General features: G+C 28.4%; 8 protein-coding genes across 23 annotated transcripts; 4 read left to right on the top strand and 4 right to left on the bottom strand.

Moving 5' to 3' along the window:
- The first annotated feature begins 67,414 nt into the window (after positions 1–67,414).
- LOC122533248 (D-altritol 5-dehydrogenase-like) lies at positions 67,415–85,176 on the top strand. The gene is made up of 5 exons (XM_043662758.1): positions 67,415–67,606; positions 78,483–78,740; positions 80,094–80,331; positions 84,635–84,813; positions 84,922–85,176. The coding sequence occupies exons 1-5, from the start codon at positions 67,469–67,471 to the stop codon at positions 85,123–85,125; spliced, it is 1,017 nt and encodes a 338-aa protein (XP_043518693.1). The 5' UTR covers positions 67,415–67,468; the 3' UTR covers positions 85,126–85,176.
- Positions 85,177–85,399: 223 nt separating this feature from the next.
- Positions 85,400–89,421, bottom strand: LOC122533247 (lachesin). Its single transcript, XM_043662757.1, has 6 exons — positions 89,265–89,421; positions 88,723–88,964; positions 88,406–88,662; positions 87,933–88,336; positions 87,492–87,612; positions 85,400–87,378 (listed from the first exon to the last, which is right to left on the bottom strand). Exons 1-6 carry the CDS (start codon positions 89,320–89,322, stop codon positions 87,357–87,359), a joined length of 1,104 nt encoding a protein of 367 aa, XP_043518692.1. The 5' UTR covers positions 89,323–89,421; the 3' UTR covers positions 85,400–87,356.
- A 1,436-nt stretch (positions 89,422–90,857) lies between these two features.
- LOC122533259 (anoctamin-4) lies at positions 90,858–108,799 on the top strand. The gene is made up of 14 exons (XM_043662806.1): positions 90,858–92,677; positions 93,346–93,694; positions 94,469–94,613; positions 100,337–100,619; positions 100,721–100,866; positions 101,088–101,333; positions 101,394–101,593; positions 101,666–101,803; positions 101,891–102,108; positions 102,207–102,515; positions 102,583–102,892; positions 102,982–103,187; positions 106,927–107,217; positions 107,509–108,799. The coding sequence occupies exons 1-14, from the start codon at positions 92,639–92,641 to the stop codon at positions 107,821–107,823; spliced, it is 3,195 nt and encodes a 1,064-aa protein (XP_043518741.1). The 5' UTR covers positions 90,858–92,638; the 3' UTR covers positions 107,824–108,799.
- Positions 108,800–108,874: 75 nt separating this feature from the next.
- Positions 108,875–120,744, bottom strand: LOC122533257 (protein son of sevenless). 10 transcript variants are annotated; one of them, XM_043662800.1, is made up of 23 exons: positions 120,293–120,742; positions 119,330–119,579; positions 119,085–119,212; positions 117,909–118,172; positions 117,739–117,822; positions 117,509–117,589; positions 116,613–116,762; positions 116,329–116,537; positions 115,992–116,175; positions 115,671–115,917; positions 115,362–115,586; positions 114,877–115,240; positions 114,011–114,203; positions 113,685–113,921; positions 113,450–113,605; positions 113,210–113,392; positions 113,019–113,136; positions 112,657–112,946; positions 112,357–112,582; positions 111,884–112,206; positions 111,520–111,778; positions 111,346–111,426; positions 108,875–109,109 (listed from the first exon to the last, which is right to left on the bottom strand). In XM_043662800.1, exons 3-23 carry the CDS (start codon positions 119,190–119,192, stop codon positions 109,063–109,065), a joined length of 4,029 nt encoding a protein of 1,342 aa, XP_043518735.1. In that variant the 5' UTR covers positions 119,193–119,212; positions 119,330–119,579; positions 120,293–120,742; the 3' UTR covers positions 108,875–109,062. The 10 variants fall into 10 exon arrangements, 8 of the variants coding, with proteins under 8 accessions (XP_043518735.1, XP_043518739.1, XP_043518733.1 ...); XR_006307665.1 differs by having other exon boundaries at positions 108,875–109,327; positions 111,230–111,426; positions 119,085–119,579; positions 120,293–120,740; XR_006307664.1 differs by having other exon boundaries at positions 108,875–109,327; positions 111,244–111,426; positions 119,085–119,579; positions 120,293–120,740.
- A 506-nt stretch (positions 120,745–121,250) lies between these two features.
- Positions 121,251–124,302, bottom strand: LOC122533262 (ER membrane protein complex subunit 8/9 homolog). The gene is made up of 5 exons (XM_043662815.1): positions 124,057–124,302; positions 123,724–123,800; positions 123,595–123,664; positions 122,955–123,049; positions 121,251–122,866 (listed from the first exon to the last, which is right to left on the bottom strand). The coding sequence occupies exons 1-5, from the start codon at positions 124,264–124,266 to the stop codon at positions 122,668–122,670; spliced, it is 651 nt and encodes a 216-aa protein (XP_043518750.1). The 5' UTR covers positions 124,267–124,302; the 3' UTR covers positions 121,251–122,667.
- A 243-nt stretch (positions 124,303–124,545) lies between these two features.
- Positions 124,546–129,599, top strand: LOC122533263. 2 transcript variants are annotated; one of them, XM_043662817.1, is made up of 5 exons: positions 124,546–124,793; positions 124,874–125,006; positions 125,074–125,197; positions 125,275–125,392; positions 129,465–129,599. In XM_043662817.1, the coding sequence occupies exons 1-5, from the start codon at positions 124,661–124,663 to the stop codon at positions 129,524–129,526; spliced, it is 570 nt and encodes a 189-aa protein (XP_043518752.1). In that variant the 5' UTR covers positions 124,546–124,660; the 3' UTR covers positions 129,527–129,599. The 2 variants fall into 2 exon arrangements, with proteins under 2 accessions (XP_043518752.1, XP_043518753.1); XM_043662818.1 differs by lacking the exon at positions 129,465–129,599 and adding an exon at positions 125,620–125,821.
- LOC122533260 (spindle pole component SPC72-like) lies at positions 125,696–130,395 on the bottom strand. Of its 3 annotated transcripts, XM_043662809.1 has the most exons (13): positions 130,076–130,395; positions 129,780–129,963; positions 128,923–129,512; positions 128,195–128,707; positions 127,882–128,102; positions 127,642–127,804; positions 127,163–127,454; positions 126,736–126,968; positions 126,502–126,645; positions 126,249–126,413; positions 126,035–126,192; positions 125,852–125,981; positions 125,710–125,789 (listed from the first exon to the last, which is right to left on the bottom strand). In XM_043662809.1, the coding sequence occupies exons 2-13, from the start codon at positions 129,961–129,963 to the stop codon at positions 125,712–125,714; spliced, it is 2,871 nt and encodes a 956-aa protein (XP_043518744.1). In that variant the 5' UTR covers positions 130,076–130,395; the 3' UTR covers positions 125,710–125,711. The 3 variants fall into 3 exon arrangements, with proteins under 3 accessions (XP_043518743.1, XP_043518745.1, XP_043518744.1); XM_043662808.1 differs by having other exon boundaries at positions 125,696–125,981; XM_043662810.1 differs by lacking the exons at positions 129,780–129,963; positions 130,076–130,395 and adding an exon at positions 129,743–129,759 and having other exon boundaries at positions 125,696–125,981.
- A 2,012-nt stretch (positions 130,396–132,407) lies between these two features.
- LOC122533261 (ubiquitin-like-conjugating enzyme ATG3) lies at positions 132,408–136,305 on the top strand. Of its 4 annotated transcripts, none has more exons than XM_043662812.1 (6): positions 132,408–132,658; positions 133,316–133,504; positions 133,840–134,115; positions 134,273–134,422; positions 134,519–134,646; positions 135,982–136,305. In XM_043662812.1, exons 1-6 carry the CDS (start codon positions 132,587–132,589, stop codon positions 136,106–136,108), a joined length of 942 nt encoding a protein of 313 aa, XP_043518747.1. In that variant the 5' UTR covers positions 132,408–132,586; the 3' UTR covers positions 136,109–136,305. The 4 variants fall into 4 exon arrangements, with proteins under 4 accessions (XP_043518747.1, XP_043518749.1, XP_043518748.1 ...); XM_043662813.1 differs by lacking the exon at positions 135,982–136,305 and adding an exon at positions 135,413–135,517 and having other exon boundaries at positions 132,409–132,658; XM_043662811.1 differs by lacking the exon at positions 135,982–136,305 and adding an exon at positions 134,714–135,001 and having other exon boundaries at positions 132,410–132,658.
- Positions 136,306–144,179: the final 7,874 nt, after the last annotated feature.

Genomic DNA, 144,179 nt, shown 5'->3' with positions numbered 1-144,179 from the left:
TTATTAAATTTAATATAATTATATTATATTATTAAATGCTATATGGAAACCGTGTTTTCAGAATGCCGTGTTATAAGAGGATTGACATATTATATTACTTTATCATATTTTATTTTAAAAAAAAGTCGATATAAAAAGTGAGTTCGTGTAGCGATGGAGGAAAAAACTAACAGAGTAAAATAGGTATGAAGGTTCTTCCCCTGTGGGTTACAAAAAGAAATGCGAATTACAATTGACACGTGAGCCACCAGTTCAACAGGCCTGCCCTAAAATATTAGCCCCTCTGTATCATTTAACGTATCAAAATTTCAAATTGATATTTATAATAATTTCGGAGAAAGCAGTTTGTGTGCACTTCACGTGAGACACATTGTACATTATACTATGCTATAAATAATTATTATTAATTAGTGTGTTTAGACAAAGCCCCAGAAGTGATTCTGCCGATCCGAACGTTGATCTCTTTGAGTATTTAGTCCGTGCTAGAATATTATTGTACTTATAGATAATCTTATAATCCTTATAATCTTGTGAAACCTTTGAGTGCTTAGTCCATACTAGAGTATTCTACAAATAATCTTCTAATGTATAATTGGTTGTAGTTATTAGAGATTCAAACAGAATAACAATATGTTAAAATATACTGAATAAATCAGAGATCATTCAATTGCAGCCATTTTTATATAAACTTCGAAACTTGTAAATTTCGTTGTCTGTCATTTAATGAGTGAATCGTTATACGGTTCGGCAATGAGGCAAAATAATACGAATTTATTTGAAAAACTCGCTTTCTATTCATGAAACGTTTGAAAGTTCAGGGACGGATTACTCGAAATGTCGAAACCTCGAAGATCAAGAAAGTTTTCAGTTTCGAGAATTTCGTGATTTCAAAGTCTCGAATTCGCACGACGGGATCAATGAATAGAGAACCATTTGCAGCGTGAATAAAGAATGTTTGAATCATGTGTATTCGATGCCAGATACTTTGCGAACGGTGATCGGTTTTTTCTTTTTAAGAACATAAGCAGATACGTGATCGATCGTAATTCTGAAATGATAATGTAAAATATCCAAGTCTAAAAGAAGTGTCAAACAAAATATCTTATTACATCATCATCAACATCTACATCTGGCACTTTTATTATAAAATAAAATCAGCATCTCAACTCGAGAGACGCACTACTTTGAATTTCGAAAGCTTATAAAGTTTCGGATTCGAGTTCCAAGAATTTAAAAATTAGCTTCGAACCCTTGTTATTTTATGAATCGGTAACTTTAACTAGCCTCCGAAATCGTGCGATACTCCTTGAGTTACGTTAAATCTCGGGTCTGCGCCAATAAACCGATAACAATTAATAAACTGAAGAGCAACATTACTGGTATTTTTAGTAAAATCGGACCACATGCGAGAATGTTATGAAAAATTTGATCCTTCAAATACACGCTACTAAACGAAGCCGTGGAGAATATTTGAACGATATCATTTTTAATAGTGTAGAGATATAATATAAATAATAAATAATGATAACAAGACTACAAATAATTAAACAAGACAAATGACACAAATTAACGACTCGAGTAAACTCTTTTAACAACACAATCGACTCTTTCGACAGTTCTCTCTCAACGCTTTCTTACAACTCCCATCGACTTCGTTTTACAACTCGCTCAATTCTCCTCTTTCCAAAAAGAAAAGCGCTCCATACCTACGTTGTACTTCTTGCATTACATTCATATTTTCTGGTATTTCTAACGATCAGCAAACAGGCCATCTGTTATAATTAAACATAACTAAAAATATAACTACAGATTATAATCGATACTACGATCGCATTATACAGGATGTTCCACAACTTCTAGATAACGATTGAGAAGTAATTTTACTAGCCCTGATAAATAGTTTTCGGTCAAACACAAATATTTGAATGTATTTAAAAAGCATTGAAATTTCTTAGGTACAAAATATTGTATTTGTTTCAAAAATATTGTATATGTTTCAAAAATAAAATTAGAAACTTCAATTGAATTTTCTTACATAAAAAATTTCAACATTTTTAGAAATTTTCAAACATTTGCGTTTGGTTGAAAACTATTTGTCAAGGGTAGTGCATGTGAAAATGTATCAACAAAAAAAGGATAAAATTTTTTCCTTCAAAGCTTTCTTTTCGAGACAAATCAATTTTAAATATTTCTTATATAATTATCAAATTAATTGAATTTTACCTCTGAACAGAACTGAATTAGCAGAAGATTATTCCATCTGAGAGAATAAATGAAAAATATAGAATACAATCTTTTCGAAAAAATTCAATTTGAAAATTTATCAAGTACAAGTGTTTTTTTTTTTTTTTTTTTTTTTTCAAAATCAAAGCATTAAACAGAAACATTTTATTCTACATTTTTATACTTATTTTTTCGTGTAAAATATCCTCGGGTCGATTATTCACTTTTCTAGTACAAAATTAGCCAAATTCAAGTGATTTTCAAACTCGACCTTCTCAAAAACGTCAAAGAGAAATTTCGTTCTTTCTTTTCAAGTCATTTTATTTGTAGAAACTCCCAATTGTCCACTCGAGAGACACACTATATATACTTTAAATTGAAATAAAATTTTTCACTGTACATTATACACAATTAATTTTATTTCTGTTTAACGATTAATGGAAGACTCTATACATCAAAAGGTACATGGTTAAAGATAAATGCATATTTTAATTTCTTATACTCTCCATTCAATATTAAATTTTAAATTTTTGAATAATTTTAAGCACCCAGAAGGTCAAAAGTCACAACGTTTGGATTCATCCGTAATCAAAATTAATAAGCGAATGACAAATTTATCTACAAAAAAAAAAAAGAACAATTAGTCAAGAGTTAATTCTTCTAATTTTTTCTCTTTAACTAAAAAATTGGAAAATTGCAAAGTTTCCGAAAAAGTAAATTATATGGTTAAATTGTTTAAATCCAAAGTTCGCCGTTCGAAAAATTTGTAAAAAATACTTGTATTGAATTTAAAACAATTGCAACGTATAAAGAGAGGAAAATCTTGAAATCTGATAGATCTTGACCTATGGTGATCAATCTCTTAAATTTGTATTTCTTGACTTTTCACTGAATCGTCACGCTATGCCAGGGGTTGTATGAGCTGAAATTTTCAGGACTGACCTAGTCTGAGAGTGATGACGTCGTCGACTAGTCCATTCACTTCGTGTTTCTTTCAAAAACAACGTCGTCGTTGCTTGTTCCTCGCGAAAACTCGATAACGAACGTCACTATAAATCGCCTGTATGGTAGCTCGTGATAAAAAGAATAAAGGGAATTTCATCTCGCGTATTAGTTAACTCGTTCATACAGGGAATTATAATGTTATAACGTAGGACGATTTGGTAGCATAAAAAATTCGACTATTTTTTTCCTATCAAATCGTTATTGTTTTAATTATAATTGCAACTATTACAATTTTTAAAAAGATCAATAATTTTCCGAAAATTATAAGTCTCGATGTTTGATTATTGATTTGGATTAACTGGCTAATAACTAGACTATGGATATTTATACGAATTCATATCTTTATGAAATTCATATCTATATTGAAGAAGTAAAAGTAATAATTTCTTTTAGGAATTTTTTTATCGATTTGAATGACCTTGAAATACGTTGTCCAGGTTATCATTCTGAACTTTATTGTACACATATTAGTTTTTCGAGATATACGAGGAAAACATTCAGCGAAATTTCTTTCAGTATATTATAAAGAAGTTGTAATTGGAATTATCAATTTCAAGCTATTTTAACATAGTTGAGAAGTAAGAGTTTTCAACGTGATGGTTTTTATAATTACTTCTTTTACGAGAATTCAAAATTTTGTTCTTTTTAATTATTTTACTTTTTGATTATTTTATTAGTACAAAGAATTGGTTCATTTCCTGATTCGGCGGTACAACTATTATAGAAAGAAGGTGATTCTACATTAAAAAATAAGATTAAAAGAAAGTGTACAATTTTTTCATTTAAAGCTTCGTTTTTGAAAAAATTGAATTGCATCAAGTAATCAAGTAATGGATTTAAAAAATACATTATTCCATTTAAAAGAATTGTGACCTTGAAATCTTCGAAACAGTTCCATTTACAAAAAATCAATTATTGCCTCAACATTGGTCCACCCTGAACCTCCACTGAATAGCTCTTATTACGTGGAATATTCTGTATGTAATATATGTAATTATTTATTTTAGAGATTCCTTGTTAATTATACTGTCAATTCCAATACTATAGAGATTCTTTGCCAATTTAACAACTTTGAAATATGTTGCCAAAATCATTGTGAATAATTTTTTTACACGCGTTATTGTCTTTCGGCCTTTAATTTTCAAGGTACATATTCATCAAAATATTTATAAATATACATAATTTATACTTCACCGATTTCAATGATTTTTAGATTTTTTAGGTTAACAAGATATTCGAGATTATACATTTAATTATTTCGAATTTTAATTTCTTGTTGGTTTCAACAGTTGTTGAAAAGTATGTTGTTGAGGAGTTTTCTCCTGGGAGTGCCCCAGATAATTTATTCATTAAGTCATTTATTTTTTGTAAATTATTTGAAATTCACAATAAAGTATAATTTTCTTATTCCAAAGTGACATCAATATTCCTCTAAAAAAAAGTGAAGTCAGATTTTTTAAATTCTTATTAATCGAGTGTAGAATATGCAAAAACATTTTTAATATTACATTTTTATTTTAATACCACGCCAGTTATTTTGAAAATTTCTCGCTTCAATTATAAATTTAAATCAATAGGTTTGGGCTAGGTTTAATTTAAAACAACGTATGTTTTATATTATTCAGAATTATTTATTATGTCATTATGTATTAAGTTATACCATTTGTCATTTGTCAAAATTTACATTTAAAAAAGGGAGCTTCGATGACCTTGATATTCATATTACATACTATATTCTTAAGGATACTATTCTACTAAAAGTTATTAATAAATAATATTTATAAAAAAAATATAGAAATTATTTTGAACATCGAAAGGTATAAACAACTAATACGTAAGTGGAAATAATACATGGATGAAAAGAAATCATTTAAAGTAGTAAATCATTAATGGACAAATACATAAGAAATACACAAGTGTAGGAAATGAAAATTTTAATCAGCACTTAGGCAATTTAATGGATTTAAGATTTATATTATATACAATGTATATTAAGATTTTGATGAACGCACTAAGACTGTTTTTGAAATAACGAATTCTGTGTATCCATTAAATCGTTTAATATGCGATAGTATAAATATAATATATATTTTATACATATATTAAATCTAAATATATTATTTTAAATAAGCATTGTGCGAGATAATTTGTGAAATGATACCACCATATCTCTTCAAATCCTTTTTATATTTTACGTATGAACACCAGTAAAATTCATGTGAAGTGTATATTGAAAATTTATAAAATGGTGAAATTATTCAACTGAATGATGACGCGCTAGACTATTAATACAAATACGATGTACAATATATAAACATTACATTTTTAAACTTGTTGTTTTGTTTCTATTTTTTTTTATTTTTTTGTTATTTTTACTTGGCATGTCGCTAAATGTGTTATTATTAAATCCATTTTGTAATAAAGCTAATTACATGTCGTAATATTTCATTATTATTATGTTGCGGCGCAGTGTTTCAAGCGGTATGATCGCGATTCGTGCGTTTATATTTGAAGCAGATAGCGTGTGTAAAGTATTGTGAAGAGGAGAATAATACGATTCCGATAGATGATCGAGGAATGAACTATATAATATAGATGAGTGATAGTACTATGACGTAGTACTGGCTATAACTCACAGTGTGGTAGCAATTACTCACAGTAGTGATAACTATTGCCCGAAATGTGTAACAACACACTGACGTGATACGCACTTAGTGGTTGTATTTTCGTGCGCGGTGTATACGCACTGACGCACTGTTGAGTATAGTAACGCACAGAATTGAATTTGATGTTACACTCTATGAATTTGATGTATCACTGTCTTCCCCGCTGACAGCGAGCCTGTTTTATAAAAAAAGTGATGGCGAGTGCGGGCCAATCACTTTCAACTTGCGAACCGTTTGATTGCTCTGACATAGTGCCTCTGAAAACGGTGAAATAGTTAAACATCGATACAGTGATCGATGCCAACCGTTCCTAGAGGACACCAAACATAACAGGAACGCAAGTCAGAGGCCGGGAAAAACAATAATAAATTATCGCGTCACAATAGCCGCGATAAAGTGTGGTAGACGTCAAGCCTTTTTGTCAGAATAAAAACAGGGTGAGACGTTGTCTAAAAATAAAATAATAAATTATTTTTTGTGGACAAGAAGCTTAACGTCTTTCGTACGCATAATTTTAATATATCTAATATATAGAATTATGGGAAATCGTCCCAACATATTAAATGAAGAATTTATTCCCCCTGTTTTATTAAACTGCTTACTAAAATACTTAATTTTACTAAAATGGTTAGATTTGAATTAGGTCTCGGTTAGTATTTTTAATAAATTTATTCGTTGCTATTTGAATTCAATGGATGAAAAATTCAAATATTTTTAATAATTAATAGCTCTTTAATAACTCTAACCGCTGAGCGTTACTCAGGAGATTATTTTCGACGTAAAGGTCAAGGAGTTGTCTCAAACGCAAGTTTTGCTATATGTAGTAAATAAATACCATACTTTACCATATTTTTGTAAACACTAATACTAATAGAGCAATAAGTGACGCAGCCAAGATGAAAAACAAAATGCAACTGTAAATACAAAACAAACTTGCAAAACATCTCATCTAAGGCTGTTTATCAACAATTTGTAATATAAATAAATTCCAAACGTTACAGATACGATACAGAGTGATAAAACTGTTTCTGCAAATATCTCGAGACTACTAGGGAGAGTGTTAATAATGATCTTAACAGTATATATTAAGGTCATCAAAATCGATTTGAAGAATCACTAAGATAAATAATCATCGATATGGAATTTAAATAGAGATTTGATTTATCAACCAAAAGTTGTAATGAGTGTACTCTAATTATTTTACTCGTATTTGACATGGGCATAAATTATGGCAATCAAATTAATTGCACATCAAAATGAATTCTATATGATGGAAACAGTATCTTTTATAATGCAGATATTACTTATAGAAATTTATTGTTCTAACCGATCATACTGTCATTTAATACATGAGATGTAAAGAGACTACAATGAAATGTGTGGAACGTGAAGAAAATAAACAATAATATAATACACAATGAAATAAATTTGTTAAAACGACTTATAACTACAAAAGGGGAACCTTTGGAAGAAAGCATAGTGAAGGTAATCGGATGCCGGTACATGACTACAGTACATGAGTATAATCCCTGGAACTCATGGAACAATAATCTCGGACGAAAGAACACAAACAGAGCAAAACTCATCATTTTGCAAGTGTCGAGCTTTTTGCTTTCCTTTTAATTCTCTATTTTTTATACTTGAATATTATTGTTCTATTTTTAAATAAGTTATAAATTATGAGCTTATGTGCTTCGAAATAACATGTACAAACGGACAGAAAAAAATATAGAATAAAATATTTTGATTTGGAGCTTCGTTTTCGAGAAAATCGACTTTGAAGATCAAGTATGTATATTTGAATTTGGCAAATTCTAGAGGTCGTAGGAAAGAATGATTAACAGGAAGTTATCCTACGTGCAAAAGTAAGTAAAAAATGTAGAATAAAATTTGTTCATTTGAAGCTTCATTTTCAAAAATATAGATTTTGCATATATTTCGTTGAAAATTACCTTGGTACTTGATAAATTTCCAAACTCGATTCTTTCGAAAACAAAAATTTTATTCTACGTAATTTACTTATTTCCGCATGTAAAATAATCACGTTTAAAATTAATTTAATTTAAATCTACTTGATAAATCTTGAAACTCGATTTTCTCGAAAACGAAATTTCAAGTCAGAAAATTTTATTCCATATCTTTTCCTTATTTTCTTGCAAGGCGTCATCCCCTGTCCGCTTGTACATATTATTCAAATGTTGTTTATAGACTATATATAAACAAGCTTTATACATATATATATATATAAATTTAATATTATAATGATTAATGGTTAAAAAGAACAATATGATAGTTTCACGATTCAGACGAAAGAATAGTGATAAGAAATTTCTTTTATTAACTCAATCATTTTTCATATTGTTTTCAAATATACTAGACTAAATAGTGACATTTTTATGTTTGTAGTGACATTGTGTTTGTAGTATGTTTTGTATTGTAGTGACATTATGTTTTCAATTTCATGATGAAATTAATTTTCTTTTATTACGCATATTATACATACAATATGATTAAAAGTATACTATAAATGTACAATAATATTATAAAAATATAATATATTTAATAGATAATGAATAATATTATAAAAATATATTATTATATATGTGTGTATAATGTGTCATTGTATGTGTATAATGTGTGTAATAAAATTAGTTTGATAAAAGAATATTAATTGCACGTCAAACTGAATTCTATATGTGTACACATGATGGAAACAGTACCTTTTATGATAGATACATTATTTATAGAAGTTTGTTAAATACCTCTTCTAATCGGTTATACCGTTATTAAATGAATAATACCATTATTAAATATGTAAATAAAATAACAGTAGTAAAATATACTAAGGTAAGAAGAAAAAAAATAACAATAAAATAAATTCGTTGAAACTATTTATAACTAAGAGATGAATGCAAATAATTCTAACTTTACTTCCACACATGTATGTACCTTGCTGATTTCAACAAAAATTTCGAATTAATAAATTTCTGTTTAAACAGAAAAAATCAGCAGTTTTTTAAAAATCTTTTTTAAACAAACTTTATGAAACTCGCCTTTCGATCGTCGATATCGTTGCCGGAAAAGATGTTGTGTACAAAATTTAAAAAAAACTCACGAACGAATCAGCGAAAATTCTGGCATTCTCGTTTCCATTATTCCAGGAAAAAGTGATTCTCGCAGTTTTTATTCCTTCGAATAAGTAGCTTTGTTTATACAGCGACACGTGGAACGGAAACGCGGATACTACAGTGACCTATTTCGAGACCGAGTAACGTCGATGGATTCATTCATGCTGGGGCTTCTTTTATAAGCGTCGAGCTTTCAAACGCTTCGCATGACAGTGAATCTCGTGAAAGGGCCTCGTACACGGACCAGAAAATCAAATCTTCGGCATGCATAAATCGTGTCCTTCTTTGTCCTGGTATCCTTTGCCCAAGTTTTCGATAATATCGAAAGAAGTCCGGATAAAATAATAGGGGTAAATAGTGAACGTAGAACGGTGAACGATATTAATCGCATCCAGATTGTTCTCTTGTATATTGATGATTTTGTTTATAAGGAGAACTACATTTATCATGAACAATGAGTAAATTAATGTAAATTGTACTTTTCAAATTAATTAAAATACGGATAAGCAAATATAAATATTTCAAATAAAATGTAATTTGGCTAACGTTAAATAAATCACATGATGAAATATTAAATTGAATTTAAACCTGTATACTCGTGTCTTAATTAATTTGAAAAATGTTGTTTGCACGTGTATAAATTGCAATATGATGATAAAATACCTAAAAGAATATCTATACGTATACCTATATGTCTATATGTATGTAAGTAGATACATATGGATTATAGCGTGATAATAAAATAAAATTATACAAAGTACAGTGATGCTCTGCATAAAAAGTCGAAAATATTATTAATATTTCAAAAATATTACTAATAGACTGCGGATTTTTATATAAATTCATACTTTCAAAAATATAATTAAAAAAATAGAACTTCGATAAAAAAATTGTTGCTAAATGTTATAGGAAGCTATGTTATATTTTCGACTGGTACTTGCAAATTTCCGAAATGCATAAAAATCCGCTGTCTAATTACTAAATTAGTGCATCGAAATTCTAACATTTTGATTACAAATAGTAAAAACAATTTAAACTTTACAGAAGTACATATATAACGTAATAAGTGCACTTTTCAATAAATCAACGATTCTTTCTATAAATCTTAAAGAGTTATAGAGTATAATACATATAGTACATAAAATATTGAGAAATTACTCCGCTTACTAATTATTATTACTAATAATTATTATTTATTTAAGTACTAGTACTAATATTCGAATATAATATTTTCTAAAAAATTTAATAAGTTCAAATTGTTGATCATAAATTTTTAACTAACAAATATAATAGAACCTCGATTATCGGAACATTTATTATCCGAACATTCTATCATCGAAATATTCTAATATTCGAACAATACATTTCGTACTTTTTGCATATATAGCCCATGTACAGTATTTACTTCCTTCTACGAAAATCATTGAAAATGTTTATTAAAACAAGATCTCTTTACAATATTTTAATATTATTAATTAATATATAATTACATAAATATATAATCAATATACATATAATCAATATAACAGATAGTGCTTTCAGTTAAAACAAAATGTGAAATTTTTAGAAGTTGAAGAATAGCGAGTGTGTAACAAGCAAGTACTGCCTTGAAAATAGGCAATTAAATATAAAAAATAAAGAACAATCAAATATTGAAAAATAATCTATACAACGACGATAATGACAAAGATGTGTCTTCTCATTCTGAAGCATTCGCAATTATCGAAAAAGAGAATTAAATAATATCAAGCACAAAAAGTATGCAACTTCAAGCAATTAGTTGACATACAATTGAAAAATTCATGTGAATTAGTAGTAGTTAAAAATTCTTAATACTTAATATTAATATCTAAATCTTTATTTTATGATCCTTAACATCTGAACATCTGATCTTAATTCTTGATATTTTATGTCTAAAATATATAGAATTCAGTACAAAAAAGCTGTTGTATTATCTCTCAATTAGTTGCAACCATGGATCAAAACTGACACGTTCTTTTCGTTTTTAAAAAAATTCTGTTCGAACTGGTACGTTTCGTTATAAAAAAAAAAAATATAATAATTCGTTATTATATTTTTTATTACATATTATATAATTCGTTATAAAAAGATATAATTCTGTTTTTATAGAATTGTAGAAGAAAGAATTACACGTTAGGAATATTTTTGAATAATATTCTCATGGAACATATATTTTAGAATCTGTATAATAAAAGTTCTATGGAAACAAGTTTGGAACACTTAATTAAAAATACATTTTTTATATTCAAGTATCATTCATTCAACAGTATTCAGTGTTGATCTTTGCTACAAATATTGAAAACTTTTTTAACATTGATAAACAAATTACCTATTCCTCCGGCAAGAAAATGTTTATTTTTATATTTTGTAAATTCCTTTTATTTATCTGTTTTCATTAATACTTGTAATGTAAGAACATTTTTCGAAAAAGTTCTACGATACAAATTTCAAACCTACATATGTGAAGGTTCCTTTTTCGATCCCTGGTTCTAATAATCGAGGTACTTACTATAATCAAATTGGAAAGGAATACCGCCAATGGATATTCCAGCCACAGATAATTTGAACGAGAATGACTAAGTTCCTAGGTAAGTCAAGTTAATCAGCAATTCTCTTCTTCTTGGTTGGCAAAATAATTGCCGTTTTAGTTAATTCGATTTCGCGGGAAAGCTTTGTCAGACGGCTTCTGTGACAAGCGACCCGCTTTGACAAAGGACCGCTACAATACAAGGGATACGGAAATTCTATGGCGACCTAGTTCGTAAATAATGACGTCGACAAGACCATTTAACCAGCCAGTTCAGCCGGGAACATCGTGCCGCCATCGTCGTCGCTTGCATCGTCACCGCTTGCATCGCTACCGACGACGCGGCGACGCCGCGGAACTGGGTCATTCTCGTATAATGCATCCCTTTAAGTATCCTTGGATACCATAAAAATAGAGTGTCGCTTCTAAACGCAATGGCTTCTAAACGCAAAAGACCGTGCGCCCCTCCTTCGATTCGCGTGTCCACGCGTTCTTCAACTTCGCTACCTTTCGGGTTTATTTCCTTATTTTACTCGGTTCGTCTACACTGACTCACGAAAATGTTTACAAAAACTTTTTGATATGAATAACACTGAACGTTCCAGTATTAAACATTAATACGACGAAGGAGAGTATGATTGAAACATGAAAAAATTTATCGAAAATAAAGACTGAAACATCTTCGCTTCAGCTGTCGTTTTCGAGAAAATCAAACTAAATCTAGATTGATTAGAAATAAATAATGACCAGAAAGTTATTCTACGTGCCTTGAAGAAAATAATTCATCATTTTTTATTTATTTTCGCAGATAGACCGACGTTTTATCAATTTCATTACTCCAGTCCAATCTAGAAGTAATCTATACTTGACAAACTTTCAAGCCTGATTTTCTTGAAGACCACAGGTCTTAAGTGAAAAGATTTTATTCTTTATTTTCGATATATTTTTTTTCATATATATAGAATCATCCCCTCTGCTGCGGCATCTCTTATTTATTACGATCCCTACGTTTATTACGATCTTTAATTAGTATTAAAGTTAATACTAAAGTAAAGATAATACTAAATAATAATACTAATACTAATAATACTAATAATACTAAAAGTAAAGTAAAGATCTTTAATTAGTATTATTATCTTCAATTATCATTTTGTGTAATAGGTTCGTTTGCACCATCAACAATGAAATTATTATATGCATTATATAGATTATTCTTTATAAATAAATTAAATAACTTTGAAAGCCTTGTGTTTCTTCTTCAAAAAATTACATGTATGTAATATGTGTAGATATTTCTATATCTTTGAATTGTATAATTATTACTTGTAAAGAACTTTTTCTTCAAAAGAAATCTTGCTTTTGTCGAAATAATTAACGTTCCAATCTTAATTGTACAATAAATATTTCAATGAACTTAAATCGTTTGTCAACTATAAGTTCAATATTTCCTGTAATAAAAGTGATTTTTTTAATTTTAAATATTGTATAATTGTAAATATTGTATTATATTTTAAATATTGTATTATATTTTAAATATTGTATATTATATTTTCAATTTCGTGTTATACCTGAAATATTTATAACGTTTGTTATTTTTTTTTCTATATATAAGCTAATTACATATAAGCATTTATCCATATATTTGTGTAGTAAAGGTGAATGGATTAGGATTTGTATATATGTATATTTACATATTATGTTCAGGTATTCCCTAACCATTTCTGACGACTAAGGAGTATCGACTGTTATATCTAATAGAATAAATCTGGGAGTGATGCCCACTTTTTTAAAAAGAATTATTACATCTTCAATATATAATTGATCTCTCTCTCTCTCTCTCTCTCTATATATATATATATATATATATATATATATATATATATATATATAGATAGATAGATAGATAGATAGATAGATAGATAGATAGATAGATAGATAGATAGATAGATAGATAAATATTTATGAAAGTATATAAACATATATAAATTTAATAATAACATGTTAATAAACATATTAAATATATTTCTCGGTTTGTTTATGAGATATTCTAATCTATTCATGACTTGTCAATGAATTTGTGATAGAATGGGCTACATGTCCATCTGAAGAAAAATACATAATTTCATTTAAAAAAGCAAAGATCACTTTGAAATCTCGGAAACATTAGACCTAGACAAGACCATCGAAAGATATCAAATTTTACTTGAAATATTCTTTTCTATAATATATAGTTTAAAATTACGTGAGACATTTCAAATGGGAAATTGTATATAATGTAATAATAATACTGTATATAAACTGTGTATAAACTATTTGACAAGTTTGTATAAATGGAGTTCTACTGTATTCATCTTACTAGCTAAATTTCGCTTTCTGTAATCTCTATCTTTTCTCAAAGATCAAGTTAGTGCCCGAAAGGACTCATTTTTCTTCGTAGAAAATGCAAAAGCAAGAACAACGAATATTCAGACAGTGTTACGAAACATAATTTACAGAATTGCTTCGAACATTGGCAACATTGTACGCGATTGTCTGTCAACTCAGAACAAAACTTTAAGGCAACGGTAATTGATAATTTGTTTAATAAAAGGAATTACAAACGTAGTCTCGTCTTTCTTTTGTCGAACTGCATATGTATATGAGATATCTAAACTATGATTACTCGTGTTGATATTTGATCTTAATGAATGAAACAAATCTTTGCCTGTATTCTTAATTGCGTAAAAAAGTAAAAATGCAAAATATAAACATCCGCAGGCTATTTCATTATTACGAAACAGCCTTTTCTCTTCTTTGTTTATATTATATTTATGAGAAAACTGATTCTTCTTCCGTTTTCTCTCTTCTTTCTTTATAAATTATTATTTCACCTTTATATATTCCACAAATTTGTTATAGGTTAGTAAATTTTCCATAAATCTTTGGAAATTTATGTGATAATAATCGTTTTCATATGGTAATGAACTATAGCTAAAGAAACATCAGATATTCATTTAATCTACTAAATATTACAACACCTGCCTACTATCTATGTATATGCATAACACATTCTGTACTCTACGTCTCCGAATAATGCTGTCTAATAATATTGTAATAATAAATCCAATGATAAAAATTTTATGTATATATATATATAAATCTATAATAATAATTAATAGATTTTAAAGCAAAGATCTAAACTGATTAACAATTTAATGATTTTTTTGTATTCTTTGAATAAGTTCGTATAGTAAGAAATAGTAAGATTAAGATATAACCTTATGAATATTAAGATATAACCGTTTGAAAATAATAACAATTCTAACGTAAAAAACTTCACATTTTGACCTGTTATCACGCTCATACGATAACTGTGCGGCAACCTTAGTTATTTTCCCAAGAATTGATGGACATTTAGGCGTTACGAAAGCAAACTTCCGACGATGTGTTACAATATCCACAGATTTCAATAATTATAGTTATTCACATTAATATTCGGCTATTAAAAATGGAAACTGTTACAGTTTCGTAGAACAAAATCGTACAGCGTTCATTCAAAGGGGTTCGTTTTAAAACTGCAAGCATCTACATTTCAGACTGCATCGTTCATTTTATTTCGAAATATTTTTACATCATGTAAGAAATGGGAATGTTAAGATTTTCTTCTCGAAAATGTTATAAATTATCATAGTATGTAAAAGCACTGAAAAATTTTTTTCACAACTGAATCTATAATGACCTTTGAAGCCTCCTAGGTACAATGACCTTTTAAAACTTGATGTACGATTTTTTTTCACTATTTTATTGAACTTTAATTGTTGGACTTACAATTAGAAAATTAAAGAAATCATATATTGATATTTTCGTTATATTCGCTTCCAAAGTTCAAAATCATACATTTTAGGGATACATTGCAAAGAGAAGGCTTCAATCTTCAATTCATTTTAAATTCAATTGTAAAACAAATTTTTCAATATTTTTACATACTGTGACAATTTATGACATTTCCGGGAGGAAAAGTGTCTTCACTTTGTCATTTATAATGTAAAATATATAATGTAAAAATGTTTCAGAATGAATTTCAAAATGAACGATATAGTTTAAAAATAGAGGCTTTAAGCTTTAAAACAAGCCCAAGTTCATTATCGTACAATTTTTTTTTTTTTTTTTACAAAATTTTAACAGTTTCAATATTTAGTGGTCGAGTACTAATATGAATAACTATTGAATGAAAAGAAAATGAATCGACAATTTCTAGAATCGTATCTGCTTATTTTTAAAACGGTATTACATCATGCATTCATCACAATAAAATCTGTTCTGTAATATATAATAGTATAATCGTTTTTCTCTGTGAACATTTTTCATGATTACGTCACTGAAAATTCTAAAATAAACGAAATATTTACTTTTTAATATCAATTCTTTGGGAAATCTTTCGGAATTAATAACATTTAAAATTATTTCAAAGTTGAGAGAAAGTGCTTTCTATATTTTTCAATCCATTAACGCAACATTTCATTTAAATGATTTTCAGTCAATTTGTATGATTGAATTTCTATTTCCTTTTTTTTTTTTTTTTTTAATTATGACAATAAAAAGTAATTTCAAAGACAGGTTCGATACCTTTTTCGTTATTATTTCTTCCATCTGAATGAAATTTAAAGAAATTGAGGTATTTATAATATTGTGATAAATTGTTGTTTGGTACTCAATGTATTAATAACTACATAATTGATGGGAATTATAAAACAAGAAAAAATATTTGGTTTTATTTCGCGAAAACTTTTAAAAATTAATTACATGTTATATGTTATAATACGTTATAATACGTTTTACCATCAAGTGCAAATCAGACTATACATACAATGAGTATATATAGTGTCCCAGCTGCAGAAGGCCACCTAAATTTTTTTTATGTTATGAAAAATCTTTATAGCATAATTTAAATAATTTAAATTAGGGGGAATGAAGCAAAATGTTTCCTTGTTGGCTGATTTTTCTCTAACTTTTTTAAGGTTATAGTTAGTTTTTATGTAGAAAACGTGTATTATTTTATATTGCATCTCTCTCTTATAGCAAATTGAAAAAACCTGAGTCTTGACCTTCAGGTACTTGACGTTCAAACCTTGAATGCAATAAAATTATCAGACAATGTTAGGACAAATGAAATTAAATATTTCAGTTATATCGCTCACTATCATCTTCTTGAACAAAACCTTTACAATTAATTAAACCTTTACAAAACCTTTATAATTAATTAATTAAATTTCTCGAATTGGGAACAATACTTATTTGTGTTAAATTAATAATTATTCAAATATTTGGTAGAAATAATTATTAACAAATATAAAATATGCAGTGAGTGTATATTTGAATATCGTATGCAGTGAATGTATATTTGAATATCGTATATCTTAAAATCGATGTTTAAATTGTTATAAGTTTATGAAAAAAAATCGTACAACTATCAATCTCATTTTAAAGCGTTAAACTTTTGTTTCTTCACTACACTATTCATATTTTTCCGAGATGTTTTTACATGACATAACGAACAAAAATGTGAAGATACTTCCTTACTCGAAAATGCTATAAATTGTCATAATATGTACAAAAGTTGAAAATTTTTTTTATAACTGAATCTGCTATAGATTTGAAGATTTTGAAGTATAATTTTTTTTTGGCTGATTTATTAAACACAAACGAGGTACAAGTCCAATCGTGTAATTATACATCATTAAATATATTGCTCAACTTTTTAAATTAAATTTTTTTTATGTAATGTATTAAACATATTAAAGATATTATTAAATTGTTCGATGAAACTCGTATTTTATTTGCGTTTAATAAAACAACTGAAAAATTCGTACATCACATTCTGGGAATCATTGTAAAAAGAAGCCTCAATTTTTGAATTCATAGCATCTCAATGCTTTCACATGTTGTGGCAATTTGCAGCATTTTTGAGAAAAACAGTATCTTCACATTCCTATTCGCTACATTTCAGAAAAATATGAACGGTGCACTATGAAAAATGAAGGCTTCAAAATGAGTTTTAACTGTTGTACGATTTATTTTTACAAATTTATAACTAGACTGTAGATTTTTATGTGAATTTTAATTCATATCTTTATAAATAAAACTTAGAAAAGAGAAACTGAATAAAAAATTCTTTTTCTTTATTATACAGAGTATTGCACTTCGGATATTATATTATATATTCCTTTGCATAGTACATGTGGTCTGTGCATTTTTGCATCTTCAAATTTCTTATAAATGCATAACAATCCACAATTCAGTTGTAACAATTTAAACATTAACTTTCAAATATAGAGGGTGTTTCATAACATGTGGGATCCACTTCGGAAGCTGATTGTACGCCTAAAAGCAATGAAAAAAAGTCATATAAATACATGTCATATCTATCTTCGTTTATGAGATATATTTTACAAACAGAGCAAACTCGATATTAGACTTCGTATGCGGTTTATGCATGATGGAACTCCGCCGCATTTTAGCCGAGTGGCTAGGCAATTTTTAAATCAACAGTTTGTAAATAAATGGATTGGTCGTGGAGGTTGCATGGCCTGCTCCTTCTCCGGATTTGAATCCAGATTAGATTTTCATTTGTGGGGACATTTAAAATCTATTGTATACGCTGCATCGATTGAAAATGCTGAAATACTACGATATAGAATAGAGCAAGGCTTCCGACAAATTCGAGAAACACCAGGTATGATAGAGAGATCGATGACAAGATACGTGCAAGCTTGAGCAAGTTTTGAGCATCTTTTGTAAAGGTAATTAAAACAGAAAGTTCATTATATCTCATAAATGAAGACAGATAGGACATGTATTTATATGACTTTTTTTCATTGTTTGCAGGTGTACAATCAGCTCCCGAAGTGGATCCCACATGTTAAGAAACATCCTGTATAATTTGAAATGGCAGTTACTGTATCTAAACTTAACTCTTTGCCTTATAATTTTTTCATGATTTACCTTATGATTTTCTTTTCGAATTTCTTAGGTAAGTATTAATTATTATGTGATATCATATTCAAGTTATCGAAACATCGTATGCGATTTGTACTTTCCTTCAAATTAAAAAATTTACATGTAAAATTCGAATTGCGTGGCACTGTATTTCTCTTTCTTCTTTTTCAAGCCGAAACCATAATTCGTTCCACGAGCGTAACTCGATATTTTAAGACAACAGATTAATGAGCCATCTAGAAAATGAAGAATTTGAAAATTGGACAGAAATCTCGTATGTTTCTTGGCGAGCGAAAGAGCAATCACGAACGTAGGTTTAGTTTCTATTCTCGTAACCTTCAGACCCCTTTTCCGCAGGAAAGGAAAGAGGTTGCGCATTTCCAGTTTACTCGAGAAGATTCTCAAAGGACGAACCGGTGTTTCACTCCTACGAGTCGTACACTTCTTTGAATAAAGCTCGCGGATGTATGGGCCACTTGAATTCTTCACAAGTTGTTATCTCGACCAGGTGACACTCTCGACTGGTTAAAAGTATTAGGCATCCTTGACTTGTTAGAACTTTTGATACAAAAAGAAAATCTGGTTATTTATGGCGTTGTTACCCTAACTGAAAAGTTCATTGTAGAATCGTTCGAGAAAGAAAGGTCGCCAATAAATTTAATTATATTATTAAACTACTTTAATAATTATACACTGCTCACAAAAATTAGGGAATATTTCAAAATGAATATGAAGCTATAAAAAAAAAGACGCATTTGATTTTGCGTTTCTGTTTTTTTGCTTTACTTTTGCTTTGCTTTTTTGCTTTTCTGATATTCTTGTTTAATAAAAAAAAAATCAAATGCTTCTTGCAATTTCCTCTGCAATATCCAATGCAAATATCCTCTAATTTTTGTGAGCAGTATATTATTAAATTATTGAACGATATTGAATATAATATTTAAGATTTAATAGTTTCCTTATTATTTATTTTACAATTAAGAAAATTGGAAATACAAGATCATTTAATATAGACACTTTTCGGATGATGTTTAATTTTTTTGAAAAAAAAATATTTTACGAAAGTAGAAAAGCTAGATAAAGAACTGCGTGTTGATCTTGTAGCGCGTGGTGGTATTGCAGGGTGATTCTCTAGCTTTGTGTTTCGGTTTTATTAAACGTAGATTCAATGTCTCTTTCTTCAACTGCCTATTTTCTTTTTTCGCGGCTTTCATCAAGCTTCGGTTTTTCTCCTAGACATTCCCAATTGGCTAAATCGTTTTTAGATCTTAGCCAATTAGATTGTCTCGAAATTGCATCGCCTACTCTTCACGCTCGTGACTTTTTCAAGAGCGCAGAGACGACGTTCCCTTGATTGGTGACGCAGCGGGGTTTCTTTCTGGACCAACTCATATTCCCGAGTTGATATTTCGCAGGGCTCTCGGCGTGTAGCCCTTGGATTTACGCTCGCAATTGCTGTTGTAGCCTTTCACTAAACTGAAAAAAGTGTGGATACACTTATTGTTCTACGCACTGAAAGAATAGAGCTTGGCTTTCTCAAATTAATAGCTTCGTCAACGCGTGTGTTGTAAACGTTCTCTTAACTAACTTTCTAGTTTTAGAAAAATAATTTTTTCGAACATGTGGCTAATCGCTACAATCTTTTCAAATTAATCTTCTTCTTCTTCTATTTTTCTTTAATGTCGCGAGGTCATTAGCGACGACGGTGCCATTAGATATGTGTGTAAAGTTTGTGTTTTTGAGATATTTTAATACTCTTTGTATGTCATTTTGAGAAGTCAGGTTCATGTTTGTGTTGATTCCGTATTTCTGTCTTTAGGTTTCTGAGGTGTTGTTGGATGACCAACCCGGACAATATTGAATGTATGCAAATACTGAAAATAAGCTAGCAACAGTCCACATAAAAGTGGACTGTGAATAGTTAGTCATAAGGGCAAGATCCAATAGTTGGTCATCTATGCTCCTTCCCCTTCCACTTGACGATGATAATCAAATATATATAAGGACATGCTTTAGAGACATTCGAACTCTTAAAACATTCTAAATCATTATAGAGACATCCTATATCGTTAAGAGCAATTAGACATTCATCATATTCTAAGATTCTAAATCATTGTATACCATCCTATTTCATACGCGACCACGACTGTAAGGGAATAAATTCTTCTAAATTGTAAGCGTGTTGAATACATTACACGGAATCCAACAGTGTGGCATTCGTGCAGTACGTGGGTTATTGTTAATGGATGGTTTTCGCAATGAGTGCAGCTAGGTGGTGTAGGTTTTTTGATTTTGTGTTCATATATCGGCTTGACGTGGCCGGTTCTTAGGCGTGTGATAATCATTCCTTCTTTCCTGTTGTTAAAGTTTGGTGTTTGCTGGTAAAAGTCTTGGATACTTTTATGTAGTTGGTGCTTTTAGTTGTTTTCCATGTATTGTTTCATTCATTTTTTGCTACTTTTTTGCAATGGATTGTTTGGTCGTCGCAGGGGATTGGAAAATGGTTGCGATTATTAGTAAGTGAGGGAACTATAGCATCTTTCGCTGCTGCGTCGGCTTTTTCATTTTCTTCTATTCCTTGATGAGCTGAAATCCAGCTGACTGTTGCGTTTGTGTTAGGTTAGTTGTGGTTTAGTTCTTGGATGGTGGATATTAGTTAAATTCCTTGATCATATGATTTCTTTAGGGATTTTGTAACGCTCATGGAGTCGATGACGATCTGGGCTTCGTTATTTCAGTGTGCATATTTAATGGCTTCCAGGATAAGTTTCAACTGTGAAGATGGATGATGAAGAAGGGAGATTTTGTGTTTCTTTGGCTTTTTCTGTGATAATGGCGTATCCAGCTCCAGTGTCCGTTTTTGGCCCATCAGTGTAAATCTTGCTGTGTTGGGAGTAGTTGTTATTTAGTTCTAGGAATCGAGTCCTATGGTCAGTTGGACTGAGAATTTTTTGGAGGAGTTCGGCAAGACTGGCGTTTGTTGAGAATACTTTTATTGTCCATGGAGGGATTTGTGGTGGTTTACGTTCAATGGTGAAGTAGATTTTGAAAGTGATGGATTGAAGGATTTTGGTAATTTTGATACGGAAAAAGGAGTGAATTTCGGGTTTATTGATGTAGAAAGCTTGATGTAGAAATTAATCTAAACTATATATTTTTAACTATAAATTGGAAAAAAATAACATAAAACGGTAAATTAATAATTTATAACATTATTTGTCAGCCTACCTGTTTATATTTGATTCTAAATTTTTATTTCATATCCCGAAAAATCTTTAAAAAGTTACTGATTTTTCAAAAGTCGAAATTTTTTTATATTTTTTGGAACCCTAGAATAATAAAAAAAATTAGACAATGTGATAATTCTGTTCATGAGTAAATTTATTTCCCTCCAAAACAAAACAGGAGGTTGAAAAACTACGTATATGTATATATAAAGATCAAACCAACTCAGTATGAGGTGTATCTCTCTTCTGAAGTAGGTTATTTTATAATTAGAAATTTACTTTATACATATAATATGTTAACATATAACTTACATATATAAATATATTAAATATAAATTAATATATTAGGTAATTATTTACTTAAAATAATTTTTTACTTTATTAAAAATTTGTTGGATGACCAACCCGGACAGTATTGAATGTATACAAATAAGCAAGACAATAAGCTAGCAACAATCCACATAAAAGTGGACTGTGAATAGTTAGTCATAAGGGTAAAATCCAATAGTTGGTCATCTATGCTCCTTCCCCTTCCACTTGACGATGATAACCAAACATATATAAGGACATGCTTTAGAGACATTCGAACTCTTAAAACATTCTAAATCATTATAGAGACATCCTGTATCGTTAAGAGCATTAGACATTCGTCATATTCTAAGCATTCTAAATCATTGTATATCATCCTATTTCATACACGACCACGACTGTAAGGGAATAAACTCTTCTAAATTGTAAGCGTGTTGACTCCATTACACGGAATCCAACAAATTTCTCACCGAATTTGACCTTAAAATGTGTTGTTAATGTCATCTCTTTGAATAACTGTTCTCTACATATTACCACCGGTCGGTTTTAATTTCCCAAATATTCGTACAAATAGTTTCTCGCCTTGTATCGTATTGTATCGCATTGTATCGTTTGGTAGAGCTGTGCGAGAAAATATTGGGTCCGATCGGGAATTTTTTTCGAATTCTCGAAAATACAGGTATGCACAATTCCAAAAATTTCGGGAACCAACACTCGAATTGGATTTTGAATTGTTCGAATCGCCTCAGGATTCTCAAGAAATCTAAACTGTGTTTCGAAATAAGTTCCGTTGAATACGATCGCGAATTCGAGACTTCGTGTGAGGACTAGAAACAGAATATACCTCAGACACAGTTTTTTGTAAAACATTTTGACACTTTCAATTTACGGTCATATTCATACCAAAATACAGTTCGGATTCTTGAAATCTCAAAAATTTCGAATCGACTCAATCTAAATACCGGGTACTTGAGCTCTTTGGATTCTTGGACATCTATACTTTTGAGAAATCGATCCGACTCGAAATATTCTCGCATACTTCTAATGTTTGGGATTTGTTTATGTTATAACAATTGAACATTTATAAACAATTATAGATGAGGTATTTTACGAATCAACAATATTCACAGCAATAATTTGGTTTCCATCTTCGTTTGGTCAGATCCATTAACATTAGTATTCATTGAAAATAGTTCCGTGTTATAAAATAAAATGAAATTATGTAAATTCTTGTACATATAAAACAGTTATGATAAGCTAATTCAGAATAGTGTTAATATGAAGAGTAGTTACATTTTTTTTAGACAAACCTAATTCAAACTTAAAATCAAAGCAAAAAGTTTCGAAAATACTGGGCTGCCGCTTTATAGCGTTTTTGGATTCCGTGTACCGGAGTCAACACGCTTACAATTTAGAAGAGTTTAGTCCCCTACAGTCGTGGTCGTGTATGAAATAGGATGATATACAATGATTTAGAATGTCTTAGAATATGATGAATGTCTAATACTCTTAACGAGATATAATTAGAGATATAGAATGTCTCTATAATGATTTAGAATGTTTTATGAGAGAGAATATCTCTAAAGCATGTCCTTATATGTATTTGGTTATCATCGTCAAGTGGAAGGAGAAGGAGCATAGATGACCAACTATTGGATCTTGCCCTTATGACTAACTTTTATGTGGACTGTTGCTAGCTTATTGTCAGTATTTGCATAGATTCAATATTGTCCGGATTGGTCATCCAACAGCTTGACGACCAGTTTAATGCAGTCATCATTATAAATGGAACAATTCCTAAAATTCTAATTAATGTCAAGATACATTTTATCATTTCAGAATCATAATAAACATCTAATAATTATTTCAATATTACTTGGTTAACATAAATTATTTAAATATTAACTTGGTTTGTGTAAATATTTCATCATTGAAAACAAATGAGTCATAAATAAATACAATGTATTACTGATCCGATGATACAAGCGGATACGATACGATATAATATATGTTCATAAATATATTCATAAATCTGGCAATCTGATAATATTTCTAAATGAGTTGCATTTGTGAATATATGCTATATTTGGTGAATATATACCATTACCATCCTGTAGGAGCATACCATTACCACTCTTAACAGTCTTTCACAAAAAGAGTTATAGTTTCCACAAGATAAGAAAACTGAAAATAAAATTATGCTGGAAGCTATATGAGCCGTGAAATTTAGTACCTGCCTCAATAATTCAACAGGTTGACCTAAATCGATTATTAAATGTCCTAATCTAGATCTGAATCAGAAAAACTTCATGTAATCATTTCATAATCACTTTTTTTGTGACCAAAATATTCGCCTCTCTCTCGCATCGAACAGGTCTTTGATACTGAACGTATCATGAACATGTACAAAAATATTTCGATTTCAATTTTTTAGTGGAATTCAAATTTTATGTGTGTGGATAATTTACACTTGCGAGAATACCTCAGCAATAGTTGCAAAATACTGTAGTCTCTAGATACTATAATAGACAACGAACTTTATGTTAGCAATAAATATCAATAAAAAAATGAATGAAATATTTACGTTCAGATGAAAATGTACGTATGGTGACAGATGTCATTGGTAATGATTTCAATTTTCTTATAATCGATAGATAATTAATTTATCTGAATTTATTCTAAAGACGAACTTATTTGAATTTCTGCATAATAATTTAGGAAATTTTACTTTTAGATAAATGAAATGTATTTTCCAATTAGCTCGTGATTTAATCTAAAGACTAATTGTAAGTACTGGATAATAGCAAACCTATTTCCTATATCAGAAAATCACATCCTTCACCTTTGTATTTCTGCAAGTGACCTCTATCATAACTACATAAGTGGGGGGGACACTACTTACATATGTGTATATAAGAATGTCACTTCTCTCTGTTTAGTTCCAAATTTCCATCGTTATTAAATATTTCCACAAGTTCGGAATTCTGTTCCCAATTACAATTTGATTATTGTCGATTACCAATGGCAAATTCACATAAAACCGAAAAATGAAACAATTACAGTAGAACCTCCAATTTCAGTGTACGACCATCCTACTGTATATTATTTATATATAATTTGTATTTATATATTTATTATTATTGTGAGAGGATTCGTAGGGAACGTGGAGTCTAAAGTTTCAACTAACGTAATCGCTGTTTTCAAAAATGTAGTTCCAAATGTATTCCTTAAAGGTCGGTCGCTAACTGCTCGCCGGATTCTGACGTTGAGCTATATATTTTTTGATTTTATTGTTAGGGCGATACAGTTTTTGTCTCTCGCTGACGGTTGGTGACCTGACAAACACGTTAGGTTCTAATTCGATGTGTGCTTACATTATATTACAGAATTATTATTATTATTATTATTATTATGGAATTATTTTCATATTAACTCCGCTTTAGTTACTGGGACAATGAGTCGACGCTTCGTTCAGCGCTTGGCGTTTTGTTTATAGTTAGGTTAGTTATTACCGACTAATAAAAAATCAGACAGTTACGTATAATATATTTTTAATACTAATATATTTTTATTAAACCTATAAATTTGCGGGTATTCGGACCACCGCCATTGTAATCCATAAGCTTCCTACCCATTGTTCCAATAACTAAAGTAATGCTATCATATTTTATTGAAAAAAGTTCGTACAAAGATCAAAGATATTTTTAATTTTTGTCACAAAAATCAGGTCGCCAGGCTATTATACAATATTTGGAAGCAAAAAATGTCAATTCACTTCTTTTGTTATAATATTTGGAAAATAAAGAAAAATCGACCCCTCTAGTCATCAGTGTGTTAATTTAAAAAATTTAATTAGGTCGTAATAGACCTATAGTCAAACTCGCGAGATAAAACACGGTAAGAATACTATGGAGCGCATAATAGTGGGTGACAGATCGGCATAGTTGATGTCATATAACTACGGCAGAGATGCTGCTCAGGTCTGATCTTGTTATAATTTTGAAATAATTCACAAAACAAATGATTCTTAATAAATAAATGATTTTGGGGGAATTCGAGAAAAAAGTGTCTGATAATATATTTCAAGATCGTTGAAATCAACGAAAAGATTAAAATTCTAAATAATTAAGAATTAACTAATTTTAAATATTTAATAATAAATTATTCATTAATTAATAATTGATTAATAATCTCCAATATAATCCAAATACAAATCTGTCACAAATTCAAAGATCAATGGAGTTTGTCCCGAAAAAAATGTATTAAAATATATTATATATTACTTTCTAAAAATTAAGGCTAGAGAATTTCCCTATACACGTATGGTAATATGTATAGAGAAAAGTTGTTCAGAATGATTGATCTTGACAATATATCAAAATCGATAAAGATTCTCTAAAATGAATAATTACCATATATTACATATATATATAAATAATTACCATATGTTACATACCATATATTATATATCATTTAACTTGATCATGCTAAATATTTTTATTGTTTTTGGAAATATAAAAAAAACTTTGTTAACGAAAGTTACTCAGTATAAAAAGTGCCGAAAGTTAAAATATTAAATCAAAAATTTTTCAAAATACATTAATGTTTTTTTTATAGAGAATGTCGAGCTGCATCGAGTAATGAATCAGAAAATATACAATTCTATTGAAGAAAGTTTAGATGATCATGCAATTTCCCAAACCGTTCTACCTACAAAAAATCAATTACCCTCACATTGACTCTTCTTGCACTGAATAATTTTCATTAACAAAATAACTCTTCATATCTCCAGAAATGACAAAGATATTCAAGATGTTAAGGTGATGAGATCTTCTATATTATATATATTATATTAATATATTATTATAAATATTAGTTTAAATTATATAATACACACACACACACATACACAATACGTACATTTAATACACTTAATATGATACTTACAATATTTACAGTTATATTATATAATATAATCAATCCTTTTATGTCATACATTATGATAAAGGTAATATAATGAATCTTTGTGGGAGCTTCGGTGTATGTTTTTAGGATAAGATTAGGATTGAGATAGAGATGGATCACCTATCTAAGAGATGCTCCGCACGCTGCCCGCTTACCTGAAGATTGTACTCCATCCGTAGGTAAGAGTGGCTGGTGATGTTCGTTGGAACTGGTATATATACATACATATGTATATACTAAGGACGGACGGTCATGTCGCTACACCTTTTATGTCATACATTATCAAAATCCAAATATCAATAAATTCTTGTTATATTATATTTAGATATTAATAAACACAAATTAATTCATTTTAATTCTTCATAGCAACAAATTAATCAAAAAGTAGATTGAAACTAACAAAAGATTTGGAATCAAAAAAAAAAATAATTACAAATGCGTTGATCTATTACGTTGAAAATTCATCTTTCTCAATTATACTCAATTATCAAAAATAGCTTGAAACGGAACGACAATTCCAATTATAACTTCTTTGTATACTGAAAAAAAAAAAAACGAAAAAAATCTGTTTTTGAAATTCCACATACAATTTATGTGTGGGAGGACACGTAGCCACGTGGGTGGCGAACAAAAGAAAAGAAGAAAATTTTTCTAAGTCTTCGTCAAAAGAAGAGTCGAAAATCTCGTGACATCCGGAAACACGACCGACACCTCCTATTCTCGGAAGATTAATTCGCAGCCAAAACGCCTACTTCTTCCTGCCTTTTCTGTTTCCTCTTTTTTTACACTCTTCGTCTGGTCAACATCTGTTCCTTCTGATTCTATTCACCATTATACACGTTGCGTTGGTCGTTACGTTAACCCATATAAAACTGTTGATCTCTACCGATTATAACAACACACAATCGAGAAAATATAAAAGTTACATAAGTCGTTATTTTTAAACATTTGCGTGATACGAATATTTCTAAAATTATAGTACTTCTTTAAAAGTTATAAATCATCTAGATTTTACATGACACGGTTATTTTTCTGTTATTTTCTTTACATTTTCCTTAATTAAAACAGGACATAAGATGGAATGTTTATGTGATTTATTGAATTCATTGGAATTATTTCCTTTTCTCCGTTTAAAAATATTATAAAATAATTGTATTTTAAAATATCGTTGTCTTTGATTATTAATGTTTTCTTTCTACTAGCAATGGCCAAAACAAAATGGGAAATTTATTAGATTGATTAGAATAGATTCTGTTAGTTTTTTTTCTTTTGCTTTTTAAGGAAGCCGAATAATTTTACCAGTATCATTGATAAGCTATTTTCAATGAAAAATCATGCACTATGGAGGTCAATTATTTTTTATTTATTTCAAAAAATAGATTCTATATTCATATAATTAGAATAGAGTAATAATTTTTTATTTTTCACATATTTTTTATCGTTTTTTATTCGTGTAGATAGTAGCCGCTCGGCTTAAACTCGGGGAAATGCTGTAACCTCCGAAATATACATACATATATACACACTATAAATATAATATACTTTTATTATCTTTATTATCTTTTATACAAAATAAGAAAATTGTATAGACTCTTGATGATAAAATTAAATATTACAAGTAGATATAAATAAATTAATAAATATACTTATGTATCAAGAAAAATTGAGAGTGCTGCAGTACCTATGCAAGAGGCGCCACTGCGTATAGGCCGAAGGAAGTGTTCAAAATGACGATCTTCCTTCCATAAATATAAGTCTATTCTAAATTCGCCATTATATTTTATTAATTTCATTTCTGATGACATTTCGTGTCATTTGCATTATGTTAATTCTTCACATGTTTTTGGATTATTATTGCTTTCATATATACATACGCACATATATACACAAGGTGTTCCATTTTAATCTCCTAAAGTAAGATACAAAATGTATGTTTTGTTTTAGACAAAAGTTGTATAATATCAAGGACAGATTATGTTGTCATTTGTTTAATCTTGCTATAACTTTAAAAAAGCCTGCAAAGGTCAATGTTGAATCATTAAATTGAGACTCTTTTAGTGTAAATTTCTATAGCTGATATCGAGACGTTTTCAAAACACTATCTACGTGTATTATTTGCATAAATTTTTGTCAATATATAAACTCTTAAATTTAACTTGTCGACAGCATTGGTATCATCCGTTCCGCGGTCGGTCTCCGTATATCACAATGACTCTGAAAAGAGCCGATTATGTGCATTACGTGTGTGTAACATTGATAAATGTGGTAAGCTAATAAATGTACAAATTCTCAGTTGTTTATTTCGATCTGAATCTTATCTGGATATCGCTATGCGTAAAAACGCCTTCAGAAAAACATTTCTATTTGCTTAGCTTAGCTATTTGTGCGACTAATATGTAGATCGAAATAAACTAATACATAGTAGATCGAAAGTATAGAAAAAATATGATAGATAGAGAGATAATAGAGAAAAGATGTACATACATATCGCATTCTCTCTCTAATTCACTTCAGTAAATGCTAAGTCCACACTGGGTAGAACCGTTCGCAAGCAGTTTACGAGCTGCTGGCTAACAGAAACTATATTGCATCCACACCGCTGTTGGCGAGCAGCTCGCGAATAGCTCGTGAATAGCACTGTGGACGAGACATTAATACTGAGATGGTACATCAAATTTAAGAGTTATTTTAGGAACAATTTGTGTAAAAAACATTGTGTAGGTAATCTTGATGTTATTTGTAATAATATACGTTTTGTTAGCTATAATATATAGTAAATGCCTTATATAAAAATTATTAAAAAATAAACTATGGAAATAACAGAAATTAATATACTCTTGCATTTAACAAAATTAAGTATTGCATCTTCTTCATACTTAAAGAACTCACTTATATAATTACTTACACTCTAAAATTTAAAATATTAGCTCTTCCGCTCCATTTAATGCGTTAAAATTTCAAGTCGATGACTATAATGGTTTTGGAGGAAATAGCTTTATATAAGGAACTTTATATCTATATACAGAATGTTCATGAATTTACTAGCTAGTGTTTTTCTTGTGAATATAAGAAAAAAAATGAAAGAAAAAAATAGTGTTGTTTTTTGTAAGCAACATAATGGTATGAAATTTTGTCGTATTTGTACTATTTTTTTTCTTTTAGAAATGAAGATAAATTTTTTTAAATAAAACATTATATATTTTCTATAGTATATATAAAAGAGTAATGATACAGTAGTAAAAAATTAATATCTACGATGAAAACATAAAATTATATCTACGATAACAATTAATATCTACGTAGAAAAGATAAAATTATATTTATCTTTTCATCGTAGATTAAAGATAATAGATTAAATTTCTACTAAATTGCGTATAAGCTATTCTCAGGTATGAATATTCCATATTAACGTGATCTTGTACACATTTTATTAAAAAAAATTGACATAGAAGAGATCTTTTCAAGAGAAAAAACTAGAATATTTTTATTAGATTAAATATAAGGAAAAATTGTAAGCACTTCTGAAATGTTACAAACATTTAATGCTATATCTAATCTAAAGGATATAATCTAAAGATCAATTTCAGTAACAGAATTGATTATTTTATTATTATTATTTTATTATTATGTTCTTTTCTTGCAATCTTCAAATGTTTCGTCCTTTTTTCAATAATAGGGTGTATCAATTGGTGTTCTAAAAATGAAATCTTTGATTTTATTATATAACTTCATTATATCAACTTCATTATAAATATTTAAACTGAACTATGTACTTAATATGTATATATGAAGACGCCATTTTGAAAGTTAAATCATATAATTAAGCAATTGAAGTTAAATTTGACCATGAATACATACAATTGATTAATTATATTGATGGAATTCTAATTACTGATAAGTATTATATACGTAATTACATAGTCATTAAATGATAATATAATTTAAATTCAATGATGTACAAAATGTAAAATTCATCACGCATTTGTTATGTAAAAATGTAACCTTCTTTTCTTTGTTTCATAATCAAAGCTTGATTTTAAAGAATAATTAATCTCAGACTGATGGAATGGGACTAACTAATTTATTATATGAATAGGTATAGGTATAGGCAGTGTGAATAGTTATAACAGTTATCTACCTAATACATTATAATTACTACCTAATATATTATAAATGAACTTATTCGATCTTTTTATATCAACCGTACGATAATAAACTGACGCAAGATTACGAGTTTACTGCAATGTTTAGTCTATAGACATCGAATGTAAAACACATAATTATTATAACTAAAACAGGAACAATTATTATTTCGACTAAAATACCTATTTTCATCACGAATAATAAACATTTTGTTGCCAATAGCCATTATTAATAATGAAAATTCATTTTGATTATTTTGTCTATAAGAATTATCTCTCTTCAGCGAGAATTCTATTTCCTGTTAGTTATCGATGAAAGAAATTTATTACATCTCGATTGCTCATTAATAAACTACGGATGTCTACGTAATTCATATTTTTGAAAGTAACCTTGATAAAAAATTTCTTTCTACGTACTAAAAGGTGTTATATTAAACATTGTATTTTGAATATTTTATATATTTTTTCATATTACGTACATTCTGTGTAACTTTGTTCTTATAAACACACAATTTACTCGTAAGCGTTATAGATGAGATAAATTTATATATTTCGATTCTTTTTCTTCAACTTCCGTAAAATTTAGATATAGCAAAAAATTATGGCTTTATGGCTTTTAAAATTGACATGCTCGTTTTGTGAGATACAAAACAATATTATGAATCATTAACCATAGAGTTTCCTTAGCTAGCAGATGTTCATGCAAATGCATATTCTCATAAGAAGATAAAACAGAAATTTATGATTAAAATTATAAAACTTAAATTATTTTTGTTACTAAGGAATTCTAATATAATTTTTATTTTGTATATTACATGTGTTTCTTATAAATTTGTATGAATACATAGATTTTGTACATGTATACATTCACATAAACATATAGATGTTGTATGTACTGTTAATCGAGCGAAAATAAATCAATCAATACGAAAATAAATACGAAATAAATCAATCTAGTAGACAAAATACAACGCCGATCACACTTCTTTTGTCATTTTATTTGTTTAGAATTAAATTAATAAAAATTAGTAGACAAGTTTTTTTCAATCAGAAAAATTATTGTCATCAATATTTCTCACATCATTTTTAACAGACAAATTATCGTTTTCTTATGATATTGTAACATACATTTCATTTTAAGTTCATAAATTTCAAACAAATTACAAAGAAATAGTAATTTTAATGTACTATATAAAATTAGTAAAGCTATAAGAAATATCGATTATGATATTTATAAATATGTATATATAAATACTTACAATGACTTCCATTAATATTTAGACACCAAATTGAAATTGTTATAATTTTGTAAAAAGAAATCATGCAATAATACACTTTTAAAGCTCATTTTCAAACTTGAATATTTTCAAAATATTAATGCGAATGATTCAAAATATTAATCCGAATATTAATGGTGTCATTGTATATATGTTCCTATAATGTCATGTGTAGCGTGCCGATCTGAATCCACGTATTAGACTAGTATTGATTAAATCGGTGGCTTGTTGCTTTCAACGTGAATAAAAGTCAGCTGGTTAAATAAAAAGCTAAATAAAAGTTTGATTATTGTTAAGTTGATAGGATTTTAATTCACTCGTCAGAAGTGAGATTTGATTGGATGATTTGATAAGCTGACGAATATGAATTATATTAGTAAGGAATGTAAAGTCAAGTAAGTAAGACTGAATGAGTAAGAGAGTTGGCGTACGTAGGAGTGCTGTGAGAAGACTGAGCGCGCTGAGATGCTGGATGTAGACGCTCGCTTGAACTCTTGAAAACTACTGACTGCTTTGCTGGATTGTTAAAAACTACTGCTGAACTTTTTTTTTTCTCTTTAACCTGTATTTTCTTCGTGCAGTGCCTGAGATAGTGTTACCCTATTACCTACATTTAGCATGAGAGGTTTTATTTATTATTTTTTTTTACTTAATCATTTTCGTTGTTTAGTTTAATTTGTATTTAGAGTAGTAGGAAAATTTTCAAAAAACCTGCTTTTCTTGTTGAGCTTCTCTTGTGTGCAGTGCGTTATTCTGCAAGTGTAAGTTATGCGTGTTTAGGTAGTTTGGTTTCTATTTTGAGTAGCATGCTGTTAATGCCATAGTTTCCGATGTTTTTAATTATCGAGTTTTGGTGTTTGGTGTTGCAAGCTATTTCCATTGCTCCTGATATATTCCTGGATGGCTTGTACATTGGCAGCGTGTAGTTCTCTGATTGACGTGTTTTGTGTTTTATTCAGGATAATGCGGGGAAAATTGTTCTGTACTTTTTATACCTTGTGAATGTGAGTTTTAGCTGCTGTCGTCCAGATTTCGTACCTGTACGTAACGATTACACGTGACACATATTTTGTATAGGTTGAGTTTGATGGCGAGTTTTAGTGTGTTTCTGGAGAGTAGAGGGTAGAGCTTCTTTAGGGCGGGATCTTTAGGCTAGGTTCGTTTTTTCTTTCTTTTTTTTTTTTTTTTGCTATGGCCGGAGCCCAGGTTATTTTTGAGTCTAGGATGACTCCGAGATATTGGACTATAAGGGTCCATGGGATATAATGTTCTGCTACTTTTATGTAGTTCGTGGGTGTAATTCTATTTTTGGCAAATGTGATAGCTTGAGTCTTCGTGGGGTTGATAGTAAGCTTCCAGTTATGGAAGTACAGCTGAAGTTTATCTAGATGGTTTCTGTATGTGTTTGGTAGTTTTTTTGTGGTTCCAGGAAAATGCGAATAGCATTGTCATCTGCGTATATTGCCGTGTGCGTGTTTTTCGATTTTGGTATGTCGTCGATGTATATGGTAAAAGAAGGGGACCGAGTATGGAGCCTTACGGGACTCATGCGGGTACGCTTTTGACCTTTTGTGGATGACGTACTATTATTTATCTGGTGCAATTTGATGAACAAGGCGCTGCGCCATACTGAGTCGAAACCTTCTCTATATCTAATAGAATAATCTAGGTTATTCTGTTTTTGTTATTTTCCATTATAATATGTTCTGTCACTCGCTGTAATTGTTGAATGGAGGAATGGTTTTGTCTAAAGCCAAACTGCTGTGGAATTATGATATTTGAGCTTTTTACATGCGTGAGGAGGTGGAGGTGTATGATTTTTTCTAGATTATTCAGCGAGCTTATTGGCCTGTAACTTGTGACAGAGGTAATTGATTTGTCAGGCTTGGGTACTGGTATTTACTATTTTTCAACCCATGGGGTAATATGCAAGTTTCAGACAAGCTTTATAAATGTAATAGATTTGTATAATGATCTTGATTGGCAGATTTTTGAGCTTGGGTGTTCGGGAACTTTATTGCTGGGAAGTTTTTTGATAATGTTTATGATCATTTAAGGAGTGTATTTTAGATTTTTATTGTGCGTGAAGAAGGTGTTTGTTATGAGGGCTGCTGAGGGCTGTTCAATTTCTTCTTGTATGAGAAAACAAGCACTGTGTGCGTTGTGATGAATGTGTTAAGAGGTTTGGATCAGGATTTTTGCTTTTTTCTGGTCTGAAAAGCAAGCTGTGTTGTTAGTTGTATCTGATAGGACTGGTATGCGGGATTTTGTCCCACTAGTTAGCTTATACATCTGCCAAAAAGTATGGTCGGAATTTATCTTGCCATTTTTGGTTTTTAAGTTCTACTATTCTGTTTTGTATGGCGGTTAGTATGTTTCTCTTTAACTTGTGTAGAGAGTTTCCTGTTTTTTAGTAATTTCGTCTTTGTCTGTTTCTCTCTTTGATAAAATTGTAAAATAGTAGGTCGGTGGTTGAGACAAAGATTTTTTTTCTGTATCTATTGTTGCTGTGGTGGGAAGGTTAGAGTTTATTTTTTTCTTATTGCAGAATTTTACATACGTGTTCCAGTCTGTTTATTGTGTTGTTTACCTGTCGATTTGAAATTTTATGCATTTGGAGCGTAAGTTCAACTGGGAGATGATTTGAGGAGAGGTCATCTATGGTGTGGCAATTGTGAAGATAGGGGACGTTGATAAAGAAGATGTCTTTAGTGAGACACACTTGGGCTGTTTGTACTGTTGGGCTATGGATGATTTGGTAGTTGTGTAATTCAGAGTAATTTTTCATTGTGGATCTGTTTGAGTTTCTTTTTTTTATTGTTATGTTATATACGGTGCTTCGCGTTGAAGTCACCACCTATAATGTAGTGTCCATTTTCATGTAGCTGGATGATGGCGTCTAGTTCTAGGAAAATTTTCGTTTTCTGGGGCGTATAAGATGCTGCTTCTATGATTAAAGTAGGGGAATTTTAATTTTGATTATTTTGATTTCGATATTGGTGATGGTTTGTTGAGAGACATCCTCCACGGGGATGTTTTTGTGAACTACAATTAATACACCGCCTCTTGGTTTGTTTGTGGACTTGATTGTGGACCGTCCTTCCTGTGTATGCTGTAATTTGGTATTTTGATAACGTCTTTGGGGGTAAGCCAGATTTTTGTGACGATGGCAATGTGAGCGTTATGGTCTGAGAGAAATCTATGTAGCTGTTTTGTTTTAAAATGCTGGTGGCATTCCAAAGAATGATGTTTTCTTATGGCTGGACCTTTTCCAGTTTCTTAACTATTTGTACGGTTGCTTTGACTCTCTTTAAGTTGTTGGATATTTATTGTACATTTAATGTAGTATCTTTCTGTATTATTTTCTGTATTCTTTATTCTTAGGACGAGGTTTAAGTCGGATGAGCTGATGTTTCCTAATTTTTCAGTAAGCTCTGTGGTTGTGTGTTCTTTAGTTTATGGGGATTGAGAAGATGCTTGGGCTGCTCTTGCATATGTGAGTGTCTGATGAGAGAATTTGTCTGTGTCTGAGGAGTATAGACAGCGAAGGTTTTTCTGGTGGTCATTAATGGAAATTGGTGTGAAAGTATTTGTGCGAGTAGTTAGTATTTTTGTGTTTGGATTTTTGCTTCTTTATAGGCGTTTTTCTTGTTGAAATAGGCAATCAGAAATTGGATATTTTGAATAGTTTGCCAGATGGTTACCCTTGCAGTGTTGCGCAAGTCGGGGATATATCTAACGTTTTAGTGCAGGTTCTTGTGTCGTGTTGTCCTGCGCATTTTACGCAAACTAGTTTTTTATTGCAGTTTACTGATGTGTGACCGTGTGCCGCCTGACAGCGGAAATACTGAGTCGTGGGTTTTCGAGTCTCGTATTTCTCCCAGTAAACTTTAATGTTTTCAACGTATCTGACGTGGTTTAGTTGAATTATTGTTGTTCCTGGGGCAAAAGTGATTTTGTAGATTAGGTATCTGGTATGTGTTGTTGATTATAGGCCTTGGTTTTTTAGATTTTCATGTATTTTTTCTTCATGAAGTTGAATTAGCCCTTTTAGGACTACTGTAAGGAGTTTTTCTGAATTCACCGTGAAAGTATGGTATTCAATATTGTCCTTCTGACATATGTTCTTAAATTCCATGAAATCTGTTTGTTTGGTGAACATAACTTTGAGTCTGCCGGAGGTGAGTTTAGCTTGGAAGTTATTATTGTATTTCTCTTTCAGGGCATCTAAAAGCTTTATGTGGTTGATATCTCCGTATATGTAGATTGGAGGGAGGGGGGTTTGAGATTGGTTTGGTTGGGTTTTGTGTGGCGTGGGAGTCTGTGTGAGTGTCTTTGTTGTTTGTTTCAATGTCATGGAATTCTTTGTCTTTATCACTATTAAAACATTACGTGAAGATGATGTATTTGTTATATGTTGGGATTTTTGGATTTCTTTCAATCTTCATACCTACATGTGTGTTTTCGTTATTTTCTGATATAATGTAGTAGAGAGTGAGAAGGACATTCTCCTAATTATGTTGCTTGGAATGCTCCCTTCAGTGGCCTTCTTTTGTCGTTGTCCATGGGATTTTCTTGGTTGTCAGGCGGGCCAGGATATTTATTGGTCTCCTGCTTCCTTTAGGTGCACAGTCTTGTTTAAATTCGTTTTTTATCACTTTCCACACTTTTTCACTTGTCACTTTGGGCTCTCAGTCATTAATGTGATGCTCTAGGTGGAGAGAAGTGTTCGGGTATCTGATGTGATATTGTCAATGAGTTGGAATGGAGTATACCATCCAGTCCGCTCTATCATGCTCTCACTACCGAGACAATCTTAAAACTCCGGCTGAACTACTCGACTCGCTATCCAATAACTTTTACTTATTCCTACTGCTGAACTGCTTTATGGGTGGTCTTATATAGATGTAGATACTATTGTGTTTTCCCCGGTCACGGAATTAGGGAGGTAAACTAATTAAGTCAAGATGTGTCGTTGAGCGAGATCGATTCCATAAAGTAGTATTTACACTTACCTTATACGCCTAGGATGCGTCCCTCGCAATATGTTTTACATTTATTTATAGCGAGGACAGTTGCGACAAAGAAACTTACTGAGCCTTGGAATTTGGAGTCAGATACAACAATGAAATAGAAAGTAACGGAGGACATGAGAGTACGTTCACGGGAAATCCCTGCCGTGAAGAGAATGATAAAATTATAATCCTTGGCTTGATCAATTTGTTTTTCGCATCACAGTTTGGCCCTCACTGTGTTCGGTGAGACCGAACATCATGTGACATAAAGAAATCGTTTTCAACGTATAAATTAATTTTAATAGACAAGAGACATGGTTTTGCAATAATTATACATACATAATAACAGAATAATGCATATACAAAGTAATACGTAGTTTAAACTGGAAGAAATAAACATTTGTTGCACGCATTTGGTATTTATTTTGCATATGCATTGGCATACATTTTGTATATACATAAATATCTTGCATATTTCAATAACTATATTATGCATATGTAAATATATACTATTTAATTATGAGCTATTAAAATAAATTCATCATTGATAACTATTATAGATTACAAGCGAGTGAAATCGAATTCTTTTCATTGATAGTAACTATGTGATTATCGAAAACAATTTTCAATCTTTTATCGTTATTCACAATCAAAATGTTTAAAAATTGAAATTTTTTAAATATGTGTTTTCTTGAAAATTTTTCTTTACATTTTTTGATTAATATCGTTTAATTTAAGTAACAAACTGGTTTTTCTTACTAATTATTTTCATAAAATTTTTTTGTTTCTGAGTACAGCATCAATAATGTAATTCTTACCTCAATGATTTACTGTCTAACTATGTGATCAAAAAAAATAATTCTCAGGAAATATATACTAGTATCATTTTATTGGAAAGAGCTGAAAAGAAATTTCACGGGACGGTAAAACGATAAAAAAGGATAATATTCCCACTGTATTACACAAGTTTGAATTTTCGACCAGTAGACATTCCAATATTTAAAATTGTATTGAATTTATTCGAAACAATAAACCAGATTCCTAAGCTCCCAACAGTACCTTGTTGGTAAAAAATGTTACCACTCATAGAAACTCGAAATAAAATCATAAAAATAGAGAACATTAATAAAAGGATACAGTGGCGAATGATAGAAAATAGTATAATCCCATTCATCAGAATGAAACAAAATTTTGAAAGTATGGAAGGAGGAGTAATGAGAAGAGGAGAGAATCTTAAATATAAAATTTTAGCTGCGAATCTCTATTAGATTCTAAAATATTAATATAAAACTTTTGGTACAATACATTGAATTTTGTCTATAGAGACAAATAAACCGTCTTCGTTATATTAGTCAGCGTCGTACAACTGTCGTCACAATAGTCATCGCCATCACTGTCGAATCACGACGTAATAACGTAATACTGTGTCCTCAGTATTTATAGGGTGTTATACTTAAAATCCAATATCGACGGATTTTATCAATAATATTTTACGTATAACTGATGACCAGCCACCTACAAAAAAAAAAAAAAAAAATTCGATATTCAAAAATACATAACTAAAAGAAATAATTCAATCTAATTCCAATATTAATCAACCTAATTAAATTTTAATAACATCTATAAAAAAATTCAATGTACTTAGATTCATTCAATGTACTTTGTATAGGTACTTAGATTCTTCGATACGTATTAGTCATTTCTGTATGGGCAGAATTCAATATATTGTACCCAATGTATTTTTTATTCACAGCTAAAATTTTATATTCAAAGTTCTTTTTCTCTTTCTCTTTCTTCTAAATTTCATTTCATTCTGATGGACAGCCGATTATACCATACAGTCGTTCAAGCGATAGATCATACCTAATGTATAATAATAATTAATTGTTGAGGCCTCAGTCCAGTCGTAAATTATGAAAAACTGAATTATGAGCCATGAAAATGCATCATCACTAAAAAGATTGCTGGATTCCACGGAAGATACAAATTTGTTTCGTCTATTACCAATCTATTGGAATTTAGACAAAAGGAAAAAGATGTGAGTACAATCTAATCAAGTGTTTGTTAGAGTTCCGTTTGGGTAACAATGTGATTCACGAAGAACAGATATATAGTCCGACAAAACTATTACACTATTATATTATGGCCCTTTTTAAATATATTAATTAATTCAGTATTAAATAATTTTTTTTAACAAAAGCTTTTTCATATCTTTCATACTAAAAACAACACAAATGGTCAAGAAACGTGATTTATCGTGTGAAAAAAGATTGTAGAAAAGCATTTTTTTATAAATTGAAAATAAAAAATTAAATCAAACATCCACTCAAAATATATTCATAAAATATGTTCAAAATATATTTACATCCTCGTATAATAGCAACTAGTCTACGTATGGTGGATAAATTGGTTAATTTAGTGTGGGGTTCTAGTGTAAGATCTGGAGAAAAAGAAAAAGGAGAATCAACTCATCGCGAGAGTAAAACTCGTATGACGCACAAAGGAATTTGAATTAGGATATTGTATATAATACTAATAATATTGCTAACGAACGCACAATTATAGGCTGAATTCATTGTATTGGCAATTTTTTTTTTTTTTTTTGCAAATATTCGAAATATAATTTCGAAAACTGAACCTGACTGCTGGTTGTATATACAGGAAAAAGTTGTTTTGATTTCTTGGAACTTGATTGGAACATTGATTTCTACAACATATTCAAAAATCATCGAAATAAGGGAGGAATCAGCTTTTTTACAAATTCTGTTAAACATAGTTATCGATATTCAAACATTCGCTAAAGAAATATGAACAAATTTCCTACGTGCTCTTAGAAAGAAATTCGAACATACAAAAATGCACAAAATAATACAAATATAAACATCCGAGATAACAAGTACAAATAAATCAGGGTATGTAATAATAGATTAGAAAACACTTAATTGACTTCGATGATTTTTAGACATGTTATTTGGGTCTGACTCTGAACAATTTTTTTCTTATATGTACATATCACTGCTCGGCCTTAGTTTCTGATTTGTGAAAAATTGTCGATACCATGCATATGTATTCTGCCTATATACGCGTCCGTGGCAGCGCATGCGTCAGTATTGGTTGTAGACTAAACGCCTACAGTAATTATATGTTTTACGTTTCAATCTGTAAATTCAGACAGATGACAAAAGAGCTCAATAAAAAAGAAAACACTTTCTTTAAAAATAAAAAATAAATATCGATATTGGTTCAGGTTAGATAAAGCAATAAACATTGTCAGTGAAACGTGATTTCTATGGGATTATTTTCCTTTGATATTTTCGAATAATTAAGCTTCTTTTAAGCTACTGCTACTTGAACTCTTTCCATGTTTATAAACTGAAACATGAGATGTATAAAGCTTTAAAATAGCTGGCAACTAATATTAACGCATACACTATCACATTTGAGCCGTTTATTTTGAAAGTGGCATAAGCCACTTTACAGTAATGAAAAATGGCATTTCCATTAATGTCTATGGGAAATTATTTATATTGAGAGAAATATAAACATCCGAGATAACAAGTACAAATAAATCTTTTCAAAAGTTAGCACGTTAAAACGCAAATCTTTAGATATCTCGATCTAAAAACAAAGTAACTTATGGACAGAATTTACTATACATATGGCATACTGACAGTTTTTCGCGAATATTTCAGAAATTAAAGCCGAGCGGCGATTATGTGTATAAGAAAATATTGTTCGGGATCACATTTTGAGCAATATATTCGAAAATCATCCGTGAGGTGGTTCCTTCATGCAGGATATCTCGAATTAAAAATGTCAAAACTTCAAAAGCATATAGGGGACTGATAAACTAAAAAAAAATCTTTCAGAGATTGTTCATTTTTGCTCCATATTGGAAAAAATCGGGAGGAATTAAACAAAAATTTTTTGTTTTTCTGTTTATTTATTTATACTTATTCATGTTATCATCTGTTTTATTATCCATCTACTATCATCTATATTATGTATTTAATGAAGATACTATTCGAAATACTAGCTTCTTGCAAATATGTAAGCATTACGTCGAACATTGACCAGCTTAATAGCGTTATTCTGGTGATATTTGGTGCAGCCACGATTTGTTCTCTCAGTTGCTCTCATGAATTAATCAATATAAACGTTTGACGTAAGTGAAAATATAAATTTATTTCTTCATTTCTTTTCTCACCATTTTCTCAAAAATGGAACAAAAACAAGCAAATTGGATTAAATTTAACATTTAAATCCAGGACAGCCTCTATATTTAATTAGTTATCTATATAAAAATTATCTATATAAAGCATCTAAAGAACATTACAAGCGAAATAAATTTTCATCTAGGTTTCTCGTTTTTAGTTATTAAAAAAGGTAGTAAAGTTAAAAAAATCGCAAGATTAATTAATTAATAAATTAAACTAATAGATTAATTAAACCAATAAAAAATTATTTAAAGAATATAAAAAATATAAAATACTCCAGGTCCTTTGTTTTTAGTTATCGAAAAAAGTATAAAAATTAAAAAATTGCAGGATAAACTAGTTAGAGAATGAGAAAGAAATTTAGAGAATATAAAAGATAAAATTATATTTAAAAAGTATAAAAATTATAGAATGAATATAGAATAAAATATTATTTGTACATAAAATTGAACCTACAAGCTTTAAGAATTTAGTGACTGAAACTGTTATCATAATTAGATAATATCAGGCGATATCTAGAAAATCGAGAAAACTACCATAAGAGATATTCTGATTCAAAAAGGATGCAACGTAGTTCTCGTGCGATGTAAGGTTTTTTTCTAGCGCCGAGCAATGCGTATTCAGAGAATTCATTCATAACCGGCTCGGGATGAACGGGCGTCCTTCGATTCACGAGAAATTTCGGGTCAACGGGACGGAGTTGGGATAGTCGGCTGCACTGGGAACCGGAAAAGAGGTCGGCAATGACGTCATCGCGTTCAATGCCGTTCATTCAACCTCTGGGAATAAACTAGGCCACCCGGCCAACTCATCCCCCTCCCTCTCGATCGGCATTTTGTGGAAATAATACTCTATCCGTGGAAACGCATGCACATGGAGCTCTTTACCAAACGTCCGATTGTTGATCGTTGGCGAGAATTGCTTCATCAAAGGAAAAAAGTCTTCATCTATATTGGATTTAAAGAGATATTCTGATTTAGAGTGCCATATTTTCAGGATTTTCTTCCAGGAAAAAATCAAAATCAAAACGCAATTACATTTGTTTGAAATATATATTTTTTGAAAGTAATGCCAGGTTTATGTTGGTTCGGTCCCTGAATTACAATTTGATTAGTAATCGATCGATGTTTCCATTATTCCAGTCTTGTTTGAACCGTTGGGGACTATAGTACATATACTGTACTACGTTTTAGCAAACACTGGATCGAGTCGTCTAGTTTCTAGATGATTATATTAATAATATTGGAATATAGATTGAAAAGGTAGACGTTAGATTCATTGGATTAGTAGTTGCTGAAACGGCAGCACTGGGGTAAGAACATTGTTTACATTATTCCAGTTACATTGTTACATTATTCCATTAACCCTTTCGCGACGGCGGAACTAGCCATCAGTATGCCACTAACGAACGTCGTGCCATTAGTGCACACCTCCTAGTATGTCCGTGTAAAATCTTAGAGGATTTCGTTAGGAACGGCAGCGAATTTAAGGATGTATTGGATAAAGGAAATTCGCGTATCGTTACTGTCGCTAGCCAATGAGACGCGTTTAGTGGATGTCGGATATAACCGGCGCTAGTCGCGAAAGGGTTAATCCAGTGCTGGATTGGATCACTCTTAGACTGGAATCCACTTTAATCCAATGTAAACCCAGATTAAGAATAGTCAAAATTACACGAGTTTTATTTGGTTTAATGAAATTTTAGAATAAATATCTCAGTGGCTGACCCGATTTCGTTTATTCTCCTAGTCTGAAGCAAAAACTGATGTGGTTAAAAAGTATTGATGCCAAACAACTGATGCCGTGCCAAGGAAAAAAATATACTTTTTAAGTTGTGCTTTTCAAGCATCTATAATTAAGTTAATTTCTGCAGAGTCAAGAAAATTCTTTTGCATACATTTTTTTAACCACATGTAGCTTTAAGTAGGCGCAGAAAGAAAAAAATCAATTTTTTCAAACTTCTAAATTAAAATATCTTAATTGGTTAAACATCGAGAAAGATAATATAGATATCTTGTACTGGGTAAAGATGATTTTTTGAGATTTAGATTTTTTTTGAATTTGCACATTGTTGTAATTTATTATTAAACCGTGCATTTATGGGAAATTTTAAGCTACAAAAATACATAGATTGTACATATGTAATAATAAAATTGTATCAAAATCCAAACTAAAAATAATTATTAATTAATTTATTATAATTAAACCACGGATTTCTATGCACTTTAGAAAATTTTAAAATACAGATTAATATGAAGTTGCACATAGTGCACATGAGATGATAAAAAAATATAAAATATCTAAAATAAAATATATAAAATATCTATAATGTTTAACACATAAAACAATTTTCTGTCGAGCTTCTATGTTTTCTATTATATTCTTTATGAATTTACATAAAAATCCGTAGTCCAATTATAATATTTAATGAGTGAAACAAATCTTCATATAAATTTAATCTTTTTGAATTGTGTTCAGAAAGATACAAATTGACATAAAAATCTAATAGCAACCCATTTATTACACAGGATGAATTACATAAAGTGTTACAAGCTATTATCACTGAAGTTACAACAGTTATCGACTTAATTTTTTTTGTTGATTTAAAAATTAAACGGTACAAAGTGTTAATTATATGGTGTATGAAAAATTTTTTTAAACAACTTTAAATGACAGAATCAGAATGAATCTTTTTTAATGAAATGCCATATTAATTTTTTTTTTAAATAGCCTTTTATAAAACTGAATTTTATCAAATATTTACTTCAACTATCTTTTGATATTCTTTATACTTGATATAACAAAGAAAATTTCTAAAGAGCATATAAAGTATATATTCACCATTTTTTCGATATTAAATTACATGTACTCTGATATTAAATTACTGACATGTACAAGTCAGTTGATTTAAGTATGTATGCTACTTAAATATTTAACTAAGTATTTACAGTATTTATAATATTTCTGTATTTTATATATATATATATATATATATATATATATATATATATATATATTATAACTAACTATATTTTTTATGTGTTTTTTGAATTGTATACATTAAACAAATATCTTCGTCACTCATAATTACGGAATTAAATATAACTATTTTTCTAATAAGTTTCTCTTTGCATATTTAAAAAATACATCAAACATGTAATAATATATATAAAATAGTTCAATATAAAAAATACTAACCATTCTTAATACTTCTTAGTTAACAAATATCCTATTTGGGTAACAGAAATTACCAGACATTAGATATTAGATAATAGAGGCTTAGATATGGGAGAGATTTTGTTGTGTTATTTATATTAATTAGATCCAAGCAGAAACGAATTTACCTCGATGCTAATGCTAATGACGCTATAAACATCGGGATCCGAAACATCATGAGGCCCTCAAGAATGCTTATCAGAAAAATAATTGTTGGAATTACACAAGATACACTTGTTAGTACGCAGAAACCGGGATAAAAATTAGCTTATAATTAGCTAAAACTATGTTTGTTGAATCGATGTATTTATCGATTGCAATCAATATCCATTGCAAAACAAGAAAAACATTCTCCAAAGTGTCAATAACAAAATAAATATAGAAAAAGTATATAAACTATAGTCGAAAAACAATTGAACTTTTTAATCTTTCTGTCAACTGAAAATGATTCGTATATATGAAAGTCAATACTCATTTATATTCTTACAATTAGTGACAACATATTTTATTACAACTATATATGGAATTTTAACATAAATAATATTTTGTTGAATATTTGCACGTAGAGCACAAGAAAAAGTAAAGTATATTCTGTAGGAAGCTTCGGCTTTTAAAAAAAAATCTTACGACCTAAAATTTTCAGTGATACTATTACTATTACTATACCAATAGATAGTCCAATAAATCGTTTTTTTGGAGTCAGTCTTGCATCACAATTAATTTCAATAAAAGATTATAAATATTTTAAACTGTTATAACTTTGTAAAAAAATCATATAATAATTTACTTGGTTTCATTTGGATGATAAAAATTCAGGAAACTCTAACATTTCGTCGTCTAACTCTAATGTTTAAAGTTCAATAAAGTAACAAAAAAAAAAAAATATTATATAACAAGTTTTAAGAAATAGTTGTAAATTTCGATCTTCAAGACTGTATCAGATTTAATCACAAAAAATATTTTCAATCAGTTGTTTGAATTTTTACAATTTTTTTAAAAGAAAAGAATACTTTTTCATTTATCATTTGTTAAAATATCTTTCAAAAGAAAAAAAAAAAAAATTCAAAGCAGCCGAGTTCAATCGAAGTAACAGCTTTACGGTTTAAAATATAAGATCAAGTAGATTATGTCATGTCATATGATTTTTCTTTATAAAGATATAATAATTTAAAGTATCGATAATGCTTCATTAAAATTAATTCTAGTGCAAAACTAATTCCGCGATTTATATCTACCAGAAAATACAGTTATAAAATTTACAGTAACATAGTTATAAAATTTTTTTTAGAAAATCAAAACATCATAAAAAAAACACCACATATTTTGCTTTCCATGTGCAAATATTCAATAAAATATTTATCTTAAAATTCCATATCGCATCCTTGCGAAGAAAGTGACATAACTTGAAAAAGTATGTTGGTCTCAGAGGAAAAACTGTTTAAATAAAAACAGAATTAAATATTATTTTGTCAAATAAAAAAACAACGCAATTCGGTCAAAGACGGTCTCTGTAATATTTTTATAGTGAATTATGTTTTCTGTGTTTCGTCAAGGATGCGATATCATTGTATACTTAGAATATTTTGATACATATTAAAGACTACTTGTTCTTAGCATTAACGGAACATGAGCACGATCCGAATAGAAAGATCTCGTAAAAAGTACCGAAGTTAAATATAGATTTCAGTTCTTTAGAGATGGATAATTTTTCATTATCCGTTCTAACCATATGTGTATGAGAAACGTGAATATCTTGCAACCTTAATAAATTTCCATCTATTTATTATATTCGCTTTACAAACTTCCTTGTTGTGTCCACCGACTGAAACACATTCTGTATAATGAAGTATTTAACGAATCACCGCATTTAATTATGCTCTTTTCTTCAGTTCAAGAGTTCGTCAACTTCTCATCGACGAACGAAATCGTCTGGAAACTTATTTCTATTTGAATTTGTTTTCTCTAAAATGCCAGCTCACGTTTATTAATCTCGCCTGACAAGTAAAGCAGCTTATCGTTTATTTCGACATTCGATTTCAACACTCACGATTATTTCTCTATTTTAAATGGAAATAAACTTCATTGCTCTATCGCAGATTTTAAAATATCAGTACGATAAGATGAAGCCAACTCTTGTGATTATTTCTCTGTTTTAAATAGAAACAAAATTTATTATTCTACCGTGATATTAAAATATCAGTATGATAAGAAAGCGGCATATGATAACAAAGCGGCATATGATGAATTAATAATCATAGCAATGTAACATTTTGAGAACTCAAATCAGTTTAATTGAAATTTCAATTTATTTTAACTCTTAAGGGTGTCATTTTTTTGATCCCATAATTAATTAAACATTCCATTAGTTGAAAGAAATGTAAATAGTCTTACAATAACGGATGCATAGCATTTATAAATAAATATTCATAGTAATAAATATTTACGTATTAGTATTCATAGATAAAATTATGAAAAATAATTTTATGAACAAAAAATGTACAAATATTGACCTACCTGCATCACTATAGTTTTCAGAATTAGGTTTGTAAGAGAAAACTAAAATGAAAATATAGATTCATATAAAAAATATAAATTAAATTTTTTTTATTATCTAATTTTTATATTAAATTAAAAAAATATAAATTAAATTTTTTTTATTATCTGATTTTTATATCACAACCAAATTTTATGTCACTTAAACCCAAAGATATATCAGTCGAACAAAGAAGGAAAATATTTAGCTTGTAAAGTGTTATCTATCCTTAATAATCCTAGTTTTAAATACAGTACCTGAAAAAAGTATTGACACAAGTAGTTTTCTGCAATATGTTTGTGAAAACAAGTAATAATTTATAATAATATACATAATGTAAAATCTGCTAATATTTTACTACATACAGAAGTAACGTGCACAATGGCAATTTCCAATAATAAGTTATACAGTAATAATATAATAGATACAAAAATTCAAGAAAAAATTATTCATATACATACTAATGCTAATTATTCATATACCTGTAATGCCAGTGTTTAATCTACATTTAGTGGCGGAATATTATTAAAAAAAGCTGCAAAATATTTTTTTGTAATTATCGTATGCTCGTCAACATTAGAAACGCTCAACTTAAAACAATTAAAAATATTTTACATCCAAGTACATACATGGCAGAGTTGCAAAGAGTACATACATGTTATCAAAATCCAATTAAACTGACAAGAGTCACTTATGTTAAACTTTTTTCCTTGCAGCCCTATCGTATTTGAACAAGATATAAAATATTTCTAAGGCTTTAGACGCAAGACGTTTCTTCCTGATGTTGACGTGATATCGCACGATAATAAAAAGAATATTTAGCTTTTCCAATAACATACTGCCATTAAATGTAGATTACACATTGGAGTTACAGATTTATTCAACAGTTTCTTAACCCTTGAATTTTTATATTACGAATATAAATAATTCATTATTGGAAATTACTATTATGCACATTATTATTTATGGAAACAGCCTAAATTAATATATTATTAAGATATTGCAAAAAAAGTTAATACTTTTTTGACTCACTGTACATTTTATTTAACAATAATGGTTTTGAAACTAATTTTCTTCGAAATTCGCAAGATTTTCGAAGTTTAAAATTCTCGATGCTTGAAGTGTTAACTTAATTTTGTAATAGAAATTTGTTATTTTAAGAATTAATGTCAGATATATTAAAATATAAGTTGTTAGTTGCAAAACAGTCGAATAGCACTCTACCTCTATGATAACAATGGTTTTTTTTGTTGTCCTTGGCTTTTCTTTTCTTACTTGGCTTTCTATAAATTTGTATTGACAATGGTTAAACAAAACACAGTAATTATTTGAACAGAAAAGATCTTACCGATTTCAATGATCTGGAATATTATCGGAGGCTAATTAGATTTTAATCATCTCGGGGCACGAGCCACGGATGACTCGTGAGCCATAAGTTGAACAGGCCTGTTCTAAATTATTCATTATAAAAAAAAATATTTGAAGCAAAACTTACTTTGTTTCGAAGAGGACATTTTTGTTTCGAGGGTGGTCACATAAATCTTGTCTAGATGGACGTACTTCTGAAATTTTAAGATGATCTTTTTTTTCAAATGAAAGTATGTATTTTTTTTCATATATATATATATATTAAAACATAAACTATATATATATATATATATACTAAAACATAAACTATAGTATGTATACACTAAAACTATAAACTATAAAATAGCTATATATAATATAACTATAATGTAACTATAAAATAATTATATAACTATAAAAATTAAATTAGTAGGTGAAATAAATTTTCTCTTAAATTCTATGTATCCAATTATATTCATGAAAACTTAGGAATAGTCGACTTATGTTTTACACTTATGACTTCTAAATGTCTGGACTTTTAAAATAGAAAGAATCTTTTTATTTTCTTGTTGTTCTCAGAAGCCGAAAAGTTCTCAGAAACCAATAGAGAAATACATGAAAAAGTATAACAGCGGTTAAAGAGATGCTATCGGAATTAATCTCTTTTAATGGTCTCATCTTCAAGATTTAAAGCTTCGACAACAGGATTGCATTTTATTGCGATGTCTTTTGTCCACGATCAATTGCTTTTCAAACCACGATTTACAATAAATACTGTAAATCAAATGAAATCTTACTTTCAATGCTACAAGAAAAAAAATTTGTTAATAAATCGATTCTTGATACAAATTACGATACAAATCTCCTTTCTTAAATACATTAACAACAATTTCTTTAATAATTGAAATGATTCGATTATTGTGACACTAGAACTACAAAATTAAAATACAAAATACAAAGCTTGAACCGAGGAAATTAAAATGTATGAAATAGGAAAAAGTAATACAATAAAAAAACTCGAGCTTTTATTTTTTACATTTATGTCTATAAAATTAGTATAATGTATATACTAAATTTTCTAAATTATAATAAAATACAATATAATAATAATAATAATAAGCATGTATTATATGTATTATAATGTATTTATAATTTATAATTAAATATAATTATAAATCGGTGATTTTGATCACTTTGGTGCTTACGTAATTAATTTTATATCCCAACTAGTGGGTATCGTGAAGATGTTACGTGAAAATGTTACGTAATACCATATCGTATACATAAGTAGTCTTATATATGAAATTTTATTAGAGGAAGTAATAAATAATAAATAAATTTGATAAGCATAATCGATGTGTAAATTCGATGAGTGTAATCGATGTGCAAATTCGATGAATGTCATAGATGTGTAAATTCGATGAGTGTAATCAAGATTGATCAGTGTACGAATGAGATTTAATATGTAATTTGAAGCAAACAGATACGATATCCGATTAACGTTAATGGTGATAAAGTTGCAATGTATAAATGACAGTATAATATATAATTCATCTGCATTAAAAATACAAACAATTTAATACAAAAATTAAAAGACCGCTCAATCATTATTCAAACAAATAAAGTTTTACTAAATTAAATATAAGTGACAGCCTTCATTCAATTTATAAAGCTTTATAAAAATGTTCAACTTTCACATTAAATTTAATATTGTATATAATATAATAATATAATAATAATATTATGCGAAAAAGTTACATTTTTTTATTTTGAAATTCTATAAATCAGTAGTAAATCAATATCTATAGTCATATCTAAATTTCAAAATTGTTTTTATATTTGATTTTGACACTAAATATCTGTTATGTCCTTTCGATATAAATTTGCGAAATTCGATTTATTCGATCGAAGATATTAAAATATTGCTTGTTTTAATAATTACATGGATCGTTTATTTTGAAAGTGTTGTAAGTTCATTTTTTGAGGAAATTAAGAAAATGAAAAATTCACATATAATTTTAATGTGAACTTTTTATTTTTAAATAATTTATAATTAAAATCTTAAAATATTTGTTTTTTAATGAAATGAAATTTCGTTGCTAAATGAAATTACATAATCGCAAACGCTTCAATATCTCAAATGAAAGAAAATGGACTTGCATCAGTTTTATAAATAAATAAATGATCCATATATTTGGCTTTCACAAAGCTTGAGCAAATAAACAATTTTATCAGTAGAATGCAGATTTTTATGTTTTTATAAATAAAGATTTATTTCATCTATTAAAAATAAAGTAGATTAATCAAAAATTAATTTAAAAAGTAGATTTTTCTACATACACTTTGTGCACTGCGCGTATATTTTTGCATTTTCGAATTTTCCATGAATGTTTGAAAATCTGTAATTTACTTATCAGCCATTCTTAAAAGACTTTTACCTTTAGATTAAAAATGCTGTTGATTTTTTAAATGAATTTGTTCAATCTGCTATATGAACTACGTAAATCCTTTTTTTTTTCATATTTCTTCCAATATTGTTATTTATCATCGTTTATCGTTTGTTGGATTCTTATAATTATTCTTATGTATATTTATGTGTAAATACATACAGTGTATCAGAGGATCGTTTTCCATAATCATCAATAAAAATATATTTATCGTATTTTTCTCCTGCGATTTTCATTATAAAATATACGACTTTAATAAATAATAATGAAAAAAAAGAAAATAATACATACTAGTTACACCTCTGCATCTTAAATTCATTCAAGGTATAGATGTCAGGTAGGTCTTTTGAGGCTTCATTTTAACAAAGTCAACTGTTTGATGAAATTTACACCATGAATTGCCGAAGTACCAGCTGAATTATCCATTCTACTCCATTCAAATGTTGTCTCTGATACATCATCAAAGTGCACGAATCTTTAGTGTACAAAATTGAACACAAGGATTTCTCTCTTGGAACAGATGCCAAAACATTGTTGATCCTTGCATGCATCGACTCCTAGATTTTATGAAACCTGCATCAGAATCAGTTTGCACTGCCGATTCTTTAGTTCTTCGTGTAACGCCAATATTGAAACATGTTTCCAAATGTCGAATAATTTTCCAGCTCCAGTATTAATAAGTCAATAATATGATGGTATGTTAATTATAAAAAATAAGGAATTAAATGCTAAAAGAAAAAATGGACAAAAAGATGGTTAATCCAGAGAAACAAATTTTCCAATTCCGCGTTATTAAAAGAGACGCTGAATGAATCTAATGATTATAGAAATTATCTACCTATGGATGATTTTTTATCATCTGATGAATAAAATTTGCCCAAGAAAAGCGAAATACAGTCATGAGAGATGCAGTTAGTGCAAAGGAGAGACTATTTGCAACACTGAGACTATCTGCAAGGGTTTTAGCAACAGGAAAGCGTTATGAAGACTTAAAATTTATTATTACAATTTCACTTTAATTATTAAATAAAATGATTCCTGAAGTGTGTACTGCTATTTACGAAGAAGCAAAAGAAGAATATTCAAAGTAAAATTAAACTTTTATTTTAAACATTCTTTTGCAAACAAAATATTACATAACATTATAAACGTATAAAAACATATAAATATATAAACAAATAATGAAAATAAATTATATAGATGTATTTGAAGTTAATAGATATTACGGTACTGGATTAAATGAATTATACTGAGATAGTGGATTATATGAGATGTAATACGCAGGAATATTTTAATGACTATTGTTTAATACTATCATTGACTTTTCATTTAATTTTCTAAGTTTTCCATAAGAAACTGCATTCATAATTATTTTTTCCGCAATAATCAACTGATATTCATTTAAACACCTCAAATCAAATGCGATTTTTTTCCCCATAATGTTAAATCGATCATCTGATCTTTCCACTTCTTTCAATTGTATTATAATTTTGAAATGTTTCGGTGGCCAAATTTAAAAAATCATTTTCATACTTTTTCTTTTTCTTTTTTCTACATTACTATTTGTTGTACTTGAGCTGCTTTGTAAAGATGATTGCATAAATTTTGTGTCCGTAATAATATCTTGTATTTCCTTTAAAAAAAAAAACATTTAATACATATTATATAAAGTAAGGAAAAATATCCATTTAATTTTTTCTTATTTTCGGTATTGAATTTTTCTTTTAGTTTCTCAAAAATAAAGAAGAATAAAAAGAAAAATAGTTGCTGCAGAATTTAAACAACGATGGAATTTTGAAGCTGTGAAGCAATAGATAGTAAACATATTAATATTATCAAATTTGATGGTGGATTTTACTATTACAATTTTGAAGGAAAATTTAGTGTATTATTTGCCATTGCCAGTGCTAATTGTAAATTTATATTTGTTCATACCGGCATTAACGGATATATGTATCTCGGATGGAGGAGTTTCTTTTCATAAAAAACAAAATTTTATAAAAGTTAATGGATGGTTCTTTAAATTGCCACCACCAGAAATACCAAATGGTATTTGATATTTTCTTTGAAAGCGATGAGGCATTTCTGCTTCTTGAGAAAGAGATCTTACACATGAACAAGAATATTTAATTATCGTCTAAATGGTGCACGAAAAACTATGGAGAACGCATTTGGTATTACAGCTTCTTGATTTCGAAACAGATATGGCTATTAATATTCAAAATATTATAAATATATAACCACATCAACACTCATCGTCGGTGCCGCATACACACCTCTGAGTACCAAAATAAACCAAATCTCGATAACATTATTCCCCCTCACGCTACTTCCTTGTCGAAGGAGGAGATTTTAACGCCAAACATCGCATTTGGGACAATTTAAGGGGGTATTCTAGCGTGAAGTGCTTGTTTTTTTTTCAACTTTGTTAGGAAATATTTTGCAAAGAAACTATTATACCTTTTACAGTCAAATTGACAAGGTTTATTTGTACGTATTTCAACGACGTTTTAAAATTTTTTGGGACCAAAAAAAATTAAAATTAGTGGCACTGCATATTCTCAAACATAGTCGCTTTTAAAAAAGGTCGTCTCACAGTGTTCATGATTCCGACCATTCTGCTTCTCGGAAATAAAAAAACGTGAATGTCCCTTAATTAGTATGACTAGCTATGGCTATAACAGGTACCAAAACAAAAGAAAAAAGTCGGTAATTAAAAGAGTGGCGATACCTTGAGGTTCGATTATCGATTTTTGCATGTTTTTGTTAAACTTCGGAAGCCTAAAAAAATATAAAAAATAAAATTTTTTAGTTGATTCTGGTAGAGACTATAGTCACACATGTACTAAATGCGTACTTAAAATTTTGAGTCAATTGGTCAAGTAGATTTTGAGATATCATGGACACCGTTCTGAAAAACATAGTTTCCAGAAAAATGCCTTTAAAGTTTAGTATTGCGGTAACAATGACACTGGTTGTCACGTCTTTCAAACAACCATAATTTCGTTAATTTTAGGAGTTTACATGTAAGGTTACAGAGATTTATTTTTGAAACTGTGTCCTTTAAGAATATGTAAAAAAAAAATCGATTTTTTCAAAAGTTCACACTAGAATATCCCCTTAAATAGAAACGGATCGGTAATCAAAAATCACTCTGAACTTAGAGATTACCAAATTATACACAGTCCAACTTATACACACAGAAAACTTAACTGCACATCAATCAATATTGATATTTTCCTCTCTAATGTTCCCTACCTCTATAACTGCCAAACCATTGACAACCCACTCTCTAACCATCTCCCAACAGAATTATCGCTTCAAATGCACAAGACAGAAGAAAGAAATAAAAACAACAGAACACACCGACTAGACGGCATACGCTAAATTTTGCAATAGAATCAACATAAACGCACATCTAACTAACGAATTGGGCATAGACACAGAAATTAAAATCCTCACTTACGATATGCAGAAGGCATACCGTAACACGACACAAATAGTTTCAGCCCATAACATAATCATTGATTTCTCCTCTCTGACATCGTAAAAAACAGGAACGGAATGAGAAGAAAATACCAAAAAACTGGAAATAGGATTCCGATTTATAAACTACAAAGAAACATCCTCACAAACACCATACAAAAAAGAACAAACGAGGCAAAAAACAATACATGGCAACAAATATTAGCAAACATAAAAAATACTGACCACAAACACACCAAATCACAGCAGATTCCAAAATCAAAACCCGTACTATAGGACACAACGCACAACATAATTCTTTATTCGGACAAGAAAAAATCAGAAGGTGTAGCTCGAAATTTTGAACAGATACGCACGAACGTTTACAATAAATACCTAATATCCTACAGAACAAGACATCAAACACAAAGCGACATTCATTAAAGCAATCCCTCTAACCTAAGAAAACTTCTGCACTCCTAGAACAATCAAAAACATAATAAAGACCTTCCCAACACGCCAGTCTCGTTTCGACAACCGCGATCGGACGTACCAACGGGGATTTTTACCGAAGACGAGTACCGCCACTATAGAGTGAGAAATGCCAAATAACTACGGTAAACTGCGTTGATGACCCCAACACAGCAGTGTGTACCCACAACTCGGATATACGTGCACAGTGTGTTCGTGAGTGTGTGTACCATCATGACGTTGAACAAAACCCATAACCGAACCAAAAGATATAGCAGAAGAATTTGCAAAGACCTTCCAAAAAAATTCCAATCATTCACGATCCAACACTCGCCACGAATACCCCACACACTACAATAATACCTAACAATAACATACAAATAGATCAACATACCACCACGGAACCCGCCATAAACACACCAATATCCTTAAAAGAACTCACGTCCACGCTATAATTAACAAAAAACTCATCCCCTGGACCAGACAACATCCCCAATGCACTTACAAACAACTTTCCGACGCTGGAATTAAATATAAAAATATACAACTGCATATGGACCCAACAAGCAATCCCGGACGCGTGGAGAAAAGCGATCGCAATACCGATTCCTAAACCAAACAAAGACAAACACATACCGGGAAATTACAGACCAATAGCCCTAACCAACTGCCTATGCAAAATTCTAGAGAAAATCGTCAACAAACGATTAAGATGGCATCTAGAATCCAATAATATGCTCACACTCAACCAGTATGATTTTAGACAATACCGATCAACCACATCTTAATAAACATAGAAACAAGCATACGCGAAGCGTTCCTAAACAACGAACACTTTATTAAAGTATGTTTAGACATCGAAAAAGCATGCGATACGTTACAAAGAAACAAAATCATAAACACCCTGATCTCGCTAGGAATAAAAGAAAACATGCTCGCCTTTATAAAAAACTTCCTAAAAAACAGATACCTCCTGGTTAAAATCAACGGACACCTCTCCAATCCAACCATAATACAGAAGAACGGAGTACCACAAGGGTCGGCAATTAGCGTCATTCTATTTTTAATAAGCATCAACGACATAATCAAAAGTATAAAAACCTCTGGTCCAAGCAAAACCTGTTCGCAGACGACCTTATCCTCATATGTAGTGGAAAAAACATGAACACGACAATCAAGCTACTACAAACAAGCGTGAACGAACTAGTAATATGGTCAAAAAATTCAGGACTCAGAGTTTCCCTCCACAAAACAAAATTTATAGTTTTTTTCCAAAAAATGAAAATTGCACCAAAATATACCGAAGTTATATATAGAAAAAGTCGAGATAAACAGAGACAACAACATAAAACTACTCAGACTTACTTTCAACCAAAAACTGGCATGACTCCCCCGCTTAAAATCTCTCAAATAAGCATGTTCCCAAAGAAACAACATCATAAAAGCCCTAGCCCACCACAGTTGGGGAGCAGATCAAGAAATTCTAATAAAGACCTACCAAGCACTAATAAGAAGCAAATTGGATCAATAGTATACAATTCAGCCAAACCTAACATAATCAAAATAATCGAACCAGAACACGGCACTCAGATTAGCCACAGGAAGCTACCGCAATAGCCGGTATACTATTTGAAGCCAAAGAAATGCCCCTCGAACAGAGAAGAAAACTACTTAGCTTAAGATATGCAATAAAATTAGCATCAACACCAAATAACCCAGCATACAACAATACATTTGCTGACAGATTAACAAACCAACACAATAGAAATTCAAAAACTCCCGGCACCATTCTGCACCAGACTAAAAGAGTATCCCAATACACGAGAAATTACTTCAACACCAATTATCGAACGCAACCACGGTAAAATAGCCCCATGGTCATTAAAAACACCAAAAACAAATACTGATCTGACTAACTACAAAAAAAAAAAAAAAAAATGAAGAAAGCAACATAGAACACAAACAGGATTTTTAGAAATTAAACAACACCTATAAGAATTACCACAAGATCTACACAGACGCTTCCAAAACCAAACATGAAATCGGATTCGCAATCGTCACAGAAAACATCACTAAAAAAACAACGGCTCTCCAGCCGCACATTCATCTTAACCGTTGAAACATACGCTATACCAGAAGCACTACGGTACATCCAAGAAAACAAATATCAATCAGCGGTAATCTACACAGATTCCTTGACCTCGATAAACGCGGTAACAAACACCAATACTACTAAAAAGCACGAAGTTATACAAATTATTCAGGAAACATACACCGAACTTACCAACGACCATAAACTAATAATAATTATCTGGATCCCTTCACAGCAAGGAATAAAAGGAAATGAGAAAGCCGACTTCTTAGCCAAAGAAGCAACAACAGACCGAACAAACGAATCCAACATCCCAATCCCACACCAAGACTTACTAGCTTCAACGACCAAAGCTGAAAGAGAAGAATGGAACAGAATTTGGACTACGACAAACAGAACCAAAATACACGACAAAGCACACCATTTCTACTAAAAAATATCAAACAACAATATAAGAAAAGCAGAAAAGAAAGGATAGCTATGACTAGATTTCGAATCGGACATTCCAAGATCACACACGACCTAACCAAAACAGAACCACCTTTCTGCAACACCTGCAACCAACAAATTACCACCCAACACCTGAATGCAGAAAATACCGAACCTAAGAAGTAAATACGGATTAAACCCAAACATCGCTCTAACCTGCCAGAAACAACAGAAAAACGTGATTAATTACCTCAATTACTCGACCAAATATAAAGAGAAAATTCCAACACGTCGCTAAAGATCTCGTAGTCGATGCGACTCTAAGCCCTTTTATAAAAAAAAAATTTCCTAACAATAAAGCTCCTGGACCCGACAAGATAACCGCCATGAAACTAAAAAATCTACCAACCAAACCTATAGTACAGCTATATTACATTTACAAAGCCTGTTTGAAATTCGCCTATTTCCTAACTGTTTGGAAAATGGCAAAGGTCATTCCGATACTAAAACCGGGGAAACTTGCAACATGCATATCCAGCTATAGACCGATCAGCCTCCTAGATATTCTAAGTGAAATACTCGAAAAAATCATTTATCAACACCTCCTTACCACATAAATAAATCCGAAATAATAATTCCCCAACAATTCGATTTCCGACAAAATCATTCATGCATACATCAGTTACAGTGCGTCACAGAATACATTATAGTAGAAAGAAACAAGGAAAGAATAACTTATATTATTGGTAAGCCTCCAAAAAGCATTCGACTCGGTTTGGCATAGCGCCTTATTAATAAAATTACATGCAATAAACATTCCTTCTCCGCTTATCAATATAATAATTAGCTACCTCCACAGCAGGAAATTCCATTAACAGGTAATTAAATTAATTCAACAAAAAATGTCACAGCCGGCTTTCCACAAGTATTTTTGGTGCCCTCCTCTTTATTTTATATATAAATCAGAGAGCTTCCTAGAACCCATATAGTGCCAGATGACACTGCAATATATATATATATATATATAATAGCTGTAAAAAAAGCTACCAAATATATCTAGACAAAACTATCTAGACAATCTAGACAAAAATACTTTAAAGGTTGGAAATTAACAGTAAATCTTATAAAGACACAAGCCATTACTTTCGCAACGAAGAAAAACATGTCCTAAATCCAATTAAAATCGCAGGTCAAAACATTCTCTGGTCCTCCGTAGTAAAATACCTGGGAGTCATTTTTAACTCAAAAATTACATAAGCTCCTGCAATAGAGAAAAGAACCTGTTTAGCATATCCAACACTAGATTTAGGCAGAATTTAGGCCCTCATTTCCAGAAATAGTAAACTCAAGACAAATATAAAATTAAATCTCTACAAAACATGTATTATTTGATGCCATATCATACGAGCACCAAATCTGGACCGCTGCTGCAAAAGCACATATAAACATTCATATAAAAAATACAAAGGATGCAAAATAAATTTCTGCGTATCATACTCAACAAACCTTACGACACCCCATTAGAAAATTACACGCTATCGCAAACATCCCAACTATTCAAGAATACATTAATAACTCACTTACAACATATCATCCGAATCATCACAACCCACTCATCAGCAACAACTGGAAAATATGACGTTATTAATATATCACTAAAAATCAAGACCAGGCTCCCAAAGCATGCAATAACAATACAGATAGTCACATAACTTCTCACAGATTCAAGATGATAAACAAGCACCGCAGGTTTTTTGAAATTTTTTTCCTGCAATCATCACCAACACGTGACGAAAACACTTTATAATTACCAATCTATCCAAGTTATAGGGCAACATTATCCTAGAGACTGCAGTAAAACAACTCAACGGAAAAAAAAAGACAAAGTCAATTGGATTCTGTACGAGCTATCGAACGAGCTTCAGCACTTTTTGTATAAACGTCGAATTTTATAATTGTATAAATTGTATAATTATATATATATTTTTACAAGTCTCACTCGGAATCTTGCTCACCAACTGAACCGTGATTTTAATCCTTACGTCGAGATGCAGTTCGGACGTAGATCGTTTTTTTGCCGTCCTTTTGTAAGAAAATCGATAACTGTCTGTAACCAATCAAATTTGATTTTTTCTCCAAGTTGCTAGGACTATACTGATATTGTCTGTTCTCTACAGATGGTTTATACACGGTAGAATCTTCAAGTGCAACTCGACGTTCGTTGAGGCCAGGAAAACTTCAAAACATTGTATAGAATTCAGAAACAAACGACAAATCGGCGCAAAGTGAGCCAGATCGAGACTTCTCGCGAATTTCTAAAACTTTTTGTACGTAGAACTTGCAGGTATAGGCCCACTTAGAAAACTTCTAATTAGAAGCGCCATAAATGCGTCTGATGAGATCTTCCGCACCATAGTGTTGCCATGTTGCCATAAGTACGTGCGTACCCGAAGTATTGTGTTAAGTCAGTTTCCAAAAGAGGATGGAAGTTTTCCAGAACCACCATTCTACCCGATGACAATGAGACATTTTGGAAACTTGATTGATTTTAACATATCCCTCACTCCACAATTCCTCAGAGTCTTTTGGAAAGGGTAACGCAAGACATCGACATGAAGGGGACTCTGAGGACATCACATAAGAATATATTTTATTTTATATCGTATTTTATTTTTAATAAAAAAATATATTAAATAAAATTTTATAATTTAGTTCTTATAATATCAATTATATAATATATTATTTATTATTTAAATAACTTTTAACTCAATTATTTAAATTTTATTTTAATTTTATATTTTGCATTAATTATAAATAAATTCTTATTATAATAAAAATTTTATATTGAAACAAAAATTTTATTTAATTATTTTATTAATAGACTACTCTATTTTAAGAATAAGATCAATAAATAAAAAACATAAGAAATTGGGTCCAGAAGCCATGGAGTTGATATTTAGAGAAAGATAAATAGAGAAAGAGTAATAGTTATAAAACATAAGTTTTAATATTTTCTATTCTTATATTTAATACATATAAAACTATTATGTTTAACACTAGAACTACCAAAGTAATCAAAATAACCGATTCATAATTTTTATTATAAATTTAATATATATAATAAGACAGTGTATTTTTAGAGATTTAAATGATTTCTAGCAAAATGTATAACTTGAAGCTTGTATATTGTAGAGATACAAATAATGTTTATTTCATAGGAGTAATGATAATAGAACAACAAATAATTAAACAAGATAAATAACATTCAATCAACATGAATTAATAGCTCAAATAAACTCTTTTAACAACACAATTGACACTTTTAAGTGACAGCTCTTTCTGAATGCTTTCTCACGACTCGGTTTTTCGCTCGCTCGACTCTGGTCTTTTAAAAAAGAGACGAGCTCCATACATACGTTGGACTTCTCGCATCACATTCATATTTTATCGTATTTCTGTGATCAACAAACATGTTATCTGTTATATTTAAACATAACTAAAATTATAACTACAGATTAATTATAATTATAACCGATACTACAATGCTTTATTATAATATTTTTCTACCTCTTTCGACTTAAATGTCTCTAATGGAAATTTTATGCTTTAGTCGCCGAGTTCTAGTGTTGATACTACTAAATATACTAAACATATTGATTTTAATTTTATTACTTTTCACTTACAGCATTACTTCTCATTCGTTTTATAAATTTAAGTTATAAGCATAATTTGTGTATGTTTAATACACATTCGATTTTGCTCGTAATTTCAAAATTAAAAGTTTTATCTACATATGATTAGTTAAATTAGTTCAAAAATATAATAAATAGAATAAAACAAACAATTTGTCAAATTTGTTTATAAAATTAATGAAACAGCGATTAAACAAATATGAAATATATCATATTGTATATTATTGAAAAAAAATATTTTTTATGTCAAATATTTATGTCAAATTTCATCGTAATATCTTTCATGAGTCAAGAGTTATTCAAAAATGCCGCGAAATTTCTCGATCCGGTCCACTGTACAACGTTACCGACAACCGTAGCAAGGAGGATAGCGAAATCCAAAACAGACTTTCTTTGTTCAATTACTGCTGGGAGTCTTATTTCTGCATCGGTGACAATTGCTTTTGAAGACGATTCACCGATATCGAGCTACATGCATTGCAACACAAACAACAAACCCAGAAGTCCATGCATGCATTGCTGCATGTTTCAACGTGTGTGGTAGCCTTTAAAGTAGATATTCTTCTCAAAGTGTTGTTAAAAATTTACGAGCTGCAGTCGTAACGAAATTGATACGTATGACAAGTACTCCGAAGCTTATTCATAATTTTATTTCTTGTCCCAAATAGAAGTTTCAAGAAACTTTTCGTTTTGTATGAGTAGTCGTAAAAGAGGGACCATAAGGTAGACAAAAAAATCTTTCCGAGAGTACTAAAGAATAGTTGAAAATTTTTGAGAGAAGAAATTTTAAGAAATAATACTGAATAAGATAATAAGACATAAAAAATAGATTTAGATATGATATTTTTCAGAATGTATTAATGCAAAAAAGTTTGAGTCGGATTTTTAAAGATGAAACATTCAAAATCACGAAAGCGATTTCACAAATAGAATCATTACCTATTATAATAAATAATATATTATATTATATAATAAATTATATAATATATAATTGAATTATAAATAAATATTCAAATATTTTCTTCTTTGCAAATAACATAAAATATTTTTAATTAATAATACATTTATTATCATTCTATTGTTACCAGAGATTGAAATTAACAAATTTTTTTCGTTTTTAAAAAAATTCTATTCGATATTTTAGAATTTGTCTAATAAAAGTTCCATGGAAATAAGTTATTTTAGGACATTTAATTAATTTCTATATTTGAATATTATTTATTGAATAATATTAAGTGTTAGTATTTGCTACAAATATTGAGAACTTTTTTAATATCGATGAACAAATTATCTGTTCTTCCGACAGAAAAATTTTTAATTTATATTTTATAAGTTCTATTCTATCTGAAGTTTTTAAGTTTAAGAACATTCATTTATCTGTTCTCAAAAACTTGTAATGTAAGAACATTTTTCGAAAAAGTTTTACAATTCATATTTTAAATCTATTTAAAAGTTCCTTAACTTTTGCAATCCCTATTATAATAACATATAATATACAGAGTAAATGTAAGTCCATGTGAAGCAGCGCACGGTTTTTTAGCTATTTGTAGCTGATAAAAAAAGTTTTGAACAGAAATTTGCGACTGATATTATCGAGTATACAACAAATAGCGATAATTAGAATTTAAAAAATAATTCGTTTTCATAATGAGGTCAAGATCGCATTTTTCAAATACGATGCTTTTTGAATTCATCTTATGTCTCCTACAATATGTGGAAGATATGTCTCCTACAATATCTTCTACAACATATGGGAAAAGTAGTATCTGATTCTATTTGAAAAATAGAATCATATATTTCTACATAAGGCGATCTTGATTTCATTATGGAAACAAACTATTTTTAAAATTCTAATTATAAAATTCTATTATTAGTTCAAAATTTTCTTTCTTCTGTCAGATGACCGAATGCGTCGTTTTATGTGAAATATCAATATTTTTGAACGTATAACATATGTCTTCAACATTTCTGATAAGAAAATATCCTAGAGTTACAAATAATATTTGTTTTTAAATCACTTAATAAACATTTTCTTTTAATTAATTATTATTATATTATACCACAATTATACATCCAAAGCAGCACCTTTCCGACTGCGTATAAATATATATAATTTTGAAATTATAATAATATAATAGTAACTATAATAGTAACAAGTCCAGAATAAATGATCATAACATTAGACAAAGTTACAGAAGGTGAGATCACGATGCGAAATTGAATTAGTGCTAGTAGGATTTATGTAAATTTTACATGCAATAGAAATTTACTCTATTTATTGTCAATAAAAGAATTTGCAAATAAAATTATTTATTTTTTCATTATAGATATTAATTTTTTACCATTTTTTTACCATTAATTTTACTATTATTTTTTAATAAATTTGACACGAAGGAATAAATTAAGTTGGAAAAATAAGGAATGCATCAGGATTAAAAGTTATTGAGATGAAACTAATTTTTTGAAACATCTACATTAACCTTTTTCTCATGTTAAATTAAATCTATCCATTAAATCTATATTTTAATCTATCAGATGTGAATTTTTATATCAGTTAGCTTAGTGATTCAGATTAAAATGTAACGGAAGTTTGTGGAAAAAAAATAATTAATATTTAATCCTTTGATTTTTATCTTACTAACGAATTTAATACGTACTTATATCTGTATATAAAGTTTATGATAAAAGAAATGAATTAATAAATAAATAGATTAAGATAAATAGATTAGTACGATTATATTATGTCGCTGATATTTCTGAAAATATGAATAATGTTCGTTAAAAATATTCCGTGACATTTTATTGTGAAAATATAATGATGAATGTGTTTCGTTATATAGGAAAATTGGAGCACAAGTGAAATATTAGTTATACATAGTATAGATATAAACACCGTTTTATCAGATGCTGGAACTAGTGCCTATGCAATTATCAACATTTATCGTTTCTTTCATGAACATTACCTCAATCTTCTAATGATAAAATTTTCCATTGCAGGAAAGAAACATATTAACAGTCTTTTGAAAACTTTCAACTTTTACAGTTTAATTATACATATATTTTTGGAAAATTTTTATATTTTTAAATCAACTGAATACAAAATTTCTTAATTTCTTATTTATAGACCCATGATTTTAGAATATTTACACTTCGTCATAAGTTTGATCTCTTGTTATATAATAACAGATCACACAAAAGAATAATACAATAATAAAAAGATTGTAGATTTTTACGCATTTATAGAAAATTTGAAATTACAAAAATACATAAAATATACAAATTATAATATATCGAAAATATAATACTTTCTATAATATTTTACATGAATTTTGAAATTTAATACATGAAACAATTTTCTACTCAGGTTCTATCTTTCATATTCACACACATTCTCGAAATATATATGTTTACCCAAAAATCCAGTAATAAATGAAATTTCCGATTTTCACAATAATCGTATGATTTCTATATAATAAATACCGAATACATGTAAGAATAAATTGTTCAATTTAACTCTGACTTTCACTTTAAATCATACATTAAGGAATATGAAGATTATGACCTATGATATTTTAATATTTTATAGGTAGACATACTAAGATATATTTCAACATTGAATATAAGAAACTTTATATACACATGTAAGTATATAAGTATACATATGTTACATAAAATATTTTGAAATTTCATTACAATGACACACGATTGTCACGATTAGACTGCGAATGTTCATGCATATAAAATATGAAAAAAGCATGTGAAATTTGCGTTCATAAAATATGTAAGTGACACATGACAAATATGCACAAAAAATGTATAGAATTGTTGAATAATATGTTGTATTCAGTGGTACAAAAGAAATTCAACAATTCGTACATAATTGACATTACAATAAATTATTACTATATATATAAATTATAAACATATATATATATATATATAAATTATTATATATCAGTACTATATTATTAATTATTATTATTATACATTATTGTGTATAAATTATTACATTATATTATTTTTTCATATTTGCAACTTTCATTATTGACATTCATTAATTAACATTAACTTGTTACTATTAAAATAATGAAATGTATAATGTTTTATGTCATAATACAAATGCATATTTATCTGTGCTCCAATGTTGTTGGCTACATAACTTAATAATTATATCGATCTTTTGAACTACACACATAGTCATCTATAATAAAATATGATAAGATAAACGTGAGAGAAATATTTAACGTATAATACATATGCTTTTTAATCGAAATAATATGCAAAATATATGCAATATGCAAAATAGTAATTACATATCAAAATATGTTTTTGTATGAACATCCGCAGTCTAATCACGGTCATGTTAATAAAATTTGAAACACATCTGAATGTATATATAAATTACTAAATATTTCCAACAAGTTTTAATATTTATAAAATATATAGTATAAATTATAAATAATATAGTATGAATTATATAATATGTATAAATTATATAATATTAATACTCATCAAGTTTTTTTCTACATTTTTTACTTATTTTTGCGCATATCCTCGTGTCAATTATTCACGCTTGTCCACTATGAAATTAACCAAATTCAAATATAATTGAATCAATTTTTTCGAAAACGAAGGCTTTAATGAAAAAATTTTCTTCTTTCTTTTCGACACACTTTCACATGTAAAATCATCTCCTAATCGGTTAACCATGAGTCGCACAACACCCGACATTAAAGCATTAAAACAACGATAATCTATCACATGCACTGTCACGAATGCACATTTATAGACAGAATTTACCTATAATTTACCTATAATGTATGGTACCGACAGTTTACCCACCTTAATAACTAATGGCAAGCGGCAACTATATGTAACAAGGAAAACCTTGTTAAGAATGCCTCGCGAAATGAGTTGTCTTAAGGTTTGGTCAAGGATCCAATGGACCGAAGTGAGAATTAGAAAAACATATATAAGCTCGATGAAAAGAGCCCACCACACATTTTTACATTAAGAAGTCACCTCGATATGAGATTCCGAATGGAAAATACCTTGCTTTATTACTTTGCTTTATTAAAGTTCTATGCAAAATAGTACGAGTTCAACGTGACAACATTGTTTAGAATTAATTACCGATGATGTTTAGTAATAGATAGTAATAAATAACAATAGATAATTAAATATTTTATTTTTTTATTTTCATAGTCTCTGTGAAATATTATACTTACATTAAATTTGTTATAACTTCTATATTATATATAATAAACACGATAGTCTCATCTCATTATGGTGCTAATAAAATTTCAAAATGTCAGATACAATCTACAATATACATAATTATAACATATTATGATACATATAATACATATGTACACATACGTATAATACATATTACAATACATATAATTATAATATTTCAAGTGTTTTTACATTTTCGGATAGACTTATACATCCGTCAGCAAATGTACCAAATCTGATTCCTTAATTTTCCATTCTACATGATAACCTTCACAACTGGCGCGTTCATGTACTGCAGAGAGATGAGTTGTTGGCACACTACCGTCGAGTTGAAACGGCACAGGGGAAAGGGGAATCCTCTGCTCTCATCAGTTGAACGAGCGATTGTAACATAACAGTAACGCCTCCGTTTAATCATGTTGTCATTAATGAGTGATAGAAATTAATCGCATAACAAGAAATAAAACGAAATAAAACGCGACAAACTAAGATACAATAATGAAGGATGATGACATTGTCGTAAACATAGATGCAAAATACATACTAACTCGTACTGAGCAATAGAACTTGTGCTACTGCGGAGATCCTACTACTATGCATTACGAGTCGAACGTTAAGGCAATTCCCCTTTCCCCTGTACCGTATCAACTTGTTGGTTGTGTGCCAACAGCTCAAGCAAGCATGTGTATACATATGTATGAAAGTACACTCAAGCATTCAACGATTAAATATCGGCGCACGGCACCAACATATAAACATAAACATGTCGTAACACAGTATATAAATATTGGATAGAGATGTCGCCAGCTTTAGTACGTTACGCGATAGTACAAGCGAGACCATGGAATTCCTTAGCTTCGACGTGAAGAATCAAACTCTCGCGCTGCGAAAAGCAGAGATACCGACGCCAGGACCAAACGACGTTCGAATCAGAGTTGCTTATGCAGGAATCTGCGGGACCGATCTTCATATATTAGAAGTACGTCGACATCATTACGCTTTTTCTATCTTTTCCCTGTCTCTTCATATCTATGAATTTTTATATAAATTCATGTTTTTGTTATTTACACTGGGTGTAAAAAGCATTTGTGTACTCGAAAAATTGTCGATATTTTGAACTCTTATAACTTTGTAAAAAAAACAAATCATGCAACAAATTTTAAAAAATCATCGTAAAGTGAAAAGTTCAATCTTTAAGATCATGATAAATTCAGTTATGAAAAAAAATTTTTCAGTGTTGATTCAAAGACGCCTGAATTTGCAAAATTTGCAAAAGAAGAAGTACCTTTATTTATACTCTTTGAACTGGTGTAAAAAAAATCTTCGGAAAAAATGAATTAAAATAGAACTTCGTACTTTAAAATGATTGATTATTCTACAAATATTTTTCACTAAGTGAAAATAATAGTTTAAAATATCAACAATATTTTTGTTCGACAAAATAGATATTTTCACATTCGACGAAAAATTATCTATATTTTAAACTGCTATAACTCCATGTTAAAAAATCATCAATAATCTACATGAGTTCATCTTAAAAGAAAATGTAATGAAAAGTCTCTACTTTCATAATATTGCTACTTTCATAATATTCGTTTCTTTCAAAAATATCTTCACATTATTTTGAAGGACTTAAAAATCTTTTTTCTTTAGAAAATTTTACAAATTCAAATATTTTTATAAAAATATAAATTTTGTTCATAACTAAATTCAAAATGTTCTCTTCACAGTTTAAACATTAAAATTTATTAATACTTATTAATATTTGTAGATTTTTGATAAATTTTTAAACTCGATCGGAAATAAAGCCTTAAATATAAAAAATTTCTTTTCCATATAGAAACGTCCCTTTTCCGGAAACATTCTATAGATTTTGACATATCATATATTATATGATTGAATTTTAAATTTTAAATTCTTTCTATTTTTTTTATTTTGGGATCTTTTTATTTTATTTTTTTATTTCAGTGATTTGCAATGAAATATAATGATTTCTTAAGAATAAGAATTTTCATATATAACAAGCAATTAAATGAAAAAAAGCGTTTCTATAAATTACTAACTGTTGATTTTTTCTATTAATTTATCTATTAATTAATTAATTCTATTAATTTGCCAATTTTTTGATCCAATATAAAATTTGTAATTTCTTAGAAAACATACAAATCTATAAATTCTAGAAAAATGAAAGAGAAAAGGGTAATGTAAGAAAAAAGGAATTCTGTTTAGGAAATAAATTCATAATCGAAAAAATAAGTCTGAATTTTTTAAAATTTTAGTTATAAAGCACTTGCTTAATTTCATATATTTGAAACAAATTTCGATAATTATTTACTTAAGGAGACAATTATTTACTTAATTCTCACTAATTTTGATAATCTTGAAATAAAGTTGTCGAAATCATCATTTAAAATTTTTTCCTATACATGTTACTGTTGCTCGGCTTTAGTTTATTATTTACAGAAATACTTTCGTTACTCTGTATCGTATCTTATTTGAGATTTGTTCATATCACAAATTGCCGTTTGTAAACAGTCGTAGATGAGATACATATTTCACGAATCCATTATATTTGTTTTCATCTTGGATACGTTATTTATTGAAATATTTAAAGATTAATCGATGATCTTATTGTATGATAAAACAGAGTTGTCCAGTAATCATTTCTGTAATCAATTAATCGTAATCATTAATCAATTAATCATTGTTAAAATAAATCAATAAATCAATTTTGATTAACTACTGTAATTTTCAATCGTTAATTAATAATTTTAAAATCATTAGTTGATAAATTTATATTTTATTACGATAATGTTACCTTTTCACACTGCTATAATGCAGTGTTCAAATGTATTGATTATCTATGATTGTGCTATTCGATATAACTGAATGTTATCATTGCAAACTGTTTGCAGTTTAAGTAGCAGACCCAATCACAAGATTAGATAGAATGTCTATCCATATCCATTGCTACATAATAGTATCTGTATTATTGAATTTATAATAATTTGTTAAAGTTTATAATTCTCAGATATAGTTTTGATACAAGAATAAGCGCGTATAATGAAGAATCTCAAAATTTTGTTCATTCGACGATGTTTATCATTAAAGTCATACCGGAGATTGTGTCAATAACGACTCAAAACCTATACAGATGAGATCTTCAATTATAGTTGATGGAAAATTTGTTGAATATTTGCAACAAGTAAATTTTATTTCCTGACAAAATTGTAGAATGGTGCATGTTGCAAAATGCACAGTGCAAATAGTAAATATGCAATTTCTACAGAATATGTCTATTATTATGGATAAAAATAAACTACTAATATAATCATAATTAAAGGTGTAATAATTTTATGATTAATGGTTATTAAATTACCTCATCAATATAAATCTCATCATTATAAAATATTTTCGATTTTTTCATTAATAAATATTATTCATTCAATCAACAGCTATTGATTGTTTAATAATTAGAAATCATGAATAATATCCTGATTCCACATTAATCGTAATCATTAATCATTAATCAGATTACGTTTTGTCTAATTCTATAATAAAACTTATATTTAAGAGAGGACATTCCAATGACCTTGAACTTCACATATATTGTCAAGAACACTTGCTTGAATAACGTTCGAGAAGTTTTAACCGTCACTTATTATTCCTTGAAAATGATTAATTATTAAAAATATTTAAAGTTTTTATTCACTTCTATCTATTCACTTCTATACTCAAACTATGGTTTTTATTCATTTCTGTCCTTCTAAACTATTTAATAAGATTAAGTTTGGGTTAGGTTCGATTATTTCGGGATAGTACAGGGACATTTCTTGTCCAAATGTTATAGTTTTGAATAAATTCTTTATTTAATAATAATATTACAATTATTATTGCTACGATATATATATTATATCTATTGCTTTAATGGATTTTTCTTCTATTTTATTGTATATTTATTAATAATAATTAGGTTCCAGAATTACTTCGAAGCAACATTATCGTATGCGGCTGTGTGTTAGCTCAGAAGGAAATTACTTTTAAGATGACTATAGTTGATTCCTCGAATTTCTTTAATAAAAAAAATTATAGGCATAATCTCGTATTTTTGTGTCGGATGTTATGCATGTTACAAAATATTTCGAAATTTCATTTGCATTGTAATGGAACATAACTATCATTTATGCTTCTTTTATAATATGATATTTTGTTTGTTGACACTTTCAACTTGAAAGTAACTATTTTGATGTAATTTAATCATAAACCAATTTTAAATATTTTTTAAAAACATTAAAAAAATTTCTTTTTACAACTAAATCACCATTGTCTTAGAAGATTAAAGTTTGCTGATCTTTTAAAAAAATTTTTTTTCACCATTTTATTGAAATTGGAAACGTTAGAGTTGGATAACGGAATGTTAGAATTTTTTGAATGGTTTTTAACCCTAATATTTGGTGAAAAAAAATCGTACAGTAAATTTTAAAGCGTCGTAACAGCAAAACTTCAATCTTCAAAATGATAGATCTAGCTACGAAAAAAATTTTTAATATTTCTACACTTTCTGTTTGAATTTTTACAAAAAAAGTATTCTTACTTTTCCATCCATTACTACATGATGTTATCTTCGAAAAAAACAAACTCACAATTATCAAAGTAAAACTTCACATTTTAAAATGAGACCGAATGAACTGTTATATGATCTTTTTTTACGAAGTTATATCAGTTTAAATCATTCATTGTCATATAGTTATGCTCTTTGCTGTATTTAAATAAACATTTTTTAATAGCATTAAAACACTATCTTATAACTTTTATGTACGTTTTCAGATTTCTTTGAACTTTAACTAATATCTCGTTATAATGCTAATAAAATTTTAAAATATTCCGTGCAACATGCATAATATATTCGTAAGGTTACGTAAGGAATCTACAATTCCTCATACAGTAAGATGCTCGCTTAACGCTCAAGATATGTTTTTAGAAGATAAAGCATTAAATAAGGTTATCTTAGCACATAATATAAGTAAATAAGAATAAGGAAACACAAATGACTTTTATATTAATTTACAAAATATACAGGGTGTCTCATTTTAACACTTTCTTGGCAGGATCTTTGAAGTGAAGAATTTTATTATCATACTGTTTTAATTTAACTGTTGTAATTTTGTTATAATATACTATAACAATCATCAATATGACTGATTTCCGTTTGAACTACTTAAACTTGAATCATAAAATATGTGTATTCTTGTCAATGTTAATTTTTGTTTGGACAAAAATATAAACTGTATAGATCTGTTTATTTTGTAATAATTTACAATATATATATAAAATTTACAATTTATATATAAAATATTTCGATACAGTTGTTCTAGCATTAATAGATATTTTCATTTATTTATTTATATTAATATTTTTGGATAATCAAAGTTAGGTATATGTGACGCTCAACGTGAAAATGTTAATTCATTCACGCGATTTTTTTTTTTACTATTTGTTATTCGAAAAAATGTTTGAAATAAAATTTCTTCTGTTTCAAGGGAGACATCTTATAATAATTATCAGATTTATCTAATTGTAAGTAGAGATATTTCTGAGATCTTAAGGTCACATCTTTTTTAAATAGACTCCACTAATTTTTTACTTCATTAGTCGGCACAGCTCGACATTCTGTATAAAACATTAAGTATTAATCGATGTATATCGACTAATACTATTAGTTTAGAAGATATTCTAACTTTAATTTTATGAAATTTATTATATGAAAGACCAAGAAAAACAGGCATGGTATTCTTATGCTCATATTGTCCTTGTTTTTCATGCAACAGATTTTATAAAGTTGAAGAGAAGATAACTTAACTTTTTAAATGGAATCCTTTATTTTTTATGTATCAATCGATGCATCTTTTTATTTTCTATAAAAAAGTATTAAAAAAGTATGTCGAAAAACTATTAATTTTAGAAAATATTTTAACTTTATTTTTACAAAATTTATGTATGAAAGGTAAAGATAGTGTGAATACAAGAATACTACTTCTATTCTTCCTCGTCTTTTATACGATTTTACAAATTTATATTTTCTATATATTTCCTAAAGTTGTAATTTTTAGATACAGATTTTAGATTGAAGCTCTTTTTTTATAGAGAATATCGAGTAACGTGTAAAAAAATATATGGTGTCACTTAAAAGATTAAAATAAATAAAAATAATTCACGTAAAGTGGATTGATAATCTTGAGATTTCGAAAGTGCCTGCATTTAGATAAATCCGCTGGTCATCAGTCATAAAATTTCTTCTTTCAAACAGAACAAAATCTATATCAAAGATTTTTTTCAAATAACAAATAGTTCCGAAAATAATCGTTTGAATAAACTAAAATGAATCGTAGAGAAAAGTAGGGTAAAATAAGGTAGGCGGGTCAAGCCGGATATCATTGTTTTTTTAAAAATAAGAACTTGTAATCGAACTGTTGCATGATATTTGGATGGACCCCTCGATCTTATTTTACAAATTTCAGAAACAATCAACATCGTAGTGTTCCGTACAGATAAAGTTAAAAATTTCGGCTTGAAGAGTTTCAATGTTTTATGATTTAAGTGATTGTTTTTTAATGTTTTCACATTCAGGAATCCATTCAGATAAGTAATATTTGTATTCTATAATTCTTATAGTGTATTTTGATCCTTTCTTCTCATACTGAAGTATAAATATTTAATGTTCAGTAAATGAATGCATTTGGGACAAAACCGAGTATTTGGCTATGGGACCGGCTTTACCTCGTACTATGTATAGCAAATGTGTTCTACGTCTTCATTTTCACATTTTTGATCATTTAATTTAAATTGTTATTATTTTGTATGCATCCCTAGTCAGCATCTTTAAGCCCATAAAGTAATTGCGAAAACTATGGCACCGTTAAATACTTATTACGAACAAATGTTAGAAAACGGTTGATTTCTAATTCCGGAAAAAACCTCACAATTATTGTACAAAGCTGCATCTTTTAGAGCAGCAACGATAGAAACTGCTGTTCAAAAGTTCAGAGCAACTAGAATATTTCCTTTTATTCCCGGCTTATTTCCTGATCATCTATATGCCTATATCGGAAACAACAAACTATCAGTATACAGCAACAAATATCAGAAGAGTGAAAATATCAGAAGATCAGCACTCATGGAAGCTTTATTATTAACATCAATAGAAATGAAGAGTTTCCCATCGAAACGACAAAAGATGCAGAAGATGTGCCATCCACATCGAAGGATGTAGAGCCCGTTCCATCCCCGTCGCAGGATATTGATTATGAATCAACATTCACATTTTCTCCTTAAATAATTAAACCTATCCCCCAAGCAGAGTGAACAGTAAGAAGAAGTGTTGGAAAAAAAACAATTCGGATAAGCATCACTTAAGGAATTACACAGCGTTTCTTTTTATTCATCACACCTTGGACGCACACACCATACTACTCATTCTTCTTCATCTCGTTCATCTTCTGTTTTCCCTAACTACCAACATTCACACAATACACATACCAACCTTGGTTGCTACTCTCGTCGACATTCATAATGTATCAACCTAACAAGAAGCAACAGGAAAAAAGGAAAAGCGACCATAATAATATCTGAAGAATATAGAAATCAATTGGAAGACATTATAAAAACTATTAAAAGAAGAAGAAAATTCTGTAAGAAACAAATGTCAATAATAAATGAATTATCTACAAGCGATGCTTGTATATTTTGTAAGGAACTTTTTATATATTCCAAAGCCAAAGAACAATGGATTCAATGCACTATGTTATGGATGGGCAAATGCGATATATACAAGTGTTAAAAAGGCCGACGAATTTTTAACTTTATTTTTTTTGCATTATTTTATTTGCGACGTTTGTTAATTAAAATATATATATAAATTTATTATTATGTAAAATATAACAATATAAACTTATTATTATTATAGAAAATAGTTCAAATTTTTTATAAATACAGTAAAAGTTCCTAAACTAGTAATTAACATGATATTTTATAAGACAGACCAAATAGAATACCTTTATATTTGCTAAAATTTAAAAATAATTATTTTTACTATTTTTACTATTTTTTAACGATTAAAAATAAAAATTTTATAACTCTATCATATTTTATACGTCTTTTAATAGGTACCCCGTTTTGCCCACCCCTATAGGGCAAAACTAAGTTTTTACATATCTCCGGAAAATTTTATATTCCTGTGAGCCAAACAATTTTTTTTAAAAAGTGGCCATTTTCTTATTGTATAAGGTTCAATTAGAAGATTTAGTCTCATGCGAATTTTCTTTTGACATTTGATTTTTTCTTACGAAGTTAGGCACTCTACTTTCCCCTATATACAGCGTATCCCGAATTTAAATGTCAAAACTTCAGGAGCGTACGGAGGACCGATACACTAAGGAAAAAAAATATTTAGAAATTTGCTCATTTTTTCTTCATTTTTGAGAAGAAAAGAAAAGAAATGAATAAATACAAATACAAATATAAAGAAAAAAAAAAAAAATATATATATATATATATATATATATATATATATATATATATACATAAAATATTCAGAGTATAATATTTTTTGTATTNAAAAAATAAAAAAAAAAAAATATATATAAATAAAAATATAAAAAAAAAAAAAAAAAAAAAAAAAAAAAAAAAATATATATATATATATATATATATATATATATATATATATATATACAAAGATGAATACATACGCGACAAATTTCCAGTTTTCGATAACAAGAATATTTAGAGCTTTGGAAATAGAATTCAGGAAAAAACGTTCTATTGAATCAGCGTTAATTGAGACAGTGTTAAACGAGGTCTTACTGTATTTTATAGCTCTATATCGAGACCTTGATTCATTTGATTCATACACAAACGGTACAGAAATAGTTCATTTGTTTCTTATTCTTTCACTATCTTTAATTCCGTATACAAACGAAATACGATAATCTTATGTGATTAATAAATAATCTATTTTTTTGCACATTTCACATAAGAACATCATTCTTTCTCTTGATGGTTTTCTTTTGCTTTAAAAGAACGAGACTTTAGACATGATTGCGTTTTATAGTCACGACACAGAATGTTGCATAATGTTCATACCACGTGTAAGTATTTCCAGAAATAGAGATTACAACGCTTGCTTTTGATAAATATTTACCAAATACGATATAAGCTGCGTAGAATGCACTTTATTGATCACATGTTGCCATACATGTAATTTTATTATATTGATTGGAATATTGCCTTCAATATTCCAATCAATATATGATAATAATTCCTGTTCTTTTCCAATCAATTTAAATTCTCACGATATCGATGTAGGACAAAAAAAGCATATATTATTATTAATCTTTCATTTTTAAGAAAACGTGCTGCATAACAATGGCAGCCATAAAATTATCATGTACACTAAATTATCAATATTTTGAAAAATTAACGATATTTAAAATGTTTAAACTAATTTTATAACAAGAACTCGTGCAACAATAAATCTGAACTCATTTTAAAGCGTGAAGCTTCTACTTTCACAATTGAATTCATTTTTCACAAAAATGTTTTCATGTTATATAGTAAGTGGAAAAGATACTGTTCTTCTTCGAAAATGTTATAAATTCAAATATCTCTCGAAACATTGGCAAATTTTTTGAATTCATGATTGAACATACCATGAATATACCATTGATTATTTGAATATACCACTTGAAGACTGGAGCCTCCTTTTCACGATGACCTCCTAAGATCAGCTATACGATTTTTTTTTCGCCAAATTATTGACCTCTAAATTCTAAAACTTCGTCGAACTTTTGAGATTTTGGATCTATCCGAAGTTCAATAATTTGGCGAAAAGAAATTGTACAACAGATTTTAGGAGTCGTTATAACGGGAAAGCTTCAATCTTCAACTATATCGTCAATTCAGTCACGAAAAAAAATTTTCAGTGTTTTGAAAGACGTTTAAATTTATAATATTCTCGAGGAAAAATAGTATCTTTAATCTCTCATTTAGTACATGATACGAAAACATTTTTGCAAAAAAATGAATCCAGAATTGTGACAGTAAAAACTTCATGCCTTAAAATGAATCCAGATTCATTGCTGTATGACTTCTTGTTACGAAATTATAACAGTTTAAATATCGCCAATTTTTCAATATATTAGAAATTTAATGTACGTAAGTTTATGGCCACTGTAACTTAATAATTTTAATCCTTCTTAACCCAATCTAGCAATCTGAATTGTTTACGCTCTATGTAAAATATTATTCGTGAATTTTTCGAAGTAAATTTTTATTCTTCCTGAAAAACATTTTAAAAATTTAACATTTAATTTAATACAGTAATATATCTTTTATTATTTTATCATTTATGTCATTTTTTGTTAATAATGATTAATATTTTTCCTTGTGAAAATTTGTTTCCAAAGAACATATAAATAACCAAAATATACAAGTAAATTAAATCGATCCAGTTCTCCGAGTATTAAAAACTGATTTTATACAATGTGGTAAAAATCTACTAATTGTAAGTAGTTTTTGAGTAAGCGGAATCGTGTTTTTTAATACATCAATTGATATTCATTAATCCACATAGCAAAGTACTAAAAAATTGTCAAAATGATTTTCGCAGGATTTTTTTAGTAACCAAAATAATTTAAATGTTCAACTTAAAAATTAACTTGTATATTACTTTTAGGAATTTCTTTATAAAATGTCCTTATGTGACAAGTGTTTTGGAATTTATATAATTAAAAAAGCAAGTTATTTTAGAATGTTTATTAAAAAACATTCTTCGCAAAAAAAAAAAATAGAAATAACAAATTGAGTATTGGCTTTATTTAGTGATATAATATCACATTATTGAAAGTTCAAATTAAACTGTATCGCAACGCAATAACAAATCAATTAACCAATGATGATTAAAACACAGATATTACATTACTTGATAAATATCATATTTGTATTAATTTATTCTTGACTTCGTAATTATTCATTCCAAAGAGGAACGCAATTTATTACAATTCTACAAATTTATTACAAATAAATAACATATTCATATAATATATATAACATATTCAGAATATGAATTTAACTGTAATAATTGTTTAATGTTGTTGTACTTCAGTATTCGTTACAATGATTGAAAATCTTTCTCAATTTTAACGAACAAATTATCTATTCCTACGTAATAAAAAATTTATATTTTTATCCGTATTGTATAAAATCTATTCAAACTGAAACTTTTATTTTCGAGAATATTTTTTTAATTTTTTATTAAAGCTTATAATGTGAGAACGTTTTTTTAAAAAAGTTCCATAATGTATTAAATAAAACTTATTAAAAAGTTCCATATATCTCGATCCCTGATTTTCAAATAATCTATGATCATAAAATTATTAGGTGCTTTATACTATTTAAAATATTTCATGTCAGGTATAATTGTTAAGTAACTTTTTTCTGTTTTATCATTAACAATGTAACTATTTATTTTATATTCAATTGTAAAAATGAAATATATTGAAACATGTTAATAAAGACCATGGTAATGAAATTTTAAGAGCATATACTTTTTTAAGAGGATATATTTGTCATATTTCATATTTCATATTGTAACTTCTTAATAAAACATTTATTTGGATTTTTATGGATCTTTGTTACATTTAGTCTTATTTTTATCTATAGAACACACTGGAAAAATTTGTCAAATTTGTCCCTGTATAAATTATTTGTCCTCCGATAAATTCATACAAAGCCATTGTAGTCTTATAATACTTCTTCATTGATTCTAAAATATAACAAGAAAAAATTCTATCGTTCAGGGATCATTTCCATGCAAAAAGGAGGGCTTTCTAACTCTTGGCCACGAATTTGCCGGAACTGTCGATGCGGTTGGTTCTGAGGTAAAAAACTTTAAACTCGGTCAGAAAGTGGCTGTCGATCCTAATAGCGCCTGCGATAAGTGCACCTTTTGTCACGAAGGATCTTATCAACATTGTAGCACCGGTGGCATAAACAATACAATAGGAATTTTCAGAGACGGTGGATTCTCCACACACGCTATAGTGCCAGAAAGTCAGGTTTGTTTACGTTTTTATTGTCCCTTTCAGAATCAAATTGTTTAGATGACTATGAGATCATTGCATGTAAGAATTTTTCATTCATAAAAAGAGGTATACTGTAATCATTTTTTAAAAATTAAATTTAATATATTATGTTGTTCAAAAAGTTCGTAGAGTTTATGTACTTTTATAATAATAAAACGTTTAAACAAATGTCATTTTTTAGTTAGATATAAAATTCATAAATCATGTTTCTTTTTTCTATGAGAATTTATTAATAGATCACAAATTTTGATGTATTTTTTAAATTTTTATGAATGTAAATAAAGAAACGGAATCTAAATTCGTTTAAAATATTAACAAGCATTTTAGATATTTTGTATAAATATCTGCAATTTATTTATTAGATAACGACCAAAAGTTTATAACAACTGTCTTTTTTGATAAATGATATTATTTGAAACTAGTGTTATAACTTTGTGAAAAAAGAATATAATATAGATATATAATATAGATATATAAGATATATATATATATATATATAAGAAGCTGAGCTCATTTTAAAACGTAAAACCTTGTATGTATTTTGACAGTGTTAAGTTTGTTTTTTTCATATTTTTATATTATGCAATAAAAAAATAAGAATACTTTTATTTACTTTCGAATATCAGGTAAACGACAAAATTTTTGTCACTTAACACTGATATTCAAAATTGAATAAAATGGTGAAAAAAATCGTACAGCAAGTTTTAAGGGCTTTTTATAAAAAATAGAATTCAATCTTCAAGACCATTGTGAATTTAGTTCAAAAAAATTTTTCAGTATTTTTAGAGAATTTTTGAATTTTTACAATTTTCATTCTTTGAGAAAAATGAACTTAATACTATTGCTTTACATTTTAAAATAATTAATCTTTTTTTTTAAAAAATTATAACAGATTAAAGTATTATCTATCAAGAAAACAGTCGTTTTAAACATTCTGTTGCTATTGTATCTATTATTTTAGTTTATTATTATTGATCATGATCTTTACAAAATCTAATAACAAATTAAATACTGTAAAAATCTGTAAATGCTATAAAAAAAATTTAATATCGAAGTATTTTAGAAGTCTGTAAATGCTATTACAGAAAAACAGAATTTAATATCAAAAACGATGAAATATTTCATAAAATAATTATTAATATCAATTAAATTAATATAAAGTAAAATTAAAGCAAGTTAAAACTTGTGAAGTTATAGATAACGAAATTCTAATTCTAATTAAATTATTTCTTATCTTTTGCTATGAATTTCCCAAACACGTACATATGTAAATCGTAAAAAATTGTGAATTTTAAATTATTATTATTATCTTGAATCTTTTATCAGGTTCACCTAGTACCTGATGATGTCGATTTACAACAAGCCGCCCTTGTCGAACCTTTGTCGTGTTTGGCTCATGGATGGAAGAGACTTAATGGCGTTAATGTTGGTAGCAATGTGCTCGTCATTGGCGCCGGAATCATTGGCCTTTTATGGGCCTGCATGTTGCACTTACACGGTCTCAGAAAATCCGTGACAATCACTGAGCCCCAAGAGAAACGACGGAAATTGGTGAACAATCTCGGTAACAATTACTTAATTCTTAGTTTCTAGTTAAAGAATTTATTAGTAAATAAATAGTATGGTTTTCAGCATGTTCAGAAATGGTTATTGTTTATTAATTTCAATAATAAGAGTATTATTGAATTCTTGATTCTATGCGTCAATATTTGATTAATCTTGCTGGTCGAGTCTACTTATCTGAACTTGAATTATTATTATATGAACAAAAAAATAATTACAATAATTTTAAATAGAGAAGAGTAGATTTTTATCACAGAAATTATAACAATATGTGCTCGGAAACTTTTTTTACATCATCTATAATGAATGAAATATCATCGTCGAAATAACATCGTCAAATAAAGTGATAGAGTATTGAAAATAATCATCCTGTTTAAATTATATTATGTTAATTATATATTATTATATATTATTTTTCTAATATGTGATATCATTTAAAGCAATTATCAATGTACTACACATATTGCGCTTTCGTTAGAAGCTTTATTCTTATAATAAAGTATATTGTAGGAATTAATGATACATACTTCTAACCTTCTGAAGAACAATTTTCTCCACTGTTTTATAAACTTTCGTAAGAAATAGTTTATACGAATTATTTCAATGAGTGTTAATTGATTCACGACTGCCTTGTTCTCAGAAGTAATTTTTTCTATTCTTCTTACGTCATTAATATAGCTTTCATTCTAGATGTCTGTTTAAATATTTATGCTTTTACATTATACCATATAATACCAAATATATGCCTACGTTCATTATAATTATCATATTATTATAAAAAAGAAATCCATGTTCGGAAAAGTTTCTATGCGAGAAAACCACATGGTCTAATCGCATGCTCGCTATAGAAAATTTATAGTCTTCGAGTGACCTGAGCCTCTAGTAGTTTTAAGTCGCCAGCAAACCCTTGACCGTTTGTTCGATTTTTATGCAAAAAACCTAACGTGATCTTCAACTATGGCATAAATCAAGGCATTCACATTCTCGAGTATAGGCAAAATCTTTAAACAAAGTCGCGTCCAAGTGACACCTGTGCTATGTCCCAGCTTGGAGCCAAGAAATGTCTCGAAACCGATGGAAAGGAAAACAAGAAAGCTTTTCTTACTTTCCGTCGACTTGCAAGTCAGAATTCGTCCGACTGCTAAACAATTTACTTCATCTCTCGCGATCCACATTAAGACTGAAGAGAGAATTCGTCCGACAGCCAGACACGATAGTTCAACTCGCTCTGTAGTTCAATGTTACCACTGAAGGAAAAAACCCTTGATAACTCAAGCGCGCGAGAAACATACAGTTCACTAATATCCACTTCGTACCGCCTAAACCGCGCGCGAACAGTTCAATTTTAAAAATTTAAGTATAATGTCCCCTTAAAAAAAGACAATTGAGTGCAAAGGACTAATTATATAAATTTGTCCTCCGACAAGCTCATGTAAACGAAATTCTACTATACAGATTTTTATATTTTTATAAATATAATTTAAAAAATGGGACTCGAATAGAAATTTGTTTTGCTTTGGACATTGTATCATATACATGTCCAAGTTAATCATTGAAATTGTGCTTTGGATATTCTATATATTTTTGTAAATTTTTTTACATTTATATGTATTTAATACATATGTATTTAATACATATGTGAAACATTTTAAAATCAGCTCTAAAAGAATTATATATCACGATTATATTAATCAGAAAGATTAGTCTGAAAATGTATATATAATGAAACACCTCTGTACTCGTTCTTAATTCGTCCATTTCTGAAAAACAGGCGAATATAGATTCAACTTTTTTCATAAGAATTAACAAAGAAGGAAATAATTGGTTTCCAGCCGTGAATCGGATTAATAAACAAATATAAATTTAGTAGAAATTTAGTTTCATTGAGAAGCCATCATGGCAAAATATAATGCTTCGAATTTATATTTTACATTTGTTATATTTTACATTTGTTATATTTTACATTTTTAATGTGATATCGTTACTCAATGGTAACTCGTTTATAGAAGGATTGTGACAAAAGGCAATAGATTCTAAAGGTCCACGTTGTTATTGTTACACATTTATACATTTAATGGTAATGCCAAGGACCATTTCTAAATTTATTTACTGAGCTACCCAAAGTTAGCAGGTTAAAGACAGTAGTTCCCACTTAAACGTCCGCAGTTAGGACCGAAAGCAAATACTTAAGTGGCAATATTCTGTGAATTGGCACCGAAAGAAAGAGAGATGAGTATCAGCTGTTATACCGATACCAGACACCAATATAGGTATCATATATACATACATATATTACTTATTCTATGTTGTTTAAGTGTCATGTTTCACGCGGCCCCATGATAAGGTAGAGTAGGAGAATAGTCCCAAGAATTGATGGGGACAGCAATGGGCAAATATGCGGATATTTAAGTGAGGACTATTATATTTTCTTTAAGGGCGAACTACTTTACCAACATTCATCGAAATATTAAATTTACTATGTATATATAGTTTATTTATATAAGCCATAAACTTATAGCTTACACAGGGCATATCGAAATAACATACACAAGAGGGTAGATGATTTTTCAGACAGAAATAAAAAAAAAATATATAGAATAAAATTTTTTGATAATAATAAAATTTTAATGCTTCGTTTTCGAGAAAATTGACTTTGAAGGTTTATCAAATAAATTTAGATAATTCTAGATCACAAGAAAATAATTAACAGGAGAAAAATAAATAAAAATTGTAAAATAAAATTTTTTTCATTTAAAGCTTCAATTTAAGAAAATAAATTTTGAATGTGTTTTGTTAAAAATTGCCGTGTACACACGTACTTAATAAATTTTCAAACTCAATTCTTTCGAAAACGAACGAACATCTTACACAAAAATTTGATTCTACATTTTTTACTTATTTTCGCTATATAAAAATAAAATTAACTTCAAATTTAATTGATAAATCCTTAAATTAAACTTTCTAAGTCTTCAAAAAAAAAATTTTATTCTATATTTTTCTCTTATTTTTTTGTGAAAAATCACCCGCTCCCTACATATAACAAAACAGTGTTATTCTGCTATAATATTTCTTACTATGCCAATGAGTAACGATAACGCAACAAAATACGATAATAAATCTGGATACACTTTAAACAAATGATTACAATATTCGTATAAAACAGTATAGGTCTAGAGTCTAGAATGATCATGCAATAAGAAATCTTTAGTAACAAACATTGAGTTGTTGGACGAATATTGAAGTATTTTCTTGTCGCAAAATGTGACGAATATTGAATTTAGTAAATATAGGCAGACTATATAGAATACAGTATCTCACAAAAATAATCAAATATATTTTTATGAGTTATATGAAACATTACTACACTAATATACTAACGAGATATAACTTGTAAGATTGTAATATAATTATAATTATATTGACAAAGTATGAAACAAATCTATGAATTGTAGAAAGTTACAAGATATTCAGTAGAAATATACATTTCTGTGATCATGATACAACCGACCACAAGAGAAGTCTACATGTAAAAATAAATCGAAAAAATATTTTTACATTTAAGGAATTTCATTTCCAAGGAACTTAAATTTGAACATTCATTAAGCATACTTGAATTTAATTAATTCCAGACTGAATGGGGAGTAAATTATATGAAGGATTTTACCTGCAAAAATATAAAATTCTGCTTAAGGCTTCGTTTTTAAGAAAATAGAATTGAATACATTTAATTAAGAATTGGTTTAATATGCGTATATTTGATAAATTTTCAAATATAATTTTCGAAGCATCTTATAAAATAATTGTATTTTACATTTTTGACTTATTTTCATATATAGAACAACTTTCTATCAGTTTTTGTTAAATTCAGAATTAGCCAAATCTAATTTGAATTTTCAAGTTGAAAACACTTTTTTGGAAACGAAATCTTCAGTGAAAAAAAAATTATTCTTTCTTTTCGACTTATTTTTTTGAAATTATTTCCTAGTTGGTTGTACCTTGATTACGGGAATACATAATATTTCACAGAAATTACAAAATTATTTAAACAGTTAGTTGTCTATTGATTACTAACCCAAACCTCCTAATTTTCTACTGAAAAAAAGTATATGTAGTGCATTGGTTCCAAATTCTATTAATATCATCATAACAGTTATGTTTTATTACAATGCCAATAAAATTTTAAAATGTTTTATATGTACTATATATTTAAAATTTTTTAAATGTACTATATATTCATAAGATTTTTCTATAATAAATATTCAAATATTTTCATGGCATGTTTATTATTTATTTATATTTTTCAGATCTTGATTTCGTAGCAGAGAGCCCAGAACGTTTAAAACAAACATTCGACGTAGTGATCGATTGTAGTGGTTCGGCTGCAGCTGTGCAAGCAGCGATTCCTCTATTAGGTCCAGGTGGTCGGTTATGCGTATTCGGAGTTGCCAATCCCAGTGCAAAATTCAGTATTGAACCATACGAAGTAAGTTAATCAGGATTGTGTACTATTGTATATTCCAAATATTTGACTTACTTTTCCATTATTTATAAAATATCACGAGTAGTTAATTTTATTTTGTTTTCCTGACAGATTTATAAGAAGGAATTGACAATCTTGGGTGTAAACATAAACCCTTTTTCGTTCCCTAGAGGATTAGGTTTGTTGCATGCAATGGCTGATAGATATCTTAACTATGATAAATTAGGTATTAAAGTATTTTCGTTATCACAATACCGTGAAGCTTTAGACAGTTTAAAGAAAGGTTTGATCAGTAAAGCAGTGTTCAAATTGTAAAAAAGTAAGTTCGAATGATGGAATTAATAAAATAAAGACCCTTTTTGAAAATGTTTAAACACGTTTAATTATTTTGCCCTAGAATACAAATATAAGGAAATATGATTTTTACGTAATACTTGTTTATTAAAATTCATGTTAGTTAATATAAAAGTAAATATAAAATTGCAAACTCGTAAAAAGGTCATAAAAAAATCTTGCTTATCATGATTCTAAATTTCTCTGCACTAATGATATGCGAAAAATAAAGGGTAACATAAGAAATGTCTATTTATAATGATTTTATTATATGCAGCGCATTTTGTTGCTGGCCCATCTTTTGTTAAATGCCTAGTTAAATGCATTAAACTTTGTTTTCTTAGAGATAGTAACTAAAGTATCCAAACTGTAATTTCCCCAATGAAGTTGTTTTGTGACATTCTTGTTCTTATTTCCCTTTATCCTTCGTATCATCTCCTCAGACATGTAAATTACTGATAGTTTGCTCCGGCACTAATAAAAATTCTCGTTTCTCGCAAATACAAATGCTTTCTTTCAATCTTCATTTTTTCATGTATAAATTTCGAAATAGATTATCTTGTCCTATTGGAGAATTTGGAAGAAAGTTCATAAATTTTCCAACTCTTATGGTTGGCGAAAGCGAAAACAAGATCCAACACCAACATTTTTGGGACGACCGCAGTTCCGAGGAACATTAAAAATACCTTAAGTTTGTCCAAAGGCGAAATCGATCCCTGTTATGAGTATGCAGTCTTTATACATTTGTTAACATAAATACCCTAGTTATGATTATAAATAGCTTCATCTACAATATACAATTGTTGATCTAGATCTAAAACAAATTTTTACATGTTTTGTATCACGAAGGTATTAACATTATAATAATTTCTTTTTTTGTTACCAAACATTGTGTAACAAGGCAACTATAGAGTATTGTTACTTTGAATTCTACATAATGCTCTAAATAGAGCATTAACAAATGTTTTAACACATTCGAGATCAAAATTAGATCAAACCAGTTTAATACGTTTAGTTAATGTTCTGTTAGAAAAGCTTAAAAACTTATAAAATGCCTTTACTTTCAAACTGAGTAAAAGACATAAAATAATCCACAACCAGATCTGTTAACATATTAAGAAGTAATGACGAAAGTAAAAATTTTATATCTTGAACAAAAATGCTATGAACACAATACTATATCTGAAATGTTACTAAAAAGCATAAAGAATAAAATAGAAAAGGAAAAAGATACAGGTGATTAGTTATAATAATTAATCATGCAACATACTTGTACTGTATAATATTATAAAGATAAATGAAATTTATATTTGAACGATATGTCTTAAGTAATATTATACAAATTTATTATAAGTATAATAATTACAGATAATTTTTTTATATTACATGTGTTTTAGCAGTTATTTTGTTGTAGATCCTTTTGTTCTCATAAAAATAAAACAAGAGTAGCAATATTTATGTTCATAATTTCGTTATTATCTATATTAGCTGTGCTCATTTTTCTGGGATATTAACTGTTTCATACATATGACTTACGTAGTGATCTAAATCATCTATATAGTATGAAAATGATTTTAATAAACGTGACTCATTATGTGAGTCATGATGTTTCTTAAAAAGATATGGTCTTGAAATATGTTTGTTTTACTCTTACTAAATTTCTTTCATTCTTTATTATAACTTCAGAAATATTAACTGCCATTAAGGATGATCTTGTCAAAATATGGCAGTCTCGAATGTGTTAAATTGTATGAATGTATTCTTGAACTTTTACTACAAACTATGTCAAAGGCCGATATATGTTCATAACATCATTATCAATCACTTCTTTGTGTTTATCAGTTATACTGATATATGAAAAAAGGCTATATATATATATATATATATAAAAATCTCAAACTATTGGTAATATCATTACATTTTTTTCATTTTGTATCACTATGTATTTCTCTGGAATGTTAGTTGTATCCTGCCAACATCTACTATATTGTTGGCCCCTAAAACTTTTATTATATTCACTAATAATTATTCAATTTCATTTGTAAATAACTACAAAAATAATCATCTAATAGAAATTAAAAACAAATTAGGCCCCTAAAGTTATTGTATAATAATGTTTCTAATATCTATTAAGAATGATGAACCATAGTACTATCAGCAACCATTTCGATAAGTTGCATTGATTCGCTGCCGCCCATTGAAGTCCTGGATAATTAATATTTGGCGTAGAAATTTCTGCAAATTTATAAATTTGCTCATACATGAAATAAGATGAATTTATATTACACTGTAATTGCAAATGTTAATATACAAAAGCGGGAAAAAATTATTTCCAGAAATCAACATACCTCATAACAATTGTAATAAATAAAACTAAGACTACCAAAGGCCCTGAAGAAACTGGTACTACTCCAGTCCCATAATAAAGGGCTTGGCCACAAGCTGGCGGACACACAGGGACAGTAGTTTCTGCGCAAAAAAAAAGAAACAAGGGAACATCTAGAGCATGCTAACTACTACTTAATAAATGAATATACTGCAAATTAAATTGCTGTTTACATAATATGTACAAAAAAAGAAATATATAAGAATGAAATAAACTATGTGTAAAAGACTTATATAAGGACAAGTATTATCAAATTACAAATTATCATGCACAATTTATAAATGCATATATATTTATCAATTCTACAATTCAATGTAACTATAATTACAATTAGAGAAATAAAAGCAATATTTCTTAAAGGATATATATTATTAAACTTATATATATGTTTCAGAATACATACCAAATAATTCAACTTTTGTTTCTGCAGTTCCTAATTTATTAGCTGCTCTGCACACATATTCTCCATATTGTCTTTTTTCAATTGTGATCACTCTAATTGTTGTATCTGTATATTGATCTGCAGTTGCAAAATGTGATATGCTATAATGCTGATTATTAGATAATTGAACATTATCTTTTAACCAAACAATAGCTGGTGGAGGATAAGCTTCTACATGACATTCTAAATCCATGTCATATTGTAAAGCTTGACCAAGGCGTGGCCTGGGTGCTGTAATTACAGGTGCAAATTCAACTTCAACATTAATATTACGTCTAGCTCCACGTCCTACTCCATTTTCAGCTACACAATAATATGTTCCACGATCTTCTTTACGAATTGCAGGAATTTTCAATGTATTGCCACTGTAATTTTTCAATGTACTAGAAAAGAGTTCATTTGAAAGTCTCTTCTATAAAAAGGTAACTACCTACCGATAAATTGATCCACCTGTTGGTAAAATGGCATTATTTTCTCTACGCCATGAGATTCTAGGTGTAGGAAAACCACCTGCATAACATTCAAGTTGCACAGGCTGTCCCTCGGTAACAATCAGAGTTCTGGTTGAATTGTCACTGATAATAGGTGGTCTACGAACTTGCAGTTCGACATTTGCAGATACATAATTATTCAAAGATATCAAAATTTTACACTGATAAAATCCAGCATCAGTCTCTTGAATATCTTTTATCTGAAGAATGGATTACATTATTATTTGAGTTATATAACCAAATAATAAAAATAATATTACCTGTAATCTAAAGGTAGATAAGGCGTCATCATACTTGAGTGCAAATCTAGTATCTCTTATAATTAAAGTACTACCATGCGAAAGTGGTAATTGGTCATTGGCAACATTTTTATTAATTTTTGTCCATACAACTGGAAAGTCAGGTGCATATAAAACTGAACATCGAAATTCTACAGTTTCACCAATATCTTTAATTTGCTCTTGGGAAATGTAAGATATCGTTGGTGTACGTTGACTCTTAACTGAAAAATACGATAGGAATGTTTCTAGATAAACATTAGTTTAATTACAACAAATAATATTATAGCATTCTAAATTCTAAATAATAAGTTCTAAGTAAAAAGAGAGATGTAATACGCAATTTATTGTGTGACTTTGTATATTATATTAAATTAATTGCATGTAAAAATGTTTTATAAAGTTAGACTTCGTATAAGGGTTAACGGACATTGACTTTATTAAATAGGCAATGGCAAATTTATAGGAATATAATATTTATATTAAAAAATAATACGTGCAAGTAAATCTTTATGTTTTTTTACCTGTATATAAAAAAGCGAGCGTCAAAAATATATAAAAAGTCTTCATCATGCCGTACATGTCAAAGAGCGCAAGTATATTATAATGGAAAGGGAGTATACTTGAAACTCACAGGTGTCTGTTAATCGAAAATAAATATGGCGAATGACGCTACATCCTTAGTCAAGAGAAATACCATAACCAAAAAAGATTTAAGACATAATATAAATTAAAAACATTAATTTCCGTATCTTTATAACAGTTGTTTAAATACTTAATTTTGTTATACAATATTTTATCGTTAATAATAATAATTTTAATTAAATTAATAATTGTACACATGATTTATTATGTTCATTCAAAAATTTCTAATATAGTCATATTTATACATATTTACAAAACGATAAATCTCTAAACTGTATTACATTACTTTTTATAAAGATATTTTATAAAGATATTTTTAAAGTATTTTACCAAAAATTTATTTGATTAATAAAATTAGAGAAATGATTTTAAAAAAAATTCTTCATAATATTTCCGTATATCAAATCAAGAAAACATATAAGAATAATTATTGGAAAAATAAATGTCAACAAATAAATAAGAATCACAATTAAAATAATAATGCAATTAATTTCCTATTTTTGTGCTTTTTTTCCTCTTTGCTAGAAAATCATATAAGTTTATCGGAATTATTAGAAAAAATTACGTAAGTAGATATTAACAATTATAGTAAAATGTCAAAGTATTATACAGTTAACAGTCATTTCCTATTGATTAGCTTTTACTAAGGTTTTGCTTAGATACGAAGGTTATGTTATTTAAGTTATGGACAATGTCAAGAATCTAGTGCTATACTATTTCCGGAAAAGTGAACAATACCAGACCACGTAACTAGTTCAATCAATTTAGATATCCAATAAAGAAATTGGATTACGCCGAGAATAGAACCAGATCTTTTTAATTATATTGTTATATTTCTCTACTCTATAATTATCTTTACATCTCTATATCTATATCATTCTAATAGAGAAATAGATATGGAAAATGAAACTTTTTACATTAAAGAAGAGCATAACTCATTCATTATTCTTAAACAGTGACGTTGCGTGCAAACTTATACCCATCCCTTTATTGGTATTTCAAGTTCATGAAAGAACGACTTCGTAATATACTGTACAGACATGATACGTAACATAGCATGTTGTGCTCATTCGGTAACCATAGCGATTCGAAAACCTCATTGTTTCGTGTATTCTGCTACCGAACACGTACACAAGGGTTAAAATCCTTGATACCTTTTCGCGTGTGTGAAACATATATCATTTCAAATGTATACACAAGTAATGCATATGTCATGCGATGTATATCAAACATAATGTGTTCGTACATGTGTGAACATTTACAACAATATTTAGAGGTAATTAATAAAAAAAAATGACCATGAACAAAGAAATATTTAATGAAAAACAAAAACACAATTCGGAAAATTGTAACTTTTGCAACTGTTCTAGGTTCCAAGAATTATTATACGTCAACTTGATAACAAATTCTTACAAGAAAAATTCATAATCATTTGTTACTCTTACGAATAAAATTATACATTTATGCTAGATTGTAATGGTGTTTATAGATATAGTCCGAATGTAAAAGAATATCGGAACACATGTGATCTCTCAATTACATATATATTCTATTCGTGCAAAGGCATGCAAAGGTATAGCTATCATTCGTAAATAACACACGCATGGTCATGTGTGTAACATATAAGTATCATCCTGCCACGAGGAGGTCAGTACTTATGTGTCACAGTATTGCGGTAGAAGTTACCGGCGTCATTTGACAACTAAGAACACGGTGTTTAATAATTAAGGATATTTTACCAAATTTTAGATCAAGTATATATTACACAGTTGTTATTTAGAATTAAAAATTCAAAGAAAGAAATAGGAGTGGCAATTATTATCTAGCGTTAGTGATTAATATATTTTAGTGCTGTTTAATGTTATCAGCTTCAACTGGAAAAGTAATTTGTTCACATGAAAGTGCTTTTCTTTTTGAAACAAATTATCTAAAGTGAAAAAATGATCGATGAAGAAAAGTTTCTAAGTTATTTCGGAGTCTTCCGAACAAAATATGATCGTATTAATTATTCAGAAATATAATCTATGTCTTGTCAATATATACGTTCCTGACAACTTTCTGAATATATTTCTACGATATTAAAAATCACCATTATAAAACAGAGTGTCTTCTTCAATAATGTACTGTTGTACTGTTTTCAAGTGTACAAGATATCAATAATGATATTTGAAATCATAAATCAGAAGAAAAGGAACTATATACGTAGATAAGAATGAAATTACATAAATAATAATTAACAATCAGATGTAAGAATAAAACGGAAGTTTAAAAAAGAATTAACGAAGGAAGTGACGAACGAAGTAAAATGTTCTGACTAAAAGAACACAACAAAATATACACAACAAACATTTATATATATTTCAAAACATTAATCATAAAGATTGCAATTAATTATCCAAAAACATCCAGTTCTGTGTAACGGATTTGTATTCGTCTTAGATCCGATAAAAAAACTGTTAGCATGTTTCTTAATGGGCCAAGGGTACCCGAACCTCGTCTGATTCGGAAAAGTGATAACTATAGAGTAGATAGCTAGTATTCCATTCATAATTGAGAAAAAGAGTCAAAGCAAGGCTAAGTCACAAATACAAACTGTGATCGATCATCATTTACTCAACTATACTGACGTTACTGTTGCAAGTTTTACATATAAATGTCGATCGGAACCAGAATCTGATTTTTTTATCAATTCTCCGTTATTTCCTGTAACACATTTGTCAATCGATCAATGACTGAAATAAAGTTGCGAAAACGCTCGTCAATCGATGTACGTGCAACTATACATTTAATGTTTTAAAAAAAAAAACAATTTTTTTGAGAAAAAGATCAGAAGTTTATTATTACTGACACTCATAATGTTACATACGGTGACTCCAGTGTATTCCCTTTTCTTTACCAAACTATGATTAGCACGATGAGCAACGAAAGAATTTATAAAGTTAACAATTTTCAACATCGATAATATACCCTTGTAGGAAGTTGTGACACTTGGGATTTTCATGCGATATAATAATAATAATAATTTGATGAAGATTAGTGTGTTGCATGAAGCATCATTTAGTGCGAATCGTTATCATGAAAATAGACAGATCGATCTCGCTCTCTGTTAAAGAAAACAGAATTTTATTATCATTTCAATCTACAGGATGGCAATATTGATCAAAATTACCCTGTGGAACTTATACTTTTTTTTAACTGTTACCGATGACAAAGAATTCTTCTCGACATTGTTTATCAAACATTTTTGAACACAATGGATAACAATGAACTTCGAATTGAGGATGAAACACAGGTATTTCGCATTTTTTCCCTTTCTTTTTATGATCAATATAATATCTATATGTAAAAAACTAATAACTACCCGTTAATTATCCATAGTTAGATAGCAATAGGAATATATATACATATATAAATTATACTAAATGTTCTTTCTAATGGATAAAAAAAATATGGTGAATATTTTAAAAATTGCATCGTACTCGTTTCAGTTGATCGATACATCTCATCAATAAAATGTATCTAAATAATGCGTACAAACCAGCTGGGAGATTTAGAATCTAGATTCTAGATTATTCACTTAACTACATGCTATGCTACATAAACGAAAGTTCCGTTACTAAATTATCCAGAAAATTACGAAATATTTATACGATAAACGTTTTCGCGACTAAGTATTTTATATTTCAACGATCCCTCTGCAGAAGATAAGGCATAATAATAATTATATACGCGCAATGAAACAAAGTATTTAAATTAACAAAAAGCTACAATACTGCTAAGATCACTATAAAAACTGCTAAAATTACTATAAAAGTTGTCCTCAACATGTCCTCAATGAAACATTATATATTCCAAGTTATATATTCCATATTCCAAGTTTTGTTAATTTTGAAGCAAATAATGTAATTGGATATAATTATGTATTTATACCAATAAAAAAAAGATATTTAATCTTTCTAGAATAGCCACAGCAGACAGCCGAGTTTATCTATACATAACACAAATATTACTGAATCAAGCTCGAACGAATCTCAAACGAACGTGAATACGATGGGAACAGAAAATGCGCCATCGAAAGAAACATCCGAAAGTTCAAAGAATTCTTCGCCCCGAAAAACCATGGCAAATTCTATAAAATCAGATTCTCCCAGTGTGAACAAAAGCACGCAAGTTGAAAATACCAAAGAAATAATTTATGAAGTGGATAAAAATGGTATTCAATCGAATGGATCGCCAATAATTAACAAAAAATTATCCAGGGCCAGCGTTTATCCCTCAGGAACAAATGTGACTGCACGGGATGCTTTCGGTAGGATTCCAATACTTTCAACATTTTTCTATCTATCTTTGATTTCTTTAGTTTATTTCTTTTGCAATTCTCTTTCTCTTATTATTTAATATTTACTAAAACATTACTAAAACATTTACTAAAAAAAAAGGAAAAGAAAAGAAAAGAATTTAATTAAGAATTTGAATGGCCGGTATATAAAATATTCGTAATGGCACGTTAGCCTTGCAGTGGTTGAAATAGGCCTAAGTCAATAAACTGCGATCAATATGCATATAAATGTCAGTATGTCACGAATGATGGATATTAATAATGGATCGGTAACTTTAACGGAATCGGATTATCGTCAAGCCAACACGTGTTATCCTATTATTATTCTTCTTTTTCGTTTCATGGAATGTGAAACTTCTGATAACGATAATTATACCCCGCCTTTTGTAAAGTTACTTTAAAATTTGTACGAGGTATGTGACTTTATGACTGTTTCTTTTGCCACGTAGACTCTCAAAGTTAAAGGATTTTGCACAGTTTGCCGTATGCATATACAATCAATTCAGACACAGTAACGGATTGCAATTTCACGCAACAGGTGCTGACTATCTTGTTTACGCGCATAAATATCATCGATAGGAAGTTATTACGCTGAGTGTTTCTTTTATACATGCATTGGTTAATTATCTTTTGATCTATTTAAAAACTTCAAGTAACGCTATTAGTTAAGAGCAACATTAGTACAATAATTTTGACTTTATATTCCGAAATCTGAAATTAATTTAAAGATATTATTTTTTGTAGGTCCTAAACTTACAGTACCAGCGACACCAGAAGATACTCCGTCGTTGCCAGAAACACCGATTTCTGAAGATATACCACGAAATATTTTATTGCAAAAGGATTCGTCCTCAGAAGGGGAAGTGGATCCTGAAACACTCTACTTCCGGTATTTATTTTCCAAAATATATTTTTTTTAAATAGAAAATATCTTTAAAAAATGTTTGTATGATCGTGATAAGTATGTGGACACTTTTAAATTATTGCAATATAATTCAAACAAATCTCTTTTGATTTGAACTTGACATTTATAATTAAGATATTGATAAAAAGAATAACTAATATTAAAATAATTGCTAAAGGCTTTAAATATGTCGTCGTTGTTGAAATTTTAGAACGATTAAAATGTGTGTTACTTACAATATTGAAAAGATTTATACAGATTTTATGAAGCATCAGCTATTTATTAAAGATGAATATGAAACTTAAAAATTGCAGGAAATTAACGATAGAGGAATATTCGTCAATTGTCGAAACGTAATAAAAATATCAATCTTTTGAATGAAATTATGCTATAACAATAATTTATATATGGTAGTATACATACAGTACAGAATCTCTAATTTCACCAATTTTTTGTTCTTTATTTTTTCAATTGATTAAAAAGAAAAAAAAAGGAATAGTAATCTATAAATTCATAATCATAACATGTAAATATTATCACGCATAGTGAACAAAAATAATGCAGTCGGTTTATCAGGAACATTTCTATATAATTAGCCAGTAACAGAAGCGCGATGTTACAAAACACAGAAGTAGAAAAAAAGTGACGTTTGGATAATTAATTTTCTCATCGCATGACCTCTAGCAGTACATTACATTATTGCGATTTTATGCTTTATATCAAATAGCTTTATATCAATCGGCTTTATATCATAACGACAGACTTTTTTCTATTCATAGCTGACACAATCTAAGATTCGGTCTAGTTATGAGTGTGGTTGTTGCTTTTCTGTTAAATCATTCTGAAAGACATTAATTATTCAGTATATATATTTTCTAAATAAGCTTCACTATTTTCCTTAACGATTTTCAAATTATTTTAAAAATTATCTCAAATGATTTTAAAATGATTTTAAAATAATTTTGAAACAATCTCCTAAAACACTGAATGACAGTTTATTTGAAATAAATTTTTTGAAATCATGCTAGATGATCTTGAAATGATACTGGATGACTTTAAAATACTTTTGAGTTGATCTTAGAATAATATTGCAATAATTTTAAAATAATCTCGAAAAATTAGTTTGCTAATATGTTGGCATTGACCAATTGCCATAGTCCGAATATTTAACGCTTTTTTGCGTCCGTTTTCAGGGTCATCTAACTCGCTTATCATTTTCATGTTATATCCTGTCATTTCATATCGATTTAGACAGATATTGCACTGCAACATTATTGGCGATAGGAATTAAAATAAAAAAATATAGCAATTCCACATCGAAAATTCTTTATTTCTTAAATTGAACTTGGTGATATTTAATTGCGTGCATGCATACATACATATATATACACATATAAGTACAGACTGAATTTAGGCATTATTTAAAAAGTTCCACCATTGTATAGTGCGATTTTTTACAGAAGTGCATTGTCTTTTTAATGAATTTTCGTGATTTTTTTTATACAATTTCTCATGCCATTCCTAATAAAAAAGTTAAAAATATCGAATAAAAATGTCGAAAAGAGTTCTTAAGATATTTCAAATTTTATACAGCATTTAAATAAGAATATATAATTATTTGCGTTATTTTTCTGAAAAAAATGAAAGAAACATTCAATACAAAATTGAATAAATTGACAAACAGTATTATCCGTATAATAGAATATAATGGAAAGAATTCTTTTTCAAAGTTATTTTTACAACATTTCAAAGTGATGTTTTTTTTTTTTTTTGTATTCTTACAAATACAAAAATTTAAACTTAATCAATAAACCGTTTCATTCCGATCATTTCACCTAGAGAAATATTACGGAATGAGACGATTGTTAAAGTAGTTATAATTTCAAAATAATAGGAATATCTATTGCGGTCAAGTAATACATAGTAGTCGAGTCAAATTAATCTGGTATTTATTGTGCGAAAGTTAATATAAAATATGAATGATTTTGTAAAGATTTAATGATATGTTTTATTATGATTTTTATTATGATTATCTTTTATAATGATATACTTTATTAAGATTTTATACGAATTCAAAATATATTGTTCATTCCTATTTTCACCTTGTCTCTTTTCAATTGTGTTTATCATCACGCAAAATGACAAATGAGAAGCGAGTTAAAAGGATAAAGATTTCCTGACAAAAACATAATTGTCAAAACTATCCTAAAAGTTTGAATTTGTCATATTTCTGTTACTGTTTCCCATCAGAATAAAACTCAATAAAATGGTTAAATTAGCAAAATAGGCAGGTTTGGCAATCGTTCATTGTTCCGCTAAAATACGATCAAAATTATTCGATCCAACCCGGTTCTGAAGTGTTAAATACTAGCATCTCGGGAAATTTGAGTAAATTTTTATTCAAATAATAAATAGTAAACAATAACTTAAAATATAATAATTTTTATTATGCAGTAGAAGAAGGAAACCTAAACACATTTAACAATAATATTTTATTAAATATTTGCATGTAGAATACAAAGACCATTTAGGTAGAGTTTCGTAGCTTTAGTCTTTTTAAAAAGACTTTACCTTTTAAGATCGTTTTACCTCCATTGTTTCAGCAGATACAAATTGATTTTGTGAGGAAAATTTTACACCACAATTAATTTTAAATGGAATTTTAAATTAATAATTTTCCTCAAAGTTTGTACTTTTCGCCTTAATAACCTTTCGTCGAACAAGTTTCGACATGCTTGATGTACATTATAGTGAAGAGAATAATAGAACTCATTTAAATTGTTATAATTTCGTAAAAAAAATCATGTAACAATCTAGATTCTACTTGGTTTCATTTTAAAGCATAAAACTTTTATTTTGACTGCCCTCTGTTTTTTAAAAAATAATTTTACATTTGAAACATTGAAAATTTTTTTTCATAAATCCACTATGGCCTTGGAAGTTGAAACTTTCTCTTTACAACAAATTTTCTCTTTTTTCCACCATTTTATTGAATTTTGAACATTAGGAACGACAAAAATTCGAGAAATCCTAACATTCGTCTTAATATTCAATAAAACTTGTTTCAAAGGCTGTTGAAAAAAGAAAATTTCAATTTTCAAAATGATAATGGATTTAGTCAAAAAAATTTTTCATAATATTTAATAACAAAAAGAAAATTTTTACAATTTTCGAGAATAGAAATATATTTATTTTCCATCTGTTGTAAAAATATTTATTTTATATATATATGTCGTAAAAATATTTTTGAACAAAAAGATTTGAACAAACAAAACAATCAAAATAGGAGTTTTATGTTTTAAAATGGGAGTAAATAGATTGATGTATGATTTCATGAAATTAAAACAGTTCGATTATCGACAATTTTTCATCGTGTTCCTTTGCATAAATGATTACATTTATAATTTTCAAATAGAGCGAGAATTGTTATATTAGTAATGACTGTATACGCAAAATTCAATCAATTTTTCCAAAAGTTTCCCATTAAATAGCCGAAGCTAAAATTTTATATTTGGAGTTTTTCTCCTCGTTCTCTTAAAATTTTATGTTGATCCGTCATCGGCCTCTTTCAAAATTGCAACTTAGTTGACTTAAACCTCCATACAAAATAAACCTCTAAATGAACCTCCGCTCCCCTCTCACCGCCAATCAAAACGTATTATAAAAGATGTCAAAAGACTTCAAGTATAAAATTTTAATTTCAGGAACTTAACCGTTTTGAATTTCACAAATCTAATATATAAAAAACAACGAAAGACAGCAAATAGTACAAAAATTAAATAAGGACAACTATGCTTCGTTGGCCACTGCTGTTAGTCTTAACCAATATCAATATACATACATGTTCTTATTGACAATTGCATATGTACGATACGATTTTGTTTACTTTAGATACACGTATTACAATCCTATTACATTAGTTGCTAGTTATTTGCTCTATCTTACACACAGATTTTGTAAAATTGAAAGATCTATATTCCAAATGGTTGAATTCTCGATGCTAAAATTTTATATTTGGATTCCTTTCACATTCTTTATATGAATTTTCTTTCCAAATCTCATCTCGATCAGCAGGAATAGGATCATTTAGATTTACAAACCAAAATAATTTGAAGAAATAATTGAAAATTTAGTTAGTTAAGAATTACTTTTAAGAATGATGAAGTATAAATGATTCTATATTTAAAATTATGTATTAGTATTTTTTTTATAACTTAAAATTTCGAATTTTTACTACGAATTCGCAAAATGAATTTTTCAATTTAACAACACTGTAACAGATTTCATTTTACTTAATCATAAATGAGATTCAAACTTCTGTATCGTTGATATAGTTTTCCAATTCACCGTTGTTTAAGCGTAGAATGTGCTAAAAAATGAATAAATGACCTTTTTCAATTAGTACTTTAGATCTTGAGATGTAAATTCCATTTAAATTATTGAATTATTGAATATGAGACCATTGGAAATTCCTATTATGAGACAGGTCTTATATAAGATACCCAATGTTTATTTTTTAAGGGGTTTCTGTTAAAAAAAAAAAAAACGGAAAGAATAGGGATAAAGATCGGAAATGGTATTGGAAATTAAAGTAATATAGTTTATAAAAAGACGGCGAAATTTTTTAGTGTCCTTAAAAGAACTCTAGAATTTTTGGGTACGTAAAGAAATATTGACATTTTTCCTGAAGAACTGGTATCAAAGATTCTTGGTAGAAAGCCTGTATTAAGCCAAGAAATTAATATGGATAATAGATATTTTGGTTTACGGGGATTGGATATAAAACGAATAGCTTGCGATCATGAAGAAAATTACGACATAAAATGCTTATTTTGCACAACTCTATATTCTTCTAATACACGGCGAACAATAAGTTCATTGTAGTGTTATTGATGGACTCACGAAAATGCGGGACTGAGATAGATTTTGTATGCCCAATATGCAAAAAAAAAAAAATTAAAAAAATAAATGACGTCTTATATTAGAAACCCTTATCTGCGAATTTGCATAATTTTTGTTTTTAATTTAGTGAATGAAGATATTGATATCTCATTTTAATTTTAACATAATTAATTAATTATTTAATTTTAACATATTAATTTTCCACACAATTATGTAATTATCTGATTAAGTTTTATTGGTGGCTGCCAATAAATAAAATAAAACAAATAAAAAAGAAACAGATAAAGAAATATTTTTATAAATATTTTGGAAAGTAAGGCTAAGTAATCAGATAATTTAATTTCATTTCATAATTTAATTATAATACTTATAATTATAATTATCTCATAAACATTATATTTTATTATTGATTTAATATTAAATAAATTTTTTAATTTATTGAAAAATACTATTGAAAAATCATACTATTGAAATTATTTGAATTATTTGAATTTCCAATATTTATCTTAATATTAATTTATTATTCTTCATTAAAAATTTTACACTATATTAACGAAATTTTTAATCCATATTTTCCTATCAAATCAATTAGGTATTAACGATATTGAATATATGAATATGAATATTCTGAATTCAATAAAAGTCATATATTGGTGCAGAGTTCTCTTTTCTAGAGAATTACGTCATTGATATTGGTGCAGAGTTCTCTTTTCTAGAGAATTATTGTAATTTTTAATAATTTTAAACTTTTATTGTTGTTAGCATTATAATTTGTTAAACATTTCATAGTATTCTACTACTTGCAGAGATGGTCGTAGACGCATTGATATCGTGCTGGTGTATCAAGAAGAGAACAATGGGGTAATGACTGAAATAGAAGCGCGTCGAAGAGAACAGAGACGTGTTTTTCAACAGAATCTATTAAAAGAGGGTTTGCAGTTGGAACTGGAACCAAAAGAGAACTCATTCGATGGAAAAACTTATTTCTTGAAGTTGCACATTCCATGGAAGATCAAAGTTCAATACGCTGAAGTAATGAACTTAAAATTACCCACAAAAAGATTCATTACTATTTCTGTTAAGGCTTGGGTAGGTCCATGAAACTTTATTTTTTATAATAAACATATTATTTTATATAAATATTATATTATTCATAATAATAATTAAATATTATATTATTATTTTGTTAGCAAGGTAATGAGGATGTGAAAGAAAACTCAAAATTTTGGGAAAAATGGATACAATGGATAAAAAGAATACATACTTGGGACACAAAGAAGTACCCGGAAGAACCTAGCTTTTATGATAGCATTGATTCTGGTGATCGAGAAGAAAGGTAAACATTTTATTACTGGCGTAAGTCAATAATTTTCTTCACTTTTATTCTACTACATTATACTGCGGATAATTATTGACTTTTCCTTGCATGCGAGATAAGATAAATTCAAAATATATGAGGTATATAATATAACGTATATAACAACATATGTATATAATACTATACGTTATATGTTATAAGATAATTACAATAGTTAATATCTTTATTTTTTTTTCTAGATTTGTAGTAAAAGATAGGGATACAGCTTATACACCAGCGCAAAGATCTTTGATAGTGATGCAAATATTATTGAGGACACGGTACGATGAAAATCACGAAAAAGCAGGTATCCGTAGACTTTTGACGGATGGAACGTATCTTGATTGCTTTTCTTTGCATGAGGGCCCTTATAATAAGCCTGGACTCAATGGCGAAATTCTTGATAGATATTTACTATATTTAATATGGGCTAGACCTTCGCAATGGTAATTTCATTGGCCATTTTATTTCTTTTAAAATAAATACATAGTTTTTTGTATATTTAGGTATAAGAAACAACCTCTATGGTTGATCAGACGATATTTCGGTGAAAAGGTAGCTCTTTACTTCGCATGGCTAGGATTTTACACAAAATGTCTGTATGCTCCAGCAATCGTTGGCCTTTTATGTTTCATGTATGGTGTAGGAAGTATGGATGGACCTGATAACATACCTAGCAAAGAAATATGTGATTCTAATATAGCAGGTATTTTTGTTGTATACAATTTTTATATTATTTTGTTTGTTTTCTCGTTTTATTAAATTTCTTTTTGTTCAGGAAATATTACATTATGTCCTCTCTGTGACAAAGCATGTAGTTATCAAAGACTCGGCGAATCCTGCATATTCTCAAAATTAACTTACTTATTCGATAATCCTGCCACTGTCTTCTTTGCCATCTTCATGTCTTTTTGGGGTATGTTTCATATATATATATGTATGTACATATGTATATTTAGTATTTTGATGCGTAACTTTTATCTTCTTATTTTCAATTATTTAGCCACAACATTTCTTGAGTTATGGAAAAGGAGACAAGCTGTAATAGTTTGGGAATGGGATCTCCAGAATGTTGAAAGCGATGAAGAACCTAGACCTGAATTCGAGACCACAGTGAAAACATTTCGAATAAATCCTGTGACCAGGGAAAGAGAACCTTATTTACCAGTATGGTCTAAGGTTTTACGTTCTTGTGCCACAAGTTCTATAGTATTTTTTATGGTAATTAAGAAATTTTATCATTCATTCAATAAATTAGTAATATAAATTAATATTAAATAAATTTGCTCTGTTAACGTATTTGGTAATTTTTCATTCAGATATGCGTAGTTTTGGGTGCTGTTCTGGCAACTATTATCTCTCGAATATCGCTAGTAGCCGTATTTTATGGTGGCGGGGGTTCATTTTTAAAAAGACACGCAAAAATCTTCACCTCCATGACTGCCGCTTTAATTAACTTGATTATCATCATGATTCTTACACGAGTATATCATCGTTTAGCACGGTGGATGGTGAACATGGAGAATCCTAGGACGCAGACCGAGTACGAATCCAGTTTCACATTCAAGATATTTCTCTTCGAGTTCGTCAATTTTTATTCATCTCTTATCTATATAGCATTCTTTAAAGTTGGTAACATGCTATTTGTTGCACCATATGAAGCGAAGCAAATTTATTAAAAAAGGCGGCTTACAGGGTAGATTTTTTGTTCATCCCGGAGACACAACCGCTCGAGCTTCTGAATTTTCTCGTATAAAAACAGACGTTTGCGATCCAGCTGGATGCCTATCAGAAGTTTGTATACAGCTCGCTATTATAATGGTGGGCAAGCAATGCTTTAATAATTTTGTTGAGATATTGTCACCGAAAATGTGGAATTGGTGGCGCAAAAGAAACCATGTTGCCGCTACAAAAGATCACGGCAGACCATATACTTATTGGGAAAAGGATTATCAGTTGCAGGATCCTGGAAGACTTGCATTGTTTGATGAATATTTAGAAATGAGTAAATAAATTTAAATAACTCATTATGAAAGGGAAATTAAATAATATAATTATTAAATATATTTCCAATTTATTACTTTTTTTTTACAGTTTTACAGTATGGATTTGTAACTTTATTCGTCGCCGCATTTCCATTAGCACCATTGTTTGCGTTATTAAATAACATAGCTGAAATACGACTTGATGCATATAAGATGATAAAGGAGGCAAGGAGGCCATTAGCGGAGAGGGTGGAAGATATAGGAGCTTGGTATGGTATACTTCGTGGAGTAACTTACGTTGCTGTAGTATCAAATGTACGTATATACACGTAATAATAAAAGTTCTGGTAATTACATATCAGAGAAGGGGATATTGAAATATATTGTCAAGGTCATCATTCTGAACAACTTTTTCTTTACGTTGCTGCTGCTCGGCCTTAGTTTCTGAGATATATCTACGTAAAAAATTTTCGAAGTAATTTCCAAAAAGTTCGATTTAGCTGAAATTTAGAAAATAGCTTTTTTGCATAAAAACATTTTACTTGCAAGAAGGATTTTTTACGATTCGAAAATCCAAAACTATATATCAAAAAATTTGGAGATAAAAGTAAAGCAATTATTTAGAATAGGTCGATTAGGGATGACACCACTGGTTTTGAGTTAGTGAGGTTAAGACACTAATACAATTTATAAAGTACAATATGTAAGTAATGTTGAATAAGCATTTATGTATATACATCTTTGACTTATATTGACTTTATATCAGCTGTTTTATCTGATAAATCACCTAAGACTAGAAGCTGAAATATTTTCGAAATGATTAATCATATTAAAAAATGTTTCATGACAAAAATTTTACAACGAATTCAAGAAAAAAATAATAATTGATATAATTATTATCTTTTAATGTCGATATATAGAAAGTGTTTGAAAGTTTATTTTCTGAAGTGAAAGTATATTTTTTAATATATTAATCGATTCAGGCATAAAAAAAAGTATTAAACTATTTATACTGAAAAATCATTAGTTTAGGAGATATTTTAATTATAATTCGAAATAATGCTCATAAAATATCTATAAATTTATCTATAATAGCAGCATTAGTTATTACGCGAGATTGCGTAATGTTTATTTATTATTTATTGCGATTAGAATAAAATAAATATTTATTATAATTATATCAATTAATGCTTGGAAACCACTCAACTTTTGTCTAAAACATTTTTAGATATAATTAATCATTAGGAAAATATTTCAACTTCTAGTCTTAAGTGATTCACCTGGTATAATCTAACTAAAACGATTAACTCATTTTAATTATCGATGCTAGTTTGAGTTGAAATTGAATCGAAGGATAAAAGCTATAATATCGTTGTCATTTGCAATTCATAAAAATAAATTATTCTTAATAAATATGTCATCTGAGGAACTCAAGAAAGTATACTGTTTGCTGAAGTGTAGATTCTTGAATATCCTGTTACAAATCTAAAAATCGCTGAAATCGGTGGCTTTTTATTATTTTTTAATCTTCGAACTACTAACGCGATTCAATTGGTATGTAACTTCCTTTTTGTATTACTTTCATATATGATTCTCTGTTTGTATAATCTATATATAATTTATAATTCTAATAATTGTTTCCTGAAAAATATATAACAAGACAGAAATCAATACCTTTTTACATTATTGTTTTTAATACACCATAAATATACTAAAATAATATAAATATACTAAAAGCAAAATTATTTATTTGCGCATAGTAGAATAAATAGACATATAACACAGCATTGCTTGATATACAGTTTTTATATACATATATGATGTTGACAAATATCTTGGATTTATAATTATCTATATATGATATGACTATAATTTTATGTATTTCTCTTCCTCTTTGCAGCTACAATTTCTTTATATGAACCGAAAGTTTTTCCTTGGGTCAAAATAAATTTGTCACATTCTGGGAATTGAAAAGGTATAAAGGTATATTGACGTTGGAGCTATAAATAAAAGTCGTTAAATATATTTGGCGTGTTTATAATGGAGTAACAATAATGTTTTTATATTTATCAGATGGACATCTTGAAATTTCAAATGGCACTGTTTTGCCAAATTCTGAAATTAATGTATCTTATGTATTTATAGAAAATGAAGCTTTCCTTCTTAGAAATTTGTTGTTGTCAATGGACAACAATTAGATACAGACAAAGAATATTTCAATGCCAAAGTATCAAGAACACAAAGAAGCGTTGTATATACTTTTGGAATTTTTTTCTCTAAATGAAGAATTGTAAGCAATGCTATAGAAACTTTTATAAATATAGCGGACGGATATTGTTAAAGCTATCTATGTTTTGCATAACACAATTATAGATAGAGAATATATTGAATATTATTTAATGGACAAGAAATTTCAAAGGAATTAAATATGAGGTTTAATTCTGGTGATTCATTTAAAACTTTATTTATGTCACAATCCTATTGTAAATATCTACTATTTAAAATCTACTATAATTAAAATATATTACACTACACATTAAATATAATTACAGTAAACGAATATTACATGTTGTATTGAATATATTTCTACTTTGGCTACTTTGTCCCATAATCTATCTAACATAAATCCGATATAGTAATTTGTGCACTTTTGATATCATTATCATAAGAGTAATTTGGTAAACATTTCATTCATTAATTTTTTTGTCCACTGTCAATACAGTCAATACATTCAATTATGAGAGCAGTGATAATAGCGAAGAAATAAAAATATAGCTTTTATTGTCACTATGATCGCTACTCCAATATAAACATTTCGATTATTAAACAATGAAATGTACTCGTATTTTGATGTTTCGTCCTCAACGTTTATCGCAGCTCCAGTTAAATCAAAAGGGCAACTTTCGTTTAAATCAAATCATTAATGCCAAGCATAAAAATAGTTTATTTATATGTATATTATACATTAAAATTGAATAGTTATATTTCGGATATATATGAAGTCAATGCCTAATTGTTAAATACTGAAAATTTTTTTTTAAATCATTTATCATCTTACACGACAGTGTAAACGTATCCTAAAACGTATTTTTATATAGTAACACCGATTAATATTCGGACATTAAATATTGAAACTGTTATAATTTTGTAAAAAGAAATTATATAACCATAAACTTGGGCTTGAAGTCTCTACTTTCAAAATATGTTATTCGTTTTATTCTAAAACGTTTTTATATTTTATATTTTAATTTTATATAAAAACGTTTTATATTACGTAAGGAATGTTATGAGTAAGGATCGAAAATGTTATAAATTGTGTAATAGTATAGAAATATTAAAAAATTTTTTTCATAACTGAATCTACTATGGATTTAAAGATTAAAGCTTTCCCTTTACAACAATCTTCGTAAACTTGACGTATCATTTTTTTTTTTTTTCATTTTATTGAATTTTGAATATTAGATTTAAATGATGGAAATTCAAGAAATTGTAACATTTTCGTTATATTCGTTTTCACCTGACATTCAAAGTTGAATAAATTAGCAAAAAAAAAATTGTACAGCAAGTTTCGAGGAATCGTTAAGAAAAGACTTCAATTTTCAAATCCATTTCTCAAATCCATTCACTCAGGAAAAAAATTTTTTTTATATACGAATACAAATTGTTTTTATGTACTATGACAATTTGCAACATTTTCGAGGAGAAAGATGTCTTCACTTATCCACTCGTTTTTTACGTAATATAAAAAATTTTAGAATAAAATGAACGATTGAAAATATTCTCGTAAATAAATAATTTTTTTTTACAAAATTATAACAGTTTGAATATTTAATATCCGAATATTAATGGGAGTCATTATATATCTCGGAAACTAAGGTTTAATAGTTGTAACATAATAGGAAAAAATTGTTCAGAACTTTGACAACATTATTCAAAGTCATCAAAATTGGCGAGGATCATTTTTTCTAAATAATTACCAGACTTCTTAATCTAAAATTGCATTTGTATTACAAATAATAAATGTCTAACAATAATCTTGTTTTATAATTCACAGGCATTTGTTATCGCGTACACGTCAGATTTTATTCCGCGTAGTGTTTATGCTATCGTTTACTCTCCCACAGAGGATTTAGTGGGTTATATCGATAGTTCTCTATCAGAATTCAATACATCAGATTATCGAGAAGACATGAAGAGTGATATGGATAAAAATCATCCGGAAACTTGTCAATACAGAGGCTACAGAAATGGACCGGATCACTCAAACGATCCATACGGACTCAGTCCGCAATATTGGCATGTTTTCGCAGCCCGTTTAGCTTTTGTCGTCGTCTTTGAGCATATCGTACGCTCCACTTCGCTTTATTGTCTATATGACAAGTTAAAAATCATAGTGACGAATAAATCTTAATTCAAATCGAGTACTTTAATTTTTAAAAATATCAGTCTTTCAATTTTATAATTGAGCTATAATTTTATTTTCTATCACAATACAGTTTCACGCAAGACACTATTTTATGAAAAGTAGTAAGACTGACTTATATCACTGTGATTCTTAACTTCCATATATTTTACCTATAAAATTAATTTTTTTAAAAGACTGTCAATAAAATGAAACATTTGGAATTCCAATTAGGTTTTCGCCTTAACTGGCATTATGAGCTACGTGATACCAGCTGTACCTCGTTCTTTGGCGACTCAATTGCAACGGGAACGTTTATTGGCTCAAGAGGCCAAGTACGAGAAAGGTATAAAAAGTAGAGAAGACGAGGATGATATTCTGTCAATGCTTAGAGAAGCAGGTAGTATTGGAGGAAGAGCTGCAGGAGGTGCCAGAGGGAGCTGGGCAAGACGCTTTAGTAAACTGAGCGATGGCTTAGATGCCCACGTTGATGTAGCTTCCAGACACAATAGAAACAGTGATGGTTCGACTGTGTGGGAAGTAACATGATTTCGAAGGGTGCTGTGAGGAAGTAATACGATTTCATGAGCCGTTCAAAGACCAACTCCACTTTTTGAATTTTTAAAATAACAAAGTGATACTTAACTTTGTATGTATTTGAATATATTTGAAAATCTTTCTTTAATAATTAGGTTTTATTTAATTAAATAAAATTTTTTTTGACCGTGGAACAATAATTTATTTCAGAAGCCAATGTGATTATTCCAAAGATATAGCATTTCATGCCGTTAGATGGAAGCTACGTTTGTATTCTCAATAACATCCTACAATGTTTTGAGATTACATTTTAAAAGAAATTTTAAAAATAGTATACAGTATTTTGCCCATTTCTCAATTTTTTGTTTTGTGGAGTTAATCGATTTGGCAAATGAACGGTTCAAGAGATATTATTATTATTTAACAAAATTTTTTAAATATTTATCTCGCTCATTTGTATAAGGATTATTTAGTTCTATCATTATGTAAATTGTACTTAAATGAAATAACTACGTATGTAAGTAAATATCGGATATTAGACACGAAGAAATGAGCCGATATTTGTGATATTTCAGAAAATTGTGTAAAAAATGCAAACAAAAGAAACAAGAAACAATCAAACCTATATGTGATGATGTATGAATGCCAAAAATATATCAATACTTTCTAAAGATCCGTCAAAAATTGATTCAACGAATTTTCAAAGTTCGGTCATGAAATTAATGACATATGTATAATTTGTTATATAAACGCTATCAGTATTAACACACACAGAATTACCTCCTGGTACTTAAATCAGATACTCATTTTCTAAAATTATATTCCAAAATAGTTTTAAGTAGTATTCACCAGTTGCCAGTGATAAAACAAATTTATAAATATACATATAATTTTTAAAACAAATTTATTAACATACAATTTATTAACATATATGAAAGAAAAAAAGAAATATGATGACTGAATTCGTAAAGACGCTTTTATAGTAATTATAGTAAGAACGTTATTGTTTAACTTTAATTTTTATTCTAAAAATATAAAAAAGGATAAAAGATTCTCTCAAGAATTTACACGATATATTCTTTATTATATATAGTTTCAACATCTCATTCTCCGTTTTACGCTTGACATTACTACAATAATTACTATAGAATACATTTATAATAATATACATGTACATATTTATTTCTTTTTTTTTTTTGCTATTGATTCTCGATTTATATGTATAATTCTATATGCATATTGGCCTATGATTCATTCCATACTGCACTTTCTTGCGTCTTCTGCTTCCTTTTTAAAATCTAAAAGTGTATCACAGTTGTGTTGAGGGATAATAAGAATCTTTCTCTACTTTTTTTTCTTGTCTTAAAGAAACAACCGTTGTTTTCGGACAACCGAAATCGATACATAGTCCATTCAGTCAGATCTCCTCGGATCTGATGGACGCATTAAATCAAAATTCGTTAGCCATAATTCCGGTAAACGGCTGCGATGAAATGTATTCTACATTCCTAACAATCTGTAAAAGCGATATTTATCTTATTTGTAAAATCATTTCGAAAAATATACCATGTGTTATAGGCATTTCAAATAGCAAATCATAAATATATAATTCACCGTTTCGTGTGCAATTTTAAAAAAGGGAGAAAATCTCCATATGTTTCCTTATTCATAATGATTGAAATCATTTATAGCATATATTCTTGTAATATTGTTTTTGTGCTAAAATTACATTGATATTTTTGTTTTTTAGGGACTCCCGTAGCAAAGAGTGTTTGTTACATTTTTATGCTTTTTACAGCATAGTTTTTTTTTTTTAAATACAATGTATATATGTGTGTGCATACATGTTATTCACAAAATTGATTGTTAGATAAAAATATTTTTTTTTTAATAAACTTTCTGCAGCTACGTTATTGCAGAAATAATTTTGGTTTTCGTATGCTTATTTTTATTTATTTGTATATTAGAAGTAACATGCATTATACAGTGTGTTTCGCAATTTGTGGGACCCACTTCGAGCTGATTGTATGCCTAAAAATAATGAAAAAAAAGTCATATAGATATATGTCATGTCTGTCTTCGTTTATGAGATATAATGAATTTTCTGTTTTACAAAAGATGTTCAAAATGTTCACCTTGCATTTGAAGACAAGCCTGCACGCGTCTTGTCATTGATCTGGTTACTCTCTCTCTATTATTCCTGGTGCTTCTCAAATTTGTCGGAAGACTTGTTCAATTCTATTTCGTAGTATTTCAGCATTTTCAATCGATGTTGCGTATACAATAGATTTTAAATCTTCCCACAAATGAAAATCTAATGGATTCAAATCCGGAGAACGAGCAGGCCATGCAATAGGATCTTCACGACCAATTCATTTATTTGCAAAGTGTTGATTTAAAAATTGCCTAGCCACCGGCTATAATTGCCGGCTAAAATGCAGCGGAGCTCCATTATGCATAAACCGCATACGAAGGTTAATCGACTGGAATTTCCTCTAATATTTCGTGTAAACGCGTGCTCAAAAAATCGACGTACTTTGTATATACATGCCTGTTAGTTTTCCATCAAGAAAAAAAGGTCCAATTAAAAATTGATTAATTATTCCTGCCCATACGTTTAAACTAAACTGGTGTTGATGCCTTGAATGCACAATAACATGTGAGTTTTCTTCATTCCAATTATGATTATTATGAAAATTGAATATACCATCCCTGGTAAAACTAGCTTATTATAATTTTATAACAGAGTTTGCTCTGTTTATAAAATTCATTATATCTCATAAACAAAGACAGATAGGACATACATTTATATGACTTTTTTTCATTATTTTTAGGCGTACAATCAGCTTCCGAAGTGGGTTCCACAAGTTACGAAACACCTGTATATGATACGAGACCCAGATATGTAAAATTATCAAAGAAACTCTGTTCTGTTTATTTAGAAAAATATTCTGTTCAAGATTCAAATAACAATGATTATTTAATTAGATGAGCTGTACAAAATTTTTTTGAGGTATTTCTCAAAGATAGATAGTTTCAACTGAGTTCATTCAATAGTACAGGATATAAAGCCTTATATTTACTAATTACATATTCGCTTGGTAAAAAAAACTCTAAAAATATACTATATATGATAGAACATTCTATATCCTCTCGAAAAATAAATTTTAAATAAAATAGTGTCACACATGTTAAAAAGACAAATGGTAAAAAGGAATGTAACAGCATCTCATCACGTATGGGTCGTATCGCAAATAAAGTATTCATTGTATCACTCTATTTGGCATTAATGTATTTATCAATTACGCTTCAAATGTCTCACTAAAAAATCCTGGTAAATACATTAATACGGAGTTTTAGATAAATCTTGTGTTCCTATGAAGTTTTCTATAAAAATGCTATGTAAACAGCATCTTACATTGTCAAACATACCGGCAGAACATCCGACTTGACTAATCCTTCTGAGTGGACTAAATCTCGATTTCCAAAAGATGCGTTTTAATTTAGGTGAGGTAGGAAGATATAACACTTAACTAGATCCAGGAGGAGCATTGAAATTAAACATGGTGGTTGGTGGACGCAACGGTTTTGGTGGTAATCTTGGTATTACCGACCCTAAAATCCATGTAAATGAAACCATTGTAAATGAAAAATAACAATATATAATTATGTTATATATCAAAAATATTTTTTGATATTGATCTTTACCATTAGGTTGCATAGGCGGAACTTTTGTAAGACTAGGCCCATTGAAAGACATGTGTCTTCGTGTATGAACAGCATTTGATGAACATGTATTCTCCAACGTTGAATTCCGCCTGGCGAGTAGCGTCGAACAACTTGGATTCAATGTCGTAGGTAGCCGAGGCGGTAACGTCACCGGAGGCAAATCTCTTCGTGGCGGTAATGGCGGTGGAGAAGTACCATCTCGTGGAGGAAGTGTAGGTGCATTTAGAGCTTGTCTTGCCTATGTATCCAATAATAAATAATATAATTAGATATTATATATATTATTTCATGATAGATGAAATTTACAGAGATAAAATAATTGAAACATTTTTGAACAATTTACTTGTTGCAGTGATTCGTTTATGGAACTCTCTCGTTTCCTATGAGATCTTGGTGGCAAAGGGGGTGGAGGTTGACTGGGTGGTACATGGCCAGGAGACGGAGGAGGTGGCATCACAGCACCAGGACTTCCACCTGACGATGGTATACCGGTCAAAGCCCCCATTACACCAATTGTAGCGGAATTAAAACCAAAGAGACTATTTTGCGGTTGATGATGCGGAACAGATAAATGACCGGGCGATCCTAATTGCGGACTGCTACCCGGCGAACTGATTGAAAGTCCTGACATGTTAAAAGGACCTGGTGAACCCGACTGAGCTGTACCTATATTAACAATAAAGTACATCTACTATCTATCTAAGCATACTATGCAACAAAATAAAAATGATTCTTGTTTCTTTCAAATAAGAATTGCAGTGAAAAAGCGGCTGTTAAGTGCATGCTACAATCCAATATTATACATAAGATACAAACCTCCTAATAAAACAGGTGCAAAAATACTATGATCCACTACGTGAGAAATTGTAACGTGTGAAGTGTGCGGAGGGGTTTCTGGTAATTCTGGCGGCGGTGCTTCCGATGGAGGATCATGTAATCTTACACTGGAAGCTACAGCTTGCAATGGAGCTGGTAATTTGCCACTCAAGCTTCTAGCTTTAATGCCTGGCGATTTTAAGTTTAAATCTGGCCATTTACGGGGCTACAAGGGTAATAATAATTGATGAAAATGATGTTATTACATGTATGTTTTATAATAATTTCTATAAAACTTACGACTCTAGGTGGCTGTCTACAACCTCTGGGTTCTATTTCCAGACTTTTATTGTACAAATAATTACTTATATCAACTTCTTTCATATTAGGATCGAAAGGTGATAAATTTTCAATGAAATGTCTTATTCTAGGCTCCACTGAAAGACAGTAAGGTTGGTTTTGATACTGCTGAATTTCTCCGGTTATCTCTGCTACTTTTCGTCGTTTGCTAAAGTTAATAAGTTCCGGACTTCCTCGTAGATAATCTGGATTTCCTTCTTCAATATGTAGAATATTAGTCAGGTACATGCCTATATAAAAAGATCAATAATGAAAATTATTTAATATTTTGAGTTAATAATATTTTATTCCTTATTATTTACCAAAAAATGGTACGCAAGGTGGATTAATGGATCGCAATTTTTCTTGATATTTTCGGAAATGACCATTGTTTAGTTCCCGTGCTTCTTCCAGGGCCTTTTCTAGTCGTGCTGGTATTTGCTATAAATATATTAAAATTTATTATTTACTTCATTTAAATAATTCAATAGTGTTAGATAATAAAATAACATACTTGAAAAGTAAATTTTAACCTAAAAACAGAAGCAGATCCCATTGCGCTAACAATTGCTAATACACCATTAAAGTTATTAAGATCTTGGAGCACCATCATAATTTCAATTGTTCGTGATACAATTGCAACTCTCTCCTCTAAATTTTCAGCTTCTACTATAGTTTTTTCAAGCCACCGTGTAAACTACAGAATGAAAAAATTATTTAATTTATCAAATTAAAAATATGTATAATAACTTACGTTTGTTGTATGCTTTATCATTTTCAATAAATTTGGTGATGTCTTTTCTTTATCTTTTTTGGTCCATACTGACCCAACTAATTCCGAAGGCTTTACAGTTCTATACAATTCAAATTCTAATAAAGTTAATTGTCTTGCTAATTCAATTGGATGTAACTGTAATCATTGGAAAATAATTTAATTATCTATATAATATAAATATTTATATACAGTATTTATATTTACAATATATTACCGTTAATATTCCCCATTCTTCTTCAGGAACTTTTAAGTGCCACTCAATAGGTGGTGGAGATCGTTCAAAACTAAATGTAATAGGTCGTTGTTCCGAAGGTTCGCATTTTCTTTGTATAATTTTTATTACTGAATCTACCCATTTTCTCATTGATTTTCCACTTACTGTGTCTAAAAACGATTGCAATCCTTCCAAAAGATTTCTATCACGTTCGAAATCATAAAAATGATGATCGACCTAAAATTGAAAACATTTAAGAGCATATTTTAATAATTTAACAAAGATAATATAATAATTTAGTGTAAATATATTCAAATGATACTAACCCAATGTCTTAAAACATTTAAAACTCTAAATTGAACAGGTTGACAAAATTCTTTTCTATATCTTTTCCAATCCTCTCTAGCAGTTGTTTTGCAACCAGAAGATTTTTCTTCCTCACCATAAACTAATGAAGGATCTGGTATGTCGAATCTTTCGATTAACAAAGTCAACAGTTCCTGAGGTGAGCAAAAACTCCTATGAAAGAACACAATTTATTAAATTAACACAATTTATAAAATTAGTTTCTATAAGTATACATATACATATAGAGTATCCCAGCATCGGATAATTCTATGTGGAAAAAAATAAAGAAAATAAAAAATAAAATTTTTTATTTAAAGCGTCGTTTTTGAGAAAATTAAGCTTGAAAATGTCAGGTACTTGAATTTGTAAACTGAACAAGAATGACTAATTAGATTATATCTACTAGATAGTAAATTATTCTATTTGCAAAAAATAAATAAAAAATGAAAAATAAAAATTTTTTCTTTTTCATTTCAAAAAAAAGTTTGAATGTGTATTTCCTTTTTCATTTCAAAAAAAAGTTTGAATATGTATTGAATATGTATTTGATAAATTTTCAAATTGAATTTTATTGAAACATCTTACGAAAAAATTATATTCTAGACTTTTGACTTATTTTCATACATAGAATAACTTTCTCAATATTATTTATTCTTGATTAATCTACAATTAACTAAATTTATTGTTGATAAAATTTCCAAACTTGATTATTTTGAAAATAAAGCTTTAAATAAAAAAATTGTATCCATTATCTGATGTATTTTTCACGTAGAATTATACCTTTCTCAATTTCATGTTCGATGCTGTATATATATATAAATTTCAAGCATATGAATTAATATACCTATAAGTAGTAAGGAATGTTCGTACAAAAGCTGGATCAGCATATATATGATAAGTTAATCTTTCTACCAATTTAACCAAAGTTGCTCCCTTAATTAATGGAACACCTCCATTTTCTCTTGCTTCCAAAACGATATTTTCTGAGCTATCCTGTTCAGCAAATTTATATAAATGTGGTGGAGGTAACTTTAAAGGGTGTTTCTTTTCCTCATCTAAAAGGATACTGTCCAAAGTTCTCTCTAACATACTCTTTGTATTCAACATTACAAGATCCGCCATCCAACTATTTTTATCTTCGACGGATTTTGCAACAAGGATAACGTTAGGATGGTCCCTTGGTGCAATTTCAAAGGCATTTTTTAATTCTAGAAAAATAATACATAATAATATACAATATTAAAATTATTACGTAATTATATAATATTTAATAATTTTAATAATAAATTAATTATATAACATTTAATACCAAGATTTTTTGAAACTTACCCTCAGTATCCTCTCTGTCAATAATATCAACTTTTCTAATGAAAAACCTTTCTTTTAAACGCAGTTCGCCTTGATGAGGTGGATGACCTACCACACCAACTGCTGCAGCAGTAACGCTAACTCTTTTGCCACCACTTGGTTTACAAAGTACTAATAAACCATCGAAAAGAAGAGCTCTTCGTTCCGTTAACCTCTTTCCATTACTTACTTTCCACAACATATCCTCTGTATATAGAAGATAATGAAAACATACTTCTATATATCTTATATGGAAAAATAATTAAATAACACTATATATTTTTTTCATACCACGTATAAACTCATTACAACATTGTCCAACATCTCTTTGATCCCAACCATCAACAGTTTTTTGTAATTCACTAGTTTTTTCTAGCGCCGCTTGCCTCCTTGCTCTACTCTGCATTCGCAGACCTGTATCTTTTTTTGGAAGACTTGCCATAGATTGTAATAATTCCATCTGTAATGGACTTAAAAGACCTTGTACTTGTTCCAATGTTTCACCATCTTCTATATTTGGTGTACGTTTTTGCAATACCTAAGTAAAATATTATTCAGTTATTAAAATAACATGTGTAACAATATGAAAATACAAAATTATATAAAATATACCTTTATGTAATGAAAGTACAAAAAACAATGCCATATTGGTTGTAATAAAAGTTTTGGCAAATAATATTTGACAGCTTCTTTAAAACCATGTCCTGCTGCTCTTAATGCATTATTAGCTTCAGGTCTTGATAATAAATTTGTTAAAACTTCTCGACTAGCTGGACTATTAATATCTTTTGCATACCTAATATTAAGATTTTCAATAATTGAAAAAAAAGAAGAAATTTCAAAGAATAGAATATGAAATATGAAATACTCTAGTCTTCAAAAAGAATATTTCATATTATATATATAATATATATATTATATAAATATATATAATAATATAAATCATTACTTTATATAGACATCAAATTCTGCTGCTTCTGCCAATTCTTCAAAACATGAGCCAACAGTGGGTGTTTGTTTCTCTTCAGTAATTTCCATTATATCTTCTAAACTACCAAGTAACGTTACAGTGACTTCATAAATATCCATAATATTACTGAAAAGTGTTTCAATTTCAGTTCTATCTTGTGCTAGCTTTGCGATTTCTTCCCGAAATACCTATTTACGAAAACAATATTTTTCATGGATTAACAATAAACAATTTCGCTTAATACGATTAATAAACTATTTTACCTTAATGATCATATGGAGATCACGTAAATAATAACGTTCATCGTGTATAAGATCTCGAACAGATTCTTCATAAGTTTGAGAAACTACTGCACCTAAACCACTTTGTGGACTTTCTACATAATCATCTTGATAAAATAAATCCATTAATACCTATCAATAAATTCTAAAATTATTTGTCATTTATCACATGATTATTAACATATTTAATATAGAAATTAGGGATGAATTCAAAACTAATTTTGAAATCCTCGAAATTCAAATCCGAAACTTTATAAGATTTTAAAATTCTAGAAACTAGAAGTGCTGATTTTATTTTGTAACAGAAATTTTTAGTTTTAAGAACTGGAATTAATATTTTTGTATAAATTTTTATTGATCACAGTTAAACAAAATATAAACGAAAATATAACAACTTACATAATCTAATTCTGATTCTTGTTTAAGGACATTAATATCCGAATTCTTTCTGGATCTAATCTACTTTTTTTATCGACTGTACTGTCAGATATACTGAAAAGTCTTTCAGAATAATAAGATATTTTTTTGATAGATTCATTAGCTTTAGATATTTTACATTACTGTTTCAGAATTACGATCGATCGCACATCTACCTCTATCTTTAAAAACAAAAAACATTTCACATCAAACATTTGAGATATGAGAATGAATCAAATATTTTTTATTCACGGTGCAAATAATATCTTATTCATTGATTTTATACTTTTTTTTATCCGAGTTTCAAAAGTTTTGAACACACAAAAAACGTACAAAATTTCGAATTCTCGAAACTTAAAATTTTCTTAGGTTTCGAGAAATTTCAAGATTTCGATATATTCGGTAATCCATCCTTAATAGAAATATAACACAAATATTATGCTTTATAAAAATAATATTACCATATCTGCACACATTGCAACTCTTATATCTTCACAAGATATCTCTACATGACGTATATTCTTGACATAGTTTCCAGCTAGCTGAAAAGAAAATAGTCTTTAACATTCTTAGAAATTAGAAGTTAGTATTAATAAAAAGATTAACAAGTGATTATAGTATAGTATAGTATAATAAAAAGTTTAACAAAACAAAAAATTTATAAAAACAATTGATAATAATTTTTACCAACCTTCAAAATATCTGCAGAAATATATTCCAACACTCCTACTACAAAAAGACTAACTTGTAAATCAATTTTTTGTTGTAATACTTCCTGTCAATACACAAATACAAAATTATGATATCTCTAAATAAACATAAAAATAGTAACTAAACATAAAAATACAATTTTCTAATTACTTTTTGTAATAGTTGATGAATTTTGTCAACTGGAAGAACTAGTGGGGATTTCTTTTTTCCTTTTTCCAAGGCATCTCTCGCATCTCTGAGTGCCCATCTATCAATGGGAGTGGGAAATGTACGCCTTACTCTCTCTTCTACATCTTGAGGTGTGTGTGGTGGAGGATGACCACAAAGCATTCCCAACAGCCTTAAGATTAAACTCTCAACATAGTCTAATGCATCTTGTCTTGCTTCAAGACTAGGATGTACTTGTTCTAATACCTATATTAATCAGCCATTAAATTATGAAAAACAGTATATTATATTAAAAATGTTGTTTTTTGTTTCAATATTGTAGAATGTATTGATATATAGGATTGGATGATTGATGATAGAATATATAGGGTTTAAAATTATTAACAAATAAACAAATAATTTATTTGACTGTTGTCTTTTGGAAAGAACATAATTTTATTACCTCCAATTCTATTCCATTAAGTGTTTGATAAATTATATTTCTATTTAAAAAGAAGATGCAATACTTCATGAAGTACACAGTTCAAAAAACATAATTAATAATTAATTATCTAAGAAAAGAATCTTTTCTTTTGAATAAATAAATTAAATTTTCCATTAGACTCAATATTTGTATCTTTTTTTTACATTTGTGATACTGTTTGTAGTTTATACTTTTATCATACATCATGTTTATTTTATTTTATACATTGTGGAAAAATTTTTTGGCAAAATTCTTCCATAAACTTTAATATATTTTAATGTATGGAATAATGAATAATAATAACACTCATTAAAATTAAATCTCCCATTTACATGGTTTAATTTTAGGTAGTAAGAACAAACAATGTATCCTGTCACTCTATAAATTATTCAATATATGAAAAAAAGTTTCCTTTATTCTAGATGCAAATATAAACAATTCTCAAATAAAGTTACCAATCATCATAGGAGCAACACAACAATGGTTAATTTTTAAAATATTTATTTCACATTAATTATGACATGTTATTATTATTATGTTGGAAGATAACAAACCTAATGTATTAGCTGGAAAATATACATGATAGTGACACATGAATGACAGTAGAATCAACTTGATGAGCATCAAAAGCTCACAAATTCAAATCAATTTACAAAGAATTATTAGTTTCATAGTAAATGATTCAAGTGGAATACCTTGCGCAAGGAATTGACAAACACTCCCTTCCATTTGGCAGCGTTCTCCTCTTTTTGAAAGTCATAGCCTGACGGCTCGCGCACTACTGATGCCGGTGACGAAAACATCTCTACGTACTGGTATAAGGCTATCGCGCACAACAGAATAACACACTAAAATCGGATTAGGACAGCCAGAGTTGATACGTGAATTTTATCCCCTCTTTAAGTCGGTGGCTGTTCTAGCGGTGAAAATTTGTTCTCACCTTCTTTCTTTCAAAACAGAACTCATTTACAGGCTTCCTTCATACTTTTATCATACGATTCTTTTTATATTCTCATCGTATATTAATAAAAACAGATGGTAGAGAATAATTTTCGTTATTGGTCAGGAGTGTTGGTTACGTTTACAAAATCTGGATCCTACAGTGGATCACGGATATTCATACAGTCGTGGAAACATTTTATGTATATGTCACACGTGTTATACTTCCACATTTTGAAATTTTAATAGCACTGTAACGAAACACGATTGGTGATTATATTATGTTTCGAATAAATGTAAAAATATATATTGATACTACATCAATGTATATTAAATGTATAGAGATTAAGATACAATAGCTCACAAAAATATTCAAACGCTTGTAAGGAAATTCTCATGAAACATACTATATATATTCTGCTTTCACATTTGGAAATTTCATTAATACTGTGATAATCGAACACGATTATATTACAATGAGACATGATTCTAATAAAATTTGAAACAAATCTGTATATGAAATACTGTATATAAAATTGCAAGATATTCACTGATGAAATATAATATTTTGTTGGTATTGTACAAGTATTTAAATAATAAAATTATATTTAGTACGAGTATTTTTAAAATTTATTTTATATTTAAGATTGATTTTACACTGTATACTATTTTTTTATTAGACATATGTTTGTAGCAAGTGTTTTATAACTTATACATATATTTTAAGGTTGGTTTCATATTATTGGACGTAATAATGACAATCGTGTTTCATTACAGTAACTAATGAAATTTCAAAATACACGTCATGTAAAAAGATATTATATACATAAATACGTCTTTTATAGTGAGTGTTGAAATACTTTGACGAGCCATTGTATACCGTGTAAGCATCAAGAACGTATCGAAAACAGTGATCGAGAGCAAATCCCTATCACTCATGTAGTTCTGTCTATCGTGATTATACCTAGAGAACACACTCCGGAGAGTTGCCGAATTTTCCAAACAGCATTTCGTATCAGGAATCAGAACACAGGGAAAGTCGACAGAGATGTCTGTCTGTCCGTCAGTCCGTTTCTCAGGGCGCAGACATCTCTGTTCCGTAAATACGACAGCTAAGCCACTCGGTAATATTCCTCCAGGATCCATGCATTTCTTTCACTTATCATAAGAAGCATCTTCCAGGCTAACACAAGTGTTCCCGAGTTAACCCGTTTCTGCATTTTATACACTGTTTTCAACGTGAATTTTTGTCAGAACTTAACGCGAGCACCATTACTATCTAGGGATACCATTGCGTGACTCGCATCGATCGATAACTACGATTGTTATGTCCGCTACGAGATTTCCAAGTTCGATGTATCGAGCTCCGTTGGCTTTATCTCGAAACATTTTTTGAAACTTATTAAACCATTAAGACATTATAACAGTATATCTTCAAAAAATATTGCATTATATGATAACAACAATAGAGAAGAAATAAACGTTACCAAATGTTTATAAAAAAAAATTGCTCGGTAAAAATTTTGGCCAGAATGCAAGTTTTAAATGAATGTAAAAAACGGAATAGATAAACGATCAACATAATATAATCTTACAAATATTTACATATATAGTTTTTGTGTTTTATAATACTAATGCAATAAAGCATTCCGATAAAGCATTGGTTATAGCATAGATGCGATATTATATGACATTTTATGTCACATATCCTGAAATACAGATCTGTGTTTCTTACGCCCTCTATAATTTGCTGCGACAGATACAGAAATTATATTCAACCATTGACTGAAACATAGACGAGGTATATCTCGTAGTATTAATTAATGGTGATCCAAAATCTGCCTAAATTGGCAGATGTGGCACAAAAATTATAGGGGGATCCTAGGATACCGAAAACGTGGGATAAAAAAATACATTGTATGTTAAGTCCTAATAATCAATGATACAATCGTTTATTTGTGAAACATCTATTATTGACTTTGACACTTTAGGATTTACATTCGTTTGCCTAACTAAATATTTTTCGTCAATTTTACCTAAAAATTCTTCTCTCTTTTGCGTGTACCGATGCTTGGATAGTTATTTATAATTTTCTGCATAATAGAATGACACCTATCTATTATTTTTCTAATTTTTTTAAAAGAATTTATTCTCCTATTACACAACTTTATTACTAATTTCCTGATAGAAATATGAATATCTGTTTTTTTCAGTCATGTATATTTTTGTTAATAAACAGTAAAATCATATTCAAAACATAGTTTTTAATCAATTCTCTCCTGTTCAATCTTCTAATGATAAAATATTGCATTTCTGTATTTTTGTTCATAAAATATATTTTTAAATTATTAATTATTAATTTAAAAAACTATTCAATTTTTTGATAGAACTTTTATCATATAATGTAAAAACTAAATATGTGACAAAATTGTCTATTTTTTGTCGATCTTCTATAAACAATTTAATTCACTTTCATTTACATTCTGAAAAGCAAATTTTTATTTTAGAGTTTAGATTTGATTTAAAAATTGATTGTATAATATAGTAAATATCTTATTAAATAATGCAATAATTTTACATTTTTTGACAATTTGGAACAACAAAAATGATTTGTTTTCCTATGGATAAAGCAATACTTGTTTAATTTATTAATTGAATAAATAAAACATTTAAAACTAAACTATACGTTTAATTTTATAAGTAACTGTCTGTGTGTGTATAGACATGCAAGGCAAGAGAAGATACGAACGATGTTCATGTTGTTTTTGTCTTTGATACAATAGATTTTACAAAACTTTTCATATAAAGAAAACTAATTACTCTAGACTCTAGATTACAACTTCCTTGAAACTATTCAATCTTTATTTAAACCATTTCTCATATAATTTAGATTAGTTTACTAATAATTTGCATTTTTAGATTAAAATTAAATATTGTGTATATCAAATAATATAAACTAATTAATTATAATTACAACTATGTTATAATTACAATAGGTGATTTTATTGTCAGTAAAATTATTAATTCCGAAATAATTTATAAGAAACTAAATATTATAACGATAAAACTGACTTTTTTAAATGTTTTAATATTTATTTTTTGAATACATATACTAGAAATTAATACAAAAATTGTTATCTGATTAAATTGGTTTTAAATTTGAATTTTATTATAAATTAATAATTATGATAATAGTCAAAAAATGATAGAACATATAATGATATACGTATAATAAATATAAATAATTACTGTTACCTATTGTTATTATTTTGTACAAATGAAATTTTTGCAGAAAAATTTCAACATTAATATTTTATATTAATAAATTAAAATACATTCTTATTTATTAATTACTTTAGATTGAATATCTTTATATTTCTCTATAAACTCTTCAATGATTTTATTAAGTTTACGATTTTGCCAATCAAGGGAAATATCATCGAGATGATTATCAAAATCAACAAGATTCCTGTATTTTTCTGCTTTTAGTAAAGCATATAATACAAATGTATGAGTTGCTCCTTTATCATATAATATACTGCAAAAATCAAAACAGTACATCAATATAAACAATAAAGATATTAAAATTTATTGAAAATATGTATTAAATATATCAAATTAGTTACTCTGATATATCTTTAAGTTTCCATTTGCCATCTACAAATTGTGAAACTCTTAAGGGAATTGAGCTCATACTGAGTGTAATTTCCTTATTGTCCACCTAATAATATAAAAAGAAATTTCTAATAAATTTCTAGTTTAGCGGTTTTTCCCAATTTTGATTACTTTGCTACAAATTTTTTTTTTAGAAGCTTTAGTCCGTTTTTAAAATGAGAAATCAATCGGGACAAGTCGAAAAAGTTCTTGTACTTTTTTAAACAAGACGTTATATTAAAAACTTTCTTTTCTCATGTCACAAAGATAACAAATATTTTAAATATTTTATATTCATGATAATTAGATGAAATGGAATCAACAACATGATTCATAAATCATATAAATTATTTTTATTATTTGTTTATTATGTTTGTTTATTATGTATCAATGTATTGGTCACACATTAAACAGCTATGCTTATGCTTTATATGTATCAATGTATCGGTCATACATTAAACAGTTATGCTTATTGTGAATATTAATTTATGTCTATAACTTTTTATTAAAGTAGCGAAATAGTCAAAATTGAAAAATGTCGGTAAATTGGAAATTTATCAAAGGAAGATAATAAGATAATGTTTAATGAATTTAATTGTCTAAAATACTTACCACTACAAGTAAGCTATTGCCACAATTCTCTGCTATTTTATCCGCTATTTTGTGAGCAGGTTTATCTGTACTATATTGAAATTTTTGTAGTTAAGTTATTATAAGAAAAGCAAATAAAGATTAAATTACCTCAAGTCATTTATATTTTCGTTTGCTAGGTAATAACCTGCTAACACCAAACCTTTACTAATGGCAAATTGATCAACCTAAAAATTATTTACTATTTATATGATAAACAAATTCAAACAATTAAATAATTACAATTTCAAATAACTAAACATAGTTATAATATAGATTAAAATATATGTATATAAACATATATATGTTAATACTTTTGAAATGTTAAATATATATGACAATTTTAGTATTTTTAATTTACAAGTAGAATTTATTAAATATACTGTATTTATATAACTCATTAACATACCACATCTGGATTATATGCGGTATTTAAATATTTACCATCGTCAAAGCAATTTCCGCCATAGGTGAAACATGAAGACAAATATGAAATAGTGGAACTACATCCTCGATACGTAATTGGGCAGATTTATTGTCACGTTTATTATTCTGTTTAGCTAATAACAATCCATTTATCGCGCAATGAGGATATTTAGCAGCATGTAAAATGATTTTACAGTACGCACGACTGGAGAACGAGATATCCGCCATTTTTTTCAGCAATAAAATCGATAATGAATTCGATATGAAACCCAATTTACTATTGGATCGTAGGGATCTCGAGAGAATCTCGAATGTAGAAAAATGAATTAGAACGGAAATTTTAAAACTGGAAATGAATTTTTGCGAGTGATTATTCTTTTTATATTTCAGATAACGAACATCTCGATCAAATTATTTACATTTATTAAAAAGATAAATTGTCTTTAATTTTCTACATATTTTGTCAGAGTAGGATTTCGTAGGAACCAACCTATACATAAATAATTCCCTAGTGTTAGTAAGTTTACGCTTTAAATTTATTCAATTAACAATAAATAGAGGAAAATACTTTTCAAAGTTGTATCGTGCATTTCCCTTTGTTTATTTTTTAAATCGATGTACAATGGAAAATATTGAAAAAATTATCGATCTTTTGCATAAAAGGAAAGTTATACGTAATGAACAATTCGTAAACGAAGAAAAAAAGCAAATTACAGAATACAATAATTTAATGTATATATTACAAACTATAAAAGGTTCTTATTTCTACGTTAAATAAAAAAGCTATTTTTAATAACTTTAGAATTAAGATTTAATATCAAAATTTTCGTTACAGATGAACGTAATAATTGTAAAGAGAATATTATTAAAAATCTTCAGTGTTTAACGAAACACAAACATTCAGTTAACCAACTCGTTCATAATTCAGAAAATATTCCAAGATTACCAATTTCTCAAGATTATCATCGGTATTATTATCTTTTTCTTAAATTACTTATTAAATTGAATATTTTATATCATTTTAAATATTTTTAGGCAAGCAACAATGTTTTTATCAGAAAGTATTGATTTTATAAATAAATTACCAAATATATATACAAATTTTGATGACGCTACCAAAGAGAATAATATTAATTCTGCAAATCTTCTTCATAATATTGTAGGTTTATTTCATATTCATTACAAAGAAAAAACAAACATTTAAAATTATAACATTTTGTATATATTTTTTTTCAGACATCTTGTACAAATAGCGTAGAAAGTAAACTTTGTAATATAAAATCGCTGATTGCAAATGTGAACACATTGCAGAAAAATACAGATATATTGCAAGAATATTGTTTAGTTAATAGCGGTAAGTTTGATTGTGCAATAAAAAATATTTTTTGGTACTCATTTCTTCCACTTTTCAATTAATGAAAAATTATTCATTAATTCTATCTCTATTATGAGAGTATTATCTTTCATAATTACAAATAGTTAAATGATTATTAAATTATCATATAAATCACTTTAGTAAAAGATTTTTAAATTTTTTAAATATCTTAATTTTTTATAATTACTGTAATTATTTATTTTTAGATGAGAATGTGGAAATCTGAACAAATACTGTTTTACATTTTAATCATATTATAAGATATTAACACAAGTTTAATATTATAAAATATTAATTCTTACATGTATTTGTTGATAGAGTTATACTCATTATTCATATTCAATTTTAACATAATTAAATTTGGATCCACCACACTCTGCAACAAATAAATGCTCTTAAAAAATTAAATAACTTTAAAAAACTAATCAATTTTCTTACCATTAATTCTGTAGTGATTTCAGAATTTGATTTCATTTCAGAGAAAGGTATTATTTTGTTATGTGAAACATTTGGATCCCTTTCGGGTGTTTCAATTTCATAAGTGGATGTAACTTTTTTAATTTTACCTCTGTAAAATAAATATATAAATATACATATAAATATATATATAAATGTACTTACTTTGTAGTATTGTATCTTTCAGTTGCAATCTTTTTTTCCCTTTCCATTAATGCTTGAATCTGTATTTGTAACTGATTAAATTTTTCTTTATTTTGATTTTCCAAATGTTTTGCATTCTTTAAAACTTTCATTCCTTCTTCTTTTTTAGTTAGAACTGACTATAAAATATTAATCTTTGGTTTTAAATAAAGAATTAAATGTTTTTAGATATTACCTGTGTAAGATATTCAAGTTCTTTGGCACGTAAAATAAGCAAATTTTCTTTATCTTGTAGAATTTGCTTGTAAATATTAAGTTCGTTAATCTTTTCTTGCCATTTTAATTTTTCTCGATTAGCAGATACATTTGCATCCTGTGCAATTTTAGTAGCAGTTTCCAACTACAATTGTAATTCATCATTTTTGATATAAAAAGCCATTCTTAATACATTCTAATTTGTGTATATAATGTTTTATAATTGCCTGTACCTCTACTTTAACAGCTTCATTATTATTACTTTTTAATTTATTTAAAACTTCTAATTGTGCTTTTTCAGTCGCTATTACTTCTTTTTCCTCTGCAAGTAATTTTAATTGTTTCTCTTGTTCTTTTATCCAGGATTCTTTTAATGCCTACGATCATAATATAAATACATACTATTTGATTTCTTCAGATATAATTTCTAAATATAGCATTAGTGACCTTTTTTTTTTTATTTGTACCTGCATAAACTCTTGTTCCCATTTCATTTTTTCTTCAAATAATTCTCTTTCTCGTAAGAGATTTGCTACTTTCTTATCAAGCGTTTCTTTTGCTTGATAGTACAGTGTGCTTTGTTTTTGAAGTTCAGTTATAAGTTGTGTAAGGTGAGTGTCAAATTTCTCTGTTGTTTGTATAAATTTATTACGATGTTCTTCCAAAACATTGTTGTGATACTTTAATTCAAGTTTTTGTGCTATAAATATTAATAAAAAAAATTAAAAGTCTTGTAGTTGCAAATTATAAAACTAAATAGAATAAATAGAAATATGCAAAATAATTTGAAATATTGCAATGTTATAATATATTATATAATATATTATTATATGCAATACAGTAGTATATTAAATGAAAAATGTATATTAGTATATTGAAAAATTTGAAATATACCTTTCAGATCATCTTCCTGCAATTTTAAAATATTTGCTTGAGATTTCTTTATTTCATCATATTTAATTTCCAATACATTTTTGTTTTCTACCATCCCTTCAATAATAACACTAGCTTTTTCTAATATATCCTCTATATCTGTTTTTCGAGTTGTCATAACTTCAATCGTTTGATCTTCTATTTGCTTGGCTTTAGATATACTTTCTATTATATCACAATATTCTTTTTGTAAGAGTTTTACATTTTCAGAATGTAGTTTACAAAGTTCTTCTATGTGTTGAGCATGTTTGTTCTAATTAAGAGATATTAAGTTGTAAAGTGTTTACCTATATTAATAATTTCTAATATTTTCCAATAATTATTAATTATATCATATTTATAAAGAAATAAATAATAATAATAGTGATTAAAGTAGATTATTAATATATATTATATATTATACAATATAATAAATAACATATATTAAGCTTATATTTAACCTTTAGATTATGAATTTCTTCTTTATATTGGTTTTCTATTTGTAACTTGTCATTTCTTAATTTTTCAAATTTTGTCATATAATCTACTTCTAAACGTTCTATTTCTTGTTTAACTCTTTCTTCTGATTTTGTTATTACTTCTCTCAAAAATGAGATTTGCTTCCTAGAAATCAAATCATTTTATTTTAGTTTACTTTAACTGTTAAGAGTTTAATATAGTATATAATCTAATAAACATACTCATAAAATTCTGCTTGAAATGTTATTTCATTATCATGTTTTTCGTTTATAATGGATAACTTATATTCTAATTTTGATTTTTCTCCCTCTAGTTTTTTTATTACATCTTTCATTTCTTTTATTTCATTTAGAAATTTTTTTTCTTCTTCACTTACATCTGAGTTGCAATTTGTATAAATTGATGTAATACTTGATATTGGCCTTAATTGTGTCGTTAAAACCTAAAAAAAAAAAAAAAAGAAAAATTAGAGGTTTCAAGTTTCAAACATTTTTATATTAGTGAATATTCAATATTATATTCAAAAAGTCTCACATGAATATATTGATTAATGCGTTCTTGCTGCAGTTTTATTTGTTTCTCCAGTAAAGTTTGTTTTTCTAACTGTAATTTTAGAAGAGCATTAAATTGTTCCTCTTGATTATGCAGTATGGAATGTTGAGTATTTGATATTTTATTTAGTTGTTCACTTTGTTGGAAAAGCATTGCTGCTGTTTCTAATTCAGTTTCTTGTTTTATATTTACGAGTGAATTTTGTTGATTTAGTGTCAGTTGTGTATCAAATAACGGTGTAGAATGTTCTTGAAAAATAGATGTATCTTCTAAATTATTTCCACTAGATGTTTCTAAATCTACTCTATTATTTGTGTTGTGAACTTCAATATTTTGTTTAGAAGCAATTGCTTTATCAGTTTTAGCTGTTCCTATCTTTGTTTCTGATTTTTTATCTCCTAATCTTTTTGAATCACTCAACCATTCTGGTAAATCATTTTCTGTTTTGGTATTTTGTACAAAGGAATTTTTAGTTGGAACATTTTCATTTGATACCTTGAAAATCAAAAATATATTTAATATCACAAATGTCATCAATATTGACTAATGTTGCTATATAATAATCTTAACTCTTCTAATAATCTTAGCTCTTTTCTCTGAATATTTACATATATTGTTTAAAATACATTCTTCATACTTCATATATCTACATATATATCTTATTTAATTATATGTTTTCTTATATATTATGGATAATGAAATATAATTACCAATTCAAAATTTTGATCTGATAATAAACCAAGAGGATCATTTATGATTTTTGTATTTCTCCTACCTCTACGAAATTCTTTTGTAGCAGGTTTAGTCAATAGATCATTAGTATTCAATTTTGATTCTTGTATAGTATTTATAGTTTGTGATTCTGCTTTTTTAATATTTTTAGAAATTATAGAGTCCATAACATTTGATAAATGAGGCTGATTTTCAAATAAATGCTCTTTTGCTCTCTTTGCTTTATCTATTGCATCATTATTGATTAAACTTGCTAAATTACTCTTTCCATTTTGAGGTATACTTTTTAATTTTTGTGTATTTTTTTGTTTGGATAATTCAGTCTGAGAAATAAGATTATTCTCAGAAGTTGAGTAACCATTTAGTTTTTGAGAAAACAATTGATTAGATTCTCCTTGCTGAAACTGAAATTCCAGCTCATTGTTTGATTTAATAGTTGCAGATGTAACTGGATTTTTAATTTTGAAAAGATCTTTCATTAAACTATTAGATGTAAATAGATTTTTCTCTTCTTTTTCAGAGATTTCTTCATCGGATAACAAATCAACTAATAAATCCTCATTAGAATCTATATATCAATAAAATGTTTAAATAATTATTTGTGAAAAGAATCAATTTAAAGAAAAATTATTTTTATATTTAACTAAAATATAATTATTTTATTATATTTGTATCTATATAAAAATAAAATATATTTATGCAAAATTGAAAAATGTCATTCCTTTAAATAAATTACAAAAATATTGTATAATCTAGAAAAGCATTCAAATCTTTATGAGATAAATAAATATAAATCACCAGTTTACGTTGCATTTTTACTCTAAATATAAAGCACCTTTAAATAGAACTTTTTTTTTAATTTCTCCATCAGATTGAATATTAGAATCTTTAAAAATGCTTGTAGAATTTGATTTCTTAAATGTATTATTAAATAATTTTATATCTAAACTATCCATATCTTCTAATGCTTTTGTAATATCTTCTAAATTTGTATTTGAAATTTCAGAATGATCAATCATCTGTGTGAAATTTAATAAAAATTAAATAAATAATTACATTATACAAGAAATGGCATAATACATTTTCTATTTTCTACTAACTTCGTTTCACTATAAATAGTAATAGTAACACCTTCAGAAAAATATTAATTAGTTCTTTAATTTTTTTAGTCTTTTTTCATTTATTTGTAAATCACTGATTTAGTTATTAATTAAACATTTAATGGCACTAACTGTGTGGACTATTAACTTTATTCATGTCTTGAAACTGTTACTTAAATTGATTTGCATTCAGATGAATGGTTTCTATGGAGATGTACATATAAACGTACATACATACATATATAGTAAAGAGCAATGAAAAATAATAATATTTCTAATATTTATTATATTTTATCATTTGAAAAATTTCCAGCGTTTTTAATAATGTGCGACATTTTGTTACATTTGACAGAGAATTATTTATTATAAATTTTCGTTGAGTTATGATATTGAGTTACACTTATATATGGTTTTGATTTATGAGAAGAAACAAACTGTAGCTCTATGAAATATAAACATAAATTTTTCATTTTCAATTTGACAACTGAAGATTGTTAATTATACAGGATATAAATCATGGTATATATATATATACAAATTGAATCAGGGCAATTTTGTGCTTCAAACTAACAATAAGACGAAAGTCGAAAATGACAAAATTGTGTTGAGTTTTTGTATTAGATATAATGGTAATTTGTTTGCTAACTGGATACTGCATTGATAACTACATTACGTTTCCTATCAAGTGATTGACATGCGATATATATATTAACGAAGAATATACGATTAAGATTTTTGCATTAGGTACATGTGGTGAAAATGCATTTGCTGCTGCTCGCTATACTGATTGCTGTCATCTGGATAGGCGAGAGCGTATATTGCAAGAGCTATATTTACTTTTAAAGAATTTAGTACTCGTCCGTTATTAATTGAAAATCTTGGTAGCAGTCAACGAATTCGAACGAATGCAGAAGAAAGAGTTTATTCAGTTGTACAACATAATTCCCGAAAAGATTTATCTACTTGTTCAGTAGATCAACGATTTGTAATGAGATCTATAAGACAAACAGTTTGTAAAAACAGTTACAATAACGATTTGTAGTGAGATCTATAAGACAATTATCAATTCATTGCATGTGTACTCGATTGATTTTCAAATGTATTTTTTTAGAAAAAACGGTCTCCAACGCAATTTTGTCATTCACGATTTTCGTCTTATTTTAAGCTACAGAATTGCCTTGATCAATTTGTATCGTGATTTACAAGATATTCTGTATATAACGCTTTCAATGCTTTACATCTAGTGTAACATATTACATATATAACTGAAGATTGAGAAGAAAATTGTAAGGCAAAATGTTAATATCATGCAACTGACACAGTTGAACATTAAATGTAACAATTAAAGAAAAAGATTTGCAATTAGTCGAAAGAACGAAACAATATTAAGACAACATTAATGAAAGATCCAACAAAAATTAATAAATTTTACAAGTTGGAATGATTAATCCCGTTCGTTTTATTTGGTACCATCTTATATTTATTCATCTGATCATTTATCTTATATTTTTTGTAAAACAAGAAATCGTATGTTACAAATCTACAAAATTATATTTGAAGAATTGTAGCGTTGAAAGAAACAAAAAGTTTCACAGTTCTCAATAATTATCCAATAAACAACAAAGAGTTAATAAAAGAAATAATACAGTATGAATAGAAAAAAGGATTTATAACTTTTAGGGTAGATAGTACTCGTTGAAACATGAAAAAAAGTTCTAATAAAAATAGGTATAACTTTGAAACTTTTAATTTTTCGACCCATGTTTATTAAGATTTTTTTCATATTTTGGCGAGGAAGTTATGAACCCTTTTTTATATTCATATATATATCAATTTATATAATGTTGTTATTTAATAAAATTCTAATCTTACGTAAATGCGTTTTTTTTCACCTCAAACTTCAAATTTAATACTGTATTTTTGAAAGATGTATTTTTTAATTTCTAATCGTACAATTTATTACATAATGTAATATAATATATATAAATTTTGACATAAAATATATACATATAGATCTTAATAAAATTATTTGAAGTTGGTTCTAAATTATTGAGAAATTTAATTTGATTCATTATACAAAACTGAAGAATAAATAATATAGATTTTATTAAAAGTGTATTTATAATATTGCAATAACATGCATTATTGAACGTATAAGAATACTTTTATTAATAATAATTTTATTAATTTTTATTAAAAGATTTCATTAAAAATATATTGCAATAATATGCATTGTTGAACGCATGAGAATATTTAAAATTTTTATACATCTGTACAATTACTTGTCTAATGCACGAACATGAACTACCTATCGTCAGGTTTGTATACGCATGCTCATTCGACGTATCAAAAAGTGGGGAAATAGCGAAAGATAGTAGGGAAATGAAAGTGGAGTTTTTTGGTACTACATACATATCCTATATTCGCTCTAATCAATAATACGTTAGAAACTGTTGATATACGAATGTTAGCATTAAGCAATTGTTCTTTCTGATCTTTCACACTTTTAGTAAATTTGAATTTCTTATTGCACGAGATAGCGATGCAGAGTGTCATTAATTCTGTAAAAGGTACTGCGCTTGGTGTTGCCGAATACTTAACCCCTGTGTTAAAGGTATGCTTGTATATAAATATATCTTCAACATAAATATTCTTAAAAAATAATAAAAGAAAATACATTGCACAAATCATATACAATTTTATCTAATGAACATTCCTATTATATACTATTTAATTATCTGCTTGTGTTATGTTGCTATATGTTTGTGATTGATTGTAATAAATGTATTATGTGTGTAAAGACATATGTATACACACACACACACACATATATATAAGATTATTATTTTCATCATAAAAATAATGAAAAAATAATGTTTATTTATGATGCTATTATAATAATAACTTTCTATGTAACAGAAGAAACATTAGATTAAAATAAAATGGATCTTTAAAAACATCTTTGTTGTATACAGATCTTTGTTTTTACAGTACTCTTAGAGCATCTTTATATATAATTTGTAATATTATATTATTGTGTTTTTATTTTTTTCATTTATTTATTATTGCACTAAATATTTATATCCAGTTCCTTTCCTTCTTAATAATAATTTTAATTTGTCGTTATCAAGTATTTTATTTTTTGTCATAATCTTTTGCTTCCTTTTCAATTGTATTTCTTTTGTATTTGATTTTTATTTCTGTTAAAATGTATTATACATGCAAATGAAGTATAATTTTTAATCATGTTGAATAACTTATACTATTAAAGGAAAGTAAATTTCGTGAAACTGGAGTATTAACACCAGAGGAGTTTGTAGCAGCTGGTGATCATTTAGTACATCACTGTCCAACATGGCAATGGGCTACTGGTGATGAAGATAGAATAAAATCTTATCTTCCTAAAACAAAACAGTTTTTGCTAACACGTAATGTTCCTTGTACTCGCAGATGTAAACAGGTATCATTATTTTCAAAATAAATATTATGTAATTAATATAATATGTATATAATATATTCTTTTATTCCAAAACTACATGTAAGCAAACAAGTCACTAATTTCTTCAAGATAAATTTTTTTTTTAACCAATAATTTTATACTTAAGTATTATTTATTTTAAATATGTATTATTAAAAATTCAATTTATATCATTTTTACTGGTTGAAATGTAACTAATATGTAGAAGGAAAAGATTTCTGTTAATGTTATATAATATAATATTGATGTAATATAATTATTTAATATATCTAAATCATATTTTATATAATTATCTAATATATCTAAATCATATTTAGATTGAATACAGCAAAGAACAAGAGTGTATTATAGAAGAAGATGATCCAGAAGGTGGTTGGGTCGATACACATCATTATGATTCAAGTCTTGGTGGAATTGAAGAAAGAGTAACTGAAATGACATTAGATGAAACACAACTTTGCCAATCAATTGGTGCGGAGGAAAATAATGACAATATTGATGGTGACGATGGTGATGACGATGATGACGATGATGAAGATGCTGCAGATATGGAAGCTTTTGAAGTCAGTGGAATGTTAGATGAACAAGATAAGGTATTTTAATTTTAAATAGATATTGTATTATAAGTGATGAATATTTATATTATTTATATATTATTTATATATTATTTAAATTGTTATATTACGTTTTAATAAAATAGTTGTCAAAATCTAAAATTATCATAATTTAATTTAAATTCAAATTAAATAGTATGCAGCAAAAACTACAAAGAAACCAGCCAAAGAAAAATGGGAACCATTTTCTGAAGGAGAAATTATTCATACACGTACATACGATTTATATATTACATATGATAAATATTATCAAACTCCTCGGTTATGGCTGTCGGGATATGATGAGGTCTGTATTTATTTTCCAACTTTATCTATGTTGTGCAAAAAATTATGTGTCGAATATAATAAAATTTTATAATTTTAATATAATTTTTCATAAAAGAATCGTAAGCCTTTGAAAGTAGAAGAAATGTATGAGGATGTTAGTCAGGATCATGCTAAAAAGACTGTTACAATGGAGGTACATCCTCATATTCCTGGACCATTAATGGCTTCAGTTCACCCTTGCAGGTAATTTTAAGTAAATTAATGTTTTTATCAACATAAGAATTATCATTACTGAAATAAAATTATGCAGACATGCTGAAGTAATGAAGAAGATTATTGAAACTGTAATGGAAGGTGGTCGTGAACTTGGAGTACATATGTACCTTATAATATTTCTTAAATTTGTGCAATCTGTAATTCCTACAATCGAATATGATTATACACAAAATTTTATGCTAAACACATCTGGTTAATAGCTTTATAAATTTTCATTGTACCTTAAGAATAAACGTGATTTTAGTTTATAAGTACATATACAACAGAATTAAGAGATTTGTGAAGTATATAATATAATAAATAATTTCAATTCAGAAAACTACAAGCTTGTATGTATACAAGATATTTGAATATAAAATCTAATTTTGTTGACTTTATGTATTACTTGCCAAAATTTGTATCATTTTATTTTGTTACTTTATTGTTATCACAACAACAAAATTAATATTTCCTAATAAAAACTATAAACTACTTCTAAATTATATATAAATTTATAAAATTATATATTAATAGTAAAAAGTAAAATATATAAAAGAACTTAATTTTTTACTGAACCGTATTTGTATTTCATTAAAGTCATTTTTTATCCATTAAATTTTAATTTTCACTATATGAAATCTATCTGACAGAAAGATGATAGGTTTCAATGAATGCTATAATAACATATTGGAAACCTGATGAATTGAGAAAATTTGTATTTCTTCTCTGATTTCGATGTTTGAATATGTTGTAGAAACCAACGTTTTAAACAACATATAATCGGCGGTCGAACCTACTTTCCGAAATATTCGCAAAAAATTATACTACAGTGAATTCTATATTTGTATTAGTTGTATTAGTATTAGTTGCCGGCTGCTTTAGCTTATACAACGTCGTAATTGAATTGAATTGCTGATTAAATTGCGAAAACTTTGTATTTCATGGTCCCATTGTTTGAAATTGAAGCCAGCTTGTTTTTTGTTGTATCGGTCCTGCGACAATTTTTAATAGAAACGTATAATATTTATACATATTTCATGGAATTATTAATTTGTAGAATGGAAAAACATTCTGTTTTATGAATTAAATGAGCCGACTATCAAAATTATTAAATTAATTGTTATGGATCATTGTTGATTGATTCTACATTGATCAAGACAGCTAGTTATGGACATTATCGTTGAATTATCGTCCAATGAATGTCAGTCGATCATACGACAATGATTCTTGTCATCGTAAGATACCCAATTAAGAATTAGGACATAGCCTTATGACCGTTGAATATAATAACCTGATGTAACTCAAATTATTTTTTGTTTATAGTATATGTGTTATGCGACAACGACGAGCCACGAGCTTGGATTGTATCACAAATAGGAAGGATTCAATGTGCTCGTTTTTTATACACTCACCAAAAACCGACAGCTTTTGCGAATATCTCCAGAATTAGATTCGACCGCATTTTATATACAGGATATATACAGAATTAAATAACATGACAAATTAAATAATAACAGAATTAAATAACATAATAATAACTTAATAAATTAAATCGAACATTTAAATTATTTCGGCTGCTATTAATAGGGGTGTGAGGGTATCCGACATTTCGAGTTCGGATCGGGTCTCGAAAGTTTGTGATACTCGGGTACCCGAATATTATAGATTTTTCGAAAAATCTACAATATTCGGATACCCGAACATTACATTACTGGTCAAAGTGATAATTTTTCAATAGGATTTTACATTTATTCTTTCAAATTTGTAAATATTTTTGTATTCTATATAAGTGAAATCAAATTTTAAAAATCCACAAGCAAAGAAAACAGTTGATAATATTATATGAAAATATTATATGAAAACTATTTTATTTTAAATTACTGTGAAGAAAACGCAATTGTTCAACTTTTTGGGGTATTAATTTTGTTCGCGTGGCTGTTACAACGTTGCTAGCGAATAAGCCTTCTTTTATTCGGGTTTCCTTTTTAGTCGGTCGAAAGCCGAGAGTTGCCAAGAGCACTTGACATTGTCGTCGCAGTTATCCATGCATCTTTTTCTTTTAAGTTAATTTATTATACATTGTATACGCGAGTTTCCTGTGAGTTTTATTTATTTCTGAACTCTTCGTCGAAAAGCACTCAAGACTGCTCGTGTTTACTCGATGTAGAATTTTCGTGATATCTTGTAGCTGTGTAACTTAACAAAAGCGATAGTTTTTCCTATTCCGCATAAATAAAGAAACGATAACTTATTTTTAGAAAACATACTTTCCCGAAAAAGTAATATAATTTATACTTTACAATCAATCGAAAATCATTATTCAAGTATTCATTTAATAGATCGCATACAAGCTGCATTAATTATGTCGTTGAGTAAATGCGGACTGAATACTCTTACTATGTCTGCTTTTTTTATTATTGATAATGGCAGCAATATTGTAAATTGAATTGAACCCAATAAAGATTGAAGAAAGAATAAATATAAAATCCGACTGAAAAATCACCCGACTCGCGACGTAATATTCGGGTATAATATCTGAATATTATAGAGTTCCCGAGTCGATCTAAGCACTATCCGATTTCGATGTCGGGTACCCGAGTATTACAAGCTTCCGGGTCCCGATCCAACCCGACCCGACATTTTCAGGTATCCGCACACTCCTAGCTATTAATGTTAAGAAAAAATGACTGAATAAGATTTAAATTTACACAACGCGTTTTCAAGGCGTGCATTTAACATTATTAAAAAAATCCTGCGAAAATAATTTGACAATATTTTTCAAGGTCATTGTACTCTTTTGGGTTATGTTAATATTCATTTTTTATAATGTGATGTCGCAGTCGAGATGAATTCAGCGATCTATAATATCATAACTTTAAAGACGAAAGTGAATTTAATTCTAAAGAATGTAAAAATAATACAACGAAAATAGTAATATTATTGTATTACTATTTTCGTTGTATTATTGTTATTGTTAATATAGTAAAATTATCTTATTTCATGAGATCTTCAAAATGTTACTTACGACTACCTATATACGTCAAGACACGTTTGTATACGATCAGCGAATAATTGAATGGTATTTCCGTGTTTATTTATTAAATAAGTATAAGTATACGTAGTAATTGCGTTACAAAAATGTTTTATTTACTAATTACATTCTAGAGCTCTCTACTAGAGCAATTTAAACACCGTTCTAACAATATAATTTAAACAGTGTGAAAGTATTGTATTTATTAGATTGATCGAAAGTTTATTAATGTTTGTTAAGTGTACAAAAGTTAGTTAATGAAGTTTTGTGATAAAATGTATCAACATAGCAAGAAAAAAATAAATATGAACTTTATGAATAAATTTTATTAACATTAATAAAGTTTTTGAGATCATGATATTTATAGGTCGTTCAATTCGTTTTAACATCGATGAGAATATTATAATATATTGTTATAAATAATGGATGCTAAGAAAGTATGAAGATATGACAAAAATTGTTAAAACGACCTTCAATTTGTTTTTAATAATATTAAATGCACGCCTTGAAATTATTTAAATTCTACTTAGTCATTTTTTCTTAATATTAATAACAATCGAAATAATTTAGATGTTCGATTTAAAATTAACACGCTGTATATAGGAAAAAATTCAAAATGTTAATTTCTATAACATTTAAAAATCATCCAAATCTATAAGATGGACAGCTTAATACATCGAAAAGTTGATTTTTTCGATATTAAGCATTTAATACTTTTTTATTCAGAGTGACATGAGGAATCGCAGCAAAAAAAAAAGAATCAGAATTGCATTAAAAAACAATGCATTTTTCTCAAAAATTATACAGGATGACAAAGCTTTTTAAACAATGCATTGTCACATTCATTATGTATATACATATAATGATGAGGTATCAACGATGAAGTATCACCAATTCAATTCAATAAATAAAAAATTTTTGGTGCGGTATTAGCAACAGTGTCTATATTTCTTTATTTTAATTCCTATCGTCAATAGTGCTGCAGTGCAATACTTGTCTAAATCAATATAATAGCATTGATTAATAGCATTGACTAAAAATAGGATAGATAGGACATTAAATGGAGTTTCGTGTCTCAGGATCTGAAATACCGATCAAGAAAAATATCATCACCGACGAAGTATATGAATAGACCTAGCACTTTATTTTTCGTGGCCGGGGATCTGAAATACCGACATAGTAAAAAAAAATCATGTAGCGGCCTAGAGTCCCTCGAGTACGAGTTTCGAACACCCACTCGTACAAGCCGCAAGTGGCTGTGCGCCTAGCGTCGAAGTCAACCGATATTCGATGTTAAGCAAACAGAGTGCGGAACCGCTAGGATGGGTGACCACATCCAGCCTAGCGAATAGTTACAACAACAAGCGTCTGGGGTAAGGTAAGGAGTCGCTGCCATCAGCCCCATTGATGAGTCTAGGCAGCGACTCTGAGACGAAACGCGCACAACCTTTCCTCACCTTACCCACATCATCACTTCCTACATTATCCTCGCATTATCATCGCCATTTCAAACCCTTCAATCACTGGTTTTCTAGCGCACTCTACGTTTAAAGAACGGTGAATTGGGGAATTACATAAAGTAAAACGATAGAAGTTGATTAAGTACCGAATACGCCAGGAATACGATTTTTGAAACCCATTACAGTGTTGTCAAACTTTCAATACTGAAATGTGATGTTAGTAATTAACCGAAATCATCTTACTACATACTAGAGACCGAATCGGTATTACGGATACCGGAAAAATACCGGTATTTTTAAATTACTATTCGATACCGGTTTGATGAAACCGAAATATTGCGAATACCGGTATAACGATGTTAAGTCGGTAGATGTGTTTCGGTATACCGGTATGAATCCGGTACAATAAAATAGTAATATATTAGAAAAGGAAAAGGAGACAATGATTAAATGTTTTCATAAAGCTGTATAATTAAATTTGACGACGCTTATTCTTGGTTGCGGGTCCTCTCCCAAAAAAATTCCTCCTTCTCTCTCATCCTCCTTTTTGTTCTATCTATACCACTTACCTTCTATATTTATTTTCCCGAACCTAACTTTTGCTTCTCTATTTTCTAGCCTCTCCCTCTTTGCTCTCTCTTTCAGTTCCCTCTGTATTCTCCTCTCCTCTTGTTAAGTTATGATCTATGTACATTCTTTTTCCTGCCAGTCTCTTCTTCTTTTCCATTACAGTTTGCTTTGTTCCCCAATCTCTCATCTCTACTATTGCTATATTGCACTATTCCCCCCTTCCTCTTGTCTCTACCCTACTTATTCTATCTTTTATATCAAAAAAATTCTTCCTCCATGAATTCTTCCACCTTCTTCTTTGTCTCACTGTTTTTCATCTTTAGTCCCCTAATGACTATTTTATTTTTCCTCTCTTTCCTATTTGTTCTTCCATTCTCCTTTTAATCTTCCTCATTTCTCCTTACATCTCTTTCCTCTCCTCTCCTTGCTTTGTTTCTTCTTCTCTCCGTTTACATTCAAATTTCTTTTCTACCCTCTCTAAGATTTATCCTATTAATTCTGCTCTTTCTTCGAGTTTTCTTTCCTTTTCTCCTCTCGCTTTCCCTTATTTTTTGTAGTGCTTCCTCTATTTTCTTACCTAACTCTTCTTCCTTTCTTTTCCATCTTTCTTTCATGCATTCTATTCTTTGGGCTAGTCCGTTTATTTCTTTCTCTATCTTCTTTTCTAATTCCCTTCCTTCCTTGCATCCCTTATTTCCGATTGTATGCCTTCTATTCTGCTTATTATTACATCTAACATATCTTGCGATGGTTCCTTCTCTTCTTTTCTTTTACTTCTTTCATTCCTTTGTGGGGTTTTCTTCATATCAGTTCTTTTTTTGGTTCTTTGTTGCCTCCTCTCTTTCATTCTCTTTTGCATCTCCTTCCTTCTTAGAGAGTCCACTCCATTGTTTCATCATTTTCCTACTATTCCTATCTCCTAACACTCTTTTCTCCTATTTTCTTCTTTCGAATGTCTTTTTCTCTTTTCCTTCTCAGTGTTTGGAGTGTCTAGAACCTCATCCTTTTCTCTGTCTTTTGTTTCCTTGCTTTCTAAGTCAACCATTCTTTTCTTATCTCATATGCTTCTACTTTTAACCTACAATCTAATTTTTCTCACCTAATTTTTTTAATTTCTTACTTATTTATATTAATTACCTTAAATTTAGTGATTATTTCTGTTTCTTTACTGTACTGTCTTTCTCTATTTCCGCTTTTAATAAGATTGGGTATTCCAGGCTTTCTAACCTAACCTCCCTTTTTCAAGTTCCTCTATTATTTGCTTACTTTCTACTTCCAACTCTATTTACTTATTTATCTCTCCACTACGATTTCTATTCTAGCCTCTTTTGCCTTCGTTTTTGGAATTTATTCCCTTTTATTTACCTTAACTTTCTATTTTTTTCGCATCTCTCATATAGCACTCTTTACCTGCCCTCTAACCAAGTTCAATTATACTTTTAATTATTACTCATTATTTAAATAAAAATTCAAATGATTCGAATGCGAGTAGTCGCGATACTTCAGGTTGAATCGGATAATTTTGGTTGAGCTCAGGCGGATTTAGAAACATACGAAAAATTCTCTAACTCGTCTGTTTCACTAGTTTAACCATTTCATAGAGTTGACGGACAGAACAGCAACAGAAATGTGGCAATCATATGGGACTTTTTGAGTTTCGGCAACTATGCTTTCGTTAGGAAAACTGAAACTTGCCTGTGTCTCTTTAACTCGCTTTTCTTTTGTCATTGTGCACAATAGCGGAGACAATTGGGTGAAAGTGTAGACTACTCCCTCACTGATTTCGGTGATTTTTGAATGTATTGATGATTTTTTAACAGTTTTTTTCCTGTAACACGTATGTTGGATTTTGTTTATGAGAAGAAAGGGTATCGATTTCTAAATAATATTTAGGGATCGTCAAAATTAGTGAAGGAGTGGTTAATCTACAAATTCAGCGGTAATCAGAAAGGAGGAAAATACGAATGAGGAATGTTTTAAACTTATAAAATGTTAATGCTAACATATATATCATTAAGTCACTCATACTTTATATCATTTTTATTAACAATTATACCATCTATATAACAATAAATCATTTCAGCCGCCGAAAATGCAACTCAGTGAGTTTGTCTTAATAAATAACACTGTATTATAAAAAAGAAAATATGTATAGTATCGTTCAAAAAAATAAATTTGACTTCAAAATTTCGAAACGAATGAATTTTGGAAGAAATAATTTACAATATAATGTGCTTCTTTATTGCAAACAATATTTGTAGAAATATTTTATTGACAAAATCTTCAAACTTTCATAAAATCGAATTTACGGGATAAAGATAATTCATTCAAGTTGTGAATTTACAAATTTATAAATAAAGAAACGTCATATTTAATTATATTATTCATAAAAATATCATATTTCAATAATTTTTTTCTAATACTTTTAAATAGATGTTAATAGTCAAATATATACTAAATTTTTCATCTAAATTTTCATCAATGTCTGTTTTAAATCGTTATATTCCTTCATTGATGTTTCACCACGTTCAATTCAATAAATAATTCTCGAAATAAATCCCGCAATACTCGCGATGCAAAACTTGTTTGAATCAGTACGAAAGTATGTGACACGAAAATGGTAAGTAGGTCCACGCACCTTCCAATCGTGGGTCGAAAAAATACATTGTATGCTAGATCCATTCGTATACCTCGTCTGTGTTATTGGTCTGTTCCAGAAGTCGGCAAACTTTTTTTTGGAAATGCGATGCCTGTATATCCACATGCGAACATTATTCACAACTTTTTAACTCGACAATCAGCCATTGCGTTACAGCGCGTAATTTGATTTATTTTTAATTTTTTCATGTCAAAAACAATATTAACCCGTGGGCCGTCGTACATTTGCCGATCCCTGGTCTATTCAATACGTTTCGACTCAAATATATATTTCCAATAAATATTATTAAAACAAATATTTCAAAAATCTATCATTCAAACCATATAAATTTTTCTTCTCTCATATGATTCATTTGTTATTTCTTATATAAATTGTGTATAACTTCTCAAACTTATAGCTTAAGCCTCTAATACGTCGAAACGCGTACAAAAATTTCGATATCCTAATATAAAGCTGCAATTAATATTGATTTTAAATATCTTAAATATTCTCTAAATATTTTATAAATATTCAATGTAATATCGTACAATTGAAATATGAAATATTATCGAATATATATCGCGAGACTTGACCATTTTTCGTACGGCATTGGTTTACAGTGAAAATGTATTTGCCACGTAATTGGTAAAACCGGTAAAGTACAGTAGTGACTTCATAACTGACCAACAGTCGAGCATGAAACTGGTCAACTACGAGGGTTGGTGTATTCCAGAAATTGGCATCGAAAAAAAAGTGGGGATCAAATATATCGTTTGTTTTGTGTGTCGAGTGTTGTTTCACGTGGCTGCATGACGTAGAGTGGGGATAGTCCCAATTCCAAGAATTGGTGGGGATAAGCGCTGGACAGTTACGAGGTCAGAAATCTGGTGAGTTGTGAGGTCACTACTGTATTCCACATGACAAATATTTAGTGTTGACTAGGAAATTGAAAAGGTATGGGCATCGAAAAGGTATGGGCCCTCGCATACGAAAACAGCAATTCTTGAAGAGGAGTGACGTGCAACAGACGTCCTGAACCGTGTTCTTCGTTAACGTTAACGATTTACATTCTACTAACAATAAGTTAAATTGAGTTCGAAAGTTTCGTTCATTTCTTGTTGTGAATTATTGATAAATTTGCTTGTTGTCTTGTAATGTCGTTTTCAAGAGCTGAAGTTCAAGGATTTAATCCAAAGTAAGTAAACATATCCTTTTATTATCTTAGATTTTTATTGAGAGATGTAATGCGCATTTCCGTATATTATCGTTGTTAATAATGTCATCCCTTTGCAGTTTCTTGCTTTCTCAACAGCTCTGAAATCTTTTTAAAATACTCAACTGTTGTATAACTTCTTTTTACACAAAATATATTTCCGCGGGAAATAAGTCGGTGATCTTTCAAGAAATATATTAAAAAAAGTATGAATTCATATATGTCGTGAAACTATCAGTTTTTAATCATAATTCCATAAAATAATACCGTAATTTTAATTCTGTGCAATAGATATCGTAAGATTATCGTTTTCTTATATTTTATTGTCCTGTCTTATATTTTATTGTCCTTCTTATATTTTATTGTCTTTTATGCACAAATTTTAGAAAATTAAAGTTGACATATTTCCTAAATTAATGTTTCATCGATATGCATAGGTTGATAGAAGGATTTCAGAGATTTCAAAATCACCTCTACTGTTTTCAATGAACCTCGACGTTCAATATACGTACATACATACATACATACATATATATATATATATATATATATATATATATATATATATATATATATATATATATATATATATATATATATATATATATA

This window comes from Frieseomelitta varia, unplaced genomic scaffold (genome assembly GCF_011392965.1).
Source record: "Frieseomelitta varia isolate USP_RPSP 00005682 unplaced genomic scaffold, Fvar_1.2 scaffold_513, whole genome shotgun sequence".
Taxonomy (NCBI): domain Eukaryota; kingdom Metazoa; phylum Arthropoda; class Insecta; order Hymenoptera; family Apidae; genus Frieseomelitta; species Frieseomelitta varia.
Note: the sequence above shows the minus strand (reverse complement) of the source record. Positions and strands in the feature narration are given on the sequence as shown.

Bases quoted from the DNA above. Each gene is read 5' to 3' on its own strand.
- LOC122533259 (XM_043662806.1), top strand. From the start codon at position 92,639: ATGGATAACAATGAACTTCGAATTGAGGATGAAACACAG. The intron at 92,678-93,345 runs GTATTTCGCATT...TAATCTTTCTAG, and splicing joins GAATTGAGGATGAAACACAG to AATAGCCACAGCAGACAGCC. The intron at 102,516-102,582 runs GTTGGTAACATG...GGCGGCTTACAG, and splicing joins TCTATATAGCATTCTTTAAA to GGTAGATTTTTTGTTCATCC.
- LOC122533260 (XM_043662808.1), bottom strand. From the start codon at position 129,963: ATGATTGATCATTCTGAAATTTCAAATACAAATTTAGAAGATATTACA. The intron at 129,513-129,779 runs GTGCTTTATATT...ATTGATATATAG, and splicing joins AAAAAAAGTTCTATTTAAAG to ATTCTAATGAGGATTTATTA. The intron at 126,969-127,162 runs GTATATTTCAAA...TAATATTTATAG, and splicing joins GCAGGAAGATGATCTGAAAG to CACAAAAACTTGAATTAAAG.
- LOC122533262 (XM_043662815.1), bottom strand. From the start codon at position 124,266: ATGGCGGATATCTCGTTCTCCAGTCGTGCGTACTGTAAAATCATTTTA. The intron at 123,801-124,056 runs GTAAATATTTAA...AATAATTTTTAG, and splicing joins CGGAAATTGCTTTGACGATG to GTTGATCAATTTGCCATTAG. The intron at 123,050-123,594 runs GTAAGTATTTTA...TTATATTATTAG, and splicing joins GCAATAGCTTACTTGTAGTG to GTGGACAATAAGGAAATTAC.
- LOC122533247 (XM_043662757.1), bottom strand. From the start codon at position 89,322: ATGTACGGCATGATGAAGACTTTTTATATATTTTTGACGCTCGCTTTT. The intron at 87,613-87,932 runs GTATGTATTCTG...TTTTTTGCGCAG, and splicing joins AACAAAAGTTGAATTATTTG to AAACTACTGTCCCTGTGTGT. The intron at 87,379-87,491 runs GTATGTTGATTT...ATAAATTTGCAG, and splicing joins TTTATTACAATTGTTATGAG to AAATTTCTACGCCAAATATT.
- LOC122533261 (XM_043662811.1), top strand. From the start codon at position 132,587: ATGCAGAGTGTCATTAATTCTGTAAAAGGTACTGCGCTTGGTGTTGCC. The intron at 133,505-133,839 runs GTATCATTATTT...AATCATATTTAG, and splicing joins GTACTCGCAGATGTAAACAG to ATTGAATACAGCAAAGAACA. The intron at 134,423-134,518 runs GTCTGTATTTAT...TTTTCATAAAAG, and splicing joins GGCTGTCGGGATATGATGAG to AATCGTAAGCCTTTGAAAGT.
- LOC122533257 (XM_043662798.1), bottom strand. From the start codon at position 119,192: ATGTTTTCGTCACCGGCATCAGTAGTGCGCGAGCCGTCAGGCTATGAC. The intron at 117,823-117,908 runs GTAATTAGAAAA...GTGTATTGACAG, and splicing joins TTCATCAACTATTACAAAAA to GAAGTATTACAACAAAAAAT. The intron at 113,922-114,010 runs GTTAGTATCATT...TTTCAATTTTAG, and splicing joins TAAATGTTTTAAGACATTGG to GTCGATCATCATTTTTATGA.
- LOC122533248 (XM_043662758.1), top strand. From the start codon at position 67,469: ATGGAATTCCTTAGCTTCGACGTGAAGAATCAAACTCTCGCGCTGCGA. The intron at 80,332-84,634 runs GTAACAATTACT...TATATTTTTCAG, and splicing joins GAAATTGGTGAACAATCTCG to ATCTTGATTTCGTAGCAGAG. The intron at 84,814-84,921 runs GTAAGTTAATCA...TTTTCCTGACAG, and splicing joins TCAGTATTGAACCATACGAA to ATTTATAAGAAGGAATTGAC.
- LOC122533263 (XM_043662817.1), top strand. From the start codon at position 124,661: ATGGAAAATATTGAAAAAATTATCGATCTTTTGCATAAAAGGAAAGTT. The intron at 125,007-125,073 runs GTATTATTATCT...AAATATTTTTAG, and splicing joins ATTTCTCAAGATTATCATCG to GCAAGCAACAATGTTTTTAT. The intron at 125,393-129,464 runs GTAAGTTTGATT...CTTCTTTTTCAG, and splicing joins ATATTGTTTAGTTAATAGCG to AGATTTCTTCATCGGATAAC.